The sequence below is a fragment of the Hyperolius riggenbachi genome, chromosome 10, assembly GCF_040937935.1.
Source record: "Hyperolius riggenbachi isolate aHypRig1 chromosome 10, aHypRig1.pri, whole genome shotgun sequence".
NCBI lineage: Eukaryota > Metazoa > Chordata > Amphibia > Anura > Hyperoliidae > Hyperolius > Hyperolius riggenbachi.
In genome coordinates, this window is record NC_090655.1 from 195728044 (window position 1) to 195872222 (window position 144179).

General features: G+C 44.5%; 2 protein-coding genes and 1 long non-coding RNA gene across 4 annotated transcripts in view; all 3 read left to right on the plus strand.

Moving 5' to 3' along the window:
- LOC137536138 (uncharacterized) overlaps nucleotides 1–3048 on the plus strand; it is a 15435-nt gene extending 12387 nt beyond the window's left edge. Inside the window, exon 3 of the long non-coding RNA XR_011024529.1 lies at nucleotides 2891–3048. This is a non-coding gene — a long non-coding RNA (uncharacterized lncRNA). The remainder of the gene's footprint in view (nucleotides 1–2890) is intronic.
- A 39197-nt stretch (nucleotides 3049–42245) lies between these two features.
- TCIRG1 (T cell immune regulator 1, ATPase H+ transporting V0 subunit a3) lies at nucleotides 42246–113707 on the plus strand. Its single transcript, XM_068255549.1, has 20 exons — nucleotides 42246–42345; nucleotides 46526–46661; nucleotides 48528–48606; nucleotides 53323–53552; nucleotides 57088–57173; nucleotides 61163–61289; nucleotides 74237–74319; nucleotides 76231–76324; nucleotides 87670–87876; nucleotides 89739–89889; nucleotides 90220–90359; nucleotides 90446–90603; nucleotides 93884–93974; nucleotides 97669–97787; nucleotides 100470–100683; nucleotides 104015–104140; nucleotides 105306–105410; nucleotides 105501–105618; nucleotides 108639–108810; nucleotides 113506–113707. Exons 2-20 carry the CDS (start codon nucleotides 46545–46547, stop codon nucleotides 113579–113581), a joined length of 2493 nt encoding a protein of 830 aa, XP_068111650.1. The 5' UTR covers nucleotides 42246–42345; nucleotides 46526–46544; the 3' UTR covers nucleotides 113582–113707.
- A 16646-nt stretch (nucleotides 113708–130353) lies between these two features.
- Nucleotides 130354–144179, plus strand: part of KDM2A (lysine demethylase 2A) — a 142151-nt gene continuing 128325 nt past the window's right edge. The window contains exon 1 of one of the 2 annotated variants that reach the window (XM_068255551.1): nucleotides 130354–130629. The gene's annotated coding sequence lies outside the window, so the exon portion shown is untranslated. The remainder of the gene's footprint in view (nucleotides 130630–144179) is intronic. The other variant, XM_068255552.1, reaches the window with a different exon arrangement.

Below are 144179 nucleotides of genomic sequence, written 5' to 3' on the forward strand. Positions count from 1 at the left end.
CGCCGATCTGCCTTACGGCGCTGCTGCGCAGCAGCGCCGTACAGATGTAAACAAAGCGGATTATTTCCGCTTGTGTTTACATTTAGCTTGCGAGCCGCCATCGGCGGCCCGCAGGCTATTCACGGAGCCCCCCGCCGTGATTTGACAGGAAGCAGCCGCTCGCACGAGCGGCTGCTTCCTGATTAATCAGCCTGCAGCTGGCGACGCAGTACTGCGTCGCTGGTCCTGCAGCTGCCACTTTGCCGACGCACGGTATAAGCGTGCGGTCGGCAAGTGGTTAAGTTGTGAAACTGATGCTTCCATAGCGCAAACCTCCGCGATCTGCGGAGCAGACTGCAAGGCATCTAGGACCGAAACACTGGAGCAACTGTCTCCAGGCAACGGGCCCTTACAGGTGAGAACAGGGTGAGACAGGGAATCATTTGCAGAAGAAATAGCGACATCAACAGGATAAACTTTATTAGGCATATTAATTTTACTTTTGACGCTGCACAGTCGAAAAACTTTCCCCATAGCAGGGTCACAGATGGAAGATCTCAAAGATCTGTTTCTAAATGACAAAGGATCCCACACATCCTTGAGGAAACCGGCAGACTCATGCCGATCACAATCTGCAGGAACATCCGAGAAACAGGCATCAGATCGCACAGATTCAAACTGCACACTGTCAGGAGAGAATCCTTCAGGATTCGCACAGGAATCAACCACAGCGGCATACTCATTCATTTCAGATTGCACAAAGTCAAGACTCTCATGCTTTATGGATGAAAGAGTCGATGGAACAGCTGATTGAGCTGCTGACAACAACTCATTAAGGGGGTATGGTAATTGAGGTAATCTCAGCCAATTGTGAATTAAAAAGGCCAAGAATTCCAGGGGTCTTTGACTCAGGGTGGTATGATCTAACACATCATAAGCCCACATTGACATTTCGCCCCCCAACAGAATGTAGACCATTTGGGGGGCCCAGGTAGACACTGGGGTGCATTGGAATTCAGGGTTCGCTAACAGTTTCGTACACTCAGACAAAAATTCGTCTGCTGGTTCAGGTTCAAGTTTTTTAAATCTCTTAAAGGTACAAGAGCCATATTCGACAAAATCGTACAAATCGGAAATTCCGTCTACACTGGGGTTTTAGGTTTGGCTGGTCATACTGTAACGATTGTGGAACTTTCTCCGTGATCAGCGCACAATGCGTGCGCTGACACGGCGGAAATCCTCCACAAGCGTGTAATTGCAGGCACCCAGCAAAAGGTGCTACGCACCTGTAGAGGGAAATTCCTGTCGGCAGATGGCACTGGGGAGTGCAGAGGAACCAATCCTCTGTACCTCCACAAATGCCAGACAGGAATTGTACGAAGCGCAGAACGCAATCGCAAGAGAGGCGATTGCGAATGAGAACGAGCAAAGGGACAGGTTGTATGTGTGTGCGCCAATCCAGTCGCCACCCCGCGACCGCGCACACACAACAGCAGATATGAAATAGGAACGCGATCGCGAGAGGTGCGATCGCCAGACGTGACACAAGGCAGATCAGAACAGAATACGAGGGTAGCAAAGGCACAGCAAATAACACAATGAGAAGATGTGGAAAACAACAAACGCTAGCTAACCGCAAACACCGCACTCATTCGCAACAGTGCACGCGGTTATGCGCGGTCTCCACGTGATAAGCACAATAGAGACAAGCACGCCTAACTAACCATCGACAGACAAACATGAAACAGGGGACGCGAACGCTTGCTTAACGGTTACCTCACCGAGCCTCCAGCAAGCGGTCGTGGCAGACAAGACAGACACACGAAAACAGGGACAAGCAAGAGATAGGATCCACAGCACTAGCGAAAAGTGGCTAGCGCGATCCAGGTACAGAGTAGCAGAACAGAAGGATCCACAGCACTAGCGAAAAGTGGCTAGCGCGATCCCAGGAGACAGAACAGAAGGATCCACAGCACTAGCAAAAAGTGGCTAGCGCGATCCCAGGAGACAGAACAGAAGGATCCACAGCGCTAGCGAAAAGTGGCTAGCGCAATCCAGAGAGGCAGAACAGAAGAGATAGCTGGTAGCAACCGCTGCACCAGCTATGCTCCAAGAACAGAGATCAGAACGACTTCCTATCGACCACCGCTGGGACAGGACAATCGCAACAGACAAACAAAACAGATAAACAATCCTAACTGCACTAGAGAAATCTGCCTAGCACAGTTTCCAGGAATTACTCTAAGCTGATCTTCAAACAGAGAGTAAGGCTGACACCCCACCAGGAGTGTTACATAGGACGAAATCCTTATGACCAGCAAAGCATTGTCAGAAAGACATAGTACTTATAGTACATGCCTCCAATGAATGTGGCCAGGCAATTTGCATGACAACGTATGCAAATTCCTCTGCAAGCGCAAACTGCAAAACTGACAGAAGCTCTTCTTTCCAGAGTCCTGCAGCATGCAAACCTACACAATGGTCAAAAGGCTGCCTGCCTGCACAGGCAGCTGAGCAAATCATCACAGTTGCGTATAGGACTGTCGTGGTCATCTAGATGTAAAAAAAGGACCATTATGTGGACTATTTTCAAAGATGGTCCACCCTCATTCGAATGGTCGAGGAACCATAACTAATACATGTCGATTTGAACCTGAAATCAAGGAATCGACTCCTATATATAGAATTGTTTTCTCTTTCTCCAGCTGGCAGTCACCTGTGTTGCCCCAATGTTTATCCAATACAAATACCCTAAAAAAAAAAACTATTGTACTATTGTACAGGTCTATTGCTATGGTATGCTTTTGACAAGTCCTGAACACTTCTGCTTTGTTTTATTTTCTTAATTCTTTAGATTTCCTTGGCTTTGTGTCAGTTGTACTCATGTCTAGCTTTTGTTTTTGTGTTACAGATGGCATAATGCCGAAACCAGACACTCTCTCTGCTCAAACGAGCATTACTCACAGCCCTCCACACAGTGATCCAGAAATGAATGTGGAGGCAATAAGGGCTTGTAATTAGTCACGGACGCAAAACTGAAAAATATACCTTTATTCCAAATAAAATATTATCGCCATACATTGTACTAAGGAAATATTTTAAATGTTGTAATAACCAGGACAAATGGGCAAATTAAATGTGTGGGTTTTATCCACAGTAGCACATTTTATTTTAAAACTATAATGGTCGAAAACTGAAACTAATTAATATTTTTTTTCGATTTGTTTCTTATTTTTACCTTAAAATGCATTTAGAATAAAATAATTCTCAGCTAAAATTACCACCCAAAGAAAGCCTATTTGCTGGCGAAGATAACAAGATATAGATCATTTAGTTGTGATTAGTAGTGATAAATGAATGGAAGTAGTGCTGAAATGTAAAAATTGCTCTGGTTCACAAGGAGAGAATGATGCTGGGCTAGCTGGGGTCACTCCCTCATTGGCTGCCCAACTTCACATGATGCCGCCACCAAGCTGGAGATCGCTTGTAATGATTTTTTAGTGAATCAACCCCGATGACACTATGATACAATGTAAAGTACTCAGTGTATATCCTGTATATCAGTGTAACTCAACACAAAACCATTAATGTCAAAACCCCTCACAACAAAAGTGAGTACATCCCTCAGTGAAAAAGTCAAAATTCTGCCCATTATTTTCCAGCACTGCCTTAACCTCCCTGCCGGTTATCCCGAGCTCAGCTCGGGGTAACCTGCCGCGGAGGATTCCTCAGGCCCTGCTGGGCCGATTTGCATAATTTTTTTTTGTTACACGCAGCTAGCACTTTGCTAGCTGCGTGTAACTTACGATCGCCGCCGCTCCGCGCCGATTCGCCGCAACCCGCCGCATCAGAGGGTGCCCCCCCCCCCCCCCCGAGACCCGTGCTCTGCCTGGCCAATCAGTGCCAGGCAGCGTCGAGGGGTGGTTCGGGACTCCCTCTGACGTCACGACGTCGATGACGTCAGTGACGTCATCGCGCCCGTCGCCATGGCGACGGGGGAAGCCCTCCTGGAAATCCCGTTCAGAACGGGATTTCCGGATGGGTATATGCGCCGGCGGCGATCGGCGCATTCGGGGGGACGCCGCAGGGAGGGGGGAAGCATGTAAAAACGGCAGGGAGGTTAACTCTCTTGGTGATGGAGTTCACTACAGCTTCACAGGAATCCTCTTCCATGACAAAGCTGGTGAATGTTATAGACCTTGTATTCCTCCGTTTTAGGGTGCATCTGTGGGGCACCCTAAAATGGAGGAATACAAGGTCTATAACAGACTCATTAGAGTTTAGGGGTGAATACATGTTTGGCCAGTCCAGCACCTATGCCCTCAGGGAGTGGTCATCTTGGAGGTGTGTTTGGGGTCTGTATAATGTTTGAATATTGCCCTCCAACCCAGACTCCGAAGGAAGGGGATCGTGCTCTGCTTCAGTAGGTCACAGTACATGTTGGCATTCATCGTTTCCTCAATAAAAAGAAGCTCCCCAGTGCCAAGATCCCTTTTCCGAGGCAAAATCCTGCTCAAGGCAAGTATCTGTCTACACACCGCTGTGCAATCACCAAAGTGATGTGCAGTGTACAGGCAGTTTCGGTGAGTACACAGGAGCAAATACACCCAAAGAAGGAACTTATGCTCTGGCATATATAAGCCACAGACGGATACTTGCTTTGAGCAGACTTTGCCTTGAAAAAGGGAATATGTGCGGTCTTAAAGCATTGGCTTTTCTGATGGTTTTTATGGAACAATAAATATCATTAGAGGAGGTGCCAACTTCTTTTTCTCAAATTGTACATGAGGCAAGGCGTCACCCTCTTTCAGCTGTAGCACTCCTGCTAGGACAACAGAGGCTCAACCAATAGTGTGTGTGCAAAACAACTCCCCCTACTGCATAGTGGAATAATTCTGCATATGAGCTCACTACCCATACAATTCTATAGGCATGTTCACATCTCTGCGTTGTAACGGATTGCGTTATTCTAGCTTGCTGCATGCAGTAAGTTCCTGGATAAGGTGTAAATCCACATGGAGCAGGCACCAGCGATGAAAAAAAGTAATCTCTTTATTGATCACATGGATTAAAATCAGCAGTGATATTACAACGACAGACCGCTGTTTCGAGCCATAGGGCTCTTTATCAAGTTGTCAAAAAACTGCAATACAAACAATCACCTTCCACCATTCCTTATATACACAAGTAGCACCAATCGGTGGTCAGTGTTTGAATCAACGAATCACAGTACATAAACAGCATGGAGGACCTGATGGGGAACTGTGTAATACACCAAAATGCACACCCCTTCAGATCAGACCACTCCCACAGAATATGAATTTGGTAAAAAAGTACTTAAAATTCTCATCTATTGTAAACAAAAATATTCTCCAGCATCCCTGACCTCATGTCTGGACATGGGGAGAGCCTCCAGCCCGCCGCGCAGTGTGCAAGATAAAAACGCCGTTTTCGCCAGCTCCAGCCAATCAAATTGTGACTGGTGTCAACCAATGAAAGGCCCCTATGTCTCCAAGCGGCGACCAATCCGCTTCAACATACGCATCAGCCAATGGGCTATGCGTACGTCACAACGCGTCACACGCGGCGGTCAATCCGCATAAACCCGCGGCCAGACCAATAGGCAACGCGTATAAAACGACGCTTGGGCGGCGATGACCAATCCGCATGCACATGCGGACCAGCCAATAAACAATGCGTACATTGAGACAAAACACAGGAGGCGGCCAATCCACAGTCATCAGCAGCGCATATACTGTAAACAATGCGTACTACGTGACGCAACACAAAACTGGCCAATAAGTATAAATGACCATTCATGCGTTCCTGAGGACTGCATAGTAAGCATAAAGAGAACCGCCTCCTCAAAATAAAGCAGCCAATAGATTTCACTTTAGCAGCTCAGTCAACCATATAATGTGACCCGATACTCTCCCCACCTCCAGCAAAGTGCAAGCCAGGAATCTAGATCAGAAAAAAACAAGAAAAAACTAGGAAAAACCATGTTCTCTTACTGTGTTATTAAAAATTTGACTCAGACACCACACACCGTCTACTACATCCACTAATAAAAAAAATCCCTTATAATCAATATAGAGACAAACAAGCCACATGGATCCTAACAATTTCAGATGCAAAAGGACAGATCATAGTCTAAGTTTAAACCTCCATTACCCAGAACACCCAATTTTTTAATCCAGAACGCTTCACGTCTGGATAGCTCTTTATCACGATCCCTCCCCCCTCCCCACCCCATTGGGACACCATCGATTATTTGGACTCTCAATTGTGAGACATTGTGGCCCGCCTCTACAAAATGTCTGGCCACAGCTTGAGTGTTATCCCTATTTCTGATGGCGGATTTATGGGAAGAAAGTCTCACTTTAAGAGCCTTTGCGGTTTTGCCCACATAGGCCTGACCACACGGGCACTTATTTTATTATTTATTTATTTGTTGTATTTATAAAGCGCCAACATATTACGCAGCGCTGAAGTACTTAAGTAAATAGACCACAAATGTAGAATTACAATCGTAATGCTCTCTAATGGTAAATGCTGTACCCTTGGAGGGGTGTCTAAAGACATCTCCCTTAATAATAGAGTTGCAAAGATGACAACTAAGACAGGGGTATGTACCTTTCCTTCCCTCTCTAGGTTTGTGTGATCTAGATTTTGTGTGCACCAACTTGTCCCTAATCGTGGGGGCCCTCTTAAAGGATGCTAGAGGGGGGTAGTGGAATTCTGGGACCCTGGGGAAGGCTTCTCTTAGTAAATGCCAGTGTTTCCTGATCACATTAGTGATCTTGGTACTACAAGTATTGAAAGTGGAGACAAAGGGCATCCTGGATGAATTGTCCCTGGGTCGTCTATTCCTATGTGGGGTACTGAATACATGTTCGGGATATCCTCTGTTTCGGAATTTATTTCTCATTTTTTCTAGCTGTGTTTCTCTGTTGGCTCCCTCTGGCACAATTCTAGCCACCCTCTTTAGTTGACTTCCTGGTATGGATTTTTTAATCTGAGTGGGATGAAAACTAGAGTAGTGCAAAATTGAACTCCTGTCGGTGATCTTAACATATAGATCCGTACTCAACCTAGGACCTTCTCTGTAAACTACTGTGTCTAAAAAGGAGACACTCCGTAGATCAACATGTGCTGTAAGTCGTATTGTAGGACATCGCTCAGAGAGGGAACTCAAAAAGGCATCCAGGGTCGAACGTGGCCCCGCCTACAAACAAAAAATGTCGTCGATGTACCTCCACCAGCATTTCGCATGCTGGCGGAACAGCACATCGGTATAAACAAATGACTCCTCAAACAAACCCATAAATAAATTTGCGTAGGACGGGGCCACGTTGGACCCCATCGCTGTTCCCCTCTGCTGTATGTAAAAACTATCTTCAAACCTGAAGTAGTTACAATACAACCCAATTCTCAACAATTCAAGAAGAAAGATCCTCTGTTTGTTTGAAAGATCGAGGTGAGTCATAAGATACCAATCAATAGCCTCTACACCCCCATCATGTGGGATGGAGGTGTAGAGGCTCTCGACATCCAATGTGACCAAGAGTATGTCCCCATCGATGTCTCCAACTCCTCTCAATTTGTCAAGAAAACAGGAAGTGTCTCGGAGATAAGACTCCAAACCCATCACAATCGGCTGTAGCACCCTATCAAGATACTGTGCTAACGGAACGAAAATGGAGTCCACGCCGGACACAATCGGTCGGCCCGGCGGGGACTCCAGATTCTTGTGAATTTTTGGTAGCGTATAAAAACCAGGGGTAACTGGATGTTCCTTGATCAAAAATTTCGCCAACTTGTCATCAATTATGTCATCACCCAAAGCTTTTTCAATTAATGCTTTAATTCTACTTGAAACCTTCCCAACAGGATCCCTATCTACCTTACAGTATACTGCTGTCTGGGCTAATTGGCCTAAAATCTCATTTCGATAATATTCGGCATCGAGTATTACTACTGCCCCGCCTTTGTCCGCGGGGCGGATGACAATGTCCTTCCTAGATTCTAGAGCTTTTAGAGTCCTCAACTCGGTTTTTGTTAGATTAGAAGACACTTTGTCATGTGTGGACTGTACTTCAATGTCCCTCACTTCCTCATTGACCTTGGACACAAAAAGATCCACCAATGCATTCGCTGGAGGCATAAAGGAACTCCTTGAGCGCAACCCACTAGAAGACAATGTAAGTCTCTCATCAAGGTTCTGCTGTGTCTCAGGTGGAAAACATGGTAAGGTACTGAAAAAAGCTTTAAGCCTGATATTCCTATAAAATCTGAAAAGTTCCTGCTCGAGCTGGAAAAAATCTGGTTGGTTCGTTGGACTGAACCCTAGGCCATAATTCAATACTTTCTCCTCAGCAATAGATAATGGCTGTCCAGAGATGTTCACAACTAATCTCTGTGTTGGATTTACTTCCTCTGGTGTAAGGTCATTTGACTGTTCAAGCCTTTTTTGACGGTTCCTTTGGCGCTGGTACCTAGCCCCGCCTCTACGTTTCCTCCTCCTTGAGGGGATGAACCCCTCGATTCCGGTAAAAAATCCTAGCCAGAGGAAGTAAATCCAACACAGAGATTAGTTGTGAACATCTCTGGACAGCCATTATCTATTGCTGAGGAGAAAGTATTGAATTATGGCCTAGGGTTCAGTCCAACGAACCAACCAGATTTTTTCCAGCTCGAGCAGGAACTTTTCAGATTTTATAGGAATATCAGGCTTAAAGCTTTTTTCAGTACCTTACCATGTTTTCCACCTGAGACACAGCAGAACCTTGATGAGAGACTTACATTGTCTTCTAGTGGGTTGCGCTCAAGGAGTTCCTTTATGCCTCCAGCGAATGCATTGGTGGATCTTTTTGTGTCCAAGGTCAATGAGGAAGTGAGGGGCATTGAAGTACAGTCCACACATGACAAAGTGTCTTCTAATCTAACAAAAACCGAGTTGAGGACTCTAAAAGCTCTAGAATCTAGGAAGGACATTGTCATCTGCCCCGCGGACAAAGGCGGGGCAGTAGTAATACTCGATGCCGAATATTATCGAAATGAGATTTTAGGCCAATTAGCCCAGACAGCAGTATACTGTAAGGTAAATAGGAATCCTGTTGGGAAGGTTTCAAGTAGAATTAAAGCATTAATTGAAAAAGCTTTGGGTGATGACATAATTGATGACAAGTTGGCGAAATTTTTGATCAAGGAACATCCAGTTACCCCTGGTTTTTATACGCTACCAAAAATTCACAAGAATCTGGAGTCCCCGCCGGGCCGACCGATTGTGTCCGGCGTGGACTCCATTTTCGTTCCGTTAGCACAGTATCTTGATAGGGTGCTACAGCCGATTGTGATGGGTTTGGAGTCTTATCTCCGAGACACTTCCTGTTTTCTTGACAAATTGAGAGGAGTTGGAGACATCGATGGGGACATACTCTTGGTCACATTGGATGTCGAGAGCCTCTACACCTCCATCCCACATGATGGGGTTGTAGAGGCTATTGATTGGTATCTTATGACTCACCTCGATCTTTCAAACAAACAGAGGATCTTTCTTCTTGAATTGTTGAGAATTGTGTTGTATTGTAACTACTTCAGGTTTGAAGATAGTTTTTACATACAGCAGAGGGGAACAGCGATGGGGTCCAACGTGGCCCCGTCCTACGCAAATTTATTTATGGGTTTGTTTGAGGAGTCATTTGTTTATACCGATGTGCTGTTCCGCCAGCATGCGAAATGCTGGTGGAGGTACATCAACGACATTTTTTGTTTGTGGGCGGGGCCACGTTCGACCCTGGATGCCTTTTTGAGTTCCCTCTCTGAGCGATGTCCTACAATACGACTTACAGTAGTTTACAGAGAAGGTCCTAGGTTGAGTACGGATCTATATGTTAAGATCACCGACAGGAATTCAATTTTGCACTACTCTAGTTTTCATCCCACTCAGATTAAAAAATCCATACCAGGAAGTCAACTAAAGAGGGTGGCTAGCAGTGGCGTACCTAGGGCATTTGGCACCCGGTGCTGGGTATTAAAAGACAACCCCCCCCCCCTTAAAAATGGGCGTGGCCACAACCTGCGGCGTGCTCCGTGGCAAAAAATGGGCATGGTCACGACCAGATGAGGGCGGAGCTAACTGTAATTTAAAGTATTAGCTAGTATAGTTGCCCCAGTATAGCTAGTACAGTTTTCCCCAGTATAGCTGCCCCCCAGTGAAGCTAGTATAGTTGCCCCCAGTGAAACTAGTTGCCCCCAGTATAGCTAGTATAGTTGCCCCCAGTATAGCTAGTATAGTTGCCCCAGCCAGTATAGCTAGTATAGTTTAGTTGCCCCCAGTATAGCTAGTATAGTTTAGTTGCCCCCAGTATAGCTAATATAGTTGCCCCCAGTAAGTATAGTTGTCCCCAGTATAGCTAGTATAGTTGCCCCCAGTATGGCTAGTATAGTTGCCCCCAGTATGGCTAGTATAGTTGCCCCCAGTATGGCTAGTATAGTTGCCCCCAGTAAGCTAGTATAGTTGCCCCGAGTATGGCTAGTATAGTTGCCCCCAATATGTATAGTTGCCCCCAGTAAGCTAGTATAGTTGCCCCCAGTATGGCTAGTATAGTTGCCCCCAGTATGGCTAGTATAGTTGCCCCCAGTATGGCTAGTATAGTTGCCCCCAGTATGGCTAGTATAGTTGCCCCCAGTATGGCTAGTATAGTTGCCCCCAGTATAGTTGCCCCCAGTAAGCTAGTATAGTTGCCCCCAGTAAGCTAGTATAGTTGCCCCGAGTATGGCTAGTATAGTTGCCCCCAATATGTATAGTTGCCCCCAGTATGGCTAGTATAGTTGCCCCAGTAAGCTAGTATAGTTGCCCCCAGTATGGCTAGTATAGTTGCCCCCAGTATGGCTAGTATAGTTGCCCCCAGTATGGCTAGTATAGTTGCCCCCAGTATGGCTAGTATAGTTGCCCCCAGTATGGCTAGTATAGTTGCCCCCAGTATAGTTGCCCCCAGTAAGCTAGTATAGTTGCCCCCAGTAAGCTAGTATAGTTGCCCCGAGTATGGCTAGTATAGTTGCCCCCAATATGTATAGTTGCCCCCAGTATGGCTAGTATAGTTGCCCCAGTAAGCTAGTATAGTTGCCCCCAGTAAGCTAGTATAATTGCCCCCAGTATGGCTAGTATAGTTGCCCCCAGTATGGCTAGTATAGTTGCCCCAGTAAGCTAGTATAGTTGCCCCCAGTATGGCTAGTATAGTTGCCCCCAGTAAGCTAGTATAGTTGCCCCCAGTATGGCTAGTATAGTTGCCCCCAGTAAGCTAGTATAGTTGCCCCCAGTGTAGGTGCCCCAGGAGTGGGAAGCAGGGCTAGATGGAGGGGCTGTGGAGGGGTCCCTCACCTGGGACCCCTCCTTCTGCCTCTCTCTCCCCCTACGAATAGCGGCGACAAGTGCGGGGCGGCCGGAGGCGTATGGACAATTACTCACCTGATTTCCTCGTTCCTAGCGCTGGCAGCGTCATGACGTTCAAGGTCTCCGCCTCCAATGCCGCCCACTGTGCTTCCGCTAATCAGGAAGCACAGTGGGCGGCATTGAAGACGGAGACCTATAACGTCATGACGCTGCGCTCCACGCTTGGAACGCGGAAATCAGGTGAGTAATTGTCCATACGCCTCCGGCCGCCCCGCACTTGTCGCCGCTATTCGTAGGGGGAGAGAGAGGCAGAAGGAGGGGTCCCAGGTGAGGGAGGGGGGGGATATGTCCCCCCTCCCCGCCGCTGCCTCCACAGCCTCTCCTTCTAGCCCTGCTTCCCTCTCCTGCTGTGCTGCTGTGGGGGGTCGTGGCGACACCCCCCTGGGTGTCTGACACCCGGTGCGCCCCGCCCCCCTGCGCCCTATGATAGAGACGCCACTGGTGGCTAGAATTGTGCCAGAGGGAGCCAACAGAGAAACACAGCTAGAAAAAATGAGAAATAAATTCCGAAACAGAGGATATCCCGAACATGTATTCAGTACCCCACATAGGAATAGACGACCCAGGGACAATTCATCCAGGATGCCCTTTGTCTCCACTTTCAATACTTGTAGTACCAAGATCACTAATGTGATGAGGAAACACTGGCATTTACTAAGAGAAGCCTTCCCCAGGGTCCCAGAATTCCGCTACCCCCCTCTAGCATCCTTTAAAGAGACTCGGTAACAAATTTTTCAGCCTTAGTTCTTCTATCCTATAAATTCCTATGCCCGTTCTAATCTGCTCTGGCTTACTGCAGTCTTTCCTAACTGCACTGTCTCTGTAATAAATCAATGTATCTTTCCTCTGTCCTGTTTGTCGGGCTAAAGCTTGATTGTGTGGAATGTGCAGGGCTGCTTGTGATTGGTAGAAGCGATACACACCCTCTGCAGGCCCCCTGCATACTCTGAATGACTCACACTCTATGCTTAGCTGAGCCTATTAGAAGCTGGTTAGTTTGTTTGTAAACACTGCCTAAAACTGTTAATTACAAGCCAGGATTGCAGCAGAGTGGCAGAAACAGCACAGAGGGGCACAGGAGAAAATAATGAATAGAATGGTATGCTTTTTATTGTAAGAATATTAGAGTACAGATTCTCTTTAAGAGGGCCCCCACGATTAGGGACAAGTTGGTGCACACAAAATCTAGATCACACAAACCTAGAGAGGGGAGGAAAGGTACATACCCCTGTCTTAGTTGTCATCTTTGCAACTCTATTATTAACCACTTAACATCTCAGTCGTTTTCAGCTTATGCATCCGAGCAATGTTCACCTCCCATTCATTAGCCTATAACTTTATCACTACTTATCACAATGAACTGATCTATATCTTGTTTTTTCCGCCACCAATTCGGCTTTCTTTGGGGGGTACATTTTGCTAAGAGCCACTTTACTGTAAATGCATTTTAACAGGAAGAATAAGAAAAAAAATGAAAAAATTCATTATTTGTCAGTTTTCGGCCATTATAGTTTTAAAATAATACATGCCTCCATAATTAAAACCCACGTATTGTTATTGCCCATTTGTCACGGTTATTTCACCATTTAAATTATGTCCCTATCACAATGTATCGCGACAATATTTTATTTGGAAATAAAAGAGCATTTTTTCCGTTTTGCATACATCACTATTTACAAGCTTATAAAAAAAAAATAGAGAGAAATATTTCATCTTTACATAGATATTTAAAAAGTTTAGACCCTTAGGTAAATATTTATGTTTTTTTTTTTTTTTATAGTAATGTTTTTTTTTGTTTTTTTTTATTAAACATTTTATGTGGGCATTTTTGGGAGGGTGGGATATAAAAGTGTTTAATTTGGGGAAATATTGGTGTATTGTAATGTTTTTGAGGATTTTCTTGTAGTTTTACTTTTTGGCCACAAGATGGCAATCTCGATTTTTTTTACATGACGTCACTCTAAGCGTACAATGTACGCTTAGAGAGACACAGCTTCCGAGAGAAGCTGTCGCTTTTTCAGCGAGGGAGAGGAATCAATGATCGGGCTCCATAGCCCGATAAATTGATTCCGTGGCTATCGACTCCGCGGCCGGGAGTGCGCGTGCACGCGCGCGATCGGCCGCGGGAGCGCGCGGGAGCGCGCCTGTCCTCCTTGACATTTTTATACGTCAAGGAGGACAAAGTGGTTAAGGGAGATGTCTTTAGACACCCCTCCAAGGGTACAGCATTTACCATTAGAGAGCATTACGATTGTAATTCTACATTTGTGGTCTATTTACTTAAGTGCCCGTGTGGTCAGGCCTATGTGGGCAAAACCACAAAGGCTCTTAAAGTGAGACTTTCTTCCCATAAATCCGCCATCAGAAATAGGGATAACACTCAAGCTGTGGCCAGACATTTTGTAGAGGCGGGCCACAATGTCTCACAATTGAGAGTCCAAATAATCGATGGTGTCCCAATGGGGTGGGGAGGGGGGAGGGATCGTGATAAAGAGCTATCCAGACGTGAAGCGTTCTGGATTAAAAAATTGGGTATTCTGGGTAATGGAGGTTTAAACTTAGACTATGATCTGTCCTTTTGCATCTGAAATTGTTAGGATCCATGTGGCTTGTTTGTCTCTATATTGATTATAAGGGAATTTTTTTATTAGTGGATGTAGTAGACGGTGTGTGGTGTCTGAGTCAAATTTTTAATAACACAGTAAGAGAACATGGTTTTTCCTAGTTTTTTCTGATCTAGATTCCTGGCTTGCACTTTGCTGGAGGTGGGGAGAGTATCGGGTCACATTATATGGTTGACTGAGCTGCTAAAGTGAAATCTATTGGCTGCTTTATTTTGAGGAGGCGGTTCTCTTTATGCTTACTATGCAGTCCTCAGGAACGCATGAATGGTCATTTATACTTATTGGCCAGTTTTGTGTTGCGTCACGTAGTACGCATTGTTTACAGTATATGCGCTGCTGATGACTGTGGATTGGCCGCCTCCTGTGTTTTGTCTCGATGTACGCATTGTTTATTGGCTGGTCCGCATGTGCATGCGGATTGGTCATCGCCGCCCAAGCGCCGTTTTATACGCGTTGCCTATTGGTCTGGCCGCGGGTTTAAGCGGATTGACCGCCGCGTGTGACGCGTTGTGACGTACGCATAGCCCATTGGCTGATGCGTATGTTGAAGCGGATTGGTCGCCGCTTGGAGACATAGGGGCCTTTCATTGGTTGACACCAGTCACAATTTGATTGGCTGGAGCTGGCGAAAACGGCGTTTTTATCTTGCACACTGCGCGGCGGGCTGGAGGCTCTCCCCATGTCCAGACATGAGGTCAGGGATGCTGGAGAATATTTTTGTTTACAATAGATGAGAATTTTAAGTACTTTTTTTTACCAAATTCATATTCTGTGGGAGTGGTCTGATCTGAAGGGGTGTGCATTTTGGTGTATTACACAGTTCCCCATCAGGTCCTCCATGCTGTTTATGTACTGTGATTCGTTGATTCAAACACTGACCACCGATTAGTGCTACTTGTGTATATAAGGAATGGTGGAAGGTGATTGTTTGTATTGCAGTTTTTTGACAACTTGATAAAGAGCCCTATGGCTCGAAACAGCGGTCTGTCGTTGTAATATCACTGCTGATTTTAATCCATGTGATCAATAAAGAGATTACTTTTTTTCATTGCTGGTGCCTGCTCCATGTGGATTTACTGAATTGACGGCTCCAGTGGTGTGGAACGCCATAAGCTTGGGCACACGTTTCTCTCTACATTGGATGGGTGCTGATCCAAAACCTTCTTGTGTTTATCCTGGATAAGGTGTACAAATATGCATAAATTCCATAGACATTGCCCAGGCTTTGAAATAACGTGTTATAATGTAAATAGTGCCCGTTGAGGTACACAAATATTATACCCCGTGGATTATGCACCCCGCACAGTGTGAATCTTGGGTATACACATCAGATAAAAGTCTTTGGAAAATGAAGTTCACAGACCAATTTTACCCCCTTCCATGTAGTATGAGAGCCATACTCTACACAGTCTATTCTATGGAGCTGAACTCCCCATCAGATAAAAATCTTTGCAAGATGCTGTACACAAAGATGCTGTACACATGCAACAGATCAGTATCTGCAAAAGATCCGTTCCTGCAAAAGATCTGTTCCTGCAAAATGCATTCATAGTCTATGAGATCTGCAGATCATCATACACACCTTGTTTAACAGACATTCATATGCAGATCAGATCCACCAGGATGGATCTTCAGATCTGCAGATGATTGTCTGATCTGCAGATGAATGTCTGTTAAACAAGCGGTGTATGAGATCTGCAGATATCATAGACCATAAATGCATTTTGCAAGAACGGATATTTTGCAGGAACTGACATTAAATTAGGAAAAATCATCTGGGTGAGTGATGTGAATTTTTCTATGAACACTGTAAAGTGTCTGTTTTGTCAGAGTAAATACTAAAACATGAGTTTTGTTTACATGGTGCATGACCCGATTCTCTCAGTAGGCATTTCATTATATGATCTAAAGCCACACAGCATGATAAGGGACATGTGATGAGGCTCCATGAGTAGAACTTTTTTATAGTCTCCTCTGATGGTCTGGATAGTTGACTTTCTGGGGACTAAACGTATTTGGAACGTTAGGATATTTCAATTCTATGTGCATCATTTGTAATTTTCAATAATAAACATTTACTTTGTGTCACTTATATGTATTCCTAAAATCACCTAAATGTAAAATTGCCAGTGAGGTTTGTGTGGATGATGTAACTTGTAAATAAAGTTGTGATATACTGATATTGTCATGTTTATAATATACAGTATTTATGTTTTGACATTTTGCCTTGTGATATATCCTCCTGAACAGCTTTTTGAAAGACTATGGGGCTATTTCTGTTTATCTCATCTTACTTGTCTGTCCTTAAATGAATTGAATCGGACCTGAACTCTTGCACTGCACACAATAAAAAGTCTTCATAGTTGTTAAGAAACTCCCTGCTGCGTGTCCTGTGCGTGTTTAGGGAGATCAGCATGCCTAATTAGCTATTATCAGCAAGTGTGAAACAGGGCTGTGAACTGTGTCTGAGCTGTACCACAGCACTTTGATAATAAGTATACACTGAAGCTTAACCCTTTCTGTAAATTGTAAGGGAGACATTTTATCCCCTAAAGGATATTATGCAGTGGCTTATCTTTAAAAGCAGACATTTTAAAAGTCTAAAATCTTTAAAAGTTTAGTTCAACTTTAACTCATAATTTATCTCTCTCCTTAACTGGCCTAACGTATGATTTCTCTCTCTTTATTTCACTTAACTCTGATTTGCGTTTTTTGAATCGGTTTAAACATGGTGCCGTAATAAGCATGACCGATCGACAATTCGACCAATATTGGGTCGAAATCGGGTGAATGTACCGATCGATGATCCTGGGAAATCTCTCACCGACATGGTCGATCGAGTGCAAGGTTTTAACAGTGTGTGCGATATCGTGACGACAATGAAACCCCTGTGGCAATGTCCCCCAAATGTTAAGGGCCCACGATCTCCCCCCCCCCCCCCCCCGTCCCTTCGCATTTAAATCTCACCTGTTCCAGCTCTTGCGAGTAACCAGCTACGTTTTTCCCCACTCTTGTTTAACATGGCATCAATAGTGTCCTAAGGACATTTCCTGAGCGGTTTCCTGCTGAAATTGACTGGGGGTTGGTCTGTGGTGTATTGGCAGCCGGCAGATCTCTCTAGAATTAGATTTGATCAGAGAGAGAGATTTGTCTCTCGGTCAATCTGCCCTCACATTACTAGATGTATGGGCGCCTCTACAGTTAAAGTTAAAAATAAGTAAGCTCTGTGCATTAACCCCTATTGCCATAGACTTTACAACAAAATCACATTTTTTTTACTACACCTGGAGAACACTAGATAACATGATGTAAGTGTTCCAGCAAACCTGGATTGGATGTTTGCAACCCTGACCTAGGTCATAAAAGCCTTCTTTCAGAAGGGAGGCTAAACTACGCACTTGTGGGGTAGTTCAGCATCCCGTCTGCCGCCCATGAGCACCATTTAAGTGCAATTCAAATGCAGCCAAATGGAAGTGTTTGTAATACCACCCAGTATCAGTGTTTGACATGCGGTGGCTGACCCAGCAGCAGAGACCAGGACACATGTGAGCAGGGCTATATTGAAACTGACCAGCAGGGGGTGCTGTTGAATGATCTACATCAACAATCCCCAACCTTTTTCATTCAAACATTCTTCACTACCATGCAATTTTTTTCCCAGAGGATGGGGGTGGGGAGGGGGTATTGGAATTAGGAACAGGGTTGGGGAGGGGCTTGGAGGGGGAGTGGTTGATGTGTGGTGGTTGGGAGGCATGTCGTAGGTAATTTTAGTTGTGGCGGGGTGTCTACCCAAAAAGCCACACCCCTCAGACACTCTCCCCCCTAAAATTCTGAGTGGCTAAGTGTTCCCACTATTCCTTTAGTCCTGAGTGAGTTCCCCAAACCTCTCGCCAGCAAAATGTGGCCAGTTCAAACTGTCTCCCTTCCAACTCCTTGTCCCCCCAACTGGCCTATAATTGTGGTTGGCAATGTGACAAGTTCCCCCACTCTTAAGAACAAAGTGCCACCCGTCACAGAGAACCCCCTCTGCAGTAGTGTAGCAATAGGGGATGCAGAGCTTGCCTCATTGCGCAGCTATCTGCATAATAACATCAACTCCACCGCAAAACTTTCTTGGTGCAACACCAACAGTGCTTGCAGCCCGCTGGTCTGAGCCACTTGAATGGGTTCCTCCCAGACTGCACCAAGGAGTGCTTCCTCTGTTTCTTCACCACTATAAGTGTGTAATACCAGGTCCCTTGGCAATATCTATACATGCCAGGGACTAAACATGCTGGATAATGTAAAACCAACAATTTTATTAAGGATTAAAAGATCATCTTTTACATCAGACAATGTATGGGTAGATCAATCAATAGACAGATCCCTCTCTGATTGGATCTGATAAAAGAGAGATCTGTTGCCTGCCCATACACCGCAGGCCAATTCCTGATGATCGATTTCAGCATGAAATCTCTCAGGATCGGGCCTTGTGATGCTGCATCCACCGCCTGGCATACCCCGACACAGTGCTCCCAATGTAAGATGTGCCCCCCGTGCAGTATACTTTACCTGTCGGTGTCCGCCACTGGCTCTGGGCTCCGTCCTCATATACATGCGCCACACAGTTGCCGGCGTAACATGGGTGCGTGTGTATATGGATGGAGGATGCAGCCAGCGGCGGACACTGACAGGTAAAGTATACTGCACAGGGCACATTTTACATTGTGGGGACAGCGCCGGCCGCCGGGGGTTCTGTCTTTTCCGTTGCTCACCCGATATCGCACGCCGTTACCGCCACACACTCAATTGAGCTTGTCGGCCTTACATCTTGTAGCATGTCCGATCAATACATGTGACCATTTTCGGACCTAAATTGATCACGTTGTTGATCGGACATGCTCTTGGCAGCACTGATTTTCATCCGTTTATAATAATCAAATGGTTGATTAGCTGCCAAGTCGCCTGATGTATGGCCACCTTAACGTGTCTTCAGAAGTGCAGATTTGGTTCCGTTATATACTCAGTACAGGTAGAAAGCCTTTTAAATCATTTTAAAGGAATACTGTAGGGGGGTCGGGGGAAACGAGTTGAACTTACCCGGGGCTTCTAATGGTCCCCGCAGACACCCTGTGCCCGCGCAGCCACTCACCGATGCTCTGGCCCTGCCTCCGGTTCACTTCTGGAATTTCCCGTTTAAAAAGTCTGAAAACCACTGCGACTGCAGTGCTGAGTCCTCGCTCCCGCTGATGTCACCTGGAGCGTACTGCACAGGCGCAGACCATACTGGGCCTGCGTAGTATGCTCCTGGTGACATCAGCGGGAGCGAGAACACGGCAACGCAGGCGCAGTGGTTTTCAGACTTTAAAGGATACCCGAGGTGACATGATGAGATAGACATGTGTATGTACAGTGCCTAGCACACAAATAACTAGGCTGTTTCTTTTTTTCTTTCTCTGCCTGAAAGAGTTAAACATCAGGTTTGTAAGTGTCTGACTCAATCCTGACTCAGACAGGAAGTGACAACAGTGTGACCCTCACTGATAAGAAATTCCAACTATAAAATACTTTCCTAGCAGAAAATGGCTTCTGAGAGCAGGAAAGAGAGAAAAAGGGTTAATAGTTCATAGATTTTAGCTCTGGCATACTTCAATGAATGTGTCATTGAGCAAAAACAATAAAAAAGTTAAAACTTAAAAAGTACATTTAAACATAAAATAAAACTCTGGAATATCTTAAAAAGTCATTTTTAGGAGAAGGAAGATACAATTGTTTATTTCATTAGTTTATTTTCGGCTCAAGTGTCCTTTATAGTTAGAAATTCCAGAAGTGAACCAGAGGCGGGTCCGGAGCATCGGTGAGTGGCTGCGCGGGCAAAGGATGTCTGCGTGAGAAGCCCCAGGTAAGTTCAACTCATTTTCCCCCGATCTCCCTACAGTATTCCTATAAATGATATTTTCTAACACTATCCTTTTTATTCTGATTCCACTTTTTACTCTTATCGCAGTCCTCAAGAAAATCAAATCCAGTTGAGTGTACACACCAGAGGCTGGTTTTTTAAGATGCTTGCAGTGGACATCTGACTAGGGATGCTCATCACAGAATAATCACGAGTAACCACGGTGGTTACTCGTGATTCAAATTAGCTCTAATTGCCCCAGCTGAGCGGGTAGATGCGGAGGGGTTGATTACCCCTAATGCCGCTCTCCATCCAGCGTTTCAACAAGCTCACAATCGTCTATTGGACGCGTTGCAAGCCTTGCTATGGAGCACTTCCTCCTTCAAGCTGGAAGGAGGAAGTGCGCCATAGCAAGGCTTGTAGCGCGTCCATTAGGACGCGTGCAAGCTCGTTGAACCGCTGGGCAGAGAGCGGCATTAGGGGTAATCAACCCCGCCGCATCTACCCGCTCAGCTGGGGCAATTAGAGCTAATTTGAATCACGAGTAACCGCTGTGGTTACTCGTGATTATTCCGTGATGAGCATCCCTGCATTTGACCCCTGTACAGTATAAGCATCAGATATACTGTATGCTCTAAATTGGGCCCAACGTGTATTCAGCTCTTAAGATTACAAGCATGTGACAGTAAAATGAAATTCCTTGTTTGGGCAGATGTTCTTTCCTGTAATTACATTATTCTGAAAACAGAACAAGCCGGTTATTCTCCACTAGACTAACTAATATGAGTCCGGAACAAGTAATTGATAAGTGACTTGAGATTTCAAGTACAGATTAAAGGGTGGTTCCAGTGCCTGACTTTGAGCCAAGTCTTCTTAAAGTGAAACTGTAGTTTGACATATACATGTAAAACTAACCAGCTTGCTGTAATTATCTTATTAGTGTGTAATAATGCTCTGATGTTTTAAAATGTGTTAATTATATAGTGCATGTATATTTGTTAGGGGAGGATTGGAACCATTTAGCTTGAGGGTCAAACACCACCAAATGGCTCTTGGAAGGGGGTGATGGGGAAGGAGGAGGGATGAAAAAGTGTGTTTGCATTTACCAATGAAGTAAATGGCCGCTGATTTTAGTGGTTTGTAGCAAAGCCCCGATACATGCTATATTTATTTTTATTTTATAAATGTTGCCATTTTTTTATATATTTTATTAACCACCCTCCCTCCTCTCATCAGCCAATCCCAGCGATCGGCTCTCATAGACATCAGCCTATGAGAGCTGATCGCTCTCTGTGCCTCTCAGGGGGGCAGCCGTGTCATACGGCTGTCCCCAGTACAGCGCTGCCATAGATCGCAGCGCTGTACACTGTAAATAAATGGCGGTTACACCATCTAACAGACTCCTAGCGGAGATCGTCGCTGGGAGACCGATGGGGGAGCGGAGCTCCGTCATTCAAGCGGAAATGCGCGCACATCGGCCCCACCCCAGGACTTGACGCCAATTGGCGTTAGGCGGTCCTGGGGCTGCCGCCGCATTTTGTCACCTAAACTTTTGTCACCTCTTCGGACTGAGAATGCTGAGCCCAGACCACGTGGGGCTCTGCACCCTGAGTGATACCAGCCTGCATGGTCCATGGTATTGGAAGCTCTGGAAGAGAGAGGCAACCAAGCCTCCCCCTCTCCCCCAGAGCCCTTGTCTAATCCATGGACAAGGGGCTCTTCCCCACCTCCGGTGCCCAGGAAGAGATAGGGACCATCAATGCCCAGGGGAGGGTGTTATGGTGGTATCTGGTAGTCCCCTTTATTCACTCTGCGATCGCCTAACGCAGGATGGCAGCCGCAGAGTGGCTTCCTCGTTCTCCGATCACATCATATGGGGTGATCTCGCAAGGAGCGAGATTTGAAGGGAACAAGCACTAAAGTGCCCGTTCCCTGCATTAAACACAGGGGGCCGCCGAGATCAACCTGCCTGCTGCGTTCAAAACTGCCAGGCTGATTTAACAATAAAAAAGCCAAATATATATGTATACAGCACTGCGATCTAGTGCAGCACTGTACAGAGAATGTCGTTGTCACTTAACTGTCCCCAGTAGTGGCTCACAATCTAATCCCTATTATACCAACACTGTGTCCAAAAGGACAATTAACCTAACCGTACACTATAGTGATCGTGATAAACCACTGATAGTAATATAGACTGTCACTCTTTTGTCAGTCTATTTACAAATGCAAAGGTACACTGATCAATATATATATACATGCTAAAGGACCATACCGTTGTGAGACGCTTGTATGGTAGACGTGTATGTGAACAAACACAGTAATATATATGGGACGAGGTCTTTGCTGAACTCCCCTCCCCCCCTTCCCCCCCAACTCAAATAAGTCCCTGGAGTGTAGCTATTCACCCATATAATTTAGTTCACATAAAAAGAGTAAAGAAAAATGTCGAAGGGATAGAATGTTTTCAGCAACTGATCAATTAAAGTGTATGTGTATGGTCAGAGTCCAGAGCTAAACACAGTCAGCTGCTTACTAATTTAGGAGGGGGAGGGGGGAATAAAAAAATAGGCTTTTTTATTTTTAAAAAATGATCTTTTAAATAAAAAAATAAAATTCCAGCAGCAATGAGAGACCAACAAAAGAATGCTCTATTAGTGGGAAGAAAAGGAGGTAACATTTATTTTGGTACCAAGTTGTATGACCAAGCTATAAACAGATAAAGTTGCAAAGTGCTGAATTGCAAAAATGGCCTGGTCAATAGGTAGGTAAAACCCTCTGGTCCTCAAGAGGGTAAGAAGGGGCACCCTATATGCCCACCCCCTCCCCAGGTGAAATCAACATTGGGGTATTAACTTACTCCTTACCCATTTCTACAAAGAGTTAAAATGAAATGTAAAAAAAAGTCCTTATATTGACCTTAATGAACCATAAATATCCGAAGCAGGTAATTTTGGCACCCGCTCTTCCCCACCCTCCGACCTGACCTGGGTGCCACCACAGACTTAATTTCATTACATCTATGGCCGCGCTGCAGAGTAATTCAGTTGCCGGCCATCACTGGATACCAAATTATTTATTCCTACGACTCGGAGAGGGAAAAGTAATTAACGCCGCCTGGAATTTGTGCGGCAGCAGGGTGAGCCATCACTCGGTGACGGGTGACGGGTGGCGAGAGCAAATGTATGCATAAATACTTAACTTTCATCACTCCCATGACAGTATCCTCATAAATGATCCAATACCATATCTTCTCGATACCCGACGAATGACAGAAAATGCTGCACGTGTCAATTCCTGCCCTGATGACTGCCGAACAGCGCTGCAAGCTTCAAACTCATCCTCAGCCCTGGACTTGCTCAGCCCTGAACTTGCGCCTCTAGCGCCCCCTACTAGTTTTTTAACAGACATATGGAAATCCTCAGGACACCTTGGTAATGTTACTACAAGGTGTTTTTGAGAAAAAAAACCCCAACAAAAACCTGTTTCCTCTTGTTCCTATTCTTCTTCTTCTTTAGCATTTACATAAAATACATATTTTTGGGCGACTATTTGCCATTGATTCCCCTCCGCTATGCCACTGTCCGGGTTTTTGTACATTTTGTCAAACTTTTTAAAGAACTTGTAGCTGCAGAGATGCCCTAAAGGTTTTAGAAGTTTGCCTGTCATTAAAGTCAACTAAGTAATCAGAAGCTTCTGATGAGTCATAACGACGAAACATGTAAGGCGGGGTTTAGGATGCGGAAGTGAAAGCGGAGATACACGTGGGCAAACGAGCGGTGTCCAGGTCTGCGGCGGTAGTGGAGGTGCACGCCATTCCGTCTTCAGCCAAGGATCTACAAGTGCCAGCCGGGGCTCAACTAAACGGGGGAGAGCCCGTAACCAAACTCTATGCTGTATCTAACAATAAAGCAATCTGCATTTGTTTTGAGGTCATGTATACATGGAGATACATCTGCTGTGAGTAAAGAAGGAGGAATAGTGGTGACAAGTCGTTCTGGTGTGGTGGGGGACGGCCCGAAGTGTCCCAATGCTCTAACAGACCTGAGTGGAGGTCTTTGAATCCGTAGAGTGTCTGCTCACAGGGTGTTGGTGGAGGTAGTAGGAAGATAAAACAAGGCATTGCGAAGACTGTTTTTTCCTCATTGGCAGATGTGGATTGTGTGAGGATCACATGAACTCTTGAACATTTATTGCCCTATAGTTAGAGTTGTGTATGTGCTACCTTCTGCATAGACTGTATCATATATTCAGAAGGGGCAGCTCCAACTGATTGAGTGCACATAGCACCTTGTCCCGTGGTGTTGCATTTTTCTCCTTACTTGCTTATAGTTAAGCACAGAGGTATGTTTATGCTGAATTCACCTCTAAATACCTCTGCATTGTCTGTTCCTCTCCTCATTCCCCTGGCCCCTGCAATCACTCCTTGGAAAATGTGACTTTTGACTGAAGTCCACTTTTCAGACAGGTAAAGACAAGATTGCTGCAATGTTATATTCTATCACCCTTCCATTTCCTCCTCTTAAAGCCCCATGCACACACTTGATTAATGCTTCAGGCGTCTGTATAATAACCCACTGCCCCCCCCCCCCCCCTTTTTGGGAATACATATATTTTGAGGTGCATATTCACCAGACGTATACTCTGGATATTGTGATGTTAAATAATTAAACAGCTAGTGGTTCTATTACTAAATTAAATTGTAAAAGTGATAAAGGGCACCCCTGCCTTGTCCCTCTCAGGATAGGAAAGCTTTTGGAGTAAGAGCTGGAATATTAACACAGGGTACTGGATTATTGTAGACTGCCTGAATCCAGACTAAAAAAGTATTTTTGAAGCCCCACTTTCACTCACCAGTTCCTGGTTCCAAACCAGTATATCTATGTCCCTTGAGACCTCATGTTAGCCTCAGAGGCATAAATATACGTACTACGCCGCGATCGCCGCCGGAGTGCATGCGCTCTCATTGCCACCTGTTAATACACTGATTGGTGAATGGGAACAGGTGTTCGATATATTCGATCATCAGTGAGATGCTGGTGGTCAATAACAATGTGAAAGTAAACACACACACACATTACTGTTCACAGCACACAGGAATAAAGCAGGGTGACATATAGTGGCCAAATAGTAAAAATAAACTTACATACATTAATTAAAATAAAAAGAGTTAATCCCCCATTAATTAACCTCTAACACCCCCCCCCCCCCCCCCTCTCCATAGCTACCTCAGGTACTCAATGTTTTTAATATTTATGTCATGAGGATATATTACTGTTACTTTTTGCAAATAAGGACTTTTTTTAGTGATATAGTGTGAAGGAACAAAAAAAACAACCTTTTTTTCCCAAATAAAATATTGTTGCTATACATTGTACTAGGGACATAATTTAAATGTTGTAATTGCCAGGACAAATAAAATGTGTGGGTTTTATCCACAGTAGCATGTTTTATTTTAAAACTATAATGGCTGAAAACTAAGAAATAATTAATTGTTTCATATTATTCCCATTAAAAATGGATATAGAATAAAATCATTCTTAGAAAAAAGTACCACTTAAAGAAAGTCCAATTGGTCGCATAAAAACAAGATATAGATCATTTCGATGTGATAAGTATTGATAACATTATTGGCAAATGAGTGGGAGAAGCACTGAAAGGTGAAAACTGCTCTAGTCCATGAGGGGAACACAACCTGTAATGGTCAAAAGGTTAATGTCGACAGTAGGAAGATAGGGAGTTGCTGTTCTTTAGCATGGTGTATATGTTACGGCCAGAACCCGAAGTCTGGCCACTTTGGGTTCTGGCCGGTCAAACACGAAGTGGGCGTGCACCTGCAGCCAATGTTAGAAATGAAAGATTCCCAGTCGCATAAATGGAATTAGGTGGCCATCTCGCTGCGGTCAAATGTGTTGAAATCCCGGCGGCGTTAATGAATTCATTCTCTTGGCGGCAATGTGACCAGATAAAGCCGCCTCTTCGGCTCTGCCTCCTCCCCCTCTCCTATGCAGGTTTGGCAGCCGGGACACAGGCGTGCTGGCAGAAGAAATGTCTGCAGCTTTCCTGCTCTGCTTCCCTGCCGCTACAAACGACTCTGGGGGGACATGTGGGGTCCCCGGCTGCCAAAGCTGCATAAGAGAGGGGCCGGGGGGGAGAGGAGGCAGAGCTAAAGAGGCGGCTTCATCTGGTCACATTGCCGCCACGGGAATTAATTAATTTATGCCGCCAGGATTTCAACACATTTGGCTGCAGTGAGACGGCCACCTAATTCAATTTATGCGGCCGTGAATCTTTCATTTCTAACATTGGCCGCAGGGGCATGGCCACTTCGCGTTTTGACCGGCCAGAACCCGAAGTGGCCAGACTTCGGGTTTAGCCGTAATATATACAAGAGGAAGAACTGGCATTCCGAAATGGCTTCACCATCCAAAAATAGCAAAAAAGGTTGGTGGGGAGCCCAGACCCAAAGTCCCAGTGTAACGTTGGTGCCACCAGTAGTACAAAGCTCTTTTATTGGCTGTTTTTAAGAGCTATAAAAAGAGCTTTTTACTACTAAAGTGGCAGTGCCAAACCCTTCATCGACCTTAGCATGGTGTAGAGTAGACAGGACCTTGGAAGTTGTGTCATTTTAAAGGCAAGACTTTAACCTCCTTGGCGGTAACCCCGTGTGTGACACGGGGTAAGCCGCCGGAGGGTGCCGCTTAGGCCCCGCTGGGCCGATTTACATAATTTTTTTTCTTGCTACACGCAGCTAGCACTTTGCTAGCTGCGTGTGCATAACGATCGCCGCCGCTACTCGCCGATTCACCGCGCCGCACCTCCCCCCCCCCCCAGAACCCCTGCGCTGCCTGGCCAATCAGTGGCAGGCAGCGCTGAGGGGTGGATCGGGACTCCCAATGACATCACGACGTCGATGACGTCATCCCGCCCCGTCGCCATGGCTTCTTTGAACGGGATTTCCTGATCGCCGATCGCCGGAGGCGATCGAAGAGGGTAGGGGGATGCCGCTGCACAGCGGCTATCATGTAGCAAGCCCTAGGCTCGCTGCCACCTGGCGGTTTTTAATAGAACGCCGGGGGGGTTAATAATGTTACACCAATGGGTTGGGTGAAGTAGAAGTTCCTTTATTAATCTTTAATCCATCATCAGTGTTACAATAAAAGGCTCACGCGTATCGGAGCGCAAGATGGCTCCTTAATCATAGCTCACAAACAAAGGTGTTTTCACAGGTTATATAGTATGTCTGGCCACACCCCTAAGGGTGTGTGTCCTAGATTTAAAGGTATATATAATGCAGTGCTTTTAAAAGGGTGGAGTAGACCACCACCATACATATATAAGATCCCTATTAAAAACACAGATACAGCATGACATCACGGCAACCTATACATCATGGCTGTCCAATATTCATAGACGTTAGCATTATTATTACATGTTAATTAACATTATTTATCATAGAATGTATTTAGATCTAATCTGGAGTTTAATCCTAAAGGGGAACGTGTCCCCAATTTCCAGATCCAAAAAGCTTCTCGTCTTAAAAGTCTCCCATAAATGTCTCCTCCCCTTAGAGAATGTGTTATTCTTTCTATACCATGAAACCTAAATCCGGACATGTTACCTAAATGAACATGAAAGAAGTGTTTAGACACACTTGATGCACGGGTGATATACGCAGCATTCCTGAGGCATCTCCCAGCCCCATTATAGTGCTCAGAAATTCTCTGGCGAAGGGGACGGGTGGTACACCCCACATATTGTATCCCACACTCCACACAAATAACCAGATATACAACGTTATGAGTATGACAATTGATATATAGGGTATCATTCATAAAGCATTTCCGCATGCGGAAATGCTTAACACCGGTGACTTTCCCGACCACTCAGCATAAGCCCCATTCATAAAGGCTCTTTCCGCATGAAAAAGTGACAGAGCGATACATTTCCGCCTTGTGCGGAGTTTTTCTAGATTAATCTAGAAAAAGTAACAAACACATCCATTCATAAAGATTAGAGCAAGCGGTATCCGGAAGGAAAATACCGCTTGCTCGACAGTAGCGATAGGCGGGCGGAATACATATAAATGAATGGGAGGGACCTCCCAAGCAGCATCAGACAGAGCAGCGCAGGGAGGGAATCGGGCAGCTTTTAAGTTTCCGCATGCCTACCGCCACGCTACCGCCAGCTTCCTCCAGAAAACCTCCGCACTTCTTCCGCAACAGGCAGACTTCTTTATGAATGGCCACCCAGAAGTCTTAATTACCGGTTGCGGAGAAGAACGGTGTTTTCCCGCACTACCGACAGCCTGTTTATGAATGATACCCATTGTCTAATATCATAGCTGGTATGTCTGGAGAGTGAGACAACCTCCCGCGTTTGTTCATGAACCCCGCAATACCTACATGTGCTATAACCACATTTGTAAGAGCCCAAGTATCTCAGCCAGGTTGGTCTGGGTCTGTCGGCACTTTGGAACAAACTTGGGGATAGCCTTGCGCCCAAAGTAGGAGCGCGTCGTGAAGAAAAGCCGCAACCCTCTGCCAATACAGCTTGTAATTTAGGATCTGAGTGAAGGACAGGCAAGTATTTTTTGATCGTATTGACAATCTGGGTGTATTCCAAACTGTATAAGGTAACAAAGTTTACACCTTTATTGCTTTGTCTGTTCCCACGACCAGATCCAGGGGTTAATAGATCAGCTCTGGTTTTATGTAGAACTCGTTCTCTAGCTTCCAAAATTAAGTCATCCTGATATCCTCGATCTCGAAGTCTGGATTGCACCAGATCTAATTCCTGTTTGATCCTAGTCGGATCAGAGCAATTCCTTGCTGCTCTGATCATTTCTCCATATGGAATGGATCTCAGAGTGTGTTTTGGATGGCAACTTGTGGCTAGAAGCAACGAATTGCCTGCACATTCCTTTCTAAAAGTTCTGGTCAGTATCTTCCCTGACGTGGCACAGCCAGTCAAATGTAAATCTAAAAAGTCAATTTCTGTAATATTGTGGGACATTGTAAAAGGCAGGTTCATGTCATTGTTATTACAGTGAGCCAAGAATTTCAAAACGTCCGCCTCAGGCTCCGCTTCTGACTCACCAGACAACAGGGAGGATAGGGTCCAGTCCGTCTTCTCTGGCACCCCCAAGCGGGGGGGGGGGGGGGGGACCAGCGTGGACTGACCACCCAGGAAACCCCGCCAGGACAACGGACCTGTTACCAACGGCCAAAAAAGAACAAGTGGAGACACAGAAGGAGGGGGGGAGAAGGACCAGGAGGGCAGGTAGAAAGAAACGGAAGGTAACTCATTCCCTGGCCACCCTAAATGTCATTAATTTGTCCAGCTTTGAACTTTCCCAAGCCCAAGTCTCTTTGCTCTCCAGAGGCTTGTCTTATGCTCCCTCATGTCACTTTGACATCTTCAATACCATGTTAGATGTTAATAAATTTGTCCGCAATTTAATGGTGAGGAAACATTTTTTGGAGGCAGATGGCGTGGATGGTGTGGGAGGTGGGCCGGGGGTGGCCCCGGGGCCCCTGTCTGATTCCGCCCCGGAGTTTGGGCAGATTCCTCCATTCCAGGAGGCCTCTTTCATCCTCATGTTGGACCATTTGTCCAGCATGAGCGATGGCCCAGCCTCCGGGGCGGTCCTGGGCCCCGTGGCCACCTCCAATCCCCGTTTCTACCCCATTCAGGCCAGAACCCCAATCGTTGACACCTTCCAAGATCTGGTTGAAAAAGATCTCATGCGGATTAATAAAGTCAATAGGGCAGTTTCCGATTTGACTCAGCAGGAGCAGAAAGCACTACAGTCCCTCCGGAACAATAAGGCGATAGTTATTCGCAATGCAGACAAAGGAGGAGCTGTGGTGGTCCTAGACTCGTCTGCCTACAATAAGGAAGCATTACGGCAGCTTGAGGATACCGTTACTTATGAAGTCTTACCCAGTGACCCCACACAGCGTTTTAAAGCTGAACTTCAGCAACTACTTGACCTAGGGGTTTCGCTGGGCATCTTTAGCCAAAAGGAGCGGGAGTACCTTCTGGTGAAGGCGCCCGTTGTCCCCATCTTCCACCATTTACCCAAGGTTCACAAACCAGATGTTCCTCCCAGGGGCCCTCCCATTGTGGCCGGGATTGGCTCACTGGGAGAGCGCCTCGGACAGTGGGTGGACGGGTGTCTCCAACCTTTGGTACGCCGCTTACCTGGCTTTTTGCGTGATACGACCCATTTACTATCAAGTTTAGAACCTTTACATTGGGATCAGTCTTTTATTTGGGTCACAATGGATGTGGCCTCATTGTATTCCTCGATTCCTCACAAATTGGCCCTGAGAGCCTTGGATTTTCATATTAGAAAGTACGGATCATTCACGTCCACCGTCGGTGACTTCCTCCTTCTAGCCGTAGATCATCTACTTAGCCGAAATTATTTTATGTTTGACGGGGTGTACTATCTCCAGAGATGCGGAGCTTCTATGGGAGCAAAGTTCTCCCCATCCCTGGCAAATCTGTATATGGGATGGTGGGAGGAGCTCCGCATCTTTGGAGAGTGCAACCCCTTTTATGAGTGTATATTTTGGTATGCTAGATATATAGATGATCTGCTTCTGGTCTGGATGGGGTCTGAGGCGGACGTTTTGAAATTCTTGGCTCACTGTAATAACAATGACATGAACCTGTCTTTTACGATGTCCCACAATATTACAGAAATTGACTTTTTAGATTTACATTTGACTGGCTGCGCCACGTCAGGGAAGATACTGACCAGAACTTTTAGAAAGGAATGTGCAGGCAATTTGTTGCTTCTAGCCACAAGTTGCCATCCAAAACACACTCTGAGATCCATTCCATATGGAGAAATGATCAGAGCAGCAAGGAATTGCTCTGATCCGACTAGGATCAAACAGGAATTAGATCTGGTGCAATCCAGACTTCGAGATCGAGGATATCAGGATGACTTAATTTTGGAAGCTAGAGAACGAGTTCTACATAAAACCAGAGCTGATCTATTAACCCCTGGATCTGGTCGTGGGAACAGACAAAGCAATAAGGGTGTAAACTTTGTTACCTCATACAGTTTGGAATACACCCAGATTGTCAATACGATCAAAAAATACTTGCCTGTCCTTCACTCAGATCCTAAATTACAAGCTGTATTGGCAGAGGGTTGCGGCTTTTCTTCACGACGCGCTCCTACTTTGGGCGCAAGGCTTTCCCCAAGTTTGTTCCAAAGTGCCGACAGACCCAGACCAACCTGGCTGAGATACTTGGGCTCTTACAAATGTGGTTATAGCACATGTAGGTATTGCGGGGTTCATGAACAAACGCGGGAGGTTGTCTCACTCTCCAGACATACCAGCTATGATATTAGACAATATATCAATTGTCATACTCATAACGTTGTATATCTGGTTATTTGTGTGGAGTGTGGGATACAATATGTGGGGTGTACCACCCGTCCCCTTCGGCCAGAGAATTTCTGAGCACTATAATGGGGCTGGGAGATGCCTCAGGAATGCTGCGTATATCACCCGTGCATCAAGTGTGTCTAAACACTTCTTTCATGTTCATTTAGGTAACATGTCCGGATTTAGGTTTCATGGTATAGAAAGAATAACACATTCTCTAAGGGGAGGAGACATTTATGGGAGACTTTTAAGACGAGAAGCTTTTTGGATCTGGAAATTGGGGACACGTTCCCCTTTAGGATTAAACTCCAGATTAGATCTAAATACATTCTATGATAAATAATGTTAATTAACATGTAATAATAATGCTAACGTCTATGAATATTGGACAGCCATGATGTATAGGTTGCCGTGATGTCATGCTGTATCTATGTGTTTTTAATAGGGATCTTATATATGTATGGTGGTGGTCTACTCCACCCTTTTAAAAGCACTGCATTGTATATACCTTTAAATCTAGGACACACACCCTTAGGGGTGTGGCCAGACATACTATATAACCTGTGAAAACACCTTTGTTTGTGAGCTATGATTAAGGAGCCATCTTGCGCTCCGATACGCGTGAGCCTTTTATTGTAACACTGATGATGGATTAAAGATTAATAAAGGAACTTCTACTTCACCCAACCCATTGGTGTAGCGGGATCTTTTCTGGTTACCTATGGACATTGGCATTGATTTCCCTGCTCCCATCTGGTGTACACGTGAGTGCAGCAGTCCCCCCCCCCCCCCCTTCTTTTCCTTCAGGTTAATAATGTTATTGCAGTTTTTTTGTTTTTTGTTTTATATGTAATTAACTTTGCTTTCATGAAAGCACATTTCCCCATTTATTGTAAAAGGTCTAAGGGCCCATTTCCACTATCGCAAATTCGCATGCAAATTCGCATAGCAATACAAGTGAATGGGACTGTTTCCACTTGCCAGGATTCCTTTGCATTTTTCTGTGCAGAAAAAATTCGCATGGCAGAGCCATCAGAATTCGCATATCGCATACCGCTATGCGAATCGCAAACAATGCAATTTAATAGGAAATTCGCATGAGGTTTGGGTATGCGAATTTTCATGCGAATTCGCATAGACCCGCATGCGAAATTCGCATCCGCATACAAATTTTTACCGCGGCGATTCGCACCGCACTAGTGGAAATGCAGCCTAATGGTCACCGGGAATGCTAAGGAGATGCTAATAATTCCAAATTAATGCTAATTTTATGCAAATTTAAACAACTTGAAAATAGACCAATCAAATGCAGAAGCATGGGCAATCTTGGTCAAGTCACCAATATAAATATCAGTGTCACAATAGAAGACCATTCCATTCCATTCAAATGAATGTACGCGGTTGTTTAAATGACTCAATAGATCCCTTCATCACCATTGGATGGGTTTGGCGGTTCTGTATCCTCCTACGAGCTAGAAATGCAACGCAGAGACAAAACACAAAAGACACCGAAGGATGCCAAATGATTTTCTGCACTTGGCATTGACTAAAAAAGCTGCCACTGCTTGGTTCAGATGCCCATCTGAACCAAGCCTAAGGTGTTAGTACTGGGAGTTACGTAGCTTAGAGTTCCAGCTCTATATTGCAGACTAGGAAAACACAAAAAAACTGGTTTAATGTGAAATACCAGATACTCCCTACTTCTGGAAAGAAAGAGGAACTCTTCTACTGAGAAAACCACAATCTAGTCACTCTGTCATGTGTTGAATGATTAATCAGGATGTGACACTGAAAGGTCCAGCAATATGAGAAGCCAACAGTAACTACATAGCTTTATTTGGCTTGGCTATGCTGGCTTTTCAGATAAGTAACTGTTTGCCTGTTTGCCCTATTCTCTTCACTTCCCTGTCTGCAGCCAGTCACATAAGGTGATGATCCACTGCAAAGGCGACTGAAACTATATACTGCATGCCTTTCATGTAGAATCCTATGAAAACACTAAGTATGAGAACCTACATGACATGCTGTAAGCACTATATTAATGTGTCCCGTTCCTTTTACCCACACATTACTGGGCACAAACAAGAATGCTACAGAGTCGCACATCAAGACGTAGATTTGTAAAAACAAATGCATTGTAACTTACTAAGGAAGCAAGACTACGCATTTGCACATATTACTATAACAAGCAGATGTTAATGACATTCAGATATTACCAGTGGTCAGCAATTATCATAGTTGAATTCTTCAAAGTATCCTGCGCTCACATATATCACCTCCACTTCAATAATAATCGCTCATAAAAAGAAAAAGAAACAAAGAAACATAGCGTGATACGGTTTCAATAATCCTATCTCTTCTTCACAGATTCCCCAGTGTCATGTATTCACTTGTGATCCACCAAACTTGTTTATCATAAACCCTCACCATATGTCACTGCTGCCAAATCACGGACAGCAATAACAGCCCCAAACAGTGAAGCAGGCACTCCCACAGTGGTTAACCAAAGACAGAGTCTCTCAGGTCCTCACCATATACTCTGACTGCCAAATCACAGACAGCAGAAAAGCATAAATCCACGAACTCAAAACACCTCCTCCTGTGTGAAGTCTATTGCACCACCACCAATGGCCTCTCACCTTGTTGGTTGCTGCCCAAGTTATAAGACAGCGACCACGCTTGTATAATCCCCAGCACTTTCCACAGCTTTTCTTCAACAATGTAAACACCTCTCACAGCTTCATATCATATGCTGTAGCCTAATAACTGAATTAGCTTGACATAGTGTAAAACTGTATCATTTATTAAAAAATTAAAAGTAGACAGATCCAGCATGTCGACTTGCCCACGCCTCTAAGCTCCGCCCAACGCGTTTCGTACCTCCGTACTCATCAGGGGCTAGCAGTGACATATGGTGAGGGTTTATGATAAACAAGTTTGGTGGATCATAAGTGAATGCATAACACTGGGAAATCTGTGAAGAAGAGATAGGATTATTTAAACAGTATCACGCTATGTTTCTTTTTCTTTTTATGAGCGATTATTATTGGAGTGGAGGTGATATATGTGAGCGCAGGATACTTTAAAGAATTGAACTATACACTATATTGCTTGGTGACTTATTCTGCGATCCATGGACACGTAAAATGATGGACTAAATTATCAATGTTTGATCAGTGATTGTTACTAATTATTTATTTAATTGGTATCGTGGTAATAGTGAGTGAGCGCATTTGTTCACATTGGGTTTATTTTAATTATCATAGTTGGTTTGGTTGAAAAAAACATCCGTCCAAGAAATAAATATATCCTAATAAAAGCCCAGGAATCTGTGTCTGTTTCAGGCTCTGAGTGCGCAAGCACAGAGCTATGGCCAGTGGACAAGGAACGGACCCTAACTGAGATGAACGAATCAATAGGATCTGTTCACATTGCTCCATTCAAATAGACCTGTTCGGCCTGATCTGCCAAACAGACCACAAATTTTTCCGAGTTGGCGTGACCATCGAACGTTGACCACACGCTGATGGAACAAAGGGTCACGGATGGATAACTGATCTGTTTCACGGATCATTTTTTATATGGATCAATTTTTCATCTGTGCAAGTGTGAAAACGGGCCTGAAGTTGTATTCAGCACCCCATTAAATGTTAGGGTTTTTGGTTAAGTTTTGTTTACTGTCTTTTACCTGAATATATTGGAAATTGCCTGCAAATACCATGTGCAGCACAACTAAACACTGGTGTTCGTTACTCACGAAGCTTGTTTCCAGACATGTTTTGCACTCTAAGGCTGGATTCACAGAGGTGATGCACACGTTATAATCCTTTAAAATGTATGTGAATTACACTGGAGACAGGACATAGACTTTGATGCAAAGCCTTCATGCAGCGAGTTAGAAAAACACGATCAGTTACACCGCTTTACTGTGAACAGCCCCATAGAATTGTATGGGCAGTGAGTTAGTATGCAGAATTATTCTGCAACACAACTGAGCACTGGGGAACCAGCCTAAAGACAAAAAGGAAAAGAGAGTGCTCTTTGGTGGATTGCCCTTTTTATTTCAAAATAAGCACCTTATACTAAGAATTGCACGTATAAGATTAAAAATCTGCTTGGTTGGGGGGGGATTCCTCCAGACTCCACAAACCTCCATGTTCAATTAAATGGTCTGATCACTGAAGTGCCTGGAGTAATGTGGAGTCTCTCTCTGTATAGCCAGCTCAGTGGACCACAATCTGACGATGTGCTTCAACATACAGCATATTCCTTAGTTCAGACCTGACCTCGCCTGTGGAAGACACTGCGTCAAAACTACAGCGTAGTTTTCTACAGAGTATGACCACAGTGGATGATCCAGAGGCACTTATCACTACATTCAAGCTCAATGTTCAAAGGGGAGGCTGGCCTAAATTACAGTGGGCTGGACTGGTAGCCCCCTTGTTGACAGGGGAATTGCAAAAGCCTTATTTTGACGTGGGTGTGAGTCTTGATGTCTGAACTCAATGTGAAAAATTGAGCAAAACTCCTTTTATTTCAGTAATTCAACTTAAAAGGTGAAGCTAATATGTGAAATAGGAACCCTTTTCAGGTGTTTGGATGAATTAGTCTGACACGTTGAGCCTGGAATATTGAACCTTTTCACAATATTCTAATGGTCTGAGATTTTGATTTTGGGGCTCTTATTAGCTGTAAGCTATAATCATCAAAATTATAACAAATAAGGGCTTAAAATATTTCCCTTTGCATGTAATGAGTCTATTTCATATAATAGTTTCACCTTTTAAGTTTAATTACTGAAATAAATGGACTTTTGCACAATATTGAAATTTTTCGAGCTTCACCTGTAAGTGTATAGACATACCATACCAACATATCATCATGGTCACAGATGTACAATTTGATCCATCTGGCCAAATATTGGTTGCAGCCAGATGTTTTGACTGGGCCTCAGACCATGAAGAAGGTGCTGGTAAACCAATGTCTATGATCACTGCCAGTAGCCCTTATGAACTAGTGGAACTGGTTGAAAGTGTAAGGAGAACAGAGGCGCCAACAGAATAAAACATATCTAAAAACTTTAAAATTCCTCGGGAGGCGGTGGTGGACACATCTCCCCGAAGCAGACATGATACTGTCGGTTTTAGTACAAACAAATGTATTTATATACTCCAACATACAGTGCAACGCGTTTCGCGGGTATATTCCCGCTTCTTCAGGCAATAACGAACAGGAGTATACACAGTGCAGTCTTAAGGTCACGATAAGCGCCTCTTGGTTGAGGGCCCGTTTCCACTTGCGCGGAAACCGGGCCGAATCCGCAGAGTTTCCCCACAGGCAAATCACGCGGGGAAACTCTGACATAGAGAACCGTGGCACCGTCGGCTGAATCGCTTGCGCTAGTGATTCGGCCGGCTTTTCCATCTGAATCTGTGCGAATCCCATAGCTGTGCATGGCACAGCTCATGGAATTCGTAAGCGTAACCGCAGATCCGGAAGTGCCGCCACGCGTCTCGCAGACACGTGCGGCTGCAGTGGAAATGGGCCCTGAAAGTTTCCAGGTTGCGGAGGATTTTGGTTGCCATGCTTACACCAAGCAGGACTGACCATCTGAGGTTGATATCTCCCCTAAAGGAAGGTAAGACAGACCCTGGGGTTATGGGTGGTCAGCCTGAGAAAAGACTCTGGGAGAGACTTTAGATGCAAAACCTGGAGACTGATGGTCCTAACCAGTAAGGTTTGCTTCTATTAGCACCACAACACTGCTGCCTCTCTCCCCAGGTGGGCACAGTCACCCACTGTCCGCTGCCAGCCGCCACAAAGATCTCCCTGACACTTACTCAGGAAGATAATTCTCCATTGGTCCACTTCCCAGTGGGAGCTACGAAGATACTTTTGCCAGGGCTCCAGTGTTCTCTTTTGGAAGAAGAAGCAGCGGAAAATAATAGTGCCAAGGGGGCTCCCAGATTCTAACGTAACCCCCCAGGATCTATCCATCTCCACCTCCTACTGGGCAATGAAGGTGGAGCAAGAAGCCCTTTTCCATTATATGGACAATGGATCTGTAGGAGTGGAGGAGGCCCAAATTATGTACCCTGTGGGCTGGTATGGCTTAGTATGGCAGAGCCCCATTCAGGTACTAGCTTGCATGAGTGAGAATGGGTTGATAAACTGCTTGAGGACCAATGGCTTACACCCCCCCTAGTGAGTTGGCCATTTTTTACAATTCAGCACACTGCAGTTTTAACAGTGTACTGCACGCCCATACCCCTTGGCACACAAATGAATCTTGCCTCCTTTGCTTGCCACCAACAGAGCTGTATGTTGGTGGCATCTGATTGCTGCTGCGATCTGTATTTTATTTTTTTTTAAATAAAAATGCCTATTTCCTTTTAAATGTATCCCTCCCCCCGAGATTCAATCCCTGCGATCGCCTCTCACAGGCATCAGCCTATGAGAGGGATCGTTTGTGGGCCTCTCCTGGGGACAGCTCAGAGACAGAGCTGTCCCCCGTACAATGCTGCACTAGATCGTAGCGCTGTACATATAAATATTAGCTTTTTTTTTCTTTCACAGCCTGTCTACCGCGATTGCAGCTGCCAAGCTGAACACAGAGCTCCGTCTCTCGGCAGGGAACGATTGCGCATGCGCGCGTTTCCTGCTAATCTCCGCCCCCAGGACTTGACACCGATTGGCGTTAGATGGTCCTAGGGGAGCCACTCTGCGGCCCCCCGAACGGCGATAGGCGGTCGCATGGTGGTTAAAGCTTTGAAAGGAGGTGGTGAAGCAGGTTACTGCGACGCACGCTCTTCCCTGCGCTGCGTCTGACCTGGGCGCCGCCATAGACTTAATGTTATTATGTCTATGCTCCCCAGTGATATAAACAGTGTAATTCAGTTGAATTACTTCTCCCTCTGAGTTGCCAGGACTCGGAAGGGGAATAGTAATCAACACCGCCCGGTATTTCAGTGGCAGCAGGGTGAGCCATCATTTGGCTTCTGATGCCTGGCCACCTCCTCATTCTAGTGCAAGGAATTACACACACTTTGGATCCAACACATGCCCCCTCTTCTCCCCCCCAACACATCCATCCTCTTCCCCCCCCCTCCCCCAGCACATCGGAAAACAAATCAGTTCGGGTGGGTCATAGGTAGGTAAAGAGGATTGGAAAAGGTTAAATCGGACCTGAACTCAGAACACCTTTTTTGCTCTAAAAGATAAGAAACAGCATATTATCCTTTAAATAAAAACATTTCTTTGTTACAGCTGATACAAATCCAGCAATAAATCTGCAGTGTGTCTGCTTCCTGCTTTCATGGAAGCAGACATAAGGTTAACACCCTGTGTTTACAAATTAGCTGCTCTGCTGAGGCAGAAGTTCAGTGCAAATCATACAATAGATATGTTTTAATTCTGAGTACAAATGATACAGGAAACACTTCCTCCTTAGGGAGGGATGATGTTTTCAGGGACTGCATGCGATTGATTCTCCTGCATGCAAATTTGCATTAAACATGACAGCGCCACAAAACATGCTGATGCTCAGCGGTGTAACAATAGCCCCCTAAAATGCATGGGGGACGTCCCTCCCTCTTTGTAGAGAAGCTCAGGGAGCAGTGTGATATTTACATGCTAGCATGCTTTAATATGCTGCCACCCTCTGGCTGCTGATGCATGCCACGTGACCGAGAGCCAGGTATCGGGTATATACTATAGCATAGAGCATACTAAATCTGTCCCGCAGAGACTTAACATTTGACCTTCAAGTTGCTTCCCACTTTGCATTATATTTGGCCCACTCTACCACCAGGGAAGCTATACTGGAAGGGAAGCCCTAGATCACCAGGGAATATATATAAGGGAGGGAGAAAGCACTATGGACCAGGAAACTGTATAGAGCATAGCTCCTAACTGTCCCTCTTTTGGAGTGACAGTCCCTCTTTGGGAGCCCTGTCCCTCTGTCCCTCCTCCTTTGTCCCTCTTTCAGGACTTTGTACCTCTTTCTATGTAAATGTACATATTTCTCTACTATAAAATGTATTTGATTGACTCTAAACTTTGTTCCCATCCTTTAATTTGATATATTTCTAATTTTAAAATGTTAATATGAATGAAAATGAACCAGGATAGAAAGGACCAGTGTGGTTTGAATTATAAAACAACATATTTTTCTTATGGAATCTTTATGGTATGAGTGACTAGGGGGTGTGATGGGGGCGTGATCAGGGGCGTGGCAGGGGCATAGCTTAAGTGTCCCTCTTTCTCATCTCAAAAAGTTGGGCGGTATGTAGTAAACACGCAATATACAGCAGCTACATACAGTTGGGAGGTATGGTATAGAGGAGGGGATCACTAGACACCAGTGAACTGTATAAGGAAGATATAGGGCCAGTATACACCACGAAAATGTGTAGGGCAGAAGGAAGCCAATAGATATCAAGCAACTGTGAAGGGGAGAGAGGGGGCCACTAAACACCAGGGAACTGTATAGAGTTGGGAGGGGGGGGGCCACCAGCCACCAGAGAACTGTACAGGGGAGGAAGGGGACAAGTAGACACCAGGGAATTTGACAGGGGAGGGTCCAATAGACACTAGGGAATATTATAAGGGAGGAAGGTGGTCATTAGACATTGAGGTTGGTCCAGTGTTCAATTTTACCCCACTTTGTATTTGCGTTTGACACCCCTGCCATAGAGCAAGTGGCTATAGGTATAGGTGCCCCCAGTATAAGTAGCCAAAAATAGCTGCCCCCAGTATTGCTAGGTAAGTATAGGAGCCCCCAGTATAGTTAGCCAGATATAGGTGCATTTTGTATGTGTTTTTGATATATGTTTTATGCTAATTATTAGGGAGTCAACAGGAAGCGGAACTACATCATCGAACTTGTTTTTTTACAACAAAACACACTAAAACACAATACATCTGCGTCACCCTAGATATTCATTATGTGAATTTTAGATGCGTTTTGGAATACATTGCAAGTCCTGCATTTTAAAAACGCACATTGCAGAACGCAAACATGCATTTTTCTATGCGGCCTATTGAACTTGCATTATGTGCGTTTTCCACAATGCTAGCGTTTCTGCCTAGCGTGTTCCTACCCTTAGAAAATGCGCTGCTAGCAGATCCAAGGGCTTACAGTCACAGAGACGAAGGCATTTGGTATGCATGTTGCCAACACACCACAAATCGGAGACTTTCCTAGGGTACTTTCACATTATTCATGTTGTGTTGTGCATCCTGAAAAATACGATTGATAAGTTACAATGTGCATTACTTGTGCGATGTGACACATAGAAGTATGCTTCACTGCAATTGTAAATACGCTCGTCATCCAGAAAGTGCACAGAATGTTGCACATTATTGCATCAGAATCCTATGCACCGTGCTACTAATGCTCACATGTAATATAAATGTATTGCTCCAAGAGATTAGATTAAAAACACTTGGTATAATGAAAACTACCCTATATTAGTGTAGCCTTCCTCAAAACTAGCATATAAGCAACCACATATATTCAGCCAATTGGCTATGCCACCTACATGATGCCATTAGTCACATACTTTTGGGGAAAACATAGAGCTGATATGTGCAGTTGCTTCAGTTTCTGAGGCAGGCGTCACACTTGAGCAAATCTGCAGAGTTTTGCCGCATACAAAAAACGCATGCGGAATCCTATATGATAGTAAATGGTACCTGTGCGTTTCCTGGAGGCATATGTGATTACGCATTGCGTCAAAATAAAGATGCAACCTGCACTACAGTCCTGCACAATGCATGGTTTTACATTGAAATCAATGGATACTGTATAAAAAGCCCTCAAGTTAAAACGTTTTGCAAAACATACTATTGTGTGGCAACGCGCTTGTAGGGAATCGCCTGGGATTCCCGCAGATGCAAGTGTGACTGTGATGACAATGCCCATTTTCTCCATAGACTTGTTTTACCTTTCACATCTACAAATGCATTAGTGTGCATTGCGATGTAACGGCACCGGGAACATTTGATCGCACAACGCAAGCATTTTCCTGACGAGTTAATAAGTACCAGAGCTGCTAATTCGCACTGAAATGTAATGTACCGATGTCATGCTGTGTGTCTTAACACGTGCACTAAATCGGGTTGATGCACGCGTTAGCTAGTGGGAAAGGGTCCTATGGGCTTGTTCACACCCTGGGTGTTGTGTGTTTTTTTCTAAGAGCCGGCGATTTAAAAAAATGCCCTAAAATCATTAGTGCAATGAATCCTTATGGGATAGTTCATATCGGCACGTTGCGTCCGCTTTCCGCTCAGCAAAGCGCTGCATGTACCATTGTCAGGGCGATTTTGCTACAATGGAAGGTATAGGAAAAGCGCAAAACGCTCATAATCCGCTTTATCCGGTGATCGGGTTTGCGCTTTTAAGAATAAATATATTGTATTTATTCTTTTCCGAGTCAAAAAGTTCACTTCCTGACTTGAGTGCTTGCAAAAGCACTTTAGAAAAGCGCTGTAAAAAAACGCAGCGCGCACCCAAGCGACGGGAAAAGAGAAAAAATAATCGCCCACAAAATCAAAAATCGCTGCCATCGATTTCGATTTTAGATCATGTGAACAAAGCCTTGACGAGTGAAACAACCTGCATTCTTCTTTGTGAAGGGCTCTCTGCTGTGGTTTCTACTGCATGGGAAAGACACCGAAAAAAAACCCCCAATCTTCGCAGAATACGGATCCTCCTCCCGGCTATGAATCAAGCTCATGTGACCATTCAGTAACATTTCCCAGCCAGTTCAGCACGTTTCCTCATTGGGAGCCAAGCTGTGTGTCTATCTTTGTGATGTGTGCTGCTCTACCCCTCCCCCCGCTTTCCATAGGCCTTCCACAAGCCTGTGATTAGCTTGTGCTGACTCCTGCCCTCCCCCATCACTCCCACAGCAGGAAGTGGCCACAGAGAAAGCAACTTGAGGAACAAACTCCTGGTGTGGGGGATACTTGCAGCCTCTCTCTCTGTAGTAGGTAATTTACATTTTCTGCTTATTTAAATTATTTCTTTCTATTCCTGTAGACGAATTACCTTTTCATCTAATTTGCTGATTTGTTATAGTATATTATTAGTCTATCGATGGTACTATCGTTATAAAGCAGCAGTCCTCTTACAATGTTATTACTTGTACAGACTTGTATGGTTATGTCTAGCTATGCCCCAGGTTATTATCATTCTTGTGAATTGGAAATCATGTTGGGCTACTGTGTGCAGATGCTGCTAGGCTGACTATCTTGAAGTTGTACTGTATATGGATATAAACAGGTGTCTGCACAGGGGGTAGACTTGCTTGCTTTGTGTGCCAAACAGATTTTTAGGGACTTTAAAGCCCCTTCTATACGATACAATTTTCCATTGCATTGTGTGTAGATGTCCAAATTGTTTCCAATTAATTTTGCATTGATAAGTACCCAAAAGCGTTCAGAATCCGATCAGACCGGTAGGAAATTATCTAATAGTTCCGTCGATCTGACGGAAAATTGTACTGTGTAGATGGAGCTTTAAACCAGGGTATTGCTAGACGGAGCAGTGCTTTTCAGCGCTGCTAGATTTGGGCGCAGCCGGCGCCTCCATAGACTATAATAGGAATCACTCCTATTGCAGCGCTCAGTGAGTAACGTCGGCTCCGTCAGCAGACGGATCCGAGGTTGCTTAAAAAAACACAATAATTCGGCCTCCAGCAATCGCTGGAAGCCGAATTATTTCATTCCCCCACTATCCATGGCGGCCTGGAGAGGGAATAGTAATTAAAACGGCCTGGACTTGTGCCCGGACCGTATACTGCTGTATCCTGTGCCCAAATCTACCGGCGCCGATTTCAAATGTACTCTATTGCTAGACTATATGCGCTAGTGTACCATCTCTGGTACACTTTAAGCAGTGTGTGACACAATGTTGTGTGTTATGAATGGGTCCATAAAGTTCCTAGCACTGATGAGCAAATAAATTGAAGAATATGCAGATTCCAGTTTGACTGGACCTGTTATTTGTTGGAAAGCAAGGAGAGGAGGTAAAGGCTGGTACTGTGTCTCAGGTTTATTGACATCAAAAATCCGGCGTGAGCACGCTTCCTGCAGGAACTACGCATTTTGATGTCAATAAACCTGAGATGCAGTGCCAGCCTTGCCTCCCCTCTTTGCATATGCCTATGTTTATCTGGCTTGAGCATGCTTCCTGCAGGAACTACGCATCACACACAGTCCAGGTTTTTGATACAGGCTTGCCCAGTCCTGCACTGCATTATCCCCTGAATGCTGGAATACTTCTTCCTCTTTACGTACTGCGCTGTTATTTGTTGGGGCTAATGCAGAACAGCAGATCAGATTATAAAATAAACCACTGCCTAGTAATTAATAAGGTGGCCATACATCAGGCAAGTGCATGCCCAATCGACTATGTGACCAATTTAGGGCCAAAATTGGTAACATGGATCGGTCAGACATGCTGCAAGATGTAGGGCCAACTTGCTCAATCAGTTGTGTGGCAGTAATGGCGAGCGATAACGGGATGAGTGAGGAACATGATGAAACCCCAGACGCTGCTAAACCCCCCCCCCCCCCCCCCAATTGCACTATACAATGCCTGTCCGTGTCCACTTCTGGCTTACCCCAAGGTATTTTGTTAGGTGTATGATGAGTTCATAGAATTTAGTTTTTGTCACAAGTTAGTGGAAAATGACACTTTGTGAAAAAAAAAAAACAATAAAAATCAATTTTTGCTAACTTGTGACAAAATAAAATCTTCTATGAACTCACCGTACTCCTACCGGAATACCTTGGGGTGTCATCTTTCTAAAATGGGGTCACTTGTGGGGTTCCTATACTGCCCTGGCATTTTAGGGGCCCTAAACCGTGAGGAGTAGTCTGGAGATCAAATGCCTCAAAATGACCTGTGAAATCCTAAAGGTACTCATAGGACTTTGGGCCCCTTAGTACACCTAGGCTGCAAAAAAGTGTCACATGTGGTATCGCCGTACTCAGGAGAAGTAGTATAATGTGTTTTGGGGTGTATTTTTACACATAGCCGTGCACTATGTCACAACAGTGGTCAACTGCGAACATTTAACTGGTTGTACTCTCAAAGGATGGTTGCAGACGGCCAACCAATCACTTAAGGCAGGTGGAGATGCACAAACCGGACTCCACTCGGGTATCCATACAAAATTGATATAATGAATTGTATGTGTCGTACGGATAATTCATAAAACAATAGAAGCAAAGAAAATTTATTTTCAGTCATATAGTTGTTTTTTTTTTTTTTTTTTTTTTTTTTATAACCTTGCATCATTCTCTAATATTTGCAATTTACACACTACACTCAGCATTCTAAATGATTTCACAGAGCAGGATAACAAACTTTTGAACTTTCCTCTGCAGTAAAAACAAAATACAGTGACAGACACTGGAGATAAGCTTCAGAGGACAGAGCTCTCTGCCACTTGCCACTTTGAAAGTTGTGGAGCTCAGATAAGCTCTTCTGCATAGATAACTGGAGTTTCTTAATACCGAATACACACGGTACGATTTTCCGTGCAATAGATGGATCCGATAGTTAAAATCTGTCATGTCCGATATTGCTCCTGATAGTTTCTGTGCTCGATTTTTCATAGCGGTGAATGGAAAAATATAAGAAAAACGAATGAAGATAAGAGAATTGAGTGCGGAATCATGCAGGAAAAACGATCGGGTCGCAAAATCGCACTGAAAATCTTACCGTGTGTACCCAGCATAACTCTTCCTGTACTGGAAGCAATATTAGACTTGTATCTGTGCCGCTAATGTTCTATTTCTTAGCTGTACTACACATACAATTCATTATATCATAAGATTATTTTTACTTCAGATTCCCTTTAAAGAGTACCCGTGGCGATATGTGACATGAGATACACTTGTGTATGTACAGTGCCAAACATATTAATAACCAGGCTGTTTTACTTATTTTACTTTGCTGCCTGAAAGTGTTAATTTCTAGGCATGTAAGTGACAACTTCTGTCTTGTTAGTAGCTTGTCAGGAATATAGTAAACATCACTGATAAGCGAATTACAGCCAAAAAAGTTTTTGGGTCAGAATACAACTTCTGAGGACGGGTAGAGGTAGGACAAGGTCAATAGTTCATGTATTTTCACTCTGGGACACTTAATAGACTGCTACTGATTAGAGACAGTACAACATTAAACCTACTTTGTGAATGTTTAAATATAGAAGAAAACCATGGGATATTTAAAAATAGTCATTTTTAGGAGTAGGAGGATAAATATAATTGCTTATCTCATCCATTTATTTTCACCTTGGGTTCACTTTAAATGATGTTCTGACCAATTAGACAAAAAATGGTATTGCAGTGGGGTTTTGCATGCTCGAAGTTTAAACGGTTGATATTGAAAAAATTGTACAGTGTATGGTTAACTTAAAGAGAACCTGTACTGAGTAAAAATATTTAAAAAAAACACATGAGGTAACTTCAAATGAACATTACATAGTTACCTTGCCATCAGTTCCTTTCAGAAGCTCACCATTTTCTTCTGGCAATAATCCCTTCCAGTTCTGACAATATTTTGTCAGATCTGAAATATATCAGTTGCTGTCAGTTATAGCTGAGAGGAAAACGGATGTACCAGGTAATGTCCATGTTTCCCTATGGCTCAAGTGGGCGATGTTACAGTTTAACTGTGTGCTGAACAGAAAGCTGTTATGGGTAATGGCTATTTTCAAAATGGAGGACGGAAAATTCCCTTGATCATAGTGAACAAATAGGACGCAGGACAGGAGAAAGACACTGAGGAGTAGACTACATGGAAGGTAAGTATGACTTGTGTATGCTTATTTTGAATTTTATTTTCAGTACAGGTTTTCTTTAAGGCAGGAAAAACACTTCTCTTTCAGTTTTCTGCGTACTTCTTCTGCACATAAAGTGTGTTTCTATGCAGGAAAATGCGCACGTTTCTTCACAGCAGCTGATGCAATTGATAGAGAAAATTGACAGGATGTGCAGAATCATGTCAGTTTATTTTTCTGCGCGCGAAAAACATATTAAGTTCTCAGTTTTTCTGTGCAGAAAACACGTACGAAAGCAGTCAAGTGTGTTCCCTGCCTTACACAATTCATCAGATTTTTGTAACAAAAATGTATCTTCTCAATCTTGTATTTTCAAGTTCTCCTACAGACATCAAGATGGGCTCCCTCTTCCGAGGGGAGGAGATGTGCCTGGCACAGCTGTTTCTGCAGTCCGGCTGTGAATATCAGTGTGTCAGTGAGCTGGGAGAGCTGGGGCTGGTGGAATTCAGAGATGTGAGTATATGTGTTGTATGGAGTGATCTGTGTATCAGTACAATAGATGTCCTGGTCTGAAGATGATTACCATAAATGAATTATTGTTAAACATGGAGTTTCATCCACTGAATTAAGAGTTTGGCTGGATTCACAGTCTTGTGGTGTTTAATGCACAAAGTATGAACTGCAATGGAGACAGGACATAGAATTTAAAGTGAACCTCCGGACTAAAAATCTACTCAGCAGAACTGAAAAGGCTTAATGTTTCTTTAACAGTTTCACAGCATCAGAACTTTGTTTTTCTTACCAAAGCATCATTTTTAGCTGCATTTTTGGCTAAGCTCCACCCATCAAAGAAAACTGCCCGGGCTTTTTTTCCCTGATGCTGTGCAAAGCATGATGGGATTTCCTATGGTGTTCACGTTGCCTAGCAACTGGGAGGGGTGATCAGCACACAGGACAGTTGGAACTGTCTCATGCTCCCTGTCACCTCCTTTCAACCAAAAAGATGGCTGCCCCCATGAAATCACAAACCTTTGCCTGTTCTTCTAAAACGGTGGGTAAGCGATTATATTACCTATCTATTTTAATTAACATAACTAATGTAACTTAATGACAGTATGTTTAGGCTGAAGTTCCTCTTTAATGCAAAGCCTGCATGCAGCGAGTTAGAATAATGCGATCAGTTACAACACACTGCTGTGTAGAATTGTATGGGCAGTGAGTTAACATGCAGAATTATTCTGTAACGCAACTGAACTGGTGTGAGCTAGCCCTAAATGTTAAACTAGCACATTGGTGTGTATTATGGATAGCCCAGTTTTAGATAGTCGAAGTTAGTAGGTAACTGGGTGATTGTTCTGTTATTAGGGACTAATAGACCTAAGCCCATTTAAAAACGGGCTCTAGGTCTCTTCAAACCGCTGCATGTCAGTGTGCTCACCCGTCCGCCCGGCTCCCTGGCCCCGTCGTCCTGTCCCAACGGCTGTCCGTCCTGCACATCCTTAGTAGTGCAACACACGGACACGGGGACAGGATGACGCAGGGACACTTAGGGTTTATTATATAGGATAGGATGGTAGGGCACATACGGTAGAGATAACAGTTGGGGATTGTGTAATAAAAACATGTTGGGCAGAGATAGATGGATTCCTTGCTGAAGTGTAATGAGCATGCACAGCTTAGCACCGCATTGGGCAGTGAGGCTCTACAGATCCTGCAGCTGTAACAGGCAAGCTATAGAGTGATTAGGAGGCTGCTCTCAGCATCTCCCAGACAGGATCCAACATTTACTTACAGCATTGGTGGGGGCACAGCAGTAGCAAAGTTCCTTTTTTACATTCTATAATGTTTTTCTTGCCCTGGTTTTGATAAATCTGTCCCAGCATAAAAAGAACTGAAACAGAACTACAGCAAACTTGGAGGAGATATGCCGATGGAGGATTGTAATTGTTTGTTCTGGGCTACTGCTCCACTTGTGCACCTGTTTGGCACCAATTCTACTTGCACTGGTTTTGACCCAGCGAGTGCAATGCAGGGTCAGATGGGATCTGTGAATACACCTTGTTGCAGAATGGGAACCTGTGAAAACACCCTGTTGCACATCTCTGTATGGAGATCAGTCAGTCCATGTCCAATAACCCTCCACCCATAGCCAGGCTAGAGGAAAATTACATTTTGATGGAGGGAGATTTCCTATACAAATTCTGTAAGAGCCAAGGAGTTTTAGTTATGCTACTGGATGATAGCGGAGACTTATAATGGAGTCTGTAGTGCCTTTTTTTTTATTATAAATTGTATCTACATTTTATACATTTGATGGTTAGCTGAAAAAAAGACATTTATTAATATACTATCTCTCTTTTCTTTTTCTTTTTGTTGTAGCTCAACCAGAATGTTAATGCCTTTCAGCGTCGCTTTGTCTCTGAGATCAGGCGGTGTGATGACATGGAGACAACCTTTGGTGAGTATTGAGTTCTTCATAGCTAGAGATGTCCAACTCCGGTCCTCAAAAGCCATATCGATGTCAGTATTTACGATTGGACTATGAAATAGAGAAATGTGTTGATGAACCACACCTTTCCTGATTCAGTCCCATCAATCAATTCAGCTGTGCCAAAAAATGTTTGGGGACTTCGGGCCCTTGAGAACTGGAGTTGTAAAATATAGAATTTGCATCATTCTTAATGATTGGCTGCCTTGCTTTTGACTGATGATCAACAGTTTGTTAGTGTGTTAGGTAACGTTTGAGGACTTACCACTGTCCTTTAAATAGGGCTTTTTTGTTTCAATAGTTTTTATTAGATTTTATAAGACAAGATGTATACAGAAACTAAACAATCAATCAGTAACAGTCAGGAATGGTAGTAACCAAGAACAAATTATTGCCAAATATGGAATTAGACAATAGTTAACAAACATTGAGAGAACAAAATGCCTAGAGGAAGTTTATGTTATGGAAACATTATACACTGTAACACTAGATGAGATGAATAACTAAGGATAGAGCACAACCAATTTAGTGTTATTTCTGAAAAGGAGTGGCTAATGTTCGCATAGATTAAACAAAATACCTCTCACCCATTCAATGGACCAATATTTTGGCTGGGCGAAGGCCTATTCTGTTAGGTTACAATAAGTAGCTAGTAGAACCTGACTCCCAGCGGAGGCAGGAATGGGCAGCGGATCTAATCCGCCTTAAGTGCTTATAGAGGTAAGGTATATAAAATTGAAAGGAGCTTCGGAGGCAAGGAGTATAAAGACAGGAAGGGGAAGTAAAGAGAAGAGAGTAAAGAAAGAGATACAGACATAAGGATGAAGTAAAAGTATGGGGCGAGGAGAGCCAACAGTGTCAGGACCAGCTGAGGCAGTAAGGCATGACTCGGAATATAAAGAGAGATCAGAGGTTGCCAATTATAGCACTACCATCGGTGCCCAAGAGGTAAACTATGAAAGGAGACCAGATTTTATTAAATTTGGCCATATTGTCCTCAAGCCTGGCGCGCAGCTTTTCAAAGAAAAGGATGCGACTCAACCTGGTTTTAACTAGGTCAAAGGAAATAGTTTTAGAATTCCATGCAGCCGCTATCGTCAGTTTAGTAGCAGAAAAGATAAAATTGACTAACTTGTTTTGTGGTTTAGTAAGGTTAGGATAAGGAAGGCCTAATAAAGTATGGATAGGATTTTTAGGAATGGGCTGATTAAGTAGAGAAGATGCCCAGGTACACACTCTCAGCCAGAGTCGGCGGACTTTAGTGCATTTCCACCACACATGTTCGTGAGTGCCAGGAGAGCTACAACCCCTAAAACAGTTAGGGGAAGAGTCATTTTTGAATTTGGCCAGTCGGGAGGGGACCATATACCATCTAAAAAGCAGTTTGTAGTTTATTTCGACTAAGTCGGCATTGATGGAGATTTTGGGGATGTTAGACCAGATTTCTGAAAGGTCTTCAGGGTCTATTAAGACATTCAGATCTTTCTCCCAGTCTGTGATATACTTTGGTTTGTGTTTAGATTGCTCATGAGACAGACCTTTATATATTGTTGAGATGATGCCTGGGGAAAATGGATCTGAGGCACAAATATGTTCGAATGGCGTCCTAGTTAGTGGGGAATCTGTATAGGAAAGGTGGGCTGTAACGAAGTGAGAAATCTGTACGTAGCGGAAGGTTTTGTTGGGGGGAAGCCGTTTATGTTCACGTAGGAGAGCTAAGGTCTTCATTCCGGAATCAGTAGACAAATCGTAGACCTTAGTAAGATGAGAGTTAACCCACCAGCGGAAGCTAGTTGGGGATTCCAAGGCCGCAGGGAAAGAGGGGTTGCCCATAAATGAAGCCAAAGGCCTATGGGGGGATAAAAGTTTCCCGGAGTATTTACAGCTATCCCAAATTGTGAGGGAATGTTTAATTATAGGATTAACTATTGAACGCCTATCAGCGGGGGTGATCCAGAGGAGATTGGAGGGTTTAATTGGGTGAATGAAGGTTTCTTCAATATCAACCCATGAGGGTCTGTTGGTATCGAGATGCCAAAGGGTTAAGGGGTAGATTTGTGCTGCCTTATAATAATATTTCAAATTAGGTACACCTAAGCCTCCGTCAGATCTTAGCCGGAGTAAGTAAAGGCTGCGAAACCGTGGCTTTTTGGAACCCCAAATGAAAAGGTTAAGTTTGCTTTGTATGTTATTGAGAAAAGAGGGCGGTAGAGGAATAGGCAGCAAGCAGAAGGCATAGAGTAGTTTTGGGAGAAATGTCATTTTAATTGCCGTGATTCTGCCTAGCCAGGAAACCTAGATACGGAAGTTTATGCTGTTCCCACTGAAACTCAAAGGCGTCTTCGAGAGCTTGCATAAGTCTATGTGGAAGTGAAATATTTAATGCTTTGGTTTTATTAGGATTTACACGCAGACCAGAGAGCGCACCAAAGGATGACAGGAGCTTATTAAGAGCAAGGAGGGAATTCGTAGGGCGAGTGACGCAGAGAACTAGGTCATCCGCGAATAGATTGACCTTAAATTCCTGTTTTCCAATTGGAATCCCACAGATTTCATTTGAATTTCTGATATGGATGGCCAAGGGCTCTATAGCAAGGGCAAATAGTATAGGGGATAGAGGGCATCCCTGCCGAGTGCCTCTTGTGATTTTGAACGAGGAAGACCGGAAGCCATTGTAATTCACAAAGGCCTAAATAGGGCTTTTTAATCCTTTGACAGGACAGTCAGATGGGAGCTTGCAAGGGGGGGGGGGGGGAGGGGGATTTCTTTGGACCACATTGTGATGTCTAATGAAACTGTGTGTATTTTCCTAATTTAGTAGCTGTGAGACAGGGCCGGGACAAGGTTCCCCACCACCAGAGGCAGACATTCCAAAGTGCGCCCCCCCCCCTCCCCCTTTAAATCATGCTAGTCCATTATAGGCAGCAGATCTGCTTTTTGCAGCCCTGTATAGGTAGCACAGTCTATTTATATAGTGCTATAGCTCTGACATATTCCACAGCCCTGTACAGAGTTCACTGATCCACTCCCATCAGTCTCTGCACCACAAGAGCTTACACCCTGATATCTTCACCACAGCCACACACTATAAGTATTATACATTTATACAGCTCTGGCATATTCCACAGCGCTGTACAGAGATCACTGATCCACTCCCATCAGTCTCTGCACCAGAGGAGCTTACACTATAATATCCTCACCTCAGTCACGCACTATTATTATTATACATTTCTATAGCTCTGACATATTCCACAGTGCTGTACAGAGATCACTGATCCATTCCCATCAGCCTCTGCACCACAGGAGCTTACACTTTAATGATACTACAACACTGACTACGATTGTGAGCTGTGCTATCAGTACTTGACAGCCTTCCAATATGTTTTAAAATTTTGAGAGACTAGAACGCTTGGAGTCAGAAAAAGAAGTCAAGGCATACACAGTAGCTAAAACTTTTTTTCAAAGCACATTAAAAACCCCCATAAAACACAAGTGCTGTACAGTCACAGGTAAAGTTCTTGAAAATTGTGCTGCAAAGAGGGCAAAAATTTGCACTGTATCAAGCGCTGCTCTCCAGGGGCCTCCTAATAGCTTTTGAACTTAGGACCCAGTGCTGTAAGTGTGGGAATCTGCAATACTAGTATTGCTTATAATAAACAGTATATGCCCCCAAAAACTACAGATCCTACCACACTTCTCACTGTTTAGAGTGAGAGACTGAAGAATAAGAGCAAGTAGGCTGTAGCTCACTACATGGCACGTGTGTCCTGTCCCCCACTCGCTGTGCTGCCCGGAGAATTCTTGCCATGACCTACTATTGACCCCAGTTGTACTCCTTCCTGTTCTCTCCATGCTGACCAGTAATTAGCATTATTGCTCTGAAGAGAGATAAAGCGCTGCACACTTGAAAGGATACAGCAGCAAACACCGGACTGAGCGCGCTACAAGGCTATAATTGTATGTAGAATCAATGTAACAGAGGAAGCCGGTGCTACTTCCGTAAAGGCAGAACCTGACGTCCTGCTGTTGCATAGCAACAAATGACATCACAGCCGCTTCACAGTGCAGCTTATCACAGGGAGGGCGGGCGCAGGATCATAGGCGGCACTCGTCTCACATTAATCAGTTGGATTCGCCAGAGCTATACAGAGCAATGCGGACTCAAAGAGGGTTGTTCGTGGAGGAAGAAAAGCGGTCAGGCAGGGAGAGCAAGAGGAATGCGCCCTTATACCATTGCGCCCAGAGGCTGGAGCCTCTGCCTCGGCCCGGCCCTGCTGTGAGATGCATCATTGACCTGGAAGATGGTGCGGTGGTGCACATACAAGGAGCCCACCTGTGCACTCCATAAAGGAATCGTCAGTTAATCATTATGTTTTAGCTTTTTTTTTTTCCTTTGGTGATTCTTGTAGGGGCCAAGAATACTAGGTGAGAAGTAGGGAGAGACCGGGAGCCCGATGGTGCAGTATCGTCAGGTATAGGGAGGATAAACTTATATAGATATATACTCACACATCTGACAACGCGTTTCACGGGTCATGGCCCGCTTCCTCAGGTCAATACAAAATGCCTTGCTAGCATAGGGGAGATAGTGTAGGTGCCTCTAATCAATTGATCTAAATATAATATACACATATTGGGCGCCTCCATCCTACCCATTATGTTTGGTGACCGTTTTATTTTTCTCAGGTTACTTGGAGCAGGAACTACGCAAGGCTGGGTTGAAGATGCAGGTTCCAGAAGGATCTCTACCAGCTCCAACACCAAAAGATGCTTTGAGGATACAAGAAGATTCAGAGCAGTTAGCGAGAGAGCTGAAGGAGGTGTCTGGGAACAGACAGAAGTTGCGAGAACGTCGGCGTGAGCTACAGGAGTATGCTAATATATTGCGAGAAAGTCAGAGATTCATGGGAAAAATGGTAAGCTATTTCGCTTAAAAATGCCATAACTATGAGTGCTCCCATCAATATGATTAAACTGAGCACTTTCCTAGCTATCCTTCAGGAAAGTAATTTAAGATGAGGCTCTTCCCCAAACCAGGAAGCAAAACTACCTCCACTATGAAAATAAAGTGACATCAATTTCTCCCTCAGTACTGACATATCCTGCTCTGGACAGGACAGACTGGGGCTTTGCTCTTCTTGGCTATGGAAGCAGTGATTTTTTTTTTATTTTTTTTTAGGTGGGAACAGTTTGGTATAGAGACCGCCATTAGTGCTTTGGAGTTCTGTCATTTGTCATCCTCTCGTACTGAGAATGGTTAATGAAGGAGACCACTGGAGTTGCAACATACTCAGAGGGCAGAGCAGTGTTGCAGTCCTGGTACCCAAAAACTTAAATCGTAGTTTAGAGTGAAGGAGGTCATTTTTTTCCTACACTCATTCTGCGATGCAGAATATTCCCTGTGGCTCCCCCTGCATTATTTGTTGTTGGACTCAGGGCACAAAACGGGCCTGGCAGTGGGTGAGTCTTCATCAGTTAAGACGGTTGCTGATTGTGTCCTGACCGCTTGCTCCTGTGCATGAACTGGAGCTGACAAGACCATGTAAGATGAGCAGATTTATTTAAAAATAAATAATCAAAGAGGGAGAATCAATCCCCCCCCAACAGAGAGCTCTGTTAGTGGGGAGAAAAGGGGGGGGGGGGATCACTTATGTGCTATGTTGTGTGGCCCTGCAGCTTGGACTTTTAGAAAAAATGGCCTGGTCGAGGGGGGGGGGGGGGGGGGTAATGCCTGTGGTCCTGAAGAGGTTAAAGGACAAATCTAAGGAGAAAAAAAACAAGATCTACTTACCTGGGGTTTCCTCCAGCCCCTGGCAGCGTATTTGTCCCTCGCCGCAGCTCCGCTGTCCTCTTTGTTGCAGACAGATGAAATTAAAGTTTTATACATACCTGTACCTGAGCCAGTCGGGTGTATTGCATATGCACACACTCCGCCGCCGGGAGCGTACTACACCTGCACAGCACTATTGCACAGGTGCAGAATGCTCCTGGCTGTGGGAGCGGCATGCAGCCGGACAGCGCTGACTGGCTGAATTACCAGGACTCATAGCAGAAGATCCAGGTGGCGGAGGACAGCGAGGGACTGATTAGCCTGAGGGGGGCTGGAGGAAGCCCCAGGTATGTATAAAACTTTTATTTTCATCCGTCTCAGGTACCCTTTAATTTGTAGTCATCAAACCAAATTTTAACAACATATCAAATTATTTGATTTCATGAGCAAAGGGAGTGCATACATTTGCATAAACCAGCATCAGCGCAGAATTATTTTATAGTCTGAAAAATACGGTATTCAAATTCTGACAAGACTTGTGTCTGGTGTTGTTCAAACAATACTGCAGTCAAATACATCAGCAGGGCTTTCAGGCAACTGGTATTGTTTGAAAGGAAATAATAATGGCAGCCTCCATATTGTTCTCACTTCAGTTGTCCTTTGATGTTGCACAGGGAAGGAGACTTGTCCTACAATCCTATGTTTGGAAGTGTGCATCTGTGGTTTCACAGTCTCTTGTCAGTTTAATAATGCTAAGTTGTGTGGTCACAATCCACATGTGTACATAAGCACAAAGGAATTTATAGCCACAACCTTAACTGAGAGAAATCCTTTGTTCCACAAAAGCATACAGACAATTGAAATATCAAAAAAGCTATGAACCCAAAAATGATTAAGTGATTAATCTCACTGCAATGGTTGTGGCAGGTTTGTGATTATCGCCGATCGCAAACACGCTGCTTGCAGCAGTTTCCCGGGGATTACGGTGTGGTTCTCATTCGCCAAAAAAAGGAAACGCAAAATTGCAATCGCTAGGCACTTTGTGTTTTACAAGTGTGAACGGGCCTCTGGGATCCACTAGCAGCGCTTTTCTAAGCACTTAGGATTTGTAAAGCATTTGCTAATGTAACACTGTGGGTGATTTTCTAAAAATTGCATCGCTCAAGTGGGATCACACACGTAGCATTACATTAGCAGGAGCTTTTAAAATCACAAAGCGCTTAAAGTGTACCTGAGAGAGAAAGGTATAAAAAATTGCACATACCTCGGGCTTCCTCCAGCCCTCTCCAGTCTGATTTCTCCCCAGGTACGTATAACTCCCCACCCGTCTCAGGTTCCCTTTAAAATAATGCTGGCACTGCCAGTGGGTCCCAGGACTCTGTTTTGCCATCCAGGACATTGACTGTTCAGAGAGCGGCTATGCCGGCACAAAGGAGAAACAAGTGGCTTGTGGGTCACATTAAAACTTCATTAAAATCCTCTTTTTCCGTCTATTTTAACCACTTCCAGATTCTCGGAGCGTATATACACGCCCCTGAATCCTGAAGTGTATTCCATGGAAACCGGCCGTTCCATGTCAGCTCACGGAGGGTGTCTCCGTGAACACCCTGCGAGCCGATCGGCGGCTCGCAGGGTAAATGTAAACACACGGGGAAGACCTTCCCCGGTGTTTACATGTATACGGCGCTGCTGCGCAGCAGCGCCGTAGAGGAGATCTTTAGATCACCGGCATCTGATAGGCTAAAGCCTATCCCATCAGGCGCAGGACGGAAATCCGTCCTGCGCCGCTCACAGGGGGAGGGAGAGGGAGGGAAGGGGAAGGAGGCCAGGAAGCGCTGCGGAGGGGGGCTTTGAAGAGCCCCCCCCCCCCCCCCCCCACAAGCGCAAGCAGCCGGCGGCGATCAGACCCCCCCAGCAGGACATCCCCCTAGTGGGGAAAAAAGGGGGGGGGGAAGTCTGATCGGCCTGGCTGCTAGCTGATCGGTGCTGCGGGCTGGAGAGCCCACGCAGCACCGATCAGCACAAAATAGCGTGGTAGGGAAGTGGTTAAAGGACACCCGAAGCCAAAATAAACTAATTAAATAAATGATTGCATCTATCCATCGTCACCTAAAAATGACTACTTAACATATTCCACTGTTTTATTTTATGTTTAAATCTACTTTTTTAAGTTTTAACTGTTTTATTGTTTTTGCTCAATGACCCATTCACTGAAGTATGCCAGAGCTAAAATCTATGAACTATTGACCCTTTTTATTTCTTTCCTGCTCTCAGAAGCCATTGTATCAAGTGTTTTTATAGTTGGAATTTATTATCAGTGAGGGTCACATTGTAGTCAGTTCCTGTCTGAGTCAGGACTGAGTCAGACACTTACATACCTCATATTTAACTCTTTCAGGCATAGAAAGAAAAAAATTAACACAGCATGGCTATAAGTGTGCTTGCCACTGTACATTCCTATGTTTATCTCATCATGTCACACGTCACTTTTGGTATCCTTTAATGATTACAACTGGATGTATTCTGTGTTTCCCTTTACAGGGAAAACTGGCTACAAAAGCTAAGTGCAGGAGTAAAATAAAGCAAAAGATTAAGAGATTCCCCTGAAGGCAAACCACTTTCCAGATGTATTCATCCCAATGACTATAATGTAAACTATTCATATGTTTTTGTCATTGCAGCCAGAGTCTGAACCGTGGAGGGAGAGGTCTGACACTGATCCGCTCATTGATGCTGCAGGACCCTCAAGGCAGGACCTCCGAGTTAAGTGAGTTCATAGATGCAGATGGAAGGCATAGCTGTTACGTTTTAGAATTACTGATTACAAATGGCTGTCTGAAAGTGACAAAATGCCTATTCTAATAAAAGACGTAACTATAACATAGCAGCATAAGCAACACAGAATTCCCAGCACTGACTTGTTTTAATATTTTTTTAAAGCTCCCCATTACACATATTTACATGCATGCATTGAAGTCAATGTGCGATGGAGAAATTTTAAATTTGTTGGCAGTGCGGTACGCAATGGCGGAATGACACAAATATGACTGGGAAGCTGGGAATACCAGTTATGTATTTCCTGTCCAGCGGGGAGTATGTCACTGGGCCAGGGGTGGCAACAGGCCATGAAGGGCATGCGGGGGTTGGGGCGGCGCTATGCATATGACCCAGTATTCGCATTCTGCCCCAGGATCATATGTATCAGTTTTGCTGCGGTGCAATGTGAGGGGGTGCGGTGCCAAGCATCACTTTCCTCGAGTATAAAACCAGCGACATCGTTGGGTTGAAAAAAGATGTACAATACATCCATCGTGTTTAACCTGAAAATATGGTACAGCACTAGCCTGCACTCTCACTTATCTCAGTTGATCCAGAGGACGGTGAAGAATCCTTACAAGGCTTGGACTAATTAGCCAACAAAAAGAATAAAATTCCTTCCTAACTCCAGATGGCAGTCAAATAAAATCCCTGGATAAAAACAGCTGGGAATTATCTAGTAATTATAGCCACAGATGTCCTTCAATGTTAAGAAAGCATCCAAGCCCCCTTTAAACACAGATATAGAATTTGTCTGAACTACTTCCTGTGGTAATTATTTCCCTAATGATCACAGTTACCTGTTACTAATTTATTGAAATTGGTCACAGAGCTAAGTGTTCTTTTAGTCTCTATTTGGAGATGCACTCTAGATGGTACATTGCTGTCAACAGTGTATAACTACAGAGCAAGCTACAGGTGACAACGGTTCAATAATAATAATAATATATACTTAACCTTTCAAAGCTAAATACTTATTTCTCTGGGGTATTGCTCCAATATTCATTTAGTTTCTTTGCACCTGTTTTGGTATATTGGCCAATACGAATGAACAACATTACAAGTTTATTGTAAGAAAGATTTATTGTGCAGAGAGTCACTCCGTGCTTTGGCTGTTATTGTTACCCGACACTACAATTGGCCTGAGGAAGTAGGCTCAAACCCACAAAGTGCGTTGCCTGTGCAAAGTTAATCTTTCTTATAATACTGTTCAGTGGTGCTCATCCAATATTCGGGTATCCGAACTACCAAGATAATACAAACTTTTTCCACTATCTGAACCTTGAATAGGAATTCGGATATTTTTTAAAATCCGAATAGCACTATCCGACAAACTCGGATTTCCCATCTGAAATCCGAAATCCGGGCAGATGGTTAGTTCAGATATCCGAGCAGAAGCGAAAATCAACTTCAGTGGCAAAAATGAGAGAGAGCGCTCGGATCAATTCGGATTTTGAAAAGGGGTATTCGAGCACCCCTGATACTGTTTTGTTTGAGAGGTAAGCCACCTCCTTTTTTTTATTTCTATTTTATTGGTTTTAATAGAGTTTCATCCTTCCTGGGCGCCACTTCTTCCTTGTTGTGCAAGGCACCTTCCCTTTATGTGTGTTTTTTTGTTTTGTTTTTAGTTGTTTTTTTTTTGAGGGGGGAGGGAATGTGTCATTAGTTCTTAGTGGTTTTTGGCCTCAATCAGTACCAGCACTTTTTCAAGAGAATGTCCAGCCCCAATACACCACGTTTGGCACACCCGAGTGGAGACTAGTTTTCATTCTTAACCTGCTTGATATAGTTGGTTGTTCTTTCATGCAAACCACCCTTGTAAGTACCATTTAAATGTTCTTGCTTTTCAATTTTAGTGACGTATTGCACTATTTGGCTCCCGTTGTCCATGTGCTTTTCCTAAATGTGTGAAGTCACCTCATTTCATCTTTGATCCCGCATTAATGTAGCATCCTCCGCTGCCCCCTGCAGTACCCTCCATCGCCCTTGTAATTTCCTTAGATTCCCCCAGTAGTAGCCACCTGCACTGTCTCCTACTGACCTCTTCTAGTTCCACCACTACTGTCTTTACTGCCCTCCACTGCTTACACATAATGTCTCCATAGTCTCCCGTTCTGCCCTCCGATGGCCCCTTCTTGTGCTTCCATTGCCCCCTGGACTGTTCTCCTCTGCCCACTAGTAGTGACCTTCATTCTGCCCTTTGTTACCACTAGTAGTGCATTCTGTTGTCCCTTATCCTACTGCAGAGTATAGCACCAGAGTGTGTGAGCATGCAGTTAGCTTACACGGCCTGCTGGTGTGTTCCCTGGCCTCTGATTACTGCTCTGGCCTTCTCATAGTTTCTGCCACTTACAGGTCCTGCCACATGGTCATATGATCAAGCCAGGTTGAATACAGTGACATGGCTTCAGGAAGCCATGATAAGATCCTGGCAGTAATTGGAAGGCAGAGAATGCACCAGCAGAACAGGTAACATAAACAAATGCTATACACTTCACCGATATACTCTCATCCCTCTGGTGTCCAGGTGTGTATATGTATAAAGTGCATCCGTGTAGATGTGTTTTCCTGTTGCATAGCACACTCGATGTATAGAAATCTGATCTACGTGAAATGTAGTGTTTTAATGAAAAATATGCCTGTTTACCACAGGAGCCATGCAGTGCCAGTGATATAAGGTTTTTCTCAACACCCATTTCATATGTAGATGTCTGCATTATTTTATTTGTCATTATGGCTTGTGGGTAGCCCTGAACTGAAGAGGTGTTTTGAACATAATGACTCATACAATGTTTGTACAGGGGCTGTGTAAATAATCCTAAGTGGATCTGACTTCAGTGTTTGTAGATCAACAACCTGATTAAAAAGAATAAAGAAGCTTGAAGTTTGGGCTTTGCTCAGCTCCAAGGCAATGTCTCTAGGTGTACTTTATTCAGATGGTGGAACAAATTGCCTGGCTTAGTTTCCCATAAAAGGAACTTTGCACTTCTGCTTACTGTTTCCTTTAGAAATGGGGGAAGTATCAAGTTGTGAAACTCTTCTCCAGTCAGTTTCTAAAGTGGCCCCATACAGATGGATATGTAGGAGACTTCATGACTAAATTGCCATTTCACAGTGTAAAGCTCCATACACACGATACACGCTCAACAGCATCTTTCATGCAGCACAATCGTCAAACAACTTTTTTGTTGTGAAACAAGTTGAAACAACTTACAGTATTTTGCTATTGTTCAAGCAGCTGATAAGCATTCAATCCAAAGCCCCAAACAACTGTTGGATTGACTTCTTATCAGTCTTGTCAACTGTTTGAACAATAGCAAAATACTTTTTTTTAGTTGTTTCAACTTCTTTCACAACAAAAGTTGATTGACAATTGTGCTGCATAAAAGAAGCCTTTGAGTGTGTTACTATGGGGCTTTACACACATACAAGGAGTGTTGCCCAGCAGACATATGGACCCTGCAGGCAGCCTGTTGGGTCAATTAAAGTGCGGGGATCACGTCCATTTAAGCCATTGGACTAGCCACGGCTTTGGGCAGGTTCAGTGGAGCGACCGTTACTTAGGAGCGTGAGGTAGTTCGCATAACTCGTGCTCCTCTCATTAAGCTTGCACTGCTTTAGCAGCGCTGCTTAATGAATGAACCCCATTTTGCATATGGCCACTTTTATCGTGTGCTTCTAAACCTTTAACCAGGGTCATTATCTTTTAAAGCAAACCTGTTGAGACAAACCTAGAGGTTATTACTGATTTTATTTTTTTCTAAAGACAAGGCGCACTGTCTGATTTGTAATGCTGTAATTCTTCATAGATCTGTCTGCCTCAGGTATTCAGACCTACTCTTTCACATCCTAACATTTCTGTTCTGTGTCTTTGTTTTTATATAGTGTTAGAATAAGCACGTTATAATTGTCTCTACGTTTTACCAACTTGATTTGCAGTTTTATGGCTGGAGTCATTCACCCTTGGCGCATGAACTCGTTTGAACGATTGCTATGGCGAGCTTGCCGTGGTTATCTTATTGTTAACTTTGTGGAGATGTCTGAACCTATGGAAGATCTAGTGACCGTGAGTGAAAGCAATACAAAACCACTGCTGTTATCTGCCATTAGATCGGTGTTTGTTAATGTGGACCTGAGCTCTTACACAGGACAGAAGGAAAACTTAGAGAAATGCACCCTGAATGTATTTAGAGAGTTTAGTTTAACCACTTGAGGACCACATATACTGGTAGGTGATCAGAGGCGCCAGCAGAATAAAATTAACATAAAATTGTTAAGAATTGCCGGGAGGGAAAGTGGTGGACTTCCCCTCAATAATTAGACACCAAGGTCTGTCATCGAATCAAACGAATACATTTATTCAATAGTGCCCCAAAATCTGCAACGCGTTTCGTGGGAGCAGACCCACTTCTTCAGGCAATAAAACGGGGACAAAAGTTTGTTGTCCCCATTTTATTGCCTGAAGAAGTGGGTCTGCTCCCACGAAACGCGTTGCAGATTTTGGGGCACTATTGAATAAATGTATTCGTTTGATTCGATGACAGACCTTGGTGTCTAATTATTGAGGGGAAGTCCACCACTTTCCCTCCCAGCAATTCTTAACAATTTTATGTTATTTTAATTCTGCTGGCGCCTCTGATCACCTACCAGTATACTTGAGTCCACCCCAGGTGGAGGGGTGACCCTACCCCATTTTTTCTGATCTACAGAGAGCGACTTCTTAATCCTGAGTGAGGACAGGTCTAATCTCCTCACCTGCCTATACAGTGGTTGCCTGAGCGGTAACCCATGTTTGTGAGTATAACCATCTCACCTATTCATTTCCCTTCGTATCTCTGACATACTACACCATATTGGGCTCTCGATTTCTCTCTTTTTTACTTGAGGACCACAGTCTTTCTACCCCTTAAGGACCAGAGCCTTTTTCTCCATTCAGACCACTGCAGCTTTCACGGTTTATTGCTCGGTCATACAACCTACCACCTAAATGAATTTTACCTCCTTTTTCTTCTCACTAATACAGCTTTCTTTTGGTGCTATTTGATTGCTGCTGCGAGTTTTAGTTTTTATTATATTCATCAAAAAAGACATGAATTTTGTCAAAAAAATGACTAACTTTCTGTGCTGACATTTTTTAAATAAAGTAAAATTTCCTATACATTTGAGCGCGAAAGTTATTCTGCTACATGTCTTTGATAAAAAAAAACATTCAGTGTATATTTATTGGTTTGGGTAATAGTTATAGCGTTTACAAACTATGGTGCAAAAAGTGAATTTTCCCATTTTGAAGCATCTCTGACTTTTCTGACCACCTGTCATGTTTCATGAGGTGCTAAAATTCCAGGATAGTATAAATACCCCCCAAATGACCCCATTTTGGAAAGAAGACATCCCAAAGTATTCACTGAGAGGCATGGTGAGTTCGAAGATTTTTTTTTGTCACAAGTTAGCGGAAAATGACACTTTGTGACCAAAAAAAAAAAAAGTTTCCATTTCTTCTAACTTGCGACAAAAAAAAAAAAATGAAATCTACCACGGACTCACTATGCTCCTCTCTGAATACCTTGAAGTGTCTACTTTCCAAAATGGGGTCATTTGTGGGGTGTGTTTACTGTCCCTGCATTTTGGGGGGTGATAAATTGTAAGCACCCCTGTAAAGCCTAAAGGTGCTCATTGCACTTTGGGCCCCTTAGCGCAGTTAGGCTGCAAAAAAGTGCCACACATGTGGTATTGCCGTACTCAGGAGAAGTAGTATAATGTGTTTTGGGGTGTATTTTTACACATACCCATGCTGGGTGGGAGAAATATCTCTGTAAATGACAATGTTTTGATTTTTTTTTTTTACACACAATTGTCCATTTACAGAGATATTTCTCCCACCCAGCATGGGTATGTGTAAAAATACATCCCAAAACACATTATACTACTTCTCCTGAGTACGGCGATACCACATGTGTGGCACTTTTTTGCAGCCTAGGTGCGCTAAGGGGCCCAACGTCCTATTAACAGGTCATTTTGAGGCATTTGGTTTCTAGACTACTCCTCACGGTTTAGGGCCCCTAAAATGCCAGGGCAGTATAGGAACCCCACAAGTGACCCCATTTTAGGAAGACACCCCAAGGTACTCCGTTAGGTGTATGGTGAGTTCATAGAAGATTTTTTTTTTTGTCACAAGTTGATGACACTTTGTGAAAAAAAAAAACAATAAAAATCAATTTCCGCTAACTTTTGACAAAAAATAACATCTTCTATGAACTCGTTATACACCAGAATACCTTGGGGTGTCTTTTTTTCTAAAAAGGGGTCACTTGTGGGGTTCCTATACTGCCCTGGCATTTTATGGGCCCAAAACCGTGAGTAGTCTGGAAACCAAATGTCTCAAAATGACTGTTCAGGGGTATAAGCATCTGCAAATTTTGACGACAGGTGGTCTATGAGGGGGCGAATTTTGTGGAACCAGTCATAAGCGGGGTGGCCTTTTAGATGACCGGTTGTATTGTGCCTGATCTGATGGATAGGAGTGCTAGGGGGGTGACAGGAGGTGATTGATGGGTGTCTTAGGCGGTGGTTAGAGGGGAAAATAGATGCAATCAATGCACTGGGGAGGTGATCGCTGATCGGAAGGGGGTCTGAGGGGGATCTGAGGGTTTGGCTGAGTGATCAGGAGCCCACACGGGGCAAATTAGGGCCTGATCTGATGGGTAGGTGTGCTAGGGGGTGACAAGAGGTGATTGATGGGTGTCTCAAGGTGTGATTAGAGGGGGGAATAGATGCAAGCAATGCACTGGCGAGGTGATCAGGGCTGGGGTCTGAGGGCGTTCTGAGGGTGTGGGCGGGTGATTGGGTGCCCTAGGGGCAGATAGGGGTCTAATCTGATGGGTAGCAGTGACAGGGGGTGATTGATGGGTAATTAGTGGGTGTTTAGAGAGAACAGATGTAAAAAATGCACTTAGGAGGTGATCTGACAGCAGGTCTGCAGGCGATGATGTGGGTGGGTGATCAGATTGCCCGCAAGGGGCAGTGACAGTGAGTAAATAATGGGTGGCAGTGACAGGGGGTGATTGATGGGTGGCAGTGACGGGGTGATTGATGGGTGATCAGTGGGTTATTACAGGGAAGAACAGATGTAAATAATGCACTGGCGAATTGATAAGGGGGGGTCTGAGGGCAATCTGAGCGTGTGGACGGGTGATTGGGTGCCCGCAAGGGGCAGATTAGGATCTGATCTGATAGGTAACAGTGATAGGTGGTGATAGGGGGTGGGTGATGGGTGATTGATGGGTAATTAGTGGGTGTTTAGAGGAGAGAACAGATGTAAACAATGCACTTGGGAGGTGATCTGATGGCGGGTTTGCGGGCGATCTGATAGTGTGGGTGATCAGATTGCCCGCAAGGGGCAGGTTAGGGGCTGATTGATGGGTGGCAGTGACAGGGGGTGATTGATGGGTGATTGACAGAGGATCAGGGGGGATAGATGCATACAGCGGCACGGAATATGTTGGCGCTTTATAAATAAATAATAATACAGTACACGGGGGGGGGGTCTGGGGAGAACCTGAGGGGTGGGGGGTGATCAGGAGTCCCCAGGGGGCAGTTTAGGGAATAAAAAAAAAAATAGCGTAAACAGATAGTGACAGGGAGTGATTGATGGGTGATTAGGGGGGTGATTGGGTGCAAACAGTGGTCTGGGGGGTGGGCAGGGGGGGGGGGTCTGAGGGGTGCTGTGGGCGATCAGGGGGCAGGGGGGGGGGGAGATCAGTGTGCTTGGGTGCAGACTAGGGTGGCTGCAGCCTGCCCTGGTGGTCCTTCAGACACTGGGACCACCAGGGCAGGAGGCAGCCTGTATAATAGGCTTTGTATACATTAAACATGGGGCAGCGGCGATCGGGCAGCTAGTAACCCACCGGCGCTTCCGAACGGCCGGCGGGTTACAGTGCGAGGGGGCAAAGCCTGTCGCCGGCGGCTGATCGCGTCACGAATGACGCGATCGCAGCATAACCACGCTCGCCACCGCCGATGGGCGCATTGCGGTTGTTTGGGCCCAGCCCTTGCTGCCGCCCATCGGCTTAAGGCGGTCGGCAAGTGGTTAATTCCCCCTCATTTGTGTCTACTCACAAGTTGTAATTTGATCTCCCCCCTGTGTCACATGACTGCCTATGGCAGATAAGCAGATAAAGCCCATTTGAAAGCACAGGCTGTAAACAATGTCTGCCTCCATGAATCAGGAAGTAGAAACTGTGCAAATTTATTTTAGGATTTGTATCAACTGTAACAAATACCGTATATTCCGGCGTATAAGACGACTGGGCGTATAAGACGACCCCCCAACTTTTCCAGTTAAAATATAGAGTTTGGGATATACTCGCCATATAAGACTACCCCTCTTCCTACGCACACCAAATTAAAATAATAAAAAAAAAATCATGTACTGGTGCTGTATATGAACAAATACTGGTGCTGTACTGTATGTGTTACCCAGTAAATAACAGTATATAGTCAATTGACTTGTTGCATTGGTCAACTCTCCTTAACCTATTTTGGTTCCTGGACGTAGAAACTACGTCCAGGAACCATGCGCGCTCCCGCGGCCGATCGCGCGTGCGCACGCGTGCTCCCGGCCCGCGGTTCAATAGCCAGGCAATCAGTGAATCGGGCTACGGTGCCCGATCACTGATTCCTCTCCCCCGCTGAAAAAGCAACACCTTCTCTCGGAAGCTGTGCCTTTTCTGGCTGTTCCCTCCCCAATGCGTCACTCTAAGCGTGTTACGCTTAGAGTGACGTCATGTAAACAAACTCATGGCCGCCATCTTGTGGCCAAAAAGTAATACTACAACTGAAAATAAAAAAAAATGAAAATCAACACACATTTACATTACAAACCTATTGTTTACCTCCCACCCTCCCAAAACTACCCAAATAAAATGTTTACTATAAAAAAAAAAAAATTACAATAAAAAAAAAAAAATGTAAATATTTACCTAAGGGTCTAAACTTTTTAAATATCAATGTAAAGATTAAATATTTCTATATTTTTTTTTTTATTATTTTAAACTTGTAAATAGTGATAGATGCAAAACGGAAAAAATGCACCTTTATTTCCAAATAAAATATTGTCGCCATACATTGTGATAGGGACATAATTTTAACTGTGTAATAACCGGGACATATGGGCAAATACAATACGTGAGTTTTAATTATGGAGGCATGTATTATTTTAAAACTATAATGGCTGAAAACTGAGAAATAATGCATTTTTCCATTTTTTTCTTATTCTTCCTGTTAAAATGCATTTACAGTAAAGTGGCTCTTAGCAAAATGAACCCCCAAAAGAAAGCCTAATTGGTGGCGGAAAAAACAAGATATAGATCAGTTCATTGTGATAAGTAGTGATAAAGTTATAGGCTAATGAATGGGAGGTGAACATTTCTCACGTGAAAACGACGGAACCTGAATGGGTTAAGTAGACTGGTCAGCTCTCCTTGTCTACCGTTTTATCAGAGCGGTATGGAAGAATAGATTGTGCTCCCTCTGCAGGGAGATCTGGGAGGCGGTAACAGAATAGGGTGTATCACCCGGCATCAATGACAACTGACGTATAAGATGACCCCCAACTTTTCAGAAGATTTTCAAGGGTTAAAAAGTAGTCTTATACGTAGGAATATACTGTACATGTTTTTTGTTTAAAGGTTATTATGCTGTTGTGTATCTTTTAGTGCAGAGGGGAGTTCTGAGTTCAGGTCCACTTTAACCACTTGAGGACCTAGGGCTTTCTACCCCTTAAGGACCGGCCACTTTTTTTCCATTCAGACCACTGCAGCTTTCACGGTTTATTGCTCGCTCATACAACCTACCACCTAAATGAATTTTGGCTCCTTTTCTTGTCACTAATACAGCTTTCTTTTGGGGCTATTTGATTGCTCCTGCGATTTTTACTTTTTATTATATTCATCAAAAAAGACATGAATTTTGGCAAAAAAATGATTTTTTTAACTTTCTGTGCTGACATTTTTCAAATAAAGTAAAATTTCTGTATACATGCAGCGCGAAAAATGTGGACAAACATGTTTTTGATAAAAAAAAAACCATTCAGTGTATATTTATTGGTTTGGGTAAAAGTTATAGCGTTTACAAACTATGGTGCAAAAAGTGAATTTTCCCATTTTCAAGCATCTCTGACTTTTCTGACCCCCTGTCATGTTTCATGAGGGGCTAGAATTCCAGGATAGTATAAATACCCCCCAAATGACCCCATTTTGGAAAGAAGACATCCCAAAGTATTCACTGAGAGGCATAGTGAGTTCATAGAAGATATTATTTTTTGTCACAAGTAAGCGGAAAATGTCACTTTGTGAGAAAAAAAAAAAAAGTTTCCATTTCTTCTAACTTGCGACAAAAAAAAATGAAATCTGCCACGGACTCACCATGCCCCTCTCTGAATACCTTGAAGGGTCTACTTTCCAAAATGGGATCATTTGTGGGGTGTGTTTACTGTCCTGACATTTTGGGGGGTGCTAAATTGTAAGCACCCCTGTAAAGCCTAAAGGTGCTCATTGGACTTTGGACCCCTTAGCGCAGTTAGGCTGCAAAAAAGTGCCACACATGTGGTATTGCCATACTCAGGAGAAGTAGTATAATGTGTTTTGGGGTGTATTTTTACACATACCCATGCTGGGTGGGAGAAATATCTCTGTAAATGACAATTTGTTAATTTTTTTTACACACAATTGTCCATTTACAGAGATATTTCTCCCACTCAGCATGGGTATGTGTAAAAATACACCACAAAACACATTATACTACTTCTCCTGAGTACGGCGATACCACATGTGTGGCACTTTTTTGCACCCTAACTGCGCTAAAGGGCCCAAAGTCCAATGAGTACCTTTAAGATTTCACAGGTCATTTTGAGAAATTTCGTTTCAAGACTACTCCTCACGGTTTAGGGCCCCTAAAATGCCAGGGCAGTATAGGAACCCCACAAATGACCCCATTTTAGAAAGAAGACACCCCAAGGTATTCCGTTAGTAGTATGGCGAGTTCATAGAAGATTTTATTTTTTGTCACAAGTTAGCGGAAAATGACACTTTGTAAAAAAACACAATTAAAATCAATTTCCGCTAACTTTTGACAAAAAATAAAAACTTCTATGAACTTACCATACTCCTAACGGAATACCTTGGGGTGTCTTCTTTCTAAAATGGGGTCATTTGTGGGGTTCCTATACTGCCCTGGCATTTTAGGGGCCCTAAACCGTGAGGAGTAGTCTTGAAACGAAATTTCTCAAAATGACCTGTGAAATCCTAAAGGTACTCATTGGACTTTGGGCCCTTTAGCGCAGTTAGGGTGCAAAAAAGTGCCACACATGTGGTATCGCCATACTCGGGAGAAGCAGTACAATGTGTTTTGAGGTGTATTTTTACACATACCCATGCTGGGTGGGAGAAATACCTCTGTAAATGGACAATTGTGTGTAAAAAAATCAAAAGATTGTCATTTACAGAGGTATTTCTCCCACCCAGCATGGGTATGTGTAAAAATACACCTCAAAACACATTGTACTACTTCTCCCGAGTACGGCGATACCACATGTGTGGCACTTTTTTGCACCCTAACTGCACTAAGGGGCATAAAGTCCAATGAGTACCTTTAGGATTTCACAGGTCATTTTTGTTTCAAGACTACTCCTCACGGTTTAGGGCCCCTAAAATGCCAGGGCAGTATAGGAACCCCACTAATGACCCCATTTTAGAAAGAAGACACCCCAAGGTATTCCGTTAGGAGTATGGTGAGTTCATAGAAGTTTTTATTTTTTTGTCACAAGTTAGCGGAAATTGATTTTAATAGTTTTTTTTTCACAAAGTGTCATTTTCCGCTAACTTGTGACAAAAAATAAAATCTTCTATGAACTCACCATACTCCGTACGGAATACCTTTGGGTGTCTTCTTTCTAGAATGGGGTCATTTGTGGGGTTCCTATACTGCCCTGGCATTTTAGGGGCCCTAAACCGTGAGGAGTAGTCTTGAAACCAAATGTCGCAAAATGACCTGTGAAATCCTAAAGGTACTCATTGGACTTTGGGCCCCTTAGCGTACTTAGGGTGTAAAAAAGTGCCACACATGTGGTACCGCTGTACTCAGGAGAAGTAGTATAATGCGTTTTGGGGTGTATTTTTACACATACCCATGCTAAGTGGGAGAAATATCTCTGTAAATGACAATTGTTTGATTTTTTTACACACAATTGTCCATTTACATAGAAATTTCTCCCACCCAGCATGGGTATGTGTAAAAATACACCCCAAAACACATTATACTACTTTTCCTGAGTACGGCGGTACCACATGTGTGACACTTTTTTGCAGCCTAGGTGCGCTAAGGGGCCCAACGTCCTATTCACAGGTCATTTTGAAGCATTTGTTTTCTAGACTACTCCTCGCGGTTTAGGGCCCCTAAAATGCCAGGGCAGTATAGGAACCCCACAAGTGACCCCATTTTAGAAAGAAGACACCCCAAGGTATTCCGTTAGGTGTATGGCAAGTTCATAGAAGATTTTATTTTTTGTCACAAGTTAGTGAAAAATGACACTTTGTGAAAAAAAAACCAATAAAAATTATTTTCCGCTAACTTTTGACAAAAAATAAAATCTTCTATGAACTCGTCATACACCTAACATAATACCTTGGGGTGTCTTTTTTTTCTAAAATGGGGTCACTTGTGGGGTTCCTATACCGCCCTGGCATTTTACAGGCCCAAAACCGTGAGTAGTCTGGAAACCAAATGTCTCAAAATGACTGTTCAGGGGTATAAGCATCTGCAAATTTTGATGACAGGTGGTCTATGAGGGGGTGAATTTTGTGGAACCGGTCATAAGCAGGGTGGCCTTTTAGATGACAGGTTGTATTGGGCCTGATCTGATGGATAGGAGTGCTAGGGGGGTGACAGGAGGTGATTGATGGGTGTCTCAGGGGGTGGTTAGAGGGGAAAATAGATGCAATCAATGCACTGGGGAGGTGATCGGAAGGGGGTCTGAGGGTTTGGCCGAGTGATCAGGAGCCCACACGGGGCAAATTGGGGCCTGATCTGATGGGTAGGTGTGCTAGGGGGTGACAGGAGGTGATTGATGGGTGTCTCAAGGTGTGATTAGAGGGGAGAATAGATGCAAGCAATGCACTGGCGAGGTGATCAGGGCTGGGGTCTGAGGGCATTCTGAGGGTGTGGGCGGGTGATTGAGTGCCCTAGGGGCAGATAGGGGTCTAATCTGATAGGTAGCAGTGACAGGGGGTGATTGATGGGTAATTAGTGGGTGTTTAGGGTAGAGAATAGATGGAAACACTGCGCTTGGGTGGTGATCTGTTGTCGGATCTGCGGGCGATCTATTGGTGTGGGTGGGTGATCAGTTTGCCCACAAGGGGCAGGTTAGGGGCTGATTGATGGGTGTCAGTGACAGCGGGTGATTGATGGGTGTCAGTGACAGGGGGTGATTGATGGGTGATTGATAGGTGATTGACAGGTAATCAGTGGGTTATTACAGGGGAGAACAGATGTAAATATTGCACTGGCGAATTGATAAGGGGGGGTCTGAGGGCAATCTGAGATTGTAGGCGGGCGATTGGGTGCCCGCAAGGGGCAGATTAGGGTCTGATCTGATGGGTAACAGTGACAGGTGGTGATAGGGGGTGATTGATGGGTGATTGATGGGTAATTAGTGGGTGTTTAGAGGAGAGAATAGATGGAAACACTGCGCTTGGGTGGTGATCTGATGTCGGATCTGCGGGCGATCTATTGGTGTGGGTGGGTGATCAGTTTGCCCGCAAGGGGCAGGTTAGGGGCTGATTGTTGGGTGGCAGTGACAGGGGGTAATTGATGGGTGATAGGTGATTGGCAGGTGATTGACAGGTGATCAGTGGGTTATTACAGGGAAGGACAGATGTAATTAATGCACTGGCGAATTGATAAGGGGGGGTCTGAGGGCAATCTGAGCGTGTAGGCAGGTGATTGGGTGCCCGCAAGGGGCAGATTAGGGTCTGATCTGATAGGTAAAAGTGACAGGTGGTGATAGGGGGTGATTGATGGGTGATTGATGGGTAATTAGTGGGTGTTTAGAGAAGATAACAGATGTAAACGATACATTTGGGAGGTAATCTGACGGCGGGTTTGCGGGCGATCTAATGGTGTGGGTGGGTGATCAGATTGCCCGCAAGGGGCAGGTTAGGGGCTGATTGATGGGTGGCAGTGACAGGGGGTGATTGATGGGTGATAGGTGATTGGCAGGTGATTGACAGGTGATCAGTGGGTTATTACAGGGAAGAACAGATGTAATTAATGCACTGGCGAATTGATAAGGGGGGGTCTGAGGGCAATCTGAGCGTGTAGGCAGGTGATTGGGTGCCCGCAAGGGGCAGATTAGGGTCTGATCTGATAGGTAACAGTGACAGGTGGTGATAGGGGGTGATTGATGGGTGATTGATGGGTAATTAGTGGGTGTTTAGAGGAGAGAATAGATGTAAACAATGGATTTGGGAGGTGATCTGATGTCGGATCTGTGGGCGATCTATTGGTGTGGGGGGGTGATCAGATTGCCCGCAAGGGGCAGGTTAGGGGCTGATTGATGGGTGGCAGTGACAGGGGGTGATTGACGGGTGATTGACAGGTGATTGACAGGTGATCAGGGGGATAGATGCATACAGTAAACAGGGGGGGGTGGTCGGGGGGGGGGTCTGGGGAGAATCTGAGGGGTGGGGGGTGATCAGGAGGGGGCAGGGAGCAGGGGGGGGGATAAAAAAAAAATAGCGTTGACAGATAGTGACAGGGAGTGATTGATGGGTGATTAGGGGGGTGATTGGGTGCAAACAGGGGTCTGGGGGGTGGGCAGGGGGGGGTCTGATGGGTGCTGTGGGCGATCTGGGGCAGGGGAGGGAGAAATCAGTGTGCTTGGGTGCAGACTAGGGTGGCTGCAGCCTGCCCTGGTGGTCCCTCGGACACTGGGACCACCAGGGCAGGAGGCAGCCTGTATAATACACTTTGTAAACATTACAAAGTGTATTATACACTTTGTATGCGGCGATCGCGGGGTTAACATCCCGCCGGCGCTTCCGTATAGCCGGCGGGATGTTGCGGCGAGCGAGCGGTGACAGGCGCCGGCGGAGGATCGCGTCACGGATGACGCGATCGCTCCGCCCATGCCCTTAAATGGACCGCCGCCTCTGTGGGTGAGGCCGTCCTGCAGGGCTCCACTTCCCCGCCGCCCCTGTGTAGTGGGCGGTCGGGAAGTGGTTAAAGAGAAACCGTAGCCAAGAATTGAAGTTTATTCCAATCAGTAGCTGATACCCCCTTTCCCATGAGAAATCTTTTCCTTTTCACAAACTGATCATCAGGGGGCTCTGTATGGCTGATATTGTGGTAAAACCCCTCCCACAGGGTGATGTCAAGACCATGGTTCTGACATCATACTGTGGGAGCATTGTTGGAAATAACAGCTGTTTACAGCTGTTTCCAAGTTCCAACAGCCAAAAAAGCAAGCAGCATCTTCTTCCACTGACATCACCTTCCAGCAGTAAAAATGTCACCATGTGATAAATGTCAGACTGTAAGGCCCAGTGCACACCGAGCGTTTTTTGGAGCGATCCGCCGGCCGCATCCGCCTACAAAAACGCTTGTCTAATGTATTGCAATGGGATGGTGCACACCGGCGGTTTGCGGTTTTTGCCAAGCCGCAAACGCGCCTCCTGCTGCGTGTTTGCGGATTTCGAAAGCGTTTCGTCCTCAATGTAAAGTATAGGAAAAACGCAAACCGCTCTGAAAAACGCTACTTCAGAGCGGTTTGCCAGGCATTTTTGTTACAGTAGCTGTTCAGTAACAGCTTTTACTGTAACAATATGTGTAATCTGCTACACAAAAACGCACCCAAAACCGCTAGGTATGTTTAGAAAACCTCTCTAAACATACCTAGAATCGCTCTGAAATCAGCTCCCAAAACCGCTAGCGTATTGCGGATCTGCTAGCGGTTTTGGTGTGCACTGGGCCTGAATCAGGGAGAGGAAAGATTTTACAATGGGCAAACGCTGACTAAATCATTTACACATAATTATTGTAAAAATGAAGCACTTTTTAATCACATTTTCACTGGAGTTTCTCTTTAAAGGGGTTCTTTCGCGAAAAAAGTAGGCAGTTAAAAAATGTGACAGATGACAGGTTTTGGGCCAGTCCATCTTTTTAAGGAGGATTCTCAGGGCTTTCTTTGTTTTCAACAGCATTTCCTGAACAACAGTTTAACTGCCAAAATAGCAAGATACCAGCCGGCCTCCCTAATCACTTGCACACTATTATGTCAGTTAGATTTTGCAAATGTTGTTCAGGAAATGCTGTTGAAAACAAAGAAAGCCCTGAGAATCCCCCTTAAAAAGATGGACTGGCCCAAAACCTGTCATCTGTCACATTTTTTAACTGCCTACTTTTTTCGCGAAAGAACTCCTTTAAGCCTTGTACAGACATTGCACTTGTGCCCTCTGAAATTCTTCTTTGTGAATGTCTTTTGTTTGGTAGTGTGAGTTCTGTGCAAGAAGTAACCATCCTCTGAAGCTTACTAGTTGGGTCTCATAAGGCTCAGAACTGGGTCCAGTTCTCATCAGTTTATTAATGACCTAGTGGATGGAATACAAAGTAATGTTGCCATCATAGCATAAAATACAAAATTATGTTGATTTATGCCCATTATTAAATCTTTCCTGTCCCTGGTTGACATTCTGAAATGTATCGCTGGTGGTGACATCTTTAGCCTGCCAGGTGATCTGTATGGAATGTTTGTTACTGAAAGTTCTATTTACAGAAGGAGATGGATAATGCTTGCGTGGCAGTTGTAAAAAGCAGTTATTTCCCACAATGCAACAAGGTTCATGGGAAACTGGGTTCGTAGGAAAAGGGGTATTAGCTACTGATTGGAATGAAGTTCAATCTTTAGTTAAAGCTCCTCTTTAAATCTACAGTATAACACCTGTTTTTCTTTTTCTGAAACAGGGCGAGAGTGTGACACAAATTATATTCCTAATTTCCTACTGGGGTGAGAAAATCGGAGAGAAGGTCAAAAAAATTGCAAACTGGTAAGTGCTAAAGAATGATCAAAGTGCGCAGGAACTGTTTAACTTCAGCATCTCATGTTAAAATGTTAGTGCTTTATAACACAGACTCTGTATAGTTACTATCGGACAGACCTTGTTGGTTGACCTTTCAATTTAAATTGTGAAGTATTTTTTTCCTCTTAAATTAACACAATATTATTCTTGTTTTGTAATTATACAGCTCTGACAGCTTTGGCCGTGTGTATCAGAGTACAATAGTAGCAGTGGGGTGGACCAGCACCCGATGGGGAGAGACGCGTTCTATAGCAGAGAAACCTTGTAGCCCACCAGGGTCTAATGTAGCAAGAACAAATTTCCGCAGCACCACGTCAGTGTATTTAATAGATCTTTATTGGGATAAAAAAAGAGCGGTTGCCATACAGCAACAGACGCTGTTTTGGAAGGACTGAGCATCCGAAACAGTGTATGTCGCTGTAGGGCAACCTCTCTATTTTTATCCCAATAAAGAGCTATTAAATACACTGACGTGGTGCTGTAGAACTTTGTTCTTGCTATCAGAGTACAATAGTCATGTCACGCACTGTACCTCAGAGGGGTTCACAAGAGAATACACATGAACCATTCTTGTCACCGGCAGGAATCTGGATCAATCTAGTGACAGTGCTGGTCTGGGTGCTGTGCAGTCATGATGCATTCTGTTGCTGTGAAGGGGGAGCAATGGAGTGACTTCTGGCAGGTGAGGAAAGTAGGGGAACAGTACACTCAGCTGAGAAGCTCCAGCACTCCAGATGTTTTGGCAATGCATCAGGATAGGTTATTAGGGTATCACCTTACCACACCTAGCAATCATAGCTGTGCCTGTCTTTAGTAAACTCATGTTGATGATGATGTTGTTGAGTGAGATTATTCTGTGATATATAATTTTGTAAACCGTCCCTTGGGATATCTTCTAATAGTTTAAACACAGCTGTTGTTAAGCTAGCAGGGCTGTAGATTCCTGGCTGAGATTTTTTCCCCCTCAATAAGTAGAAAAACACCAACCAAAAAGTGTTTTGGCTTATCTATGCCAATCTTATAGAATTGAGCCACTTGGAAGAGAATCACAGAAAAGTAGGTAATTCAACCGATCAATAATGGAACACCACTCCTTCAGGGCCTGAGCCCGCTGACGCATTTGTGTCCGCTTTTCAGCAACATATCAATGTTACAGATGTGTTAGTGAGGTCAGGCTTTAAGGCTCAGATCCCACTAGTGTCGGATCATGTTAGGCCAGTGTGAGCGGACAGGCCCAGTGCAGATGTTACCCCCATATTCTATATTGTGAACGCATTCGCCTGCCTGGGATCATCACGGACTGCACAGAAGTGCAGCCCATTAACCACAACGGATTCCACTGATCCGTTGCAGAGGAACAAGTGTGAGCGGCTCCTATACATAAAATAGGAGCCGTCCACTGTCAGTTTTGCGATGAGTGAAGAACAGCCAATAAATGTTCGTTCTCCGCTCAAGTGGGAACAGAGCCTTAGTACTGAGGGCTGCATGCCATCTGGGCCTGGTGTTTGAAATATCTTGTTATTGTAGAAAACATTCAAGTTAGTGGATACACAAATGCATAATACAAGTTTGAGAGGGTCCCAAGTGTGGTTTTCAATACTCCACATATTTACTAGCCCTGTATCGCTAAAAATCCTTTTATAAATGATTTTGAAAGTCCAAGGCTACCAGGAAAAGATTGTATTTTAACCAAGGAAACAAAAACAGACATTGCAGTATAAACACCTTCTCCTGCTATATACATAAGCAAAAACAAAATCAGCAATTCTGTATTGTTATGTTATATTAAATAGATATTTAATATAGAACAAAGAGAATTGAAGTATCTTGCTGTTACGTTTGTTGTTTTGATTATTTGTACCTTTGCATTGCCTCTAGTTTCCACTGTCATACTTACCTATATGCTGATAATGAGACAGAGAGGCTAGAAACACTGAAAAATCTCCTGATCCAGATCCAAGACATGGAAAAGGTAAGCCATATTTTCATGCTAGCGAGGGGGTTCTGTTTATTATTTTTTATTGCTTTCTATATAATAAAATAAACCACAAAATGCAAGATTCATTCACATGAGAAGCAAGAGGGCAGAGTGGACTTGAAGGGCTCATGATCGGGTTCATGCTCTGCATAGGTGGAGTAGATGGCTCAGTTTTACTTGACACAACCTACTGGTCATTATCAATGATTTATATTATAGACAGGTTTAAGTAGGATTAAAGGAGTACCGAGATGAAAATAAACTATTGTATCTCTATCCTGAGGTATACAGAAGAGAATACAGTGCACAGGACCGTGACAAGGGCCTTCAGAGTGCTGCAGCCCCAATTAAGTGTCCATACTTGCTTCAAAAAGAGAGAGTGGGCACGCACATCCAAATGCAAAAAAGATCATTTATTTTCACCATAAAACGATACAAAAATGGCTACATCATCAGGTCCTGATGATGCGCCACATACATTTGGCGTGAAACAGCTGTCGACCCCTATACTGACTTGTACTCCTCTCCATTTTCGTGGTATTGTAGCCATTTTTGTATCTTTTTATGGTGAAAATAAATTCTTTTTTGCATTTGGATGTGCGTGCCCACTCTCTCTTTTTGAAGTATTGTATCTATCCTCCCACTCCTAAAAATGACTTTTTGAGGTATGCCACATTTTATTTTGTTTAAGGCTTCTTTCCCACCAGGACGTTGCATTTAGGGGACTTTATAGGGCGCATAACGTGCCCCTAACGCAACGCCTGGTGGTGCTGGAGCAGGACGCTACGAAGAGCCGCGTTAAAAGCCTTTCTTGGTGCGCCTGCTCTGTCAGATGCGCTGCGGAGACCACGTGAGCGGAGCTCTTCGCATCATGTGGTCCCGCCAGCCAATCAGCGGCCGCTCCTGGAAGTAAACACTGCAAGTGCAGTGAATATAAAGTAGCCATGTGCCTGGCTATGTAGCAGCCTCTACCCGCCTCCTCTCCGCCCACAAAATAAAAAAAAAAACACCCATACTGAGCACGTGCAAACAGTCTAACGTGGCTGTATGCTGCTCTTCAAACGAACGTGCAGCTTTACTGTGTAACGCAACGTGGGCACTGTGAACACCCCATTGATTTTTCACCGCTGTGCGATGGGGTGCGTTACAGGCTGCACTAACATGCGCCTGTAACATCTCACTGTGAAAGCAGCCTAAATCTACTTTTTCAGGTGTTTTTTATTTTTTTATTTTTATTGTTTCGTTGTCTCTGCTCAATGACACAGTGTTTGAATTATGCCAGAGCCAAAATCTATGAACTGAGCATTTATCTTCCCTGCTCTCAGAAGTTGTTCTCTGGAGGGAAGAGTTTTATGGCTGTCATACCTTATCAGTGAGGGTTATGCTACAGTCCAACTAGGTCCCGACAGGCGAGGAACTGTCACATACCTAAATGGTAACTATTTCAGGCTGAGAAAGAAAATCAGGAACACAGCATTTGTAACATGAGTACAGGTTGCTGGGGCAGGAAGTCCATTTTAATCAAGACTATTTTTAACCAAACCCAACTGATATTATCAGAAGCTTTTTGCTATCTATAGTCAGGATAGCGCACTTTGTTTGATGTGGGATAAGTGCTTGCTTGTTGCTAAGGGTTCCTTTACATTAACAGATTTTGCAGGCCGACAACCCACTGACCTCTGGCCGGTGTCTGCCGGGGCAAAGGCTGGTTTCTTCCGGCGTCACTGCACATACCTGTACCAAGTGACATTGGCGCAGGTAGCGACAGCACTACATGCACCTAGTGTCACATGGTACTGAAGTCCGCTGTGACACAGGAGTCCAGGATTTACACCAGCAGACTGGTGCCTCCAACGCTGCACACGGGAATGCCAGTAGACACAAACTCATATAAGCTTGGGGGGGAGGCAGCAGAACAATTTCCAATAGATTTTATGCTGAAATCCTTTAAGAAATGGATGTGCAATGTACGGGCAGGCAATGGATCCCTGTCTGATTTGTGTCATCAATATTTGGCCGATCATAATCATCAAATCTGGCAGACAGCGATGCCGCAACATGACTGCCAACTACTCGATCACTATACCCACGCAGGTCGCCTCGGTCACATGGCTCCCACCTTCAAGCAGTTTTTATTGTTTTTTTAGATAGTTTAGTTTTAGTTTTTTAGTATAGTTTTTGTATATTTTAGTTTGGCCCCAGTTCTGGTGCTTCTTACCTGTGCCTCCTGTCTGCCGCTCCGGACACCTCCTCCAGATACTCGGTGGCTCCCGCAGCACCGCGTCGCACCCGGCTCTGCTCCCAGCAACACCTCCCGGCCGATGCCGCCCTGGCTCCCGACCTCCGGACACTGCCTCCAGTCTATCGGCGGCTCCCCTCCGCAGCCCAGCAGGCTTCCCGGCCGCAACTCTCTGAGGCCTGGCCCCCGACTTCCGGGTGGCCCCGGCTGTCCGTGCTCCTCGGATCGCCCGCCTCCAGTCAATCGGCGGCGCCCCTCCGCAGCCCAGCAAGCTCCCGGCCACAACTCTCTGAAGCCTGGCCGCCGCCACCCCCGGCCTCCGGGTGGCCCCGGATGTCGGTGCTCCATCGGATCGCCCACTCTGTCTGGGCTGCATCGGGCGGCTGCACCCCTGGTTGCACTCTGCCGCCGCATCACCAGCTGGCATCCTGTCGCCGCTCCTGGTCCCGGCATCCTGGTGGCTGCTTCTCGGAGCCACGGACACTGCCGCTGCAACACCAGCTCCTGCATCCTGACGCTGCTCCTGGCCGCTGCTCCCGGCGCTACAGACACCTTCTTGGCCCGCTCTCCTATCCTCCCGCTGCACCCACGTGGTCCAGGCCTGCACCCTCGTGGTCCAGGCCTGCATCCACGTGGTCCCGGCTGGCCTATCTGCTACCTGCACCTGGAGGACTCTGCTCTGCCCGGCCTGCATCCCTCCAACCTGGCCCTCCGGCCTGCACCTCGCCCTGAGGCCTGCATCCACGTGGTCCCAGTCTACTGAGGAGGACTCTGCTCTGCCCGGCCCGCATCCCACCAACCTGGCCCTCTGGCCTGCACCTCGCCCTGAGGCCTGCATCCACGTGGTCCCAGTCTGCTGAGGAGATCTCTGCTCTGCCCGGCCTGCATCCCACCAACCTGGCCCCCCGGGCTGCACCTCGCCCTGAGTGCTCACCGCCACTGCTGATGAGGACTCCGCTCTGCCCTGCCTGCACCCCACCAACCGGTGTCATCCTGGTGAGTTCTGCAGTTCCATCTCCCCACCTCCTACTGGGGATCCTCCGCTGTTTGCTGTGCTGTGCCTGCTGCATACCATCACCTGTGCCTTGCCTTGCCTGTGCTGTGCCTGCTTCACACCTTCTTCTGCCTGTGCTGTGCTTCCTGCTCTATGCCATCTATCTGCCTTTGACTGTGCCGTGCTGCCTGCTACACTCCATCCATCCACCTGGGTCGTCGCTCCATACCATCTAGCCTGCTCCACACCACCCTATCCGTGCCATCGACTGTGGGGGGCTTCCTGCTCCATATCATCTAGCTGTGCCCTGGTCTGTGTTTTGCTGCCTGCCCCACATCATCTGTCTTTGGGCCTGGGTCCGTGCTGGCTGCCTGCCCCCTATCATCGGTTCTGGACCTGAGTCCGTCCACTACTGTGCTGCGTTCACCGCACCATCCATTGTACCACACACTGTGCCGCCTGCTCCAGCCCATCTTTTGTGTCCCTAACTGAGACGTGCTGCCTGCCCCTTGCCATCTATCTGTCTACCTGCTGTGGTAGTTGTGCCATGGCCGGAGAACGGACTGCCACACTCTCTAGAGAGGCCCTTCTTAAATGGGAACCCCCGGATGGTCCCAACCATTCACCGGGCTCCCCCCTGTGGAACACTGTCACCGCTCACATCAAGTATCTCTCCACCAAGCCAGCCACAAACAAACACCGCCACAGAGGAAGGAGGGCGGGGGCTCAGGTCCGACTCAAAAGGAAATGCCTACGCTCACCTGTTCCTGCCATCCTACTAGCTAACGTCTGTTCACTCCCCAACAAACTGGATGAGCTGCTCCTCCTACTCGGTAGCAAACCCCAGATCAGCAAGTATACCCCTGTTCTCTGCTTCACCGAAACCTGGCTGTGGGACAGCATCCCCGATAACTCTCTGCATGTACCAGGCTACGACCTCCTAAGAGCAGACCGTGACGCAGCCCTCTCTGGGAAAACGAGAGGAGGTGGTGTATGCTTTTACATAAACTCCTCCTGGTGCTCCGACACCACCACTCTCCACAAGGCCTGCACTCCTGATGTTGAGATCTTTGCCATAAACTGCAGGCCTCGGTACTCCCCTAGGGAGTTCTCTTCCCTTGTCCTCGTGAGGGTCTACATCCCTCCCGACGCATGCTCCAAGACTTCCCTGCAGGTACTCAGTGACTGCATCTCGTGCTGGGAAACAGCCCATCCGGAGGCCCTGTTCATCATCTTGGGCGACTTCAATAAGGCGAACCTTCGGCATGTGTTGCCCCCCTACCGGCAGCACATCACCTGCCCTACCAGGAATTGTAACATCTTGGACCACTGCTATATGGTCCAAAAGTGTGCTTATAAGGCCATCCAAGGAGCCCCCCTTGGGAACTCTGACCACAACACGATACACCTGATCCCCACCTACAGGAGGCTCCTGGAGACCTCAAAGCCCATCGTCAAAACCTCAAAGAAATGGACAGCAGACGCCAAACTGGAGCTCCAAGCTTGCTTTGAAACCACCGACTGGTCGGCTCTGGAGGCACCCATTCTTGACGAATGGGCCGAGAATGTCACCTCCTACATTAGCTTCTGCGAAGAAGCGTGTATTCCGTCGAAGTCTTTCAGAGTCTATCCCAACGACAAGCCCTGGTTCAACGACAGGCTCCGCCGGCTTCGGAAACGCAAAGAGGAAGCGCACAGGTCGGGCTCTTCAGAGGAATTCAGAGAAGCCAGGCACGCCCTGAAAAGAGAACTGCGTTTGGCAAAAAGGGCCTACGCCGAAAAGCTGGGGCTCTGCCTCCAGTCGACCAACACACGGGAGGTATGGAAGGGCCTGAGAGCAGCCACGAACTTCAAACCGGCTTCCCAAACGGTGACCCCTAGCCCCCGACTGGCGGAGGAGCTCAATGAGTTCTACTGCAGGTTCGAGAAACTTCCCAACCAGCCCGCGAGCCAAACATCTCCGACCCCCCTCGGGTGAACTCGTCGCCCTGGCACCGGGTGCTGTTCAGGAATCAGAGGTACTCCGGCACCTCCGCAAGCTGAACCCCAGGAAATCTTCCGGCCCTGACGGTGTGTCGTCCATCTGCTTGCGTACCTGTGCCGATCAGCTAGCCCCTGTGCTCACCTCCTTATTTAAGCAGTCATTATCTCGTGGTACAGTCCCCTCCTGTTTTAAGAGGTCTAAAATTGTACCGGTCCCAAAGAAAACAGACAGTACTGAGCTAAATAACTTCCGACCAGTGGCCCTAACTTCAAATATCATGAAGCTCCTCGAGCGGCTGGTCCTTGCCCACCTGAAGAGGTCCACGGACTCCCTTTTAGACCCACTCCAATTTGCCTATAGGACTAACCGATCCGTGGAGGACGCCATCAATGTCAGCATGGCTCACGTCACTGAGCACCTGGACAGCCCCGCCTCCTATGCTAATCCTGTTCCTAGACTTTAGCTCAGCGTTCAACACGATCTGCCCAGACATTCTGATCACCAATCTGACGCAGCTCGGAATTGATCCTTCTCTCCGAGCATGGATCAAGGACTTCCTGACTAACAGAACGCAACAGGTGAAGCTTGGCAACTACTACTCCAGCGTCCGGACCACAAATACAGGGGCCCCACAAGGCTGTGTTTTGTCACCTCTGCTGTTCTCCCTCTATACCAACAACTGCATCTCATCCGCTGACTCTGTGAAGGTCATCAAGTTTGCAGACGACACCACCATCATCGGCCTTATTGGTAGCAACGGGGAGCATGAGTACCGCAGTGAAGTCGAGAGAATATGCAAATGGTGCAGCGACAACAACCTGGTCCTCAACACAGCAAAGACTGTTGAACTAGTCGTTGACTTCAGGAGAAACCCTCCCCCCCCCTCCCACCTGTCCTCATTGGAGGGACAGAAGTCTCTAAGGTATCATCGGTTCGGTTCCTCGGCACGACTCTCACTAACAACCTGAAATGGGGGCTTAACACCACCAAAATTCAGAAGAAATCCCAGCAGCGGTTGTTCTTCCTGCGCCAACTGAAGAGATTTGGCATGCCCAGGGAGCTGCTGACCGGCTTCTATACCGCCACCACAGAATCTATCCTCTGCTCCTCTGTAATTGTCTGGTATGCGGGCGCAAAGGCCAGCGACAAACAGAAACTGCAGAGTCATAACTGACGCAGAGAAGATCATCGGCTCTCCTCTTCCTCCTCTTGATCTCCTCCACTCTTCTAGGATGAGAAAGAGGGTAACCATGATCTCCCGCGACCCCTCCCACCCAGGCAGCCACTACTTCAGGCTCCTCCCATTGGGCCGCCGCTACAGGACTTTACCATCCAAAACTACTAGGCGGAAGAACACCTTCTTCCCCCAGGCTGTTCGGCTACTGAACTCTAACCTTCCCCGGCCCGGCCTGAATCTCTAACTGCAGGGTCGGTCAGCCGATTCCTGCCTCTGCCTGCCCAGGTTCTTTATCCGTAAAGGGACTGTGGACGTTTTAGTGCACCTTATTATTACCTGACTGCCCTGCACAGCAGTGAAATGGCCAATACGGTCCTGACCACTGCATTTCTATCTTTGTATTTGTATTTGTATGCGTTTTGCGTCTGTCCTTCTCTGTCTGTCTTTACACTGCCTATGCCATGTGTACCACAAATAATTCCGATTACAGCTCTTGCTGTACTTGGCGAAATAAAACTGATTCTGATTCTGACTATATGGCTGAAAAGGGCTCAGTCAGGTGTGCAGCGGTGGTGAGTTTTGATTACGGGACGAACAACAGACCCGATGGACCTCAGCCAGTCTCCTCATGTAAAATGTGTTCTCTCTGGGCCCGTGGTGGGTGTTGCTGTCTCAACCATCCACCAGCATGCCTCCTCCTATGCCCTGTGTGTTTCTCCATTGACAGCGAGGGCGCCTGTACCTTGTGACCCTGCATGTATGTGAAATGTCCTGATTGCAGCAAGGAGAGCTGTTTTGCTCAAATTGCTGGCTACTGGCCCACTGAACCTCTCTCTAGTTCAGAAGGAACTCCTATTTTATTACAATGGAGAAACTAAACGCACCCAAGCTAAGGAGAAGAGCACAAAGTCCTTCTTTAAAGTATGGAGGAATTTCATCTTCTGTCAGTTTTAATCCAGGGTTGTGGAGTCGGAGTCGGGGCAATTTTGGGTGCCTGGAGTCGGAGTCGGGAAAAAATGCACCGACTCCGACTCCTAATGAATTTAAACTGTAATTAAAATAGAAAATATGATAAAATGTTCTATTTCTCAGATAATAGTCATCATAAATAATTTATACATACAGTAATAGCTGTGCTTAGTTCACAAAAATGAAATCAACCAATCAAAATGAGTTACTTGTGCTCAGAGCAGGGACAAGGCCCTCCAGCACCCAAGGCTGAGACACCAAAGTGCGCCCCTCCATCCCTCCCCCCTCAGCTGTCACACACTGATTGCTATGACACTAAGAGGGCCACAGGGCCCACAACCTCCCCAACACCTTAATATCTAGTTATCTGGCTTGCAGTCACTGCTGTGTATCCCCTTTTCTTATTTCTTTCTGCTTCATACACAATTAGGAGTGACAGCTGAATGAATTGTGCGCCCCCTCCTACACTGCGCCCTGAGGCTGGAGCCTCTCCAGCCTATGCCTCGGCCCGGCCCTGCTTGTGCTGCTTCAATAAAGCAGTCCCCGTATTTTTAAAGTCAGATATACACATCTGATTGTGACTGTATATATGATGTGTACACAGGAATCTCTTATATATACACTAAATAACATCTATGCTGTAAGTATAAAGCCTGATGTGTAGCTGTGTCACTAATAGAGATGGTCAATGATATGGAAATATTTCTGCATTGATTCTGATTTATGCAAATGTATGCACTCTCTTTGCTCATGAAATCAAATCATTTGATATGTTGTTAAAATTTCGTTTGGTGACTACGAATTAAATGGTACCTGAGAAGGATGAAAAGAAAAAGTTTTATACATACCTGGGGCTTCTTCCAGCCCCCTTCAGGCTAATCAGTCCCTCGCTGTCCACCTCCACCACCTGGATCTTCTGTTATGAGTCCTGGTAATTCAGCCAGTCAACGCAGTCATGCCGCTTCCACAGCCAGGAGCACTCTGCACCTGCGCAACAGTACTGCGCAGGTGTAGTATGCTCCCGGCGGCGGAGTGTGTGCATGCGCACTACGCCAGACTGGCTCAAGTACCTGGACTCCTAGCAGAAGATCCAGGTGGTGGAGGAGGACAGCGAGGGACTGATTAGCCTTAAGGGGGCTGGAGGTATGTATAAAACTTTAATTTCATCTGTCTCAGGTTTACTTTGTTACACAGTAGTACTATACTCTACATATGCACTCTCCACAGAGCTGCAGGGAATCCACTGAGAATGTTGTGCACATTGAACACAGAGGTGTTGTCTATCACCCATAAACCTGGTTCAGATTGTGCATGAAGAATGTGTAATAGAGGAAGAATCTCCTTATTCCCCTGCAGAGTACCTGCACATCACTCTTAAGGCTCATACACACACCAGACCATAGTCTTTGGAAAATGAAAGATCACAGACCAATTTTACCACCTTCCATGTAGTATGAGAGCAGTGTTCTCCCCAGAATTTTTTTCCAGCCGGGTGGCATGAAATAGTAGCCGGGTGGCATAAAAAAGCAGCCGGGTGGGGCGAGTTGAAAATGCAGGGCAACTGTGCTTACAGCATAGGAGGAGGTGAGGAGGTGAGCCGATGACAGCCGGGTGGTCACCAAATCTAGCCGGGTGGAGCACCCGGCTAAAAGAGCCTGGGGAGAACACTGGAGAGCCATACCTACACAGTCTATTCTATGGAGCTGAACTCCCCATCAGACAGAAATCTTTGCAAGATGCTGCACACACAGATGCTGTACACATGCAAAAGATCAGTATCTGCAAAAGATCTGTTCCTGCAAAAGATCCGTTCCTGCAAATTGCATTCATATTCTATGAGATCTGCAGATCATCATACACACCTTGTTTAACAGACATTCATCTGCAGATCAGATCCACCAGGATGGATTTTCAGATCTGCAGATGATTGTCTGATCTGCAGATGAATGTCAGTTAAACAAGGTGTGTATGATGATCTGCAGATATCATAGACTATCATTGCAATTTGCAGGAACGGATCTTTGGCAGGAACAGATCTTTTGCAGATACTGATCTTTTGTGTCTGTACAGCATCTGTGTGTGCAGCATCTTGCAAAGATTTTTTTCTGATTGGGAATTCAGCTCCATAGAATAGACTGTAGAGTAGGGCTCTCATACTACATGGAAGGGGGTAAGATTGGTCTGTGATCTTTCATTTTCAAAAGACTATGGTCTGATGTGTGTATGTGGCCTTACATGTACCCACAGTTACATTGCCTATGGCCTGATAGATGTTCTTTGTTCTGGCCTGTACCTTTTACCAAGGACTAGTTTTAGTCTATGACTAAAGGGAATAAATATGGCAGTCTCCATATCCTTCTCACTTCAGTTGTCTTTTAAAATTCCTAAGTGTTGGCAGTTAAGAGACAAATTTCATGTTACATACTTTCAATCAACAAGATTGTAATATGCAAATTAGAGGAGTCTGAGTCGAGGAGTCTGAGTCGGTGGAATCCTAAACTGAGGAATCTGAGTCGGTGGATTTTTGGACCGACTCCACAGCCCTGTTTTAATCACAGCAGATTAGATTTATGAGCAGTTTCACTCTTCCCAGTTGGTATTGTAGGGAGGATTTGAAAAGTTCAACCTGAAATTAACATTTTTTGTAATATGTTTTATTAGTAGAGTTTAACTAGTTGACAGCTGAGGGGTTTTCCCCTTGAGAACCAGAGCAATTTTTACCTTTCAGCGCTCCTTCCATTCATTCACCAATAACTTTATCATTAATAATCACAACTACTGTAAATGATCTTTATCCTTGTTTTTTGTCACCAATTAGGCTTTGTTTGAGTGGTACATGGTGCTAAGAATTCTTTTATTCTAAACGCATTTTAACTGGGGGAAAAAAATGGAAACAAAATCATTATATCTCAGTTTTTAGCCATTACAGTTTTAAAATACTTACGTAATTAGAACTCACGAATTTCATACCCATTTGTCCTGGTTATTACGTTTAAATTGTGTCCCTATCACAATGTATAACGACAATATTTTATTGGAAATAAAGGTGTATTTTTTTAATTACAAACCCTTATTTGCAAAAAATTTTATTGATCTTATTTTTTTGTAATTTAAGTTTATATTTTGGAATTATGGGAGGGCTTAATTACTGCTATATTACATGTATTTTCCTTTATTGGAAAATTGGAAATTTTCCTTTATTGGTAATTTCCTTAATTAGGAAAAAAAACTAAACAAAAAGTTTGTTGTGGGGAAAAGAAGAGATGAGCAAAAGGGAGGGAAAAAAATCCTCTTACTCTGTCAGTGTGGTAAAGAGAAACTAGAAAGTGCGGTACGCAGCATGGGAAGGAATCATGTTTACTACTGGTGCGCAGAGCTAGAGGTTTTTCCTTATTCCATTAGTTGAAGACATGCCCCTTTTTTCCTTATATAGATATTCAAGTTTATCCAGATTGCTTAGGTTCCTGTTTCACACTGAAAATTGCTGCAAAATCCTTGCTGTTTTATCTTTAACTCTATTTGCAGTTCTCGTTCAGGGAGCGATACTCATTCTTTGAACAAGAATTGCAAATGCAATTAATTGTCAGTATGAAACAGACTGGTTTTTCACACTGTTATTTTCTGCTATTTCTCAACTATCCACAAGGCTGCTACGTCAGTGCTGTTTCTGATCCTGTGCTGCTGCTATTTCTCTGCTCACCACTAGGTTACTATGCCGATGCGGTGTCTGATATTCCTATGTCTACAGTATTCTACTATTTTACTGCTATTAAAGGCTTGATGTCTCAGCACTCATAGCTCCTACACACTCCATATTTTTAGGGTAGGAAGGGTCCCACCCCTGGGGGGGTTTCCTGACAATCCTGCCATCTGCTTAACACTAATGGGTAGTTCATTTACACCTTACAGTTCCTCTTTATCATCACAACATTCTTCCATCATGCCATTAATCTTGCATGTCTCTTTATGTCCGCAGGTGCTGTCACAAACAGAGGGTTACCTGGGTCAGGTACTTAATCAGGCTGCTGCGCAGCTACATTCCTGGAGAGTCCGGGTGAGGAAGATGAAACACATTTACCAAATCCTGAACCTGTGCAGTGTGCGAGAGCGGTGCCTTATTGGGGAGGTGTGGTGTCCTGTGGCTGATCTACCGTTACTGCAAGCTGCACTAGCCCGAGCCACGGTGAGTCTGAGAGATGTGTGTTACTACCCTGGGCATAGAACTAGTATTACAAGGGGAGCAAAATGTTGAGCCTAGACCAGGGGTGTCAAACTCAAATAGACAGTGGGCAGAAAATAAAAACTTAGACCAAGTCGAGGGTTAACATTGATACTTATTGAAAAAAATTGTTTAAACTATGGACTTTTTAAAAAAAAATGTATTTTACGTTTTGTGCATTGCATTATAAACTAGCAATAACTGCCACATAGGAAATGCACCAATCGCCCCCATATAGGAAATGTGCCTATCACTCCCATATGACATGCACCAATTACCCCCATATATCAAATGCGCCCCTCATTCATCCCATTATTATTATTTAGTATTTATATAGCACCAACATCTTCCGCAGCGCTCAATGAAATGTGCCAATCACCCCCATAAATGAAATGTGCCAATCCACCCCCATAAATGAAATGTGCCAATAACCCCCATAAATGAAATGTGCCAATCCACCCCCATAAATGAAATGTGCCAATCCACCCCCATAAATGAAATGTGCCAATAACCCCCATAAATGAAATGTGCCAATCCACCCCCATAAATGAAATGTGCCAATCCACCCCCATAAATGAAATGTGCCAAGCACCCCCATAAATGAAATGTGCCAATCGCCCCATAAATGAAATGTGCCAATCGCCCCATAAATGAAATGTGCCAATCACCCCCATAAATGAAATGTGCCAATCACCCCCATAAATGAAATGTGCCAATCACCCCCATAAATGAAATGTGCCAATCCACCCCCATAAATGAAATGTGCCAATAACCCCCATAAATGAAATGTGCCAATCCACCCCCATAAATGAAATGTGCCAATCCACCCCCATAAATGAAATGTGCCAATCCACCCCCATAAATGAAATGTGCCAATCACCCCCATAAATGAAATGTGCCAATCACCCCCATAAATGAAATGTGCCAATCGCCCCCATAAATGAAATGTGCCAATCGCCCCCATAAATGAAATGTGCCAATCGCCCCCATAAATGAAATGTGCCAATCCCCCCATAAATGAAATGTGCCAATCGCCCCCATAAATGAAATGTGCCAATCGCCCCCATAAATGAAATGTGCCAATCGCCCCCCTTAAATGAAATGTGCCAATCGCCCCATAAATGAAATGTGCCAATCGCCCCATAAATGAAATGTGCCAATCGCCCCCATAAATGAAATGTGCCAATCGCCCCCATAAATGAAATGTGCCAATCGCCCCATAAATGAAATGTGCCAATCGCCCCCATAAATGAAATGTGCCAATCGCCGCCAAAATATTAAAAACGAATAAGACATTGTTGACAGAATTGCAGGGGTGGGAAACGCCAAAAATCAGTTGTGCTTGATGACAGAAATACAAAAATGTGGCCAAATAATTAATAATGCAATCGCTAATTACATTAATAGGAGAAAAATATTAATAAAGGTAAACTGCTATTTCATAGGCTTCATAGGCTACTAAAGTACAAATAATGTGTACAGTAATAAATAGTAACTTGTCCAATAGGTGTGGCGGGGGGGGGGGGGGGGGGGGGTTCATCTCTGATCCACTTTAAATAGCTATACTATATTCAGCCCCATGATAGGAGTATGCACTGCAGCAGCATGCTCAGTCAAGGGTACCTGCCATTTAGGCTGAGTCTCCCATAAATGCCACTGAACTACCACAAATAATGCTACTATTGGGGCTTGGAATATGCAGACGGTAAGTTGCAGTATGCAAACCATACTGGTCACCATAATTAATGCTGCAACATAAATTCTTTGACTTCCAACTGGTAAGAGGTCCCTGTAGTACACTTATTGTAAGCATCCACTTCTTGCAGGAGAGCAGTGGAGGGGGTGGAGAGTCCTTTTGCCATCGCATCCCTTGTGCTGTCAGCCCACCAACTTTGATCCGCACCAACAAGTTTACCACAGGATTTCAAGGCATTGTGGACGCCTATGGCGTGGCAAAGTATCAGGAAGTAAACCCAGGTGTGTATTTTTTCTTTATTCTCTATACTCTTTCCGTTTTTAATTCAGGCAGTATGTGATATAGCTGTTGGGTAATGGCATGGGGAAGGGAGGGCAGAGAGCGGTGCATTGGGGACACAGAGGCATATCATGGACCAGGGAACATGCCTCTGTGTCCTATCTGCCCTACTTGTGCCGCCTCGGGTTCACTTTAAGATTACATTTTTTCTTTTGGTTTAAAAGGAACGGTTTATCTACCACCCCTTTACAAGCTTGGTACATTTAATTTTATGAGTAATACGTTCTGTGAAATTAAATTGTGTCCTATTGATTCTTTGGATTTGCTTTCAGCCTTGTATACAATTATAACCTTCCCATTCCTCTTTGCTGTGATGTTTGGTGATGTGGGCCATGGGCTTCTTATGTTCCTGTTTGCCTTGTGGCTGGTCCTCGCAGAGGATGACCCCAAACTGAAGCAATCTGAGAATGAGGTGAGAGGTGGCAACATAGAGGAATGGTAGTGATCACTGTGAGATGCCTCTGATTTGCTGCTACATTTATTTTTCTGTCTTCTCAGATATTCTCGATGTGTTTTGGAGGCCGCTATCTAGTATTGCTGATGGGCCTGTTTTCCATATACACTGGCTTTGTGTACAACGAGTGTTTCAGCAAAGCAACTACAATTTTTCCTTCAGCTTGGAATGTCTCCTCAATGGCAAGCCAGAAACAATGGACGTGAGTAGATAATTCAGTTTAATATTGATGGAAAGGACATTTTTTATTTTTTGCTTTTAGTTTCAAATTTCTTCAGGAAAAGGGTTCTTCACAGTAAGCGTGATTAAAATGTGGAATGTATTGCCCAGGGCTGTGGAGTTGGTACAAAAATCATCCGATTCCGACTCCAGGTACCCAAAATTGCTCCGATTCCTACTCCACAGTCCTTACATGGCTATGGAGGGGGTACAAAAATCATCTGACTTCAATTCCGATACCTCAGTTTATGAAACCTCCGACTCCGGGTACCCAAACATTGATCCGACTCCTCGACCCCTGACTCCACAGCCGTGGCATTGCTACAGGAAGTAGTTATGGCAAATTCTATATCTGTGTTTAAGAGAGGTTTAGATGCTTTTGTTATGTTGAGACATCCATGGCTATAATTACTAGGCCATTCTCAGCCATGTTGATCCAGGGATTTTATCTGATTGCCATCTGGAGTTGGGAAGGATTTTTTTTCCCTTTTTGGAGCTAATTGGACCATGCCTTGTAAGGGTTTTTGCCTTCCTTTGGCTAAACAGGGATATGTGAGGGTGTAGGCTAGTGTTGTACCTTTCATTTGTTTTAACTCAATGGATGTCGGACTTATTTTAACCTAAATAACTTTGTAACTTGCCAAAGGATTCTTTAGGGCCATCAATATGTTTTGTGTTGGTGTTTAGGGTACCAAGTCCTTTGTAGCTTATTGCCCAAAATACAGTAAATACTGTTGGGTTTTTGATAAGGAATGCCATTATTTCTTGAAGAACATTAACAATGGCTAAGAAAATTTGTAATCTACTATTACTGGATAAGCCCACCACATATGCTCAAACGCCCTATTGCACCACATTTCCTGAAACCATTTGAAACATATTAACATCTCAAAATTTTCACCATAGTTCAGTGGTTCTCAAACCTTTTTGGGTGAGGGCTCCCTTGATGGCTTTGACTTTTTTTCAAGGCACCCCGCTGCAAATATATTTACCGAAATGCTGTTATGCCCCTTATTGAGCAGCACCCCCAAATGGATGGGAATGAATGCTGAGGCACCCCTGGCAGGTGCTCAAGGCGCACCAGAGTGCCATGGCACCCAGTTTGAGAACCCCTGCCATAGTTAGAGATTACCTGAAGTAGCACACAAACTGCTGAAATGTTAATGGGTTCAATTCACTATGCATTAGCACATGCAGTAAAGCAGAAAACATTTGTCAAATGTCTAATCTTTAAGGCTGTTACCTCATGGAAAACTAAAATTAGGGCTCAAACCCTCTAGCAGCCTTTTTTAAGCGCTAGTGATTTGAAAAATGCTCTTGCTAATGCAAAGCTATGGGGGATTTTTATAAAATCACATCGCTCTTTTTTTTATTTTTCTGTTTGTTTTTATTTTGGGGTTGGTTTTAGTTTAGAGGTTTTTCTTTCAGTCAAGAAGAGCAACGTACTATAGAACTTATCAGATTGGACTGATCCCTAGGATCTCAGTAGGAGGCACTCTTGTGCCCCATTTCCTAGGTTGAACGGTATGGACATTGGTATTTCGCTCTTCAATATATATATGCGTAGGATGTGTATCCATGTTTGATATTATTCTTTTTTTTGTATTTGTTCTGCTATCTCTAGCTTGTTGTTGTATTTGCCTTATTGTACAATAAAGCTCTTTATAAAAAAAAAAAAATCACATCGCTCATGTGATCACACCCATAGCATAACATTAGCAAGAGCTTTTCAAATCACAACTGCTTAGTAACTGCTTAGTAACGTACTGCTAGTGGGGTCCAGGCATTTTTTGATTAGTGAGGTAAATTATCAAACTTGTTAGGTGAGTACCTCAGAAATGTCAATTCACAAAGGAAAACACATGCGGTAAAACGTGAGATATTTGGTAGTTTTATCTCCAGCCTGGAGCTGTCAGTACAGTAACAAATAGCAGAGGGAAGAAAAAAAGAGGACATTTTTTTTTATATATTATTCAGGAAAGTAAGAAAGTTAATAAAAATTCCACCCACTAATTTAATTAAAAATGGTTAAAGAGTAAAGGTCCGTACACACGCCGGACTTTAGGCAACGACGGGTCCGCGGATCGCTCAGAAACAGCCGTATCAGTCTGACGACAGATCGTACACACGCCGGACTGTCGCTGGCACGCCCACCCAGCGGGAGGCAACGACGGACCCGTCGTTGCCTAAAGTCCGGCGTGTGTACGCTGCTTAACTGTCAGGCTGCAGAAGCTAATTTAAACCTCTATTCTCCTGTGTTAAACAGTTTAGAAGGAAGCCAGAAAGGCATTAGTGAAGATAAAAATCTCTCTTACCTTTGATGTGTGCTTATCAGCACAGCTAATTAGACCCAAGAGGACGCAAGCCGCATACTATACTGCAAAGCATTCTGGGGCCCTCCCCTCGGCTGCTAATGAGACGTTACAGCAGCTTGTAATCAGTCCAGCGCGTAGCACTGATAAATCTCAGGGCAGAGTACACTGCAGGAGTCAGCTATTGTTCCTAGCCACATGGCTCATTAATATTCACTGCACACTGTGTTATTCAGTACGAGCTTTTCTGTGATCAGGAAGCAGGCAGGACATGAGGACATATTTGACAGAAAAACATGGAGCCTGCCATGAGCTGTCAGGAGCATCTATCTCTGCATATACTATATACAAATTCTGTGAAATCCAAACGTGGACAGTGAAATGCATATGTAATGTAAGTACAGCCAATCTTTAGCTACTGATATATGTGTTTATTTTCTCTGAGACCTTATACCTAACTGCTCCTCTTTAAGAAGATGTTTTTTACCTCCTAATGAATATGCTGATTTTCACAGTAAAGAAGCTATAGGGCTGGTCTGACTATACACTGGAACGCAGGTGTTCCACTAGCTTAGCAGGTATAAAGTGCAATGATAAATCCAATGATAAAAAAAACATACGGTATGTGCTTAAAAAAAAAGTAATGTGCCTATAATACACCAATAATGTGCCCCAAAGTGAAGATCCAGTGGATAGGAACAGCATGTGACGTGCTATTTTGTCAGCCTCATTTTTGGAGTTAACTCTTATAACTCTATATAGAGGCTATTGCACACTGCATGGTTATTGGTGCAGATCACTCCCCTTTTTGGTATAAAGATCATATGATTAATAATATTGGTGTGCATCCACTTTAGTCACTCGTATAAACTGGTGGTGTTGGCCTTATGTGACTAAAATATGCTAACACGATGTTTGTGTACTTTAGTCTTAATTGTTTTTCTCATTTAGACGTGAGATGCTGGCCAGTGGTGGTCCGTGGTTTTTGGACCCCAACTTAACCGACGTCTTCAATAACGTCTATCCATTCGGAATTGATCCAGTAAGAAGAATTCATTTGTGTATTTTATCTATCCTGCTGTTTTCATTTAATCTTGTTATTATTTTTTTTATTTATTGTTTTTAATGGATTTTACTATGCCAGGTACACCCCATGCAATTTCCCATCAGATAGATGGGTCGATCGATTATTTTCAAGAGGTACAATCAGATTATTGATATTGATTTTGTATAAAAGTGAATGGAAAATCTATCAGAAAAACGATCTGAAGTTAGATCGGACCTGTAGGAAATAATCGTTTTGACCCGTCTGATGGGAAATTGCAGGGTGTGCACCAGGCATTTTGCTTACTAAAGATTTCACAGAAGCTAATGTTGATCTTTACATTTAATTTTATTTCATTGAGGATAGTGTCTTGCATGGTGTACCTGTGGGTTCATTGACATGCTGACCTGGTATGGGAAAATTAACCAAAAGTTAGCCAAAGCATGATGATGGCGGTAGCATAGTACCCAATACTGTAGGGGTCATATGGTTGCTTTGGAACTGACCTCACTGCAATGCAGGGAGAAGTAAAGACAGTACATGTGGCACTAAGCCAAACTGAACCAACCAAGCAGCCCGGCAAGCATGCAGAAAAGCATTTGTTGGCTTTCCTCAGTGCTTCCATATGTGCAGCATTTTTCATCCCCGCAGGGCGACACGGAAGTGTGGCGGTAAAGGATCTCTTGCTTCCAGGATCGGCTAAGCGCTGGGCAGACAAGGATGGTGAAAATCGGGATTGAAATTTAAACCGTAAACGGCAGTAAGCGATAGCACTGATAGATGTCCATTCATCTGAATGGCTGTCGTTTACCGTCACAGAACCAAGCTTACTGACATAATTCATGACATAATGCAATAAGGAGAGATAAATCGTGAGTTATCTCTGATTTGTTTCTCTCATGCATTAGCTCTCCTTAACCACTTGAGGACCCACCCTTTACCCCCCCTTAAGGACCAGCGCTGTTTGATGGGATCTGTGCTGGGTGGGCTCTGCAGCCCCCAGCACAGATCAGAGGGCACGCAGAGCGATCAGATCGCCCCCCTTTTTTCCCCCCTATGGGGATGATGTGCAGGGGGGGTCTGATCGCTCCTGCTGGTGGCATGTTGCGGGGGGGGACCTCAAAGCCCCCCTCCGCGGCGACATTCCCTCCCCCTCCCTCTCCTACCTGTCCCCCCAGTGATCCGGGCTGCACAGGACGCTATCCGTCCTGTGCAGCCAGTGACAGGACGTCCTCTGTCACATGGCGGCGATCCCCGGCCGCTGATTGGCCGGGGATCGCCGATCTGCCTTACGGCGCTGCTGCGCAGCAGCGCCGTATAATGTAAACAAAGCGGATTATTTCCGCTTGTGTTTACATTTAGCCTGCGAGGCGCCATCGGCGGCCCGCAGGCTATTCACGGAGCCCCCCGCCGTGATTTGACAGGAAGCAGCCGCTCGCGCGAGCTTCCTAATTAATCAGCCTGCAGCTGGCGACGCAGTACTGCGTTGCTGGTCCTGCAGCTGCCACTTTGCCGACGCACGGTATAAGCGTGCGGTCGGCAAGTGGTTAAGGTAGGCATACATCTAGCAATTGTAATTCAATCAACAAAGTGATCAACTTTATTGGGGAATCTGCTTCAGTATAGTTGATCGAAAGTCGATCGACTAGTGACCCACACACTACATGCGATTCCTATGTGATTCACCTTCACTAATCGATCTGACCAATGTTGTCTCCATGCTCTGAAGACAAAAATTGATTGAATGATATGTGAACAGTAGCCGATTCCTATGCGATCGACCAATAACTTGCATCCTGTTCGATCAAGTAAGCTGGTTGAGTCGACATATCATCAGCCACTTTTTATCGACTGGGAATTCTGTAACATACCCGATTCCCTCTCGATTCTATAAAACAGGCTACATGCTTCTTAAAGGTGGCCATACATCAGACGACTTGGCGGCCGATTGACCACCCGATTCGATTATTATAATGGAATCTGGTGAAAATCAGTGCCGCCAAGTACATGCTTAGCAGATTAGGGGGAAAAGCAGGGGAGGGTAACCTTGTTTGGCATTGAGTGTTACAACACTATTGGGAGCAGTAGTTTGATTCTCTATCAGATTTCTGCTAACATTTGATTGAGATTGAGTTGGACACTACCACTTGCCCGCCTGGCTCATTGCTTACCACATTGGGCTGTTATTGACCCATGGATGACTAGCTTAAACCGAACCTGAAATAAGATTTTTAAATAAGAGATTCACTTACCTGGGACTTCCACAAGCCCCTGCAGCCATCCTGTACCGCGAAGGTCCTCAAAGATCTTCCGGTCCCCCGTCGTGGCTCAGTTTCTTCACCGCCAACTTACAAGTTGACGGCCACTATACCTCCACAAAAATTCCTACTACGCAGGATGCTCCCGGCGATGGGAGCGCGAATGAAGACACGTGCGGCCAGGGCCACGCTGACACAGTGGGGGGGGGGGGCAACTGAAGAAAGAGAAACTGAGCCACAGCATGGCCCTGGAGGATCTTTGAGAACTGGCGAGGTACAGTCAATCGATAGAATCTCACACCTATGGTAGAGCAGTGCTAGTGCTGGAACCCGTAGCAGCGATAATCCAACAGTCAAGAGAGGGATACGCACACAGTCTTCAAGGAACAACGTGCTTTTATTGTTCCAATGCACACACATAATACACACCAAATTGTCTAAGCCAACGATTGTTTCGGGGCCAATCAGGTCCCCTTTATCAAGGCATAAGCAGACAACATACGTATATGTTGTCTGCTTATGCCTTGATAAAGGGGACCTGATTGTCCCCGAAACGATTGTCGGCTGAGACGATTTGGTGTGTCTTATGTGTGCATTGGAACAATAAAAGCAAGTTGTTCCTTGAAGACTGTGTGCGGATCCCTCTTTTGACTGCTGGCGAGGTACAGGACGCCTGCAGGTGGCTGGAAGAAGCCCCAGGTCAGTGAAACTTTTTTTTTTTTTTTTCAAAAAAAAACAAAAACTTATTTCAAGTTTGCTTTAAGTGATTACACTTCTTATGTCCTTTGTGCATCACAAATCTGCAGAAACCGGGTTTTTGATACATTTTTGACATCCAATGCTCCCCTGATCATTGGTGGTTTGTTAAATTATATTAAAGTGAACCTCCGGACTAAAAATCGACTCAGCAGCACTGAAAAGGCTTGGTGTTTCTTTAACAGTTTCACAGCATCAGAACTTTGTTTCTCTTATACAAGCCTCATTTTTAGCTGCACAGAAGAAAACTGCCTGGGCTTTTTTCCCCCCTGATGCTGTGCAAAGCATGATGGGATTTCTGATATTGTTGTTCTTGTTCTGCTGTTTTGGTGCAATTTTTGACATTTGAAGCCTAGCGTGTGCAGCTGGGAGGGGTAATCAGGACACAGGACAGTTGGAACTGTGTCTCCTGCTCCTTGTCACCTCCTTTCAACCAAAAAGATGGCTCCCACCATGACAAAGATGGCAGCCCCCATGAATCACAAACATTTGCCTGTTCTTTTAAAACAGGGTGGGTAAGAGATTATATTATCTATCTATTCTAATTTACATAACTAATGTAACTTGATGACAGTATGTTTGTTTAGGCTGAAGTTCCCCTTTAATTACTTGCCCAATACTCTGTGGTACAAATTTGTTGAGACTGTTTGAATGTAATTCATTTTTCTTTATTCCAGATTTGGAGCTTAGCCTCCAATCGCCTTACATTCCTCAACTCCTTTAAGATGAAAATGTCTGTTATTCTTGGAGTTTGCCACATGTCCTTTGGTGTGTTACTCGGTATCTTCAACTTTATGTAAGTAGCATGAGAATACCAACCTGACTTAATAAGCTGCAAAAAGATCTTTCCGATTTCTTAACCAGGGACAGCTGTGACAGCTATGCACTAGGAGAGTCTTCAGGGAGAGACTCCATGAACTTCAGTCCTCCAACTAACGTTGCAGGACCTTCCAAGCTTAGCTTATAGATACGTATTTCAGGATAACTCTTTTCACCTCTCTAGCCAGCCCTTCCTTAGTGATCTTATTTAAAAACAAAATGGTGTTTGCTCAATAAAGGGATCGTTAAAGTGGACCCAAATTAAAATTACAAGATTTCAGAAATAAAATCTATTTTCTAAATGATGATGATAATAATAATAATAATAAATAGCAGCCTTTTTTCAGCTGCATGATAACAAATATAAAATATTTTACATTTATTGGAGGAGCCCCTCCCTTCCTTTCATATTGCCAGACAGAATCCAGCAAACTGGTGGGGTAGGTGGTGTCCGGCAAAGGAGGAATTGCTAATGGTTGCCACCTGTATAACCCTAGTTATGAAAAGAGAAGGGCGAAAAGCATGCACTGAAATGCTCATAGGCTTGAAGGAAGGTTAATTATCTTTGTATGCATCAGAGTGGTGCAACTAAATATTTTGAATAAAAAAAATGTTTGGTTTGGGTCTGCTTTAAGTGGATCACGATTAGGGATGAGTGGTCTGATTTGAAACGCCATTCTGAATGATTTGGAACAGAACTCAAATCTCAACTAAACTGGAGCTATGTCGTCCTTCCAGCTGTGAAGCAGGATGTATATGAGAGCCACAACACAAAGTGGAGGGCAGCGGAATCATTTAGAACAGCGTTCCGAATTAGTATGCTCAACCCTAATCACTAGCTCATCAAACCACATTTAGGGCCCATTCACACTAGAAGCACTTTTCTGATTAATTAGCGCTTTTCTGATTGATTAGCACTTTTTAAAAATCGCTCCCATTCACTTTTATTAAAATCGCGGTAAAAATTGTGTGAAAATGTTTATGCGATTTTCATTGCGATTTTAATGAAAGTGAATGGGAAAGATTTTTAAAAAGCACTAATCAATCAAAAAGCGCTCCGAAAAGTGCTTTTAGTGTGAATGGGCCCTGAATCCATGCTCTGCACTGATGTGGAACACAAATTGAAATGGCTGTATGCATGTTTGATTAGTATAGCTCTGTAAAATACATAGGCTACAGACTCACTATACACCAATTGTTTTGTATGTGTGTCTGGCGTTTAGGAGCATAAAAACATAATTTGCATATTCACAATTCATGCACCATGACTTTTTACTCAAAGCATAATTATTGTAAATACCTTCTGTTTTAATTGTTTAACTTTTTTTTTTGTTAAAGGGCTTGTTGGTTTCTTTGAGCCCTTTATATTATGATATTTTTTATATAAATTGTGCCAACATATAGTGGGGAGCATAGATACATGAAACGTTCAAAACTCTGTACAATCAGGACATCCAGCAATACAAATACGGTACATAAATAGTTGATACGTGGTTTGAGATATCACAAATATCGATGCATGTTCATATGATAACTTACAACAGAATAAGAAACACTAGGAAGAGATCTATGCCCTTGCGAGCTTACAATCTAGAGGGTAGTAGTTCTGGGTCAACAGAAGCTATCTGGATAGTCCGTATAATCATAGCATGTGCCAAGTTGAGTAATATGCAACATTAACACCTAAACTGTGATATCTCCTGTGCTTTGCCACAGCACTTTCTGGGCAGCAGATGAAAATGCAGTTTTAGACATGTATACAAATTAAAAAACAGCCGTGACCAGAAGCGTCTGTCGTGTGTGGCTACAACTGTATGTGAACCGAGCATACCCTGAACACTCCCAGCCGTGACTGCTGTGCTTAGCCATTTTGGAGTGGATCAAAGGGTGTGTGCATAGCAGGCCAAAGCATGCACTCTTTCCCCGACTGGGCCCAGTAGGAGCTTGGAACGGGTGGAGGCCGACTACGCTGAGGGGCCACTGAGGTTATGGGTTTCTGGAAAATGTTGTAGGTATGGTCGCGATATTTTTTTTCTTTAATACAGGTGCCCTTTAATTCCAAGCAAGTCCTAATATGGTGCACAAAAATAAGTTATAATTTCATGTAACCCAATATTCTCTGAGAACTGAGCCCAGAAAAACTAGGACAAAGAAGTCTCTCTGCTAATGGCTTCAGATTTGTTTTTAAAGCTGAATATAGGTGAGATAAATGTTATATGAAATGATCTTGCAGGATTACTTTGGGTAACAGTTTATGTACGATCATTGTACAGAATACTTACTCAGCTCTCGGCCACAGCAGTTTATTTTGTCTTCTGAAGAGAGGAGGGTTAGTAGGAGGCGAGAGGTGAGCAGGTGTCTAACAGCCGTTGGCAGTGGCAACTATAGTGGTAGTTGAAGAAGTAGCTTCTAAGTTGGCAGATCGCTAAAGGGTAGGCAACAAAGTTTCAGGACTCCTGTACACATTCTGCATTTTCATCTGAATTAATTACAAGTGATTGTTTCAGATTACTCAAATTTAGCACATAATACTTATTCTACTTCAGCAGCCAATCTCTGGATTCAGATGAAATTTCCTCCTTCCACATCGCTATAACATCTAACTTGCTTTGCTTTTTTCATTATCATGTATTTAGTCATTATCTTGTTTTCCTTGCAGTCACTTTAAGCAGAAGTACCGCATTCTTCTGGTGTCTATCCCGGAGCTGCTCTTCCTCCTGTGCCTCTTTGGCTATCTCGTGTTCATGGTTTTCTACAAGTGGTTTGCTTGGGATGTAACGGAAGCTCAGTCTGCTCCAAGTTTACTCATTCACTTCATCGACATGTTTCTCTTCACTCAGAATGCGGGCAACAGAGACCTCTACCATGGACAGGTAACTTTCACACATCTTTACTAGACCGTGTGGTATGATGCTGTGTCCTTCTACTCGATGCCTCACAGCTGTGACATACCTTACTAAGTTTATGCCATAACTTACCATAAAATACATATCCATCATACTAATCTTAGACTCCCGGTTGGGTGGTATCTGCAGATTAGTGAGTAAATTTATGGAGGGACAACTTATGGAAAACTTTGCATGATTGGGTAATTGGCAAAGAGGGGCAGCATCGGAACAGTGGAAGGAGAGGTGGATTGAACAGGCAGCAAAGTTCGGTGAATGTTTAAGAGGTGCCAGTCTTAAAGTGCACCTGAACTCTTGCACAGCACACAAGGAAAACATAACAGAAATGCCACTGTGTCACAGGACCCCTAGTGGCCGGACCGCACCATGCCTTCCAATCGGTTTCAGCACACAGACAGCTGTGGTCGCAATCGGTGCGCAGAAACCGCTGGGAATTTGGCCGCAGACCGACTAGAAGGGAGCCTGTGTGTTACGGTAATTACAAATTACACACTATTTCAGGGTATAACTGCCACCACCTCTGTTACCATGGGACAGAGGAGCCCACTGACTGGCTGATTCTAGACCTACAAATAAAACGGTTAAACACACTCTATTCTGTCTAGCGACAATAGTAGCGACTCTTCAGAAGTCAGGTTTCAGTTTGTGCGGCTGAATAGCAGGGTAGCTGAATAAACAAATGACGTTAGCGTAGTTTTATTAAAACGCAATATAAATAATTAATTTATATAGAAAATGAATAAAATCAACAATTATAGAAACAATAATAGAAGGGAGAAAATACTTAGAGTTCGTGGAAATATGTCCTTTTGGGAAAACTCATAAAGTTCTTGGGTTCAGTTCAGTTCAGTAGCAAAGTCCAAACAAACCAGGTGCCAGCATCTCCTCAAGCTGGCAAGGATGTAATCATGATGATGTTCAAAGTGGAGGACATTGATTTTGGGTCCTCTGCCATTCTTATACCCCTGATCCAGTAGGAGGGATTGAGGGCGGGAACCGAACACCCCCTTAGAACATGAGAGGAGTCCTTCCCCTGGGGACCAAAAATCATATCTAACCATATATGGGCTCTATCTCACAGAACCGTACAGGTCAGGGCAGATTTACTAACATTTTCAGGTCCGTCCCGATTTACCCTGCACCCTGATACCAAACATTAGGGGTAGGACCCCTGTAGTATCATCAGGGTACTTTCGAACTGCCTGACTGGCAGCCCTTTCTTTAGAATGTTCTGAAAGTTTTTCAGTACCAGCGCCAGGCAAGGCCCAGCTCTGTGAGTTTGGAGGGCCTGCCAGCCTGGCAACACAGGAAATATGACACATATAGCAGTTTATGGAATATTAGATACATCTAGGAGTAACAACAGGTCAGTTCTAGGTGAAGGCTCTTTGAAGCTAGGACAGCAGGTTACGTGTCGGCTTCCCTGCTGTGATCGGGGCTGGGGAGTCTCACTCTCCTTCCTCTAAATTGGTTCTGTCAGGCTACTTATCTGATGGATCTGCCCTTAGCACAGCTGGGTGCCTGGGACACTTCTGCTGAAGCTTCCTGCCATTTTGGTAAAAGGAGAAAAAAAAAAACCTGTCTTTGAAAAGAAGGAATTTCATTCTGTTGCTGCAATGACTGGGCAAATCTAACCAAGAAGCGATCAGAAAATTGACTGCGCAAATCTTCTCGATTCGCCTGCGTTTCTTACGGCTGTTCCTTGACACCTTATATGTATTAGCCTGTGTGATTTCCCTTACATTTGTGTCTAATCACTAGTTGTAATTTGATCTCCCCGTGTCACATGACTGCCGATAAGCAGATAAGCCCATTTGAAAGTACAGGCTGTAAACAATATGTCTGCTTCCGTGAATCAGGAAGTAGAAACAGTGCAGATTTAGTTAAAGAGAACCCGAGGTGGGGTTCTGATAATACTAGCTGCACACAGAGGCTGGGTCTACCTATACAGCCCAGCCTCTGTTGCTATCCCAATCCACCCTAAGCCCCCCCCCCCCCCCCCCACACGTTCTGCTGTCCCCCATAAATCACAGCCACGCTGTCGCCACGCAGCGTGTCGCAGCGGGCTGCGTTTACCTCTATAGTGTCAGTCTGCTGCTCCCTCCACCTCCTGCATAGCTCTGGTCTCGCCCGCATCCCTTCCCTCCCCGCTGATTGGAGGGAAGGGACGCGGGTGGGGACCGGAGCTATGCAGGAGGCGGAGGAAGCAGCAGACTGACAGTACAGATTTAAACACAGCCTGCACAGCGCGGCTGTGATTTATGGGGGATAGCAGAGTGCAGGGGGAACTTAGGGGGATCTGGATAGCAACAGAGGCTGGGCTGTATAGGCAGACCCAGCCTCTGCGTCGATAGCATTGTCAGAACCTCACCTCGGGTTCTCTTTAACCTCCCTGGCGTTCTGGGTAACGCGTACATAAGTACGCATTACCGTTTTTGTTAAATATTTTTTTTTCCCCCTTGCTGTAGCTAGCGTATTGCTAGCTACAGCAGTACGCCATGGTGTCCGCATCCACCCTCCCAATCCCCGCCGGCCATACTTACGCGTCCGAGATCCCACGAGAAGCGTGACTTCCTATCGTGGCTTTTCCCGTCGCCATGGTGATGATCGGACATGACGTCTTGACATCATGGGGAGCTCCGATCCTTCCCATTGCGCAGCCTGGCTGTGATTCGCCAGGCTGCGCTAGGCGTTTCGGGGGGGGGGGGGAGAGACAGCGCCCGTAGCAGCGGATCGGCGGGAAGCGGCGGCGATCGGACAGAACATGTAGCTAACAAAGTGCTAGCTACATGTTGTGAAAAAAAAAAAGTAAGTAAAAAGTCCCTCCAGGGGCTGAGCAATCCTCCTTGGCGTACATGGACAGGCTGAGCTCGTCCATACCGCCAAGAAGGTTAAGGATCTGTATCAGCTGTAACAAAGAAATGTTCTTAGTTTAAAGGTTTTTATGCTGTTGTGTATCTTTTAGAGCAGAGAGGAGTTCTGAGTTCAGGTCCACTTCAATCTTGGACTGACTACGTCTCTCTGATGTTGCCTCTGTATCTTTGTAGGGTGTAATATTCTCACATGTCTGTGTTTGAAAAGTGCACAACAAAACCTAATTTTCCATAGAAAATGCTGTAAGTAACTGGTGAATGTATCACCAATAACGGATATATACTGCAATATTGATATAAGTGCTAAACATTGTGTTTGCCGACTCATGAGAAGATTTTTATCCCTGTGTAAACTCTATTAAGTCAAGTAAATCATGTAGTTTACTGAGTGCTCTTGAATGAAACCTCTTTGTGTTCTTTTATAGCAAATTGTTCAGAAGGTCCTGGTGATCATAGCCGTTGTGTGTGTACCCATTTTGCTTCTTGGAGATCCGATTTACCAGTATGTTCAGCATCGCAAATCAAAAAACACACGGCGGCCCAGTAGACAGGTAAGATGCTAACTCTTTTCGAACCTCTGGATTACCCCTCTTTAATAATGCATCTCTGTGAAAGTAGGGTAGCTTCAGTTTTGTTCAGCAGAAGTACTGTGCTAGTGACCTAGCATGTACAGGTACTTGTATTGTTTTCCTCTCCAATAAAATTTGTGCTGTGACCTGAAATGTAGCTAGAGGAGCCAACAGCTATATACTGTATATATATATATATTTTTTTGTGAAATGTACAAGCCTGCACAGCATTCATTTACTATTGTACACATTAAAAATACTGGAGGCTGAACAAGTGCTTTTAAGTAGGTTGTTCTGTGCTTTCATGAGGATAGCTGAACATGCGCCTTAAGCCAAAGTGGCCCTTCTTTACAGGCAGCTTTGGCTTACTGCACATGCACAGCACAACTGTGCTCATACACAGAGGAGAACGTAGCTGCAAACAAGATGAGGGTCCCAGTCAGAGGTGGTGGGGTCGAGTTCGGGCTAAGGAAAGCCTCTAAACCAGGGGTCTCAAACTCAATTTACCTGGGGGCCGCAGGAGGCAAAGTCAGGATGAGGCTGGGCCGCATAAGGAATTTCACAATCGCGTTGCATCGCCGCCTCTGCCCGCCCCTCTCACTCTTCCTTCACAGAGAGGGGCGGGGAGAGGCTGCGATCCGTGCGGCGATTGACGTCAGGATGGGCAGAGCTGAAGCTGAAAGCTCTGCCCCTTCCAGGAAATGCCGGTGGATTGCCCCCCGGGTGATTTGGGGGCTCTGCAGCCCTCGTTTAGCGGCGGGGATGCGGCGGATTACTTGGGAGCACTGAAGCGAACTATAAGGAAGCTTTTGCCGCCGAGGGCCACAAAATATTGTATCGAGGGCCGCAAATGGCCCGCGGGCCGCGAGTTTGAGACCCCTGCTCTAAACGATCCAGATGCTCTCCTCTACTTAGGTATGTATCTAGTTTCTTTTTTTAAAGCTACAGGTTTGCTTTAACTGGCTAATGCTACTATAAAACGCAACCCCATCGCCTCTATATTTAACGGGAGTGACTGTAGGGTGACCCAGCCTGTTGCAATATGGCATGCGTATGTTGAGTGAGTAACAGACAGGTCAGTCTTGTAGAGAAGGGACAAACAATATAATACTTATTAATGCAAGTATCCTTTGTCTATGGCTTTCAGGGATCAATAAATGATGGAGAAAGTTCTGGCCTACTGGCTGAAGATGCTGACCACACTATAGATTCAACAGGGCATACGCAGACAGGAGAACATCACACTGAAGAGGTATGCTCTAAATATTTGGGATGAGATCAGATATGTGATCACGTTAACGATCCATCGTGTCTCACACAATATCTTTCTTTCACTGTACAGTTTGACGCCGCTGAAGTGTTCATGCATCAGATGATACATACTATAGAGTACTGTCTGGGCTGCATCTCTAACACAGCATCCTACCTCCGACTCTGGGCTCTGAGCCTGGCACATGCACGTAAGAATCTTTGTTTTCCTGTGCTTGTCCTTTTGTCACAGTTAGCCTATCATTTTCTTTTAGAACAAAAAAATATGGCGCAAACGAAGGCAGTAAAGAACTGGTAATCAGTAGTACTTTTAGATGTAATTTGCCAATCCTTTTTGAACTCGTTTCTTAAAGCGGATATCTAGCCTGAAAACTAATTTGTAGGGGTCCTCCTGTAAGGCAAAGAAATTACTGCAGTCAAAAAGGAAAAAAGTAGTTTGCTCTGCAGGGGTTGGCTGGGCTGTTGAACAGACTTTGGGCGGTATGGTGCATATCCTGGCGGATGAATTGGTGGATGGCTCTCCTCACCAGCATGGGCTCTGTGTGCTCAGGAGGTTGCCGGAAGTTACATGCAATCAATGAGAACAATGCTTATTCCGAGGCTTAACCGCTTAATCCTTGGAAGAAGCCCCACTATGTGAAACGGCCGTTAGGTTGCCTGGATGCACCCTGCACCCACTGCCATCCACCTCACCTGTCAGTAGGACCATTTCTGCTCCAGCAGTCCAGCAACAAAGAGATAAAAACAGGGAACACCAAGAGCCCCAATAGTGTAATACGTACTGGGAAAGGTGGCAATAAATTCGTATTGCTAGATACTCACAAGTCGGGGTCACCAGCAGGCAACCACTGTAAAGGCAGGTGGGGAGATTATCCTGACCCCACTCAGGATTAAGAAGTCACTCTCTGTAGACAGGAAAAAAGGGTAGCAACCCTCCAACAAGGGTGGACTCCAAATTGTATACAAGGAACAGAGGCGCCAAAAGTATAAAATTAGATTAAATGAGCTTAAAAAACCAACTTAATTGGCAAAAATGAAGGAGGAAGTGGTGGTCTTACCTCCCTCAAGCAGACACGACAACGACTGCGATTCAGACAGTCAAACACATTTATTAGAAACTCCAAAAAAATTGCAACGCCTTTTGCAGGCTCAATCCCGCTTCATCAGGCAATACAGGGAGGAGTATCAAGCGATCTGCACAAGGTTTTAAGTTACGCGTAACTTGAATCCTTGTGCAGATCGCTTGATACTCCTCCCTGTATTGCCTGATGAAGCGGGATTGAGCCTGCGAATCGCAGTCGTTGTCGTGTCTGCTTGAGGGAGGTAAGACCACCACTTCCTCCTTCATTTTTGCCAATTAAGCTGGTTTTTAAGCTCATTTAATCTAATTTTATACTTTTGGGCCTCTGTTCCTTATATACAAGTCCAGCAACAAAGGTATGTACTATTCATATGTGTCCTCTGCCTATTAAATCCGCAAATTGCACTGCAGTGCCAGACTCTCGTTCTCATTGATTGCAAGTTATAATTACCTGCAGTGTTTTCTACCCTGAAGCTGTCTCTGAAACCATCAAATCAGCAGGCTTCCAGGACATAACTCCACCCCCTGAAAAAACATTCTGTTTTCTGTATCAAGATAGAGAAAGCAGAATGGTTATTCTTATGAACTGAAAGGGGGCTTTGGGGAGGACTTCAGGGGACAAGACCGTGCAGGTAATTTATAACTTTGCCTTACAGGATGACCCCTGCAAATTAGTTTTCAGGCTGAATATTCACTTTAAACAAGACCCTCCTTATTCATTATACCATGGAGGTTCAAAAGGTTTGGCTATGGGAGAGTTAGGTGGTGCTTTCAGAGAAGCTCAAGGGAAAAGCTAATAACATGAGGCGATCAATGTAGAGAATCCAATTCTAAAACAAAGTGACTATTAAATGACTTTCTTAAATGTTTGTTGTATAAAAATAGTAATAGATGTACTAGTGCTGCAATGTACCTAACAAGCATCCAAGTAGAGGACTCGATGCAGCTCAAAACAGAAGATATTCCTCAGCTACAGTGTAAGCTCACAAAGTCCATTCAGCTAGAATCAGCAGGAAAAGAGGATATTTGTGTACTGTTAGCCAAGAATGTTTTGTAGGTAGGAAGAACAAGATAATGTAAAAATAATACAATGTAATGGCAAATAGAAAAAAAATTATAATCTAAAATACATATATAGTTTGAACATGGTATGAAAACATCCAGCAATACAGGTATATCTTCATTTGGTACAATATGCCATACACCTGCAATACATATGTCAGGTTAGCCCGTGGAGGTGAAGAAAAAGGGCCTAGGCCTACAAAGCAGTAAGTTACCGCAAAACCACTGAGAGGCCTCTTGCACACTACATGCGATTCCGATGTGATTTTTATACAATCCGATTGTTGATACCGATTAAAAATCGTAGCAGCATTGTTTTAATCGGAAGAAAAAAAATCGGAATCGCGTGTAGCGTGCAAGTCTGCACCCCGCTGCTTATCCCTATAATTATTATTTTTTATTTATTTTTTTTATACCCAGTAGGCAATAAGACCCTTTTTACACTCACAGCATCACGGTTCTCTCCCCGCTGCAACTAGTCACAGTGGCCATTGCAGTCTACGAGACATGCCACACAGAAATAATGCCCAAGCTGCAGTGAGTTTCTCTGTGTTTTCCTGGAAGTGCACCAGAAGTCGCATGTTCAGTATTTTTATAACGCACAGTGTGACTTTACGGCTGTGGTGCGATTGTTCCATATCGCCTCGCTACCGCAGTGCTTCAGAACCCTAAAGGTACATTTTATAGATGCAGTGCTTCTCTTTCTTCTACTACTTGGAATCGATGTGTAATGTCTAGAGTGCCGCAGTCATTTGCACTGGTCCTGCTGCTTGTAGCCTCCCGGCAGCATCTAGTGGCTGGCTTTTTTTTCCTACCATTTTACCATCTAAAAGGGTTAAAGGGAAGACTCCTCAATATAGAGTTATTGAAAGCACAGTTGCAAATTTATTATTTCAGACTAAATAACTTTAGTTTGGCAAACAATAGAAAAAATCATAATTGACTGTAAACTACTCAAAATATTTACATTTGCTATTGTAAGCTTTATATTGATCTGAGACAGGTGCGCTGTACATGATGAATAGCAGGCATACACATTTCTTCTAATCTCTTTCTTCCTCCTGGCAGAGTTGTCGGAAGTTTTGTGGCGCATGGTCATGGATTTTGGTTTCAACAAACCTTATTTCACATGGAGTATTGTTCTCGTGTTCGCTTTTGCCTTTTTTGCAGTTCTGACAGTGGCTATCCTGCTTGTTATGGAGGGCCTCTCAGCCTTTTTACATGCCCTCCGTTTACACTGGTGAGTTCACAGTTACCTTTCTTTACTACTTAACTTAAATTAGAAAGTGACTCTGAAAAGAGGATCTCATCTGTTGGTTTTGAGTGGATGACGAGACTGAATCCTCTAATAACTTTAGAAGCAGGATCCCATGTTACAGTTTCCATTAACTTTTGCAGTTACTGATATCTATTGTTGCTGGGAACGCAAAGAATCACTCGCGTTCCCAGCCTGTCGGGTCCTGACGGCGAGGCCGGAGGTGGTCGCCGACGGGGCCAGGAGGATCGAGGAGAGACGCGTCGAGGGCGCCGGTCGGCTGCAGGGGGCTGAGGGGGGCCCCAGGTGAGTGGAGCTCGTTTTTTTTTTTCACTTAAGGTTCACTTTAAAGGGAAGGTTCAGGGACGCCTTGCGCAGTACAGCCCGGCGGACGTCCGATGACGTCAGCGCGCCCGCGTGGGACGCAAAAGAGCCCGTCTTTGGAGCACAGAAGAGCCCGACCTGGCAGCCGGCCTGGCCAGGTCGGGTCGGCCACCGAAGACGACCGGGAGCCTCTGGAGCGGCGGCGAGGGCACCTCCTGCCTGCCACGGGCTGGAGGAAGCCCCAGGAAAGTGGATATGGATTTTTATTTTTTTCAAGGCGTCCCTGAACCTTCCCTTTAAGGGGTATAATGGCACTTTACTCATGCCCATCTGCTAAAATTAATGCGTCAGGGTTTTACTCTGAGGAAGAAAGGGTTGTTTGACCTCTGTACTCGACAGAGGGAGCGATCTTGGCAATACCGATGTAAAGTATAGACAAAGTATGTTAGTTGGTGCTGCTCCTTTAAAAGCCACTCTGGGTGGTGAAGATATCTGTAAAGGACAAGGGGGGTAAAAAGGAAGGGGAGAGCGCACTCAATAGACAATTTGAGAAAACTGGTTAGCCACCCGTGGAATAATCTCACCTGAGATTTTTGCCGATTAGCCCATATGGGTTGGTCGGCTGAAGAGCTTTTGTCCCACTCAGAACCGGGGACCAGGTCTTTCCAGCGATCTTCCTCCACAAGATGTACTGGCACATATGCTCCTCCGTCCACTGAACTTCAGTCCTGGATCAGATGCATTTCCACTCCTCGCAGATGCTACCTACCGCTATAGGCGGCCACATTTATGCATAGGAGTGTCTGCACAGAGGTGTCTTGGATGTGCAGGAGGGATCAAGTTTGTGCCTATAATACTCCACGCAGCTCTGTATGCTTTACACTTGTAAGCCAAAGGCTGCAGGAGCTCTTGGAGCCAGTAACTGGCTGTTTGTGTGAGGAGTAATGGCTGAGAGAAACTCCACTCTGCGTGTCTTGCACAAGCAAGCAGCAGGCACCTGGAGGTCACTCGCCAACCTTTGTTGCCTTTAAACGCTCTCTAAAAACACACTTGTTCCGACAAGCATATGCGCTACCTTAGGCCACTTCCCTTTGTCCTAAGACCAAATTGCACTCCTACTAGGTATCTTGAAACACACAGCCTCTATATATTTGCTGCATACTACCCCCTCCTCTTGTTTCCCCCCATTCCCTTTAGATTGTAAGCCCGCAAAGGCAGGGTTCTCTCCCCCTTTTGTGTCTTGCTAACCATCATACATGTTATTCATCATGTTAATTTTATCACTGTCATTCCTAATTCTATAATTTGCTTTTGTATCATTCTTTGTATTTTGTCACTAATTGCCGTATTTTTCGCCGTATAAGACGCACTTTTTCTCCCCCAAAAATAGGGAGAAAAAGTCCCTGCGTCTTATACGGCAAAGGCAGGGAATCCCCGACTTACGAACGCCCACCGATACGAACCGCCGACCCGCCGCCATGTCGGGGATTCCCTGCCTTTCAGTGCCTGCTTGGGTGCCTTCCTCCCTCCCTCCCTCCCGCCCGAGTTTTCTGATCCCCCCCGTCCGACCCCGAGTGTCAATAGCGGCAACTTACCTTTCACATGCTCCTGCGCCGATCCCACATAATTGCGCTGCCCCCGCTAGCATGCGCTCCCTCCCCCTTGCGGATCTGGCCCCCCCGGGTGTGTGAAGTAGCGGCAGCTTACCTCCACGATGCGCCCGCGATGACTGGAGACATCCCTCTCCCCGGCACTTCGCGCTCTAGTGACTGGCTTGAACTGTGCGTCATCAGTTCAAGCCAGTCACTAGAGCACGAAGTGCTGGGGAAAGGGATGTCTCCAGTCATCGCGGGCGCATCGTGGAGGTAAGCTGCCGCTACTTTACACACCCGGGGGGGCCAGATCCACAAGGGGGAGGGAGCGCATGCTAGCGGGGGCAGCGCAATTATGTGGGATCGGCGCGGGAGCATGTGAAAGGTAAGTTGCCGCTATTGACACTCGGGGACGGACGGGAGGATCAGAAAACTCGGGTGGGAGGGAGGGAGGAAGGCAGGGGGCCACAGGAGGACACATGGGGGGGACAGAGGCGATATGAGGGGCAAGTGGAGACACATTGGGGGCCACAGGAGGACATGGGGGGCACAGAGGCGACATGAGGGGCAAATGAGGACACATTGGGGGCCACAGGAGGACATATGGGGGGCACAGAGGTGACATGAGGGGCAAATGAGGACACATTGGGGGCACAGAGGTGACATGAGGGGCAAATGAGGACACATTGGGGGCCACAGGAGGACATATGGGGGGCACAGAGGTGACATAAGGGGCAAATGAGGACACATTGGGGGCCACAGGAGGACATATGGAGGGCACAGAAGCACACATGAGGGGGCACATAAGGACACATGGGGGCACATGAGGGACACATGAAGGGCACATGGGGGGCACAGGAGGACACATGGGAGCACAGGAGGACATATGGAGGGCACAGAAGCACACATGAGGGGGCACAGAAGGACACATGGGGGGCACATGAGGACACACAGGACACATGGGGGGCACAGGAGGACATATGGGGGGCACAGGAGGACACATGGGGCACATGAGGACACACAGAAGGACACATGGGGATATGGAAAGCACAGGAGCACACATGAGGACACACATGAGGACATGTACAAGACGCTCCTGGAATATGGACGCACCAGGTTTAGTATTTTTTTTTTTTCCCTGGTTTTTGCCCTCCAAACTTGGGTGCGTCTTATATTCCGGAGCGTCTTATACGGCGGAAAATACGGTATGTATCTTGTATTTTGGTGTATAGCATTGTCTGTATTATTATGTACCCCATGTTTGTTTCTTACTTTGTACAGCGCCACAGAATATGTTGGCGCTTTATAAATCAATAATAATAATAATATCTATGTCTTGCTCTGATCGTGGGGTTTTTATCCAGCAATATTGCACTAGTAAGGTGTAGGAACTTGGGTACATGGCCAAAATCCAGAAAGGATAGAACTCTACTGAATCCCAGTAGGTGATTCAATTTATCTCTGTTCCACCATGCTGAGTCCTTCTTGCAGATAATACATGTTGGGCCCTATACCTATGTACATGACTTGTCATTGAAACTGTGAAGTTATACATACAGTACATTCTTGTATGCTGTATAGAGGAAAATATCCCTTTCTACTGTCTCTTTTGTTACTGTTAGTGCTTTCCATAGTCAGTGGGCTGTTGAACAGTCTGTCTAAGCATTCAGTGGTAATACCTAAGTGTGCAAAGCCTAAGGGCTCGTTTCCACTAGGAGCGGTGCGATGCGGCTACATAGCCGCATCGCACCGCAGTTGTGCTGAAACACATGCACGCCAGTGGAACAGTTTTTCCACTGCGTGCATGGTGTGTGGAGTGGTGCGATCCGATAATCTGCAGCATGCTGCAGATTTTCGCACGGCCGCATCCGCCCGCAGCCATGTCCCATCTCTTCAATACACTTCCGCATTGGAGATGCGGAAGTGATGCGATGCGGCTACGTAACCACACTCGCATCACTTCGCAAATGGAAACCCGCCCTAAGGGCCCTTTTACACTTAATCAGTTGCTCTCAGTTATAACTGAAAGAAAACTGATACGTAATGCCCATGTTTTTCTTTGGCACCTTTCACACTTAAAGGGGCACTATTGCTAATTTCTTTGTTTTTTGCCACTATAATATTAATATTTGTATGTGTATCATACTTAGGAACATCTGTTGTGGCAGATTACATTTCTTTCTTTACACAGCCAATTTCTTTTACAGCTTTAGAGTCACGTCGGCAGATTTACCTTCCTGACGCGACTCAGGCTAATCCATGTTGTAGTAGGAGGCCTCTTTTTATCTCGTTGGAGCTGCCGTTATTGCTCACCCCTCTGGTCAGCTCAGTTTAGATCCTTCCATTTAACGGATTCTCAGAGTTCCCCTACCCCATCCTCAAGTACCACCAACAGTACATGTTTTGTCGAAAACCACAAACACTCACAGGTGAGGTAATTAGTGTCTTAGCAGAGCTGATTACCTACCTCTGTGGATTTCCACAAATCATGCACTGTTGGTGGGCCTTGAGGACAGGGTTGGGAAACCCTGCTCCCGACCAACCTGCAGACAATTAACCTTGAGGGAAAACAAGTCTTGCCCGCATCAAATATCCTGACGAGCAGATAATACAAGAATCAACATTGTCAATAAAGAAACAGCAAACGTAGTTATGTGAACATCCCACTAAAAATGTACACTCAGAAAATATTTATTTCACATTTGGTTTCTAAGAACAGCATTTCTTGGTCATTCATGTTGTGTCATTTCTCTTTCTTATGCAGGGTGGAGTTTCAAAACAAATTCTATATTGGCAGTGGATACAAGTTTACCCCATTTTTGTTTGAGACAGTGTACTGATGGGAAACCATCGGCAGATTTCCTTCCTTTTTATTGCTGCTACTTATGAGCATGTCATCATTTTTGTATGTGGACCGATCAAATGAGTGCTTGACGCAAAATAAATTCTTTTTAAGCATTTTATAAGTACCGTTTCCTTTTCATGCAAGTTGTTTTATGTGTTATTGGCTCTAGTTATGGGTAAAACCAGTTATCTAATACATGTCCATAGTTGGTAGACAAACATCGGGACTGATTTATCAAGAAAAGTTGGTAGAATACTGTGGCAAAAGTGAAGAAGTTGCTTGAGGCAATCAATCAGAATCATTTGTTTCATTCTGGTTCCTTTGGAACAATGCTTCACCTTTGCTCTGGTTGTCTGTTAGCCCTCTTACATTACATCATTCCCAGTCCATTTTAGTTTACAGCCAAATAAGAATTTTCAGAACCAAGTAAAAGCTCAAATTTGCACTTAGTGCCCTTCCCCACTTGTGCGCTATTCATGATAATGAATGGAATTGCGCTACGTTTATGCAAAGTGGTATGCAACCATACGTTGCTTTACTGTATTGAAACGTAATACAGAGTTGGAAACAAGGGATAATGTTCCTGCGTGAACCTCAACACACAAGTGGGGAAAGGACCTTAGCATTACTTTGTCATTAACAGAACGAATTTTGGGAAGTAGTCCTGACAAACTTATTTGTTATGTTTTTGTTTTTTTGTGGGAGCTTGGGCTTGTGACACTAATTTTGATGGAAGCAGCATTCAAAGTGTTTGGTTCATTAGCATTTGGGAATTATGCAATACAACAGGCAGAAAATAATCAATTCTAAAATTCTCAATTCACGGTTTGGATATGAGCAACTGTATGAATATACAGTAATTAATAGATGCAAATGGGGGGAAAAATGCTTCTTCTTATCTTAGTCTTACATTAATCTCGTAAATGATATTTCCCTGATGGAAGTGTTGATCGTTTGCTAGATCAGGTATGTATGTGAGTAAGGAGTGTTCGAAAGCTGGAAAGAGAAGTTCATTTTGGCGCATAAACATGCATCTTCTCAAGCCTACAAGTTTTGCGCAGCAAGATTCACCTTCATTCACCCTCAAGACGCACCTTCATTCATGAATAAGTCATTCTTAACAAATAAAAGTAACAACAGAAGTAAGTGTGTGTGTGTGTGTGTGTGTGTGCGTGCGTGCGTGCGACATGAAAGCGGTACATTTACCCAAACAAGATTATGTGTATGCACCGTAGCATATAAATACTGTTTGGATGAGTCTGTCTATGACATCTTTTGAAAATATTGCAGCTCATAGCTGCAGCAGTGAATGTGATGCCCTGGCTGCCACAATGCATGCCAGGAGATGTAATATTTTAATGTGAGATAATGTGCTACATTTGGCAGTGTGCACAGCAGTGGACACAGCAACACTACCTCCACTGCAACTATGAGCTGCACTTTCAGAAGATGGAGGTGCACATTTACAGTACATAGGGAACTAAGGAGCAGCCCTCTGAAAGTAATTAAAGCGGATCCGAGATGAAAAACGAACTATAACAAGTAACTTGTCTATATATGTTATCTAAAGTTTAGATAGTTTACACAGCAAATCTAGCTGCAAACAGATTTAATAGAAAATGATTATTTCTTCCTGTGATACAATGACAGCAGCCATGTTGGTTGTAAACACAGAGGCAGGCTTATCTGCACCATCAATACTCAGACTGTGAAAAAAACCTAATCCCCCCCCCCTCCTCCCCTCTGCCTCTGAAATCAATGGCTAGTAACGCCGCCTCCTCCCACTGCCCAGACTGAGCTCCAATGAGCCCTTGCTACTGCCAAGGCTCTCTGAAAACCTGTGGGCGTGATTTATTTAGTTTATAGGGAATTGGAGTATTAAAACAAAAACAAAAAAGTATTTGGCTTGAGGAATGCCCTATAAACAATAGGAAAGGAACACAATTATGCAATGAGTAAAAGTTCACCTCGGATCGACTTTAAAAGGAACCTAAATTGAAAGCAATTTCAACAGTTCAACTTTATCTAGGGCAGTGATGGCTAACCTTGGCACTCCAGCTGTGGTGGAACTAAAATACTCTATCAGCTCTAAGCATAACTCGGGGAGGTAGAGGCATGATGGGATTTGTAGTTTTGTCACAGCTGGAGTGCCAAGGTTAGCTATCGCAGATCTAGGGCATCTTCCAGCCCCCTGTAGTTGTCCGTTGCTCTGCTCTGTTCCATTCAGAAACTGTCCCCTCCGAAAGCTGCATGCATCCTCGATCATGGTTGTACCCGGCCAGCTTCTGGGGGGGTGGGGTCGTCACAGCAGCTGAATGGAACAGAGCTGATTGACTGTGAAGGATCAGGAGGACTATATGGGACTGGAAGAAGCCCCAGGTGCCCATACTATTTACAAACCTCACTTAAAGGGATACTGTAGGGGGTTGGGGGAAAATGAGTTGAACTTACCTGGGGCTCCTAATGGTCCCCCGCAGACATCCTGTGCCTGCGCAGCCACTCACCGATGCTCCGGCTCCGCCTCCAGTTCACTTCTGGAATTTCAGACTTTAAAGTCTTAAAAACCACTGCGCCTGCGTTGCCGTGTCCTTGCTCCCGCTGATGGCACCAGGAGTGTATTGTGCAGGCCCAGTATGGTCTGTGCCTGCGCCGTACACTCCTGGTGACATCAGCGGGAGCGAGGTCACTGCATAATAAAAATGTATTTATTTTTACATATAATAATGTATGTGTGTGTAATTTTACTTTTTGGCCACACCGCAAATTGCAATGATAGTCTATGAGATCTGCAGATCATCATACACACATGATTTAACTGACATTCATCTGCAGATCAAGCAATCATCTGCAGATCAGAAAATCCATCCTGGTGGATCTGATCTGCAGATGAATGTCAGTTAAATCATGTGTGTATGATGATCTGCAGATCTCATAGACTATCATTGCAATTTGCAGGAATGGATTTTTGGCAGGAACAGATCTTTTGCAGATACTGATCTTTTGTGTCTGTACAGCATCTGTGTGTGCAGCATCTTGCAAAGATTTTTTTCTGATGTGGAGTTTAGCTCCATAGAAAAGACTGTGTAGAGTATGGCTCTCATACTACATGAAGGGTGGTAAGATTGGTCTGTGATCTTTCATTTTCAAAAGACTATGGTCTGATGTGTGTATGGGGCCTTAGGCAACCACTGTAGATGCAGGTGAGGAGATTAGACCTGTCCTCACTCAGGATTAAAGGGGAACTGAAGAGAGCGGTATATGGAGGCTGCCATGTTTATTTCCTTTTAAGCAATACCAGTTGCCTGGCAGCCCTGCTCATCCTCTGCCTCTAATGCTATTAGCCATAGCCCCTGAACAAGCATGCAGCAGATCAGGTGTTTCAGAATTTAAAGTCAGATCTGACCAGACTAGCTGCATGCTTGTTTCTGGTGTTATTCAGATACTACTGCAGAGAAATAGACCACCAGGGCTGCCAGACAACTGGTATTGATTAAAAGGAAATAAATATGGCAGCCTCCATATGATGTCGCTCTCTGTAGATCAGAAAAGTAGGGGTAGGTCAACCCTCCACCAGGGGTGGACACAGTATTATCGTAAGAGAACAGAGGTGCCAGCTGGATAAAAGGTACAATACAATACAATAACATTTGTAAAGCGCTTTTCTCCCATAGGGTTCAAAGCGCATAGTTGTGTCTCAGATTAATACAGGGTAATACAAGTTTTAAAATTTGCTGGGAAGTAGTGGTGGACTTACAGAAAGCAGACTCAAAGTACTGTCTGAATTAAACAAATACATTTATTATTGGTACCCCAAAAGATGCAACGCGTTTCGCAGGCACAGCCCACTTCATCAGGCAATAAGATAGGGGACAAACAGTAGCTCTTCAGTAGCACAAATAGCGCCTCTGGGATATTACAGTGAGTACAAAAAAACAAAGCAAAAACCTTTTAGGGCCCATTCACACGATTTCACACGGAAAAATCACTGGACAGTGCAGTGATTTCTCTGCGATCATGTTTAGCGCTTCTATAGCACAAACGCGATCGCCGGAAAATTGCCTGAAAATGGGGCAGGCTACGCGTTTGCGTTTCACGATTTTGGGCGACTTGCGGCGATTTTAGCAAATTGCCCAAGTAAAAATGGGCCCATAGTGTTTTATTACACTAGCGCTTTCAAAAGCGCTAGCGTTTGAGCGTTTTGCTGAAATCGCCGTCAAAGCGATCTAGTGTGAATGGGCCCTTACTGTATTGGGACCTTACTGTCAGTGTGCTGATGCACACTGAATTAAACTAGGGAGGGGCATCTGATTAAAGGACATCAGAGATGAAAATAAACACATGAAAAAAACAATTGTATCTATCCTCCTCCTCCTCCTAAAAATAACTTTTTAGATATCCCACAGTTTTATTTTATATTTAAATCTAATTTTTACGTTCATACTGTTTCTGCTCAATTACACCTTCATTGAATTATGCCAGAGCGCAAATCTGTGAATTAATGACCCTTTTTTATCTCTTTCCTGCTCTCAGAAGCCATTTACTGATATAATGGCTGTAATTGCTTATCGGTGAGGGTTATGCTATAGTCTGACCCAGTCCGACTCAGTCCCGACCTGGACAGAAACTGTCACTTGCATATTTGTGTTCTTGGCACTGTCACCTTGGTTGTCCTTTAAGATGATCTCAGGGGAAAATCTAGCATGTGTATTGGGAGCCCCCTAGACTTTGGGTTTAATGCGCAAAACGTAATCATATGCGGTAAAGCAGAAAACAAATTATTTTACTGATTGAGGTGGTTACTACATGGAAAACTAAAATTACCAACTAGTGAGTTAACCTAAAAGCGCAAAAGTTTTGTGGGAGTGATTTTTCCGCGATTAATGCGGAAAAATCACTGGACACTGCAGCGATTTTTCCACGATTGCGATTAGCGCTTCTATAGCACTAAAAGCGATCGCCGGGAATCCTAATAAAATGATGCAGGACACACATTTTTGGGGGGCGATTTGTGTTAATCGCCGGCGATTAACACAAATCGCCCAAGTGAGATTATTATTGCACTAGCGCTTTAAAAAGCGCTAGTGTTTTGCCGAGATCGCCGGTAAAACGCTCTAGTGTGAATGGGGCCTAAGTGTCAATTCACAAAGGATAACACATGCAGTAAAACAAGTGAGATGTTTGGTATTTTATCTCCAGCTTAAGGCTCATACACACATCAGACCATAGTGTTTGGAAAATGAAAGATCACAGACCAATTTTACCCCCTTCCATGTAGTATGAGAGCCATACCTACACAGTCTATTCTATGGAGCTGAACTCCCCATCAGACAGAAATCTTTGCAAGATGCTGCACACAAAGATGCTGTAGACATGCAAAAGATCAGTATCTGCAAAAGATCTGTTCCTGTTAAAGATCCGTTCCTGCAAAATGCATTCATAGTCTAGATCTGCAGATCATCATACACACCTTGTTTAACAGACAGTCATCTGCAGATCAGATCCACCAGGATGGATTTTCAGATCTGCAGATGATTGTCTGATCTGCAGATGAATATCAGTTAACCTCCTTAGCGGTAACCCCGTGTGTGACACGGGGTAAGCCGCCGGAGGGTGCCGCTCAGGCCCTGCTGGGCCGATTTTAATAATTTTTTTTTTGCTGGACGCAGCTAGCACTTTGCTAGCTGCGCCAGCACTCTGATCGCCGCCGGCCCCTTTGCGATCGCCGCTATCTGCTGCGGCGCGGCCCCCCCCCCCCCTCCAGACCCCAGCGCTGCCTGGCCAATCAGTGCCAGGCAGCGCCGAGGGGTGGCCCGGGACTCCCAATGACGTCCCGACGTCAGTGACGTCGGTGACGTCATCCCGCCCCGTCGCCATGGCGACGGGGGAAGCCCTCCAGGAAATCCCGTTCTTTGAACGGGATTTCCTGATCGCCTATCGCCGGAGGCGATCGGCGGGGCTGGGGGGATGCCGCTGAGCAGCGGCTATCATGTAGCGAGCCCTCGGCTCGCTACATGATAAAAAAAAAAAAAAAAAAAAAAAAAACTGTTGCGCTTCCCCCTGGCGGTATTTTTCATACCGCCAAGGGGGTTAAACAAGGTGTGTATGATCTGCAGATCTCATAGACTATGAATGCAATTTTCAGGAACGGATCTTTGGCAGGAACGGATCTTTGGCAGGAACGGATCTTTGGCAGGAACAGATCTTTGGCAGGAACAGATCTTTGGCAGGAACAGATCTTTGGCAGGAACAGATCTTTTGTGTCTGTACAGCATCTGTGTGTGCAGCATCTTGCAAAGATTTTTTTCTGATGGGGAGTTCAGCTCCATAGAAAAGACTGTGAAGGTATGGCTCTCATACTACATGAAAGGTGGTAAGATTGGTCTGTGATCTTTCATTTTCCAAAGACTATAGTCTGATGTGTGTATGAGCCTTTAGAGCTGTCGATAACAAGTAGCTATTTGAGAGGTTACAGAAAGGTGTTAACCCATAGACTGCCAGCTATTTTTTTTTTTTCAAAGCTACACGCCAGTACTATCTATATTTGAACTGTGTATTAAATGTCTTGCCCAAATCTAAATGTATCAAAGACCACATTAGGCAGTAGGGATGTCATTTAGATAAAAAAATAAATAATAAATAAATTTGAGATGATTGAGAATCATGCTAATTATTATGATACAGAATTATGTTAATTATCATGAAAACCGATTATAAAATAGACTAATCAAATCTTGCAGTGAAAGCAAATTTTCAGTGAAAGTAACATTTTGTAGATGCATAGACTTGCTGTAAAAGTTGCATTATTCTGCAATCTGCATCATATTCAAATTATTTGCATATTTCAAGTAAAGTAGAAAGTTGGTGAATGTTTATATATGAAAAATTCAATAAAAATTAAATGTAAAAAAAAAAAAAGCAGAAAGTTGGTATGGAGCCAAAACTTTGTACTATGTAGTACTGCGCAGATGCAGAAAGCGAGACAGGGGAGTGCTCTCGGCTGGGCCGTGCATGCGCAGTTGGACCCAGAGGACTTTCCAGGGCCAATTTTAGATGAACGAGGAGGTGAAGGACGGTGTGGGAGTAATGAGCCTGGAGGGGTTGGAGGAAGCCCCAGGTATGTATTTTTTTTTATGAAGTCCTCATCTCAGGTTTACTTTAATTTTATGCAGCTTGGACTTGCGCTTGTCAGTATAATAAAAATTGCTATCAGATCTGGCTTCCATTGTCTGCAGTAATCCACCAAATGATATATGGCATGATTCCTTAAACTACCAAATGAAATACTACATGCTACCTTAAAGTGAACCGGAACCAAGTAAAATAATTTAAAGACACTGTAACAAAAAAAGTGCCCCTGGGGACTTACCTTGGGATTGGGAAGCCTCTGGATTCTAATGAGGCTTCCCTCATCCTTTTAAGTCCCAGGGATCTAGCGCTGGCAGCCCCCAAATAAAAGCCAACAAGCTTGTCGACTGTGGCTTGAGCGCAGTAGAGCGGACCTGACCGGGCTCTGCTATTTTCACCAGAGCCAATCAGAAAGCCGCTACTGCACCATTGCTGGACCGGGGAAGGTAAACATTTACATGTCCAATCTTCTGCAGCTGACAGCGCTGGCTCCTGAAAGGTGGAGAGGACAGGGGAAGCCTATCTAATACACAACGATTACAGACGTCTCCTTTATTACGCCTCTAGTGCCAGCTTCTGCCCATAGTGTCATAAGCAGAAGCTGACACTAGAGGCACAGTGAAGGGGAGGAGAGGTCTCTGATCATTGCGGATTAGGTGAGCTGAGCTGCCTATTCTGATAATTATACAGGGGGAAGAGGGAGACACATGGGGGGTACAATGCAGGGAGTCCCCGACATTGCAGCGGGTCGGTGGTTCTAATCGGTGGGCATTCATAAGTTGGGGACTCCCTGTATTCGGCATATAAGATGCAGGGACTTTTTCCCCCCATTTTTTGGGGAGAAAAAGTGTGTCTTATATGCTGAAAAATGCGGTACATATTTATCTCGCCGTCAGTTCCTCTCAGAAGCTCACCATTTTCTTCTAACAACAATTCCTTCCATTTCTTACAAGATCTTAGACTCGTCTCTCAGGAAGCTGAAAGCCTTAGGGCCCTTTTTCACTATATCAGTTGCTGTCAGGTATACAGTGGATTTCAGAGCAAACTACCAATCAGGAGGGGGGGCGCTGCCCCAGAACACCAATCACAGCCCTCACTGCTTCCTGCTCGCTATTTAATAGGACCCAACGGTCTCAAAGGCGGGACCATGGCTCTATCATTGGGGCCCATCACTGCACTCCCTGCTACTTAAAGAGTGCAGTGATTGGCCCCAAAGATGAAGCCATGGTCCCGCCCTTTTCGGCCACTGGGTCCTATTACCTAGCCAGCAAGGAGCAGTGAGGGCTGTGATTGCCGGTCTGGGGCAGCGCTCCCCGACTGATTGGTAGTTTGCTCCAATAGCCTTCTTCCTTACATCGTAGGCGGAGTGCGCGGTTGCTAGGTATGTATGCGCATCGGGACAGAGACTGGGCAGAGGAAAGGGGACAGGGAGGAGCACACAGGGACAGAGGACACAGGGGAACAGACAGTGAGAAAAACATGGACAGAGCACAAAGGGACAGAGACAAGGCACAGGAAGGGGGGGGGGGCACAAGACAGGAGGACGAGGACACGAAGACAAAAGACACAGGGAGGCAGACATGAACGGAGCAAACGGGGACAGAGACAAGGCAAAGGAAGGGGGAGAAGGGACATTGGAGGTCGGGGACATAATAATTGGGGGGAGAAGGTCCATAAGATGCTCCTGCACCATGGACGCACCAAGTTTAGTATATATTTTTTTTACTTGCTTCTTGTCCTCTAAACCTAGGTGCATCTTATGGTCCAGTGTGTATTATAGTCTGAAAAATATGGTAAGTATAATGTTTGTATGTTTATTTTGACTTTTATTTTCAGTTCGGGTTTGCTTTAAAGCCCCTTTCACACTGAAAAACGGGTTCATTTGAACTGCTCAGTTGTTTCATAGCAGTGCATTGTGAAAAGCTTTCAGTTAAAACACATAATTTAAACGAACCCATAGGGAAACATGGACACTGGGCTGCACATCAGTGGTCTGTTCAGTTTTAACTGACAGCAACTGATTAAGGATTGGTTCACACATAAAATGGTGTCCAGTCCTGTCAGTTTTTCTACGGCTGTGTTCACAAATAGATCTGTACATTTCCACTCTGGTTCAGTGCTGTCAGTTTCGTATGTGGTTCTATAGCGGTGTCCACACATTCAGGCCTCGTACACATTGCGTTCCATCCGCTTTTGCCTTTTTTTTAGGCCTTTTTTTTCTTTCCCGGCGCTTGGGTGGGCAATGCGTTTTTGTTAAAAGAGCTTTTCCAGAGCGTTTTTTAAATTCACTCCCTGACGCAAGTCAGGAAGTGAACTCTTTGACCCGGGAAAATAATAATGTATTTATTCTTAAAACCGCAAATGCAATCGCTACACAAAGCGATTTTGTGAGCAGTTTGCACTTCTCCTATACTTTCCATTGAGGCAGAATCACCCCAAAACTGACCCAAGCACCGCTTTGCCGACCGCTCAGCGTACAACCCACGCCAATATGAACCTTCTCATAGACATTCATTGCACAAGCGTTTGGTGGGCGATTTTAAAAGTCGCCTGCGTGTAAAAAAAAAAAAAAAAGCCGAAAACATCAACAGTGAGAACGAGCCCTCAAGGTGTATCTTTCCAGCCCTGTCAAAGAGTTCAAGACTTGGGGCTGGTACACCAAAAGGCGTAAGTGAGGAATCGGCGCGGGAGACTTGGGCACAGGATACAGCCGGTATGGCTGATCCTGCTGCTGCACAAGTCCCGGCCATGTTAAATACTATTTCCCCTCCAGGCTGCCATGGATGGTGGGGAATGAAATAATACAGCTTAGAAGCCAAATTATTGTGTTTTAAAAGTAACTTCAGCTCCGTCTTCTGACGGCGCCGACGTTACTCCCTGTTCGCCCAAGTCTCCTGCGCTGGATTCACTGTGTTTGCACCAGAAGAGCTTTTCTTGTCGCTTAAGTGATTTTAAAAGCTCCTGCTAATGTATGTGTCTGTTCTCACTGGAGCGATGTGATTTTGTAATGTCTAGTACACACCATACAATGTTCTGTTAGATTTTCTTTAAAGGGGAACTGAAGAGAGAGGTATATGGAGGCTGCCATGTTTATTTCCTTTTAAGCAATACCAGTTGCCTGGCAACCCTGCTCATCCTCTGCCTCTAATGCTATTAGCCAAAGCCCCTGAACAAGCATGCAGCAGATCAGGTGTTTCAGACTTTAAAGTCAGATCTGACAAGACTAGCTGCATGCTTGTTTCTGGTGTTATTCAGATACTACTGCAGAGAAATAGACCAGCAAGGCGGCCAGGCAACTGGTATTTATTCAAAGGAAATAAATATGGCAGCCTCCGTATACCTCTTAATTCAATTCCCCTTTAATTGCTAGGCAGATAGATGGTTACATAATTTGCTACATATTGAAAATTATCTATCTTGCAGGTAAATCTAACAGAAAATCTTACAGAAAATTGTATTGTGTGTACTAGGCATTAGAATTCTCTACAGCATTGTATTAGCAAGAGCTTTTAAAATCTAGCGTTTAAAAAGCTCTTGTAGTGTGCACCAGCCCATATGGTCAGTTTGCTTCCGATTGGTCTCTGTTTTTTTTATGGTTAGTATCCCCCAAACCTCTGCATACAGTGGGTTGCAAAAGTATTCAGCCCCCTTGAAGTTTTTCACATTTTGTCACATTACAGCCACAAACCTGAATCAATTTTATTGGAATTCCACATGAAAGACCAATACAAAGTGGTGTACATGTGAGAAGTGGAACGAAAATCATACATGATTCCAAACATTTTTTTACAAATAACTGCAAAAGTGGTGTGTGCATAATTATTCAGCCCCCTTTGATCTGAGTGCAGTCAATTGCCTATAGACATTGCCTGATGAGTGATAATGACTAAATAGAGTGCACCTGTGTGTAATCTAATGTCAGTACAAATACAGCTGCTCTGTGAGGGCCTCAGAGGTTGTCTGAGAGAATATTGGGAGCAACAACACCGTGAAGTCCAAAGAACACACAAGACAGGTCAGGGATCAAGTTATTGAGAAATGTAAAGCTGGTTTAAGCTACAAAAAGATTTCCAAAGCCTTGAACATCCCGCGGAGCACTGTTCAAGCGATCATTCACAAATGGAAGGAGTATGGCACAACTGTAAACCTACCAAGACAAGGCCATCCACCTAAACTCACAGGCCGAACAAGGAGAGCACTGATCAGAAATGCAGTCAAGAGACCCATGGTGACTCTGGACGAGCTGCAGAGATCTACAACTCAGGTGGGGGAGTCTGTCCATAGGACAACTATTAGTCATGCACTGTACAAAGTTGGCCTTTATGGAAGAGTGGCAAGAAGAAAGGCATTGTTAACAGAAAGCATAAGAAGTCCCGTTTGCAGTTTGCCACAAGCCATGTGGTGGACACAGCAACCATGTGGAAGAAGGTGCGCTGGTCAGATGAGACCAAAATTGAACTTTTTGGCTAAAATGCAAAACACTATGTGTGGCGGAAAACTAACACTGCACATCACTCTGAACACACCATCCCCACTGTCAAATATGGTGGTGGCAGCATCATGCTCGGGGTGCATCTCTTCAGCAGGGCAGGGAAGCTGGTCAGAGTTGATGGGAAGATGGATGGAGCCAAATACAGGGCAAACTTGGAAGAAAACCTCTTGGAGACTGCAAAAGACTTGAGACTGGGGCGGAGGTTCACCTTCCAGCAGGACAATTACCCTAAACATAAAGCCAGGGCAACAATGGAATGGTTTAAAACAAACATATCTATGTGTTAGAATGGCCCAGTCAAAGTCCAGATCTAAATCCAATCGAGAATCTGTGGCAAGATCTGAAAACTGCTGTTCACAAACGCTGTCTATCTAATCTGACTGAGCTGGAGCTGTTTTGCAAAGAAGAATTGGCAAGGATTTCAGTCTCTAGATGTGCAAAGCTGGTAGAGACATACCCTAAAAGACTGGCAGCTGTAATTGCAGCAAAAGGTGGTTCTACAAAGTATTGACTCAGTGACAAATAATTACGCACGCACCACTTTGCAGTTATTGATTTGTAAAAAATGTTTGGAAAGATGTATGATTTTCGATCCACTTCACATGTACACCACTTTGTATTGGTCTTTCACGTGGAATTCCAATAAAATTGATGCATGTTTGTGGCAGTAATGTGACAAAATGTGGAAAACTTCAAGGGGGCCGAATACTTTTGCAACCCACTGTATGTCTGTTCCATAAGAGACTTTCCTCTGTTATGATGCAATGCGGCTAAATCCCTCAGCCAAGGAGTGGAAGTCCCCATCCATTGGAGCAGATAACCTTTCCCTTGGCTAAACACATTGGACAGAGTCAACCAAATGTGGCCTCCCTGGTTATTTAAGTATTTATACAGTGCCAACATATTATGCAGCGCTGTGCAGAGTATATTGTATTGTCACTAATTGTCCCTCAGAAGGGCTCACAATCTAGTCCTGGTTGGATTAGAATTTATCGGGGCAGGCATCTGTGTGATCTACTAGCACCTTACTGTTTTCACCTATGTTTCCAGTTATCTGCTATGTTCTTTCCCACCTCAAAGTCTGTTGTGTTTATGGGGTCTGGACTGCCCTTTTGTTGTACTAGAGATAGCATAGTAAGTTCTGTGAACAAAAGGAGCGAGCAGTGGAGCTTCAATGTGGCTATAATCAAAATAAAAAAAGGGTTCTGCTCTTTAAAGAGACTCTGTAACAAAAAATTCATCATGTTTTCTACCATCCTACAAGTTCCTAAACCTATTCTAATGTACTCTGGCTTACTGCAGCACTTTCTACTACCACCGTCTCTGTAACAAATCAGCTTATCTTTTCCCTGTCGGACGTCGTCGCCCTGTGTCTGGAAGGCTGCCAACTCTTCAGTGTTGATCTGCTATGCACGCCCCCTCCAGGCCCCTCTATGCACACGTGTGTACGTGTGTGTGTTTACGTGTGTGTTATTTACATTAGCCAGGTTTTCTCTGCTCTCTTATCTTTTACACGCTGGATAAATCCTCTGTTGTGAAAGAAGTCCCATGCTGAGGAATTACAGACACGGGCAGAGCTGTCTGCAGGAAGAAACAATCAGCCTGTAACTTCAATGGGTGAGAGTTGTAGGGAGAAAGAAACACGCAAATGATCTCTTGAGATTCAAAAGGAAAGCTGTATACAGCCTGCTTGTGTATGGATGTATTTTCTATGTGTGGACATACTGTACATCAACCTACTTCCTGTTTTGGTGGCCATTTTGTTGGTTTATAAACAAACTTTTTAAAACGGTTTTTGACTACTTTTAATGCGGCGGGGAGCAGCGAAATTGTGACAGAGGGGAATAGGAGATGTCCCCCAACGCACTGGTATGTTTACTTTTGTGCGATTTTAACAATACAGATTCTCTTTAAAAATCCATTGCAGTGGTCATTCAATCTGGAATGCAAGACAGAAAATAGAGGGCACTCAGGGAGCAGTACATACATATCAGATCAAATAGTATTCCAGCTTTACTTGATCTGATATATACTGCTCTATTTTCTGTCTTGCATTCCTTTTGTTGAACAAGGCTCAAGGTTGTTTATAGATTTATGGCATATCTATTTTTTTATTTTATTCAATAAAAACCTTTTGATGAAAAAACACAAATGCAGCATGAAGCAAAAATCTTAGTGAATTGCCATAACATTTTTCAGTAAATTACTAAACTATTACATAAAGTGTGACGTTTTAAACAGTTTACATGTTATTCCACCTAAACGCACAATCCAATACTTTACGGATACCTCCTTTCAGAAAGTATACATTGAAAGAGGGAATGCATACACAGATACCTAAATGAATAGAAGTATCGTTTGTGGGTCTTGTTAAAAGATGTTCTTAACCCACAAAGAATAATACTCCGTTAATTACGGTATACTTTTCCATAAATAACCACACAGAGCTTAGTGGAAGAAAATGGCCATGGCCTTTTATTGTGGTTTAAAATCTTGTCATTTAAAAGCCAACTAGATGGAACAAACACTAAATCAACATAACTTCAAGCTCAGGCAGCATTCAGCAAATGTCCATAACGAAAACCCGCCACCGACGATACGTCAACTGAACAGAGCGAAATAATCCCAATAAAGTGAGAGCCGCAACAAAAAGTGAGAAGGTTGATGCTAAGATAAGGCTTAAAGTATTTATGTGGCTGTATGAAACAGAATATTAAAGCACTAACCAAAAACCTCACAGAGTGTCTCTCCTACTACTGGCACCAGAAGAAGAAAATCTTTTTTTGATCAATCATCTTTTTATTGAAATAAAAAAGCATATACAGTAGCAAATTATATAAAACATACACTGTTAAGCTAGCCATACATTAACCAACCATCCAATTTGATTATTATAATCAAATTGTATGAAAATTGGTGCTGCCAAGTGCATGCCCGACCGACAAAGCGACCAATTTCGGGACAGAAATTGGCCACACGGTTGATCACACATGTTGCAAGATGTCGCGCCGAAGTTGGTCGGTCGGGTGTGCGGCTGTAAGGCGGCCGATTTGCGAACGAGTGAATAGACGAAACCTCCACCGCAATGTATAAATGTATATAGTGTGTGCATTTATACATTACCTGTCCGGTGTCAGCCTCCACATGGTTTCCGTCCATCTTACCGCGTTCCGCATACACACCGGCAGCGCATAGCTTCAGATGCTATGCACCGCTAGCATGTATGCGGCTGTTACCCGGAGAGATGGACAGACACTGTGCGGAACTAAGCTGGCAGCAGGCAGGCGGTAGGCTTGCGGAGACACGGAAGCTGCCGAGTTGATACATTTCTCCGTGTTCCGCTCTGCTGCAGCTGCCTGGGAGGTCTGTGTGTCTCCATTCACTTACATTGGTATCGCCACACCAGAGTGAGCGGTACTTCCCGACCTCACACCGCTTGCGGTGATCTTCATGAATGAACATTTTGCTACATTTGTACCGATAATCACCGCACAAGGCGGTGATTTATCACTCTGCTCAGTAGTGTCATTTTTCCATGCGGAAAGAGGCTTTATGAATGCTGACTTTGCCGAGTGGTCGGTAAAGTCAGCTGTTTTAAGCATTTCCGCATGCGGAAATGCTTAATGAATGATAGCCAATGTGTGCAAATTATACAGGGGTCAGATACTCAAGCCAGAATGACATAGTCTGCCCTGTAGATCCAATAGGCTAGCTAATCCATGTATAATTAAGAACATGAAATAAAACATAGTATAACAGAACTTCCATAGTAGGAAGAGACAGACAAAACAAAGACAAACTTATATTCAACAAAAGAGTTAAATTAGTAACACAAGCCAACAGAGAGAAGAAAATCTTTTTACCTAGGCCCTGGATACCTGAAGGATTTGTTACAAATGCATTATACCTCCCAAAACCTCATGTCAACAGGATCTGACACCCCCCCCCCCCCCCCCCCCTACTAAAAACCTTTGGGGCCAGAGGCACTTGCACCCTTGCCACACCCAATCAAGACAGCTTTAACCCTGCAGACTCGAAACTAAAAAGCCACCCGTTTTTTTCTGGCATTTTGATCACATAACTTTCCCACCCGTTACTCATCACTATGCATTGATCTGAGACAAGCATATGTGCGGTTAGCACTTTACAATTGCTGGCGCTAGTGTACTTTAGGTAGGAGATCCCTCGGAAACCTCAGCAAGAACACTTCTCCATACATAGCACTTTTACAACACAATAGCGTTGTGACTGGCCAAGTAGTATGAGCATAGTTTACTACAACCTATTGGAAATGCAAACCTAGCAGTTCAAGAGGGTGCCCAAGACAGAGTTGGCAAAAAGAATATACAAGCCTTAAAAAAATGTTAATAGGAAAACTATAGCCTATACCCCACTCTTAAACCACATAATACATTATTTAAATGCTGCCCTCTTCAGGTCTGCTGTGCGAGTGGCATTACAGTCCATACCTAATCTAATCTCTTCAAGGTAAGGCTGTAAAACCTGAATTAAATATTAGTACAAACGCCATTATAGCAATTGTTAATGAGATAATACAGTCCACAAGCGCCAGCCTTCCCACTTCAAACGCTCCCACATGCAGCAGTCGCATTTATTCAACGCATACAGCAGCCTCGCATAACCCTCAATTATCAACTCCCACCACTATACTGGGCGGTCCCTAACACAATAGAAAGCACTCAGCCAATGGCAGCAGACGCACCTGCCCTGCTGCACGTGAGGCTGCGAGTGTGCGCCTGAGTGTATAGTCGGGCAGCTGACGCTGTTACCGCCATGTTGAAGTTGGGCGTTGTGGGAGTTTGTTAAATAAAGTATGAAGTACGTTCGTACAAATAAATCTAATGCATTATCCACGTGGGCTATTTGCCTCTCTCTGTTGTCACTATGCAAGTTGAAAACTCTTCTAAGCAATAGGAATTCTTATGAGGTCTTAGCTTCCCCGCCTCCAATGGGACGTGCACACACTAGTTAGCCAATAGCTGTGCAGCTGGACGTAATTGACTGGTTCTTACGCCCGACCTCCCTCTTTTGCATCCGGATCCCCATTGGTCGATCTCCCCAATCATTTGGGTGTGGCTTTCTCTCGCTTATCCAATCGCAATAGGTTGTACGTTAGCCGTAGCCAATCTGCAGGCGCTCTCCGCTCCCAGCGCTCTTCAGTCAGGTAGTTCGGAATCCGCCCAGCTGGTGGCGTCACTTCTGGTTCGGTCCAAAATGGCGACCACGACATCTGTGGAGCGCAGCTAAGGGGCTCAGAAGAGCTTATTCGGAGCGGCGAGTGACGTCACCCCAGCGACTCAGTGACGACATTAGGAGGCGGGTGTGAGCATTGAGACGGTGTTATCATCTCTGCTGTTCTCTGCACTGACAAAGCCCCGGGGGAGTGATGGGGCGCCCTGGCTGAGGTGAGGAGACGCTGGTGCTGTGGACTGTAGATTGCTGGTGGCTGGGCACTGAGGGGGGCTGCTGGCACAGAGATGGGGGTCCCTTCCACAGGGCATGGGGACAATGGGGTTGGGGACTGGAGTTGCCTAAAGTTTCATCTTCCTGCTGAAAGCACCATTCTTGCCTCACACTGAATAGTTTCCCACAGCCAGTCAGTGTAGTGTCAGTGATTTGCTGCTGTGGGAGATTGGAGTAACTCAGGCACACCTCCTGTGTGACCCGGGCTTCACTCCCCCAGCTGATCATTTGTTTACACAAGTGTTAGCTGGCTGCTTCAACATGTATGATTAGTTATGTAGTTACATTATTTCAAAAGTTGCTACATATTGCTAAACCGTGGCTGGCAGCTTGTGAGCACTGTCTTGTGGTAATTTTAAAGTGGAATGACAGTTCATACTAACTGAGAAAAATGAAATAACTCATCCAATACGAAATTATGTACTCGGCTTACTTCTACTGTTTTAATGTTCACTGTCAGATTTTATAGAAATGTGATGTGGAAAATATATATATATATATATATATATATATATATATATATATTAGGGTCACTATTTTTGTGCAATGTTTTATTTTTGGTTATTACAAGTTCCTTTAAAGGAAACCTAAAGCAAAATGCAATAGTCAGCTTAACTTACCTGGGGCTTCTACCGGCCGCCTGCAGTCGTCCTGTTCCCGCCCTGGGACAAACCGATGCTCTGGACCACGAAGTGAGCCAGTTTTCTTTCTGGTGACTGAGCCATTCGATCGCCAGTGCGCCTGCAAAGCCCTGGCCACGGGCATCCTCGGGCATGCGTAGTATGAGATTATACAAGCATGATTGAGACGTGAGTGTCAAGGACCGCACAGGCGCCATGGCTTTTTATTTTATTTATTTATTTTTGCTTTAGATTTCCTTTAAATACTAACTGAGATGCCCCTTTCCTATGTGCAAGGCCATCTCTGATTTTGGAAGCTGTTAAGGTGCCCATACACTCGTCAGATTGGCAGCAGATAGATAAGAAATGCATCTGATGATCTATCTGATGCGTTTTTAGAACATTTTTTTTACCAGGATAGAATTCCAATAGATTTCAGTTTGAAATCTATTGAAATTCGATCTGATGTCATTTTTTTTGCCATCAGATTTCCATTAAGGCCAATGCAAACTGATAAGCAATCTCATCAGATCGACCTAAATTTTCCACCCTGCAAGTTCGATAGAAATCGATCTAAATCGGCCATCGATCGGTCGATTGGCCAACCGATTTGCAAACGATCAATCGATCGGCCAGAAAATCGGCTGAGTGTATGGGCCCCATTAGTGTTTAAAATAGATTTACAAATGGCTTGCTTCAAGATCCTGCATTACATTGTTTGCCAGGCCAATGTTAGGTCAGCTGTGTAGTGTAGTTTAGTAAGAAAAACAGTAAAGTACTTTTGTAAATGAAAACAAGTCGTGTAGGTTTTAGTATTGTCAGCAGCTAGAAGCCCTTGAGTTTTTTTTTTTTTTTTTTAATTTTTTATTAAAATCCTGTTACACTTTTCCCCTGTTGTAAACATCAGCACTGCTTTTATCTACTGATTCTATAGGTGCCCATACACTCGTCAGATTAGCAGCAGATAGATAAGAAATGCATCTGATGATCTATCTGATCTGTTTTTAGAACATTTTTTACCAGGATAGAATTCCAATAGATTTCAGTTTGAAATCTATTGAAATTCGATCTGATGGTATTTTTTTGCCATCAGATTTCCATTAGGGCCAATGGAAAATGATAAGCAATCTCATCAGATCGACCTAGATTTTCCACCCTGCCAGTTCGATGGAAATCCGTCGATCGGTCGATTGGCCAACCGATTTGCAATCGATCGATTTTGATCGCTCGGTCGGCCAGAAAACCGGCTGAGTGTATGGGCCCCTTATCACTAATGGAAAATAGTTGTCTTGCCTGTTTTTTTTTTTTTTTTTTTTTTTTTTTTACCTAGGGGTTGTCTTTAGTTAAAACCTGTAATTCCATTTGAGTAATATTACGAAGTAGTAGAAAATGACAGTGAGTTATTGTAGTGTGCAGTGATGGAAATTATGATGGTGATCATCATGTTATTACTGTATTATTCATTTTTTTATTTTTTTCTTGTGGAGTTGTATTTGATTTTCTGCTTCTGCTAAGAACAGTGTCTTAACAATATTTGCAAATTGTGAGTATGCTAGATAGATGTATATTTTTTGGTACTAGTCTACTTTAGGGGACCCTGTAGGAAACCTTATAGGGATATTCTTCCTGTGTGTTTAGGTGGACAGCACCTTCTCGAACTGCTAGGTTTCAGATAGTTTGTAGTAAACTACACCCACACTATTTGGCCATTCACAATGCTTTGAGCTGTGCAGGGTGCTGTGATTGGAGAACTGTTCCCTATGAGGTTTCCTGCTGGGACCCCTAAACAAGACATGTATTTCCCCCCCCCCCCCCCCCCCAATTCTGGTTACACATCACCTGCAAACAGAAACTTTAACGACTGGGGCCCATATGCAATTAACTTTTTCTCCTATGTGATATTTACAAAATTGTCAATAACATGCTTTTTAACCACTTAAGGACCAGCGGTCTCTGGGCACTTAAAGACCAGAGACCGCTGGTCCAATCCCGACGAAATCCTGACGAATCGCCGCACATACCCGCCGCAACCGCCGTCATCGCCGCTCGCCGAGACCCTCAGGACATAGACTCTACCGTCTCTATGACGGCAGAGTCATGTGAGCCGGTCAGGAGCCGCTTTCATTGGCTCCTGACCCTGTTTTTTAATGCAAGCCAATGGGAACAGCTTACATTGAAAGACAGGGCCAGGAGCCAATGAAAGCGGCTCCTGACCGGCTCACATGACTGCCGTCAGAGACAGGCAGAGCCTGTGAGATGCGTCGAGAATTGTCGGGTTTGAGCGGCGCGATCGGCGGGTAGCGGCGGATGCGCGCTGCGGCCAGTGATTGAGATCTACGCCCTGCCAGCCAGGAGCCCACCAAAACAGGGCGTAGATCTCAATCACTGCGGTCCGAAAATGGTTAAAACACCTGCAAGCAAGAAAATGCTAAAAATAATTTTGATAGTACTTTTTCATCTACTTTTTGGCACGTGCTGAAAAGTTACTTTAAATAGAAAATGAAAAATTATCTCCTAGGAGAAAACTCAGGAGGAAAAGATAATTGCATATGGCCCAGGGTGTGAAAATTTTGGTACTTATCCGTTAGCCGGGCGCATCCTCTAGGTGGCGACAAAACTCCACCAGAGTTACATCTTTCCCTACTATCCATGTCGGCCTGGAGGTGGAATAGTAATTAGCGCCACCTGCTGGATGCGCCCGGCTAACGGATAAGTACCGAAAATTTTTGACATTTTGCTTTCTACCTAAGGAGTTTAATGACTACTGATGAATTGCTCCTGACTTTTCATGGTTGGTTTTTCTTTTATTGTTCTGAAAATGGAGTTGTTCTGAATTTGTTGATACACTTCCAATACACTATGCTGGTTTAGCAACAAATATGCTGGATATCACTTGTTGCAGCAAATATCTTTGGATGCAGGTCTTCATATGTGTGGTGAATATATTATTGAAAACAATCTTAAAGTGGGAACTCAATTTTAACTAAAACTAAAAATGAACTGATATGAAATTATTTATTTAGTTTACCTACACCTTTTTGTTTTTAATGTTCATTGGAAAATTTAGGAGAAATGTGGTACGGGGAAAAAAATCTATATATTTCTGCTGGTTTCCATCTTTACTGTTTCTCTGTGATGCCAAAAGTGACGTGTGTGTGTGTGTGTGTGTGTGTGTGTGTGTGTGTGTGTGTGTGTGTGTGTGGTTTTATCAACCCAGCTCACTGTTCATTTTACCTGCATGTTGCTGCAGCTTACTGTCCTTCCCTCAACAAACAAACATCACCTAGGTTAACAGGCTTACATCTCTGTGCAAGCTGTGTAGGAAGAAAAAGGAAACATTTTTCCCCACAATCCTGCTGGCATTGCACAGTTCCTGCAGTTTGTCACAGGCACCCAGACCAGATAAATAGAAAAACAAAATTGGGGGACATATAGGGACCTATTTTAGAAAAATAAAATGGATTCCATATGTTTTTGGGGCGCTAACTATATTTTGGCAATTTTTGGATGTTATAACCCTGTTTAATGCCTATGTTCAGGCCTTGTGTGTTCATGTAACAGACTAATATATTTTAAGTTCATTTTACACAAAAAATGACTTGCCTAAAAAGAGGGAAAACTCTGGATCCTCTACAGGCTTCCCTCATCCTCCTTAAGACCACTGTCACTGCCCTCTGACCGGCCACAGCCATGTTCCTCTTTGTGCACGAGTGTGGCCGCACTGTGTCTGTGCGAGTATGACTGCACCTGTGCAGTAGTACAGACCAACGTAAGGAGAGCTGCATTATAGCCATGCTCGTACACAGCTTGATATCTATTAGAAATTGTCCTGCTGCCACCTCTTAGGGCTTGTTTCCATGTAACACAGAGCCACGCGGCTCTGCGTTGCACGTCACTACCAGGAGGCGGAGCTTGTGAAATGCAGGCAACTGTGTGCTGCGCTTCAGCTGTGATTCAAAAGTGAATCACAGGAATGGAAACAGCACACATTGCAGTCTATGCACTGTCTGCTGTCCCTGCGATTACGTTTCCATAAGCACGGCTGAAAGCGCAGTATATGGAAACGGGCCCTTAAGTGTATATATGCCGGTGTGCAATGTTGAAGGCTCACCTGGATCCTGGCCTTCTATGGTGTTCCGGCATCACAGCAAGCGGCTGTACCACGTAACACCAGCACATGTAGCAACGTCACCACACTCGTGTACACTTGTGGGTGGCAGCAGGGCGAGTTCAAGTATATTTCATGTTGAAATTGATTGGAAATCAGTATGCAGTGTGTGGGCAGGCAATAGATCCCTCAGCTGCAAGATGGAGATGGGGGGGGAGGGGGGCTGCTAAGGAGCATCCCCCTTAGGCAAGTTAATTTACAGCAGCCCTCACAAAGCCACAATCCATTACAAACCTTCCTAAAGGGGACCGTACACTTATAGATGGCAACCAGATTGACCATCAGATAGATCCCTTCCTGATTGAATCTGATCAGAGAGGAACCTATTGGCTGCCCACACACTGCACACAGATTTAAAATCTATTTCAGCATAAAATTAATCCCCAAATCTGTGGAACCGCCACCTGCCTCACCTCACCAGCAGCAGTAATTTCACCTTTGAACTGACACATATCTTTCTGTGCCCAGTGCTTTAACCAGCTTGTTCAGCATGAAAGCTCCCGGGAATCTGTTTCTTCATGCCACATCCACTGCTACTCCCCACAAATGTTAATGTGCCGCCCCATTCTTGTATACTTGATTATAAAAAAGGTTGGTGCCTGTCTGCCTCACATATGGGATGAAAGAGGAGTTTGGATGAAATACAGACTATTGTTTAGGTATGGTCAGTGAGTTGCAAATCCGATTTGACGCAGAACCAAGCAAATTTTATTTGCAAATGTATGAAAATGGGCCAGTCAAATTCCACCCTGGAAGGTTTCAGTTGGTCCAATTTCAAGCTGTATAAACTTGCATACAAAATTTGCATAATTCTGCGGCCACTTTGCTTAAAAAAAAAAAATTTAAATTAAAATTTAAGGTAAAGCATTCCTTAACCACTTAAGGACTGCAGTCATAAAACCCCTTAAGGACCAGAGCCTTTTTTTCCATTCGGACCACTGCAGCTTTCACGGTTTATTGCTCAGTCATACAACCTACCACCTAAATGAATTCTACCTCCTTTTCTTGTCACTAATACAGCTTTCTTTCGGTGCTATTTGATTGCTGCTGCGAGTTTTAGTTTTTATTATATTCATCAAAAAAGACATGAATTTTGTCAAAAAAATGACTTTTTTAACTTTCTGTGCTGACATTTTTCAAATAAAGTAAAATTTCCTATACATTTGAGCGCGAAAGTTATTCTGCTACATGTCTTTGATAAAAAAAAACCCATTCAGTGTATATTTATTGGATTGGGTAAAAGTTATAGCGTTTACAAACTATGGTGCCAAAAGTGAATTTTCCCATTTTCAAGCATCTCTGACTTTTCTGCGCACCTGTCAGGTTTCATGAGGGGCTAAAATTCCAGGATAGTACAAATCCCCCCCCAAATGACCCCATTTTGGAAAGAAGACATCCCAAAGTATTCAGTGAGAGGCATGGTGAGTTCATAGAAGATTTTATTTTTTGTCACAAGTTAGCGGAAAATGACACTTTATAACAAAAAAAAAAAAAAAAAAAAAAAGTTTCCATTTCTTCTAACTTGCGACAAAAAAAAATGAAATCTGCCACGGACTCACTATGCTACTCTCTGAATACCTTGAAGTGTCTACTTTCCAAAATGGGGTCATTTGTGGGGTGTGTTCACTGTCCTGGCATTTTGGGGGGTGCCTAATTGTAAGCACCCCTGTAAAGCCTAAAGATGCTCATTGGACTTTGGGCCCCTTAGCGCAGTTAGGCTGCAAAAAAGTGCCACACATGTGGTATTGCCGTACTCAGGAGAAGTAGTATAATGTGTTTTGGGGTGTATTTTTACACATACCCATGCTGGGTGGGAGAAATATCTCCGTAAATGACAATTGTTTTCTTTTTTTAACACACAATTGTCAATTTATAGAGATATTTCTCCCACTCAGCATGGGTATGTGGAAAAATACACCCCAAAACACATTATACTACTTCTCCTGAGTACGGCGATACCACATGTGTGGCACTTTTTTGCACCCTAACTGCGCTAAGGGGCCCAAAGTCCAATGAGTACCTTTAGGATTTCACAGGTCATTTTGAGAAATTTCGTTTCAAGACTGCTCCTCACGGTTTAGGGCCCCTAAAATGCCAGGACAGTATAGGAATCCCACAAATTACCCCATTTTAGAAAGAAGACACCCCAAGGTATTCCATTAGGAGGATGGTGAGTTCATAGAAGATTTTTTTTTTTTGTCACAAGTTAGCGGAAATTGATTTTAATTGTTTTTTTTCACAAATTTTGTGGAAACGGTCATAAGCAGGGTGGCCTCTTAGATGACAGGATGTATTGGGCCTGATCTGATGGATAGGAGTGCTAGGGGGGTGACAGGAGGTGATTGATGGGTGTCTCAGGGGGCGGTTAGAGGGGAAAATAGATGCAATCAATGCACTGGGGAGGTGATCGGAAGGGGGTCTGAGGGGGATCTGAGGGTTTGGCCGAGTGATCAGGAGCCCACACGGGGCAAATTAGGGCCTGATCTGATGGGTAGGTGTGCTAGGGGGTGACAGGAGGTGATTTATGGGTGTCTCAAGGTGTGATTAGAGGGGGGAAATAGATGCAAGCAATGCACTAGCGAGGTGATCAGGGCTGGGGTCTGAGGGCGTTCTGAGGTGTGGGCGGGTGATTGGGTGCCCGCAAGGGGCAGATTAGGGTCTAATCTGATGGGTAACAGTGACAGGTGGTGATAGGGGGTGATTGATGGGTAATTAGTGGGTGTTTAGAGGAGAGAATCGATGTAAACACTGAGCTTGGGAGGTGATCTGATGTCGGATCTGCGGGCGATCTATTGGTGTGGGTGGGTGATCAGATTGCCCGCAAGGGGCAGGTTAGGGGCTGATTGATGGGTGGCAGTGACAGGGGGTGATTGACAGGTGATCAGTGGGTTATTACAGGGAAGAACGGATGTAAATAATGCACTGGCGAATCGATAAGGGGGGGTTTGAGGGCAATCTGAGCGTGTGGGCGGGCGATTGGGTGCCCGCAAGGGTCTAATCTGATGGGTAACAGTGACAGGTGGTGATAGGGGGTGATTGATGGGTAATTAGTGGGTGTTTAGAGGAGAGAATAGATGTAAACGATGGATTTGGGAGGTGATCTGATGTCGGATCTGCGGGCGATCTATTGGTGTGGGTGGGTGATCAGATTGCCCGCAAGGGGCAGGTTAGGGGCTGATTGATGGGTGGCAGTGACAGGGTGATTGACGGGTGATTGACAGGTGATTGACAGGTAATTGACAGGTGATTGACAGTTGATCAGGGGGGATAGATGCATACAGTACACAGGGGGGGGGAGGGTCTGGGGGGGTCTGGGGAGAATCTGAGGGGTGGGGGGGTGATCAGGAGGGAGCAGGGGGCAGTTTAGGGACTAAAAAAAAAAATAGCGTTGACAGATAGTGACAGGGAGTGATTGATTGGTGATTAGGGGGGTGATTGTGTGCAAATGGTGGTCTGGGGGGTGGGCAGGGGGGGGTCTGAGGGGTACTGTAGGCGATCAGGGGGCAGGGGGGGGCAGATCAGTGTGTTTGGGTGCAGACTAGGGTGGCTGCAGCCTGCCCTGGTGGTCCCTCGGACACTGGGACCACCAGGGCAGGAGGCAGCCTGTATAATACACTTTGTATACATTACAAAGTGTATTATACACTTTGTAGCGGCGATCGCGGGGTTAACAACCCGCCGGCGCTTCCGATTGGCCGGCGGGTTGACGTCGCGGGTGGGCGGAGCCTATTGCCGGTGGATGCGCGTGCATCCCAGCGCGCGATCCCCGGCCAGAGAGTGCCCCAGGACCTGACGCCAATCTGCGTTACGTGGTCCTGGGGCTGCCACTTTGCCGCCGCCAATATGAAGTAGGCGGTCGGCAAGTGGTTAAAGAGGAGCTGTCAGCCATACTATTTCAAAATCTCAAAAAAAAACCAAAACACACATAATACAGTGGGATGCGAAAGTTTGGGCAACCTTGTTAATTGTCATGATTTTCCTGTATAAATCGTTGGTTGTTGCGGTAAAAAATGTCAGTTAAATATATCATATAGGAAAGACACACACGGTGATATTTGAGAAGTGAAATTAAGTTTATTGGATTTACAGAAAGTGCTCAATAAACGCTGCTTAGCCCAGTATAACGTACAGCATGCAGCACTTTGTTTTAATGTGCTGCGTTACTATGTAACGCAATGTAGGCACTGTGAACAGCACAATTGATTTTACAGTGCTGTGAGTTAGGCTGTGTTACTGGCTGCTGTAACGTGGGACTTTAACGTCCCACTGTGAAACCAGCCTTAGAGGAAGGATGCAGAAAGCTGTCTCAGAGATTTCAGCTGTCTGTTTCCACAGTTAGGAACATATTGAGGAAATGGAAGACTACAGGCTCAGTTCATGGTTAAGGCTCGAAGTGGCAAACCAAGAAAAATCTCGGATAAATAGAAGTGACGAATGGTGAGAACAGTCAGTCAACCCACAGACCAGCACCAAAGACCTACAACATCATCTTGCTGCAGATGGAGTCACTGTGCATCGTTCAACCATTCGGCGCACTTTACACAAGGAGATGCTGTATGCGAGAGTGATGCAGAGGAAGCCTTTTCTCCGCCCACAGCACAAACAGAGCTGCTTGAAGTATGCTAAAGCACATTTGGACAAGCCAGCTTCATTTTGGAATAAGGTGCTGTGGACTGATGTAACTAAAATTCAGTTATTTGGGCATAACAAGGGGAATTATGCATGGAAGAAAAACACAGCATTCCAAGAAAAACATCTGCTCCTACAGTAAAATATGTTTGTGATTCCATCATGCTGTGTGGCCAGTGCAGGGACTGGGAATCTTGTCAAAGTTGAGGGATGCATGGATTCCACATAGTATCAGCAGATTCCAGAGACCAATGTCCAAGAATCAGTGACAAAACTGAAGCTGTGCCGGGACTGTATCTTTCAACAAGACAATGACCCTAAACACTGCTCAAAATCCACTAAGCATTCATGCAGAGGCACAAGTACAACATTCTGGAATGATTATCTCAGTCCCCAGACCTGAATATAATTGAAAATGTGTGGTGTGAGTTAGAGAGCTGTCCATGCTCGGAAGCCATCAAACCTGAATGGACTAGAGATGGTTTGTAAAGAGGAATGGTCCAAAATACCTTCAACCAGAATCCAGACTCTCATTGGAACCCACAGCAAGCATTTAGAGGCTGTAATTTCTGCAAAAGGATCTACTAACTATTGATTTCATTTCTTTTGTGTGGTGCCCAAATTTATGCACCTGCTTAATGTTTAAACAATTATTGCACACTTTTTGTAAATCCAATAAACGTAATTTTACTTCACAAATATCACTGTGTGTCTCCTATATTATATATTTAACTGTCATTTTTTTATTGTAACAACCAACGATTTATACAAGCAAATCCTGACGATCAACAAGGTTGCCCAAACTTTCACATCCCACTGTATAAGTAGATAAATGCTTGCTTTATTTACTGTCCACATTTTGATTTTAGGGATTTTTCTAAAGTAAAAAGAGAAAATCCTTTTTAGCATTTCCCATTTTAACTGTGGCTATTTTGAAGCCAATCTTGATGTCATTTACTCACTTTCTCTCCTCTGCCTGATTGTGTATGCATTGCTCGCCCCCAAAAATTGAAAGTGCATGGTCTCAGCATGAGACATATTGGCCAATCTAAAAGGAACATAGGTGTAGGAGGGAAAATCTGGAGGGAAAGAGGCTTCAGCCAATCAGGCTGCATTCATTAAATCTTAAGGGAAAGTAAAGAAGCATGCCCTGCAACTTCCTTTGTGCGGCAATATACAAAATAAGTTAGGCAAACTGGGGAATGATCAATTATCTACAAGAAAAGTAATAGTAATTTTTAACTTTTGGATTGCCTGGTTAGCATCTTTATTACTTGTTTACCAGATACAAATAAAGAATAGATTTTTTTTTTTTTTAATTTTATACTCGACTGTTACACTTTAAGTGTTAAAATAAATGAACTATTGACTATTTCTATCTCTCCCCAAGTTGTATTATGCCAGGAAAACTTGTATGGCTGTTATTTGCTTATCAGTGAGGTATACTATATTCCTGACAAGGTACTGGTTACTGCACTAACGAAGAAAAGACCACCAATAAACTGCACCAAACTGATAAAGGCCTAAGTATATCCCATCTTTATATGAAAAGTTACATAAAAACACTGAAAATCAATTGTATATGGAGGCAGGGCACATATAACAATACAATATTAATAAGCAATAATCCAATACACAGTCCCAAAGGAGGGAATAAAGTGTCATAGTGCTAATAGCATAGTGTAAACCAAGTACGGTAGGCAATCACATTCATATGCTACACTGTTCGACCATACTTTGCACATGGTGTCTTTTTGTGACACTGCACTCTATCTTTTTTTCGCTCTTCTATTCATTGTGGTGATATTGCCTGAAGAAGTGGGAATATACCAGTGAAACGTGTTGCACTGTTTTGGAGTATATAAATAAACCTGTTGTCATAAAAACTGACGGTATCCTGTCTACTTCAGGGAGGCGAGTCCACCACCACCTCCTGAGGAATTTTAAGCTTTTTAGTATCTTTTATCCTGCTGGCGCCTCTGTTCACTTTTACATTATCAATATCCACCCCTGGTGGAGGGGTCGATCCCCACTTTTTTTCCTTATCTACAGAGAGCGACTTTTAATCCTGAGTGAGGACAGGTCTAATCTCTAAAGAACTGCAGGCCTCACTTGCCTCAATTAAGGTCAGTGTTCACGACTCCACCATAAGAAAGAGACTGGGCAAAAACGGCCTGCATGGCAGACATCCAAGGCGCAAACCACTTTTAAGCAAAAAGAACATTAAGGCTTGTCTCAATTTTGCTAAAAAAAATCTCAATGATTGCCAAGACTTTTGGGAAAATACCTTGTGGACCGACGAGACAAAAGTTGAACTTTTTGGAAGGTGCGTGTCCCGTTACATCTGGCGTAGAAGTAACACAGTATTTTAGCAAAAGAACATCATACCAACAGTAAAATATGGTGGTGGTGTGATGGTCTGGGGTTGTTTTGCTGCTTCAGGACCTGGAAGGCTTGCTGTGATAGATGGAACCTTTAATTCTACTGTCTACCAAAAAATCCTGAAGGAGAATGTCCGGCCATCTGTTCGTCAACTCAAGCTGAAGCGATCTTGGGTGCTGCAGCAGGACAATGACCCAAAAAACACACCAGCAAATCCACCTCTGAATGGCTGAAGAAAAACAAAACGAAGACTTTGGAGTGGCCTAGTCAAAGTCCTGACCTGAATCCTATTGAGATGTTGTGGCATGACCTTAAAAAGGCGGTTCATGCTAGAAAACTTTCAAATAAAGCTGAATTACAACAATTCTGCAAAGATGAGTGGGCCAAAATTCCTCCAGAGCGCTGTAAAAGACTCAGTTTGTTATCGCAAACACTTGATTGCAGTTAATTTTTCTCTTGTACATACGCTGACAGCAGGGGTTAGAAGGGGAGAGGAGCAGAATCCTGCCTTCTATCGCTGGGCTATGGGTCGTAGTTTTTGCAGCCCTGGACAAGACAGAAGCTGCCACTTACATGCCTGAGGCCTGTTTCACATCTAACAACGCGTGCAGGAGCCTTTCTCCTGCATGTGTTGACTAGCCTGCGGCTGTCGTTGGGAATCTGCAGTGCGACGCTGAGTACGGGTGGTAGTATCGATTAACCCGACGATAAAATGCGCCGGGATGCGATTATCACTACTTATTACAATTAACTGATCTATATCTTGTTTTTCCCGCCACCAATTAGGCTTTCTTTGGCGGGTACATTTTGCTAAGAGCCACTTTACTGTAAATGCATTTTAACAGGAAGAATAAGAAAAAACGGAAAAAAATCATTATTTCTCAGTTTTCAGCCATTATAGTTTTAAAATAATACATGCCTCCATAATTAAAACTCACGTATTGTATTTGCCCATATGTCCCGGTTATTACACTGTTAAAATTATGTCCCTATCACAATGTATGGCGACAATATTTTATTTGGAAATAAAGGTGCATTTTTTCCGTTTTCCATCTATCACTATTTACAAGTTTAAAATAAAAAAATATAGAAAAATTTCATCTTTACATTGATATTTAAAAAGTTTAGACCCGTAGGTAAATATTTACATTTTTTTTTTCTATTGTAATGTATTTTTTTTTTATTTTTTTATATTAACCAGTTCACCCCCAAGGGTTTTTATCCTAACGGACCAGAGCAATTTTCAGTTGTCAGCGCTCCTCCCTTTTATTCCCTAATAACTTTATTACTACTTATCACAAGAAAATGATCTATACCTCGTTTTTTTCGCCACCAATTAGGCTTTCTGTGGATAGTACATTTTGCTAAGAATTTTTTTATTCTAAATGCATTTTAATGAGAAAAACAGAAAAAAAAAGAAAAAAAATCATTATTTCTCAGTGTTCAGCCTTTATAGTTTTAAAATTAAACATTCTCCTGTGGATAAAACAAACACGTTTTATTTGCCCAGTGGTCCCGATAATTAAACCGTTTAGATTATGTCCCTACCACAATGTATGGCGACAGTATATTATTTTGAAATATAAGTGGTTATTTTTCTGTTTGTTCTGGCCATAATTACAAGCCCCTATGTAATAAATTAAAATTAATTTTCCCCCATAAAATATAGAATAAAAAAAGCTGAGTCCCTAAG

Excerpts from the sequence above, each read along its gene's own strand:
- TCIRG1 (XM_068255549.1), top strand. The coding sequence starts at position 46,545 with ATGGGCTCCCTCTTCCGAGGGGAGGAGATGTGCCTGGCACAGCTGTTT. Across the intron at positions 74,320-76,230 it reads GTCAAAAAAATTGCAAACTG|TTTCCACTGTCATACTTACC; the intron begins GTAAGTGCTAAA and ends CATTGCCTCTAG. Across the intron at positions 105,619-108,638 it reads TCTGAGCCTGGCACATGCAC|AGTTGTCGGAAGTTTTGTGG; the intron begins GTAAGAATCTTT and ends TCCTCCTGGCAG.